This window comes from Erigeron canadensis, chromosome 9, assembly GCF_010389155.1.
Source record: "Erigeron canadensis isolate Cc75 chromosome 9, C_canadensis_v1, whole genome shotgun sequence".
Taxonomy (NCBI): Eukaryota; Viridiplantae; Streptophyta; class Magnoliopsida; order Asterales; family Asteraceae; genus Erigeron; species Erigeron canadensis.
Genome location: NC_057769.1, coordinates 4,002,133 through 4,146,079, shown reverse-complemented (window position 1 = coordinate 4,146,079; position 143,947 = coordinate 4,002,133). Strand labels below are relative to the sequence as shown.

The 143,947-nt window shown below is 32.7% G+C and overlaps 13 protein-coding genes, 1 long non-coding RNA gene, 8 other non-coding genes and 2 pseudogenes across 24 annotated transcripts; 11 read left to right on the top strand and 13 right to left on the bottom strand.

Annotated features, from left to right (window-relative positions):
- Positions 1-1,893: 1,893 nt before the first annotated feature.
- On the top strand, positions 1,894-1,973 carry TRNAL-UAG. Its single transcript has one exon. It is a non-coding gene; the product is annotated as a tRNA-Leu (tRNA).
- A 29-nt stretch (positions 1,974-2,002) lies between these two features.
- LOC122582121 (SAGA-associated factor 11) lies at positions 2,003-5,214 on the top strand. The gene is made up of 5 exons (XM_043754481.1): positions 2,003-2,116; positions 2,257-2,306; positions 3,568-3,876; positions 4,707-4,765; positions 4,856-5,214. Exons 2-5 carry the CDS (start codon positions 2,265-2,267, stop codon positions 4,857-4,859), a joined length of 414 nt encoding a protein of 137 aa, XP_043610416.1. The 5' UTR covers positions 2,003-2,116; positions 2,257-2,264; the 3' UTR covers positions 4,860-5,214.
- Positions 5,215-18,934: 13,720 nt separating this feature from the next.
- LOC122582929 (probable N-acetyltransferase HLS1-like) lies at positions 18,935-20,358 on the top strand. Its single transcript, XM_043755359.1, has 2 exons — positions 18,935-19,138; positions 19,228-20,358. Exons 1-2 carry the CDS (start codon positions 18,965-18,967, stop codon positions 20,206-20,208), a joined length of 1,155 nt encoding a protein of 384 aa, XP_043611294.1. The 5' UTR covers positions 18,935-18,964; the 3' UTR covers positions 20,209-20,358.
- Positions 20,359-27,234: 6,876 nt separating this feature from the next.
- On the top strand, positions 27,235-29,625 carry LOC122581950 (zinc transporter 6, chloroplastic). The gene is made up of 3 exons (XM_043754283.1): positions 27,235-27,916; positions 28,079-28,228; positions 29,013-29,625. Exons 1-3 carry the CDS (start codon positions 27,356-27,358, stop codon positions 29,325-29,327), a joined length of 1,026 nt encoding a protein of 341 aa, XP_043610218.1. The 5' UTR covers positions 27,235-27,355; the 3' UTR covers positions 29,328-29,625.
- Positions 29,626-29,803: 178 nt separating this feature from the next.
- LOC122581949 (6-phosphofructo-2-kinase/fructose-2,6-bisphosphatase-like) lies at positions 29,804-38,542 on the bottom strand. 3 transcript variants are annotated; one of them, XM_043754279.1, is made up of 23 exons: positions 38,220-38,519; positions 38,051-38,114; positions 37,075-37,367; positions 36,732-36,920; positions 35,702-35,917; positions 35,511-35,606; positions 34,647-34,745; positions 34,514-34,543; positions 33,983-34,036; positions 33,567-33,620; positions 33,106-33,183; positions 32,865-32,956; positions 32,723-32,780; positions 32,093-32,167; positions 31,920-31,967; positions 31,679-31,776; positions 31,171-31,246; positions 31,024-31,086; positions 30,830-30,921; positions 30,604-30,672; positions 30,446-30,509; positions 30,242-30,307; positions 29,804-30,082 (listed from the first exon to the last, which is right to left on the bottom strand). In XM_043754279.1, exons 1-23 carry the CDS (start codon positions 38,379-38,381, stop codon positions 30,005-30,007), a joined length of 2,214 nt encoding a protein of 737 aa, XP_043610214.1. In that variant the 5' UTR covers positions 38,382-38,519; the 3' UTR covers positions 29,804-30,004. The 3 variants fall into 3 exon arrangements, with proteins under 3 accessions (XP_043610214.1, XP_043610217.1, XP_043610215.1); XM_043754282.1 differs by lacking the exons at positions 36,732-36,920; positions 37,075-37,367; positions 38,051-38,114; positions 38,220-38,519 and adding exons at positions 36,009-36,041; positions 36,608-36,624; XM_043754280.1 differs by lacking the exons at positions 29,804-30,082; positions 30,242-30,307; positions 30,446-30,509; positions 30,604-30,672 and having other exon boundaries at positions 30,854-30,921; positions 31,171-31,302; positions 38,220-38,542.
- Positions 38,543-40,746: 2,204 nt separating this feature from the next.
- LOC122580845 lies at positions 40,747-42,389 on the bottom strand (annotated as a pseudogene).
- Positions 42,390-43,660: 1,271 nt separating this feature from the next.
- LOC122581706 (ran-binding protein 1 homolog b-like) lies at positions 43,661-47,554 on the bottom strand. The gene is made up of 4 exons (XM_043753963.1): positions 47,222-47,554; positions 46,286-46,437; positions 46,072-46,197; positions 43,661-44,246 (listed from the first exon to the last, which is right to left on the bottom strand). The coding sequence occupies exons 1-4, from the start codon at positions 47,368-47,370 to the stop codon at positions 44,011-44,013; spliced, it is 663 nt and encodes a 220-aa protein (XP_043609898.1). The 5' UTR covers positions 47,371-47,554; the 3' UTR covers positions 43,661-44,010.
- Positions 47,555-50,321: 2,767 nt separating this feature from the next.
- Positions 50,322-50,516, top strand: LOC122584046. Its single transcript, XR_006321402.1, has one exon. It is a non-coding gene; the product is annotated as a U2 spliceosomal RNA (small nuclear RNA).
- Positions 50,517-51,205: 689 nt separating this feature from the next.
- LOC122584047 lies at positions 51,206-51,400 on the top strand. Its single transcript, XR_006321403.1, has one exon. It is a non-coding gene; the product is annotated as a U2 spliceosomal RNA (small nuclear RNA).
- A 995-nt stretch (positions 51,401-52,395) lies between these two features.
- LOC122584048 lies at positions 52,396-52,576 on the top strand (annotated as a pseudogene).
- Positions 52,577-53,551: 975 nt separating this feature from the next.
- Positions 53,552-53,747, top strand: LOC122584045. The gene has a single exon (XR_006321401.1). It is a non-coding gene; the product is annotated as a U2 spliceosomal RNA (small nuclear RNA).
- Positions 53,748-57,582: 3,835 nt separating this feature from the next.
- LOC122581575 (mitogen-activated protein kinase kinase kinase 17) lies at positions 57,583-59,131 on the bottom strand. The gene has a single exon (XM_043753809.1). It carries the CDS (start codon positions 59,053-59,055, stop codon positions 57,583-57,585), a length of 1,473 nt encoding a protein of 490 aa, XP_043609744.1. The 5' UTR covers positions 59,056-59,131.
- An 11,065-nt stretch (positions 59,132-70,196) lies between these two features.
- Positions 70,197-72,503, bottom strand: LOC122582715 (probable protein phosphatase 2C 25). The gene is made up of 3 exons (XM_043755138.1): positions 72,025-72,503; positions 71,285-71,623; positions 70,197-71,195 (listed from the first exon to the last, which is right to left on the bottom strand). Exons 1-3 carry the CDS (start codon positions 72,436-72,438, stop codon positions 70,854-70,856), a joined length of 1,095 nt encoding a protein of 364 aa, XP_043611073.1. The 5' UTR covers positions 72,439-72,503; the 3' UTR covers positions 70,197-70,853.
- An 8,850-nt stretch (positions 72,504-81,353) lies between these two features.
- On the top strand, positions 81,354-83,418 carry LOC122584016. Its single transcript, XR_006321386.1, has 3 exons — positions 81,354-81,485; positions 81,801-81,983; positions 83,057-83,418. It is a non-coding gene; the product is annotated as an uncharacterized LOC122584016 (long non-coding RNA).
- LOC122584015 (probable protein phosphatase 2C 25) lies at positions 83,388-85,341 on the bottom strand. The gene is made up of 3 exons (XM_043756380.1): positions 84,867-85,341; positions 84,011-84,349; positions 83,388-83,919 (listed from the first exon to the last, which is right to left on the bottom strand). Exons 1-3 carry the CDS (start codon positions 85,284-85,286, stop codon positions 83,578-83,580), a joined length of 1,101 nt encoding a protein of 366 aa, XP_043612315.1. The 5' UTR covers positions 85,287-85,341; the 3' UTR covers positions 83,388-83,577.
- A 4,494-nt stretch (positions 85,342-89,835) lies between these two features.
- LOC122584060 lies at positions 89,836-89,921 on the top strand. Its single transcript, XR_006321412.1, has one exon. It is a non-coding gene; the product is annotated as a small nucleolar RNA SNORD25 (small nucleolar RNA).
- A 9,171-nt stretch (positions 89,922-99,092) lies between these two features.
- On the bottom strand, positions 99,093-99,250 carry LOC122584093. The gene has a single exon (XR_006321443.1). It is a non-coding gene; the product is annotated as a small nucleolar RNA snoR136 (small nucleolar RNA).
- Positions 99,251-99,309: 59 nt separating this feature from the next.
- LOC122584059 lies at positions 99,310-99,395 on the bottom strand. The gene has a single exon (XR_006321411.1). It is a non-coding gene; the product is annotated as a small nucleolar RNA SNORD25 (small nucleolar RNA).
- Positions 99,396-101,025: 1,630 nt separating this feature from the next.
- LOC122581883 (protein PMR5-like) lies at positions 101,026-104,520 on the bottom strand. The gene is made up of 5 exons (XM_043754198.1): positions 104,058-104,520; positions 103,676-103,847; positions 103,411-103,589; positions 102,414-102,572; positions 101,026-101,486 (listed from the first exon to the last, which is right to left on the bottom strand). The coding sequence occupies exons 1-5, from the start codon at positions 104,516-104,518 to the stop codon at positions 101,156-101,158; spliced, it is 1,302 nt and encodes a 433-aa protein (XP_043610133.1). The 5' UTR covers positions 104,519-104,520; the 3' UTR covers positions 101,026-101,155.
- An 11,817-nt stretch (positions 104,521-116,337) lies between these two features.
- LOC122582880 (increased DNA methylation 1-like) lies at positions 116,338-120,284 on the bottom strand. The gene is made up of 11 exons (XM_043755312.1): positions 120,239-120,284; positions 119,961-120,138; positions 119,741-119,870; positions 119,574-119,665; positions 118,944-119,188; positions 118,765-118,851; positions 118,091-118,190; positions 117,384-117,594; positions 116,854-116,962; positions 116,713-116,749; positions 116,338-116,629 (listed from the first exon to the last, which is right to left on the bottom strand). Coding segments are annotated over exons 1-11 (1,362 nt in total). The 5' UTR covers positions 120,241-120,284; the 3' UTR covers positions 116,338-116,458.
- Positions 120,250-122,776, bottom strand: LOC122581573. Its single transcript, XM_043753807.1, has 3 exons — positions 122,621-122,776; positions 120,376-121,793; positions 120,250-120,286 (listed from the first exon to the last, which is right to left on the bottom strand). The coding sequence occupies exons 1-3, from the start codon at positions 122,711-122,713 to the stop codon at positions 120,250-120,252; spliced, it is 1,548 nt and encodes a 515-aa protein (XP_043609742.1). The 5' UTR covers positions 122,714-122,776.
- A 6,657-nt stretch (positions 122,777-129,433) lies between these two features.
- Positions 129,434-129,505, bottom strand: TRNAY-GUA. The gene has a single exon. It is a non-coding gene; the product is annotated as a tRNA-Tyr (tRNA).
- Positions 129,506-132,527: 3,022 nt separating this feature from the next.
- LOC122583981 lies at positions 132,528-134,104 on the top strand. The gene is made up of 2 exons (XM_043756349.1): positions 132,528-132,783; positions 133,488-134,104. The coding sequence occupies exons 1-2, from the start codon at positions 132,663-132,665 to the stop codon at positions 133,865-133,867; spliced, it is 501 nt and encodes a 166-aa protein (XP_043612284.1). The 5' UTR covers positions 132,528-132,662; the 3' UTR covers positions 133,868-134,104.
- A 1,639-nt stretch (positions 134,105-135,743) lies between these two features.
- Positions 135,744-137,959, bottom strand: LOC122581796 (40S ribosomal protein S14-3). Its single transcript, XM_043754076.1, has 6 exons — positions 137,833-137,959; positions 137,412-137,531; positions 137,263-137,308; positions 136,699-136,784; positions 136,391-136,520; positions 135,744-136,052 (listed from the first exon to the last, which is right to left on the bottom strand). Exons 1-6 carry the CDS (start codon positions 137,833-137,835, stop codon positions 135,985-135,987), a joined length of 453 nt encoding a protein of 150 aa, XP_043610011.1. The 5' UTR covers positions 137,836-137,959; the 3' UTR covers positions 135,744-135,984.
- Positions 137,960-143,947: the final 5,988 nt, after the last annotated feature.

The window sequence follows — 143,947 nt, the reverse complement described above, 5'->3', positions numbered from 1 at the left end:
GATTCGAGCTTCGGTTGCCAAGTTCAATGGCATTTGGTCCAAGTACGATGATAACCGAACTAGCGGAGAAAACTACACCCAAGTGATGGAAGAGGCGCAAGCCGCCTACAAAACCGAAGTTGGTGTCGCGTTTAACATGTATGAATGTTGGTTACTTTTGAAGCATAAGCCGTTGATTCTCGCGCCTTCCGCTGTGGACGTTATGGGTCGTAATATGCAAAACAGATGACCGAGGGTCGGGTTGAGTGATCCACTTAATGTTGACAGTGATGAGGATGTTCTCGCCTATGAACCCGTTAATCTTGGAACCGACAATGAACTCTTCGGGCCCGACCCGTATGCGCGTCAAGCTAAAGCAAAGACTTCCCGCACTTTCGTGTCTTCCGATGCAGGTTCAGCTCGCTCATCAGCATTAGACATTGCCACTTAACTCGAGAGGCACTGTAAAACCTCACATGAGATTATGGAGTCCCGGAAGGAGTCACTAGCTTTCATCCTCGAAGAAAAAACGAAACGGACGGTGTATTCGGCACTTTCTTTCATGGGGACGAATGAGTTGGACGAGGAGGAAAAGAGGTTCATCAAGGACGCGAAGAAGAAGCTGATGGCAGAGTATACACCCATCATCCAAGGTCCCGACAGTGTTTGGTTGGTTTTTTAATGGGCTTATATGTTGTTTTAATAATTATTCTGTACAGGACTTTATAGTATGTATTGTTTTTCAGTTTTCTAGTTTAATGTGTGTTGTAATTTTTTTTCTAAGTTTTTTTAATATTTTTTTTATATTTTTATTAATGAAGCATGCTTTTTTTTAATTAACTGAATGGTTTTTCTTATTGTTATTGTTAATACAATTACAGTTATATATATGTATATTGTATTTTTAAATGTTTAAAAATAAATAAATGGTGGGTCCTCGACTAGTCCTGACATTGTGGGTGTTTTAGAGAATTAGTCCTTGGTTAGTCTTTGGACTAATGTGGAACTGATATGGTGCTAACAGGGACTAGTATTTGAAAGATGAGTGAAAGGTATTATGAATACTCTAAGCAAGTCACTACTCGGTAGTTATTTATTTAAGCTTTTTTCATAGGAAAGGACAAAAATATGTTTCATATCAACCCAAAATAACCATTTGGGACATGTTACGCAATCTACTCTACCTACCCTTTGGTTTTGTTTTTTACTTTTGGGATTTTGTTTTCACAGCTAGCATCACATTTCTTTGGTAAACTTCTAGACTCTGTCACACATCCAAGCAATAGTGAAGCAAATAGCAAATATGTGGTTGATACTTTTGGTCAAACACATCCTTATGTAGTCGCTGAAGTATTTGATTGCATGAATTGTGGCCTGGCAATTTCTGCTGGAAGATTTGCTCCTCATTTGCCTCATACCTCTATATGTTTTCCCTAAAAGGAAGATTGATCATGTTGTATTTTCAGCATCGTCTAGTCTCTGTTAACTATTGGACCTTCATCATCTCCAAACTTTAATGTCTCTTCAACTTATTTAAGACTAAATTATTAGTAATAAAGACATTATAATTGACTAAATTAATACAATGTAAATTGACTATTATAATTGAAAACTTAAACTTTATATTAGCAAACTTCAATAAATGGTTAACCGAAAATAAAATCGAAATTAACCGACTTTTCTGGGTAACCGAAATTAACGGTTCAAAATTCTAACTAACCAAACCAAACTGAAATTCGAAAAATGGTTTGAAATTTCTAACTAATCGAACTGAACTGAAGCGTTTACAACACTAGTTATTTCACCCTCACATATGCAAGATTGCAAGACACTTATAAATGAATAAAAAAGAAATTATTTAAAAAAAGAAGTTTCGAAATATATACAATAGTTTTTAAAATAACGACAAAATAAGACAGTTTGGCCGAGTGGTCCAAGGCGTCAGATTTAGGATCTGTTCCATAAGGGCGTGGGTTCGAATCCCACAACTGTCATCACCCTTTTTCTTTTTTGCTCTATAAACAATTATCTTTTTGAATCGGATCTTTTTATTGGCCCATTAACCCGCGAATTCATCCCCAGAAATTATTTCATTTTCCGGCCAAATCCCCACACCTACATATAGATATAGATACAGGCATGATAACTGTCAATCAATCAATCTATCTATCTATCTCTATACATATATATGCTTATTATTTTTTTAGTATGAGTTTCTTTTTAAATATAATATTAACAATTAACTTTTTTTTTTTTACATTATTTATGTGAGTGTAGGTACAAGTATGTCTGGACCTGATGAAGATAATAAGTCTAATCATACTCAGGTTTTTTTTTTTTTCTTTCTCTTTTCTAATATTTAGTATGTAATAATTATTTTATTTATATATGTTATTTTTTAATGTTATAGAAATTAAACCTGAATAGAGAAAACCCCATTTGTTTACTGTTTTTTTATTTATGATGTTTTTTTATTAACGGCATTCTAATTTACATCTACTCCTAAATTACACATGACTGAGATGAAACTCGAAAATTCCCTATTAATCCACCAACACAAATGTGCGAAGTGGGACACTGGGATTCGAACCCAGGTGGATCTTCCCAAGTCAAAGACCTTACCAATGAGCCACCGACGCCATTGGCTATTTATGATGTTATATATGGAAATTACGATTTACTAAATTGAACTTTAGCTCATGGAAACATTACCACTATTTATTTATGTTGGTGAGGTTGAATTATGGCTTAGTGGGCTACTGTTTGGTGAGCTTGATTTACATGTCATTTAATGCGCCTGGATGGTTTGGCGTGGGCTGCTTGAGGTTGCTGACTGTGTGTGTGAATCTCATGGATAATGTTGACACAACTAGTTTTGATCGTATTATAAGCTTAGCTTTTTGCCGTTAGAAAGAAAATGATGTAGATAGTAATTTTAGGCCTGGTTATGAGTTACTTGGCTATGAGATGAAATTAATGTTTTTATAAGTGATATGGGATATTAGATATGTTTTTAGTTAGAGGCGACCATTTCAACGCGTTTGCTTATTAATGGACGATTTGGGTTGTGTTTAGTTACAAATGGGTCAAATTAATAAAACTCTTATGAAAGAGGAATGGGTCAAATGGGTTGAACAGTGGTCCATTGAGAGGGGTTGTTATGATTAGAGGTGGCAATTTCAACCCATTTTGCTTATTAATGGACGGATTTGGGTTGTGGATTATGTCAAACAGGGTAAACGGATAGAAACTTTTTGGAAGAAGAATGGGTCGAATAGGTCGAACAGTGGTCCGTTGTAAGCCATACCACCTGCTAAGTTCTTTATTACAATACCTAGATTATTATTGCACTAATTTTGTATTATGTAGCTATAAGTAAGTTATCAATTATTAATTGGAGTTTCTTTCAAAGAAATGGACAAATGTATATTTGTATATCAACCCGACCCAGCCCTTTTGAACCTGTACTAACAATAGCCCTTTGGGACATGTGACCCAAACCACTCTATTCACCCCTTTGCCACCTCTAGAGTCTAGTTTTGTTGTGTCGTAAGTCTGCTTTTTATTTCTGGGATTTTGTTTTTACAGCTTGCATCACATGTCTTTGGTGAACTTCTAGACTCTGTAATGATGGATGTGGCATCTGAGTGTCACCGAATTGCAAGATTGGGACTCGACCGTAATTTAGATGATGAAGAGGAAGAATTGAGGCTGTCGGCACAAGCCCGGGCCAGGGTAGCAGATCCAAGCAATAGTGAAGCAAATAGCAAATACGTGGTTGATATTTTTGGTCAAACACATCCTTCTGTAGCCGCTGAAGTCTTTGATTGCATGAATTGTGGCCGGGCAATTGTTGCTGGAAGATTTGCTCCTCATTTGGAGAAATGCATGGGGAAGGTAATACTTCAGTTTTTCTCATCTATCTTGAATTCTAACTTCGTTCTTTTTATTTGATAATTTGATTATATCTCTTTTTGTGGTTGGATATGAAGTATTATTAATCTGTAAACCGTTGTACTCATTCCAAGTTTGTTAAGATAAAAACTATTCTATTAATTTACAAGATGTGGGCAGGTTGGTTAATGTCTCGATATGGGATATGGTGAATAGGTCCATTTTGGTATAATGGTATTGGTCCAACCGGTTCTGGTTGGACTCCATCAATACATTCCTCATCCACATTTTTTCAATTTCTATAAAGGAAAATGTTTGATGTATTAAATAGCTCAATGTTATGACTTCAACTGGACCAACTCCAAGTTTATTATAATGCAAACATGCTAAGTTACTTTCGCTTCAGTCGACCCATTTTCATGTTTCTATATTAGCCAAGTGTTGAAATATTATCTGTTTAACCGGTTGCGGATAAGTTACAACTCAAATTGTTATTTTCTGTATGCGAGTGTTAATCACAAATTTTTATTTCATTCCTACTTATTGTGCATTGATGCGTTAAGAACTCTGATAATAAACAAGGTGTATGCTTGATATGGGTCTTTCTTTTTGTTCCGCTTTAGTTCTTTGTGTACGATCAAAAGCTTGAAATTCCATTTTCCACCCCACCTTTCCTTTTTTATGTCTTAGGGGATTCTGTATGTGATTTTTTCTCATATCTAGTGTATGGAGTCTCCACAATTCATATGCTTGCTTCTTTTGGCATCATAAAGAGGATCCATAAAATAAGTATGTTATAATCCAAGTTTTGGTATTGTTTTCACTTGTTGCAGGGAAGGAAGGCGCGGGTTAAAGCAACAAGAAGTAGTACTGCTGCTGCAGCTCAGAACCGGTATCATACTCGCAACTTGTCCTATTATATTCTAATACAGTAAGTATAAACAACACAACTCTTAAACAAATGCAACCTCTGGAGTTGCAGGTGATCTTCATTCTCAGTGGCAGCATTAAAGGGTCAGTGAAGGAATACTTGCTGAACTCTTTGAAGTGTTTATGATATCGATCTTTCTCCATATGGAACAAATTATCGTTAGTCATCCAGTGGTTTCCAGTATTTTGGTACTATAGTCAAGCAGAGTATAAAGCAGTTTTACATTCGTACGGCATTGCTTGATATCTTTGGTTTAAATCTTTAGTTCGCTTTAGTACAACTCTGCAAACAAATCAATCTGGAATAACCAGGACTGACGAGAATGCAACGGAATGTGTTTCTATCTATACATATCTATACATGGATGTTTATATCTATCTAGCACGTGAGTATATAGCTTATGTTTGTTATTTGTTCGGTGGAATTTTTAGGTGTTAAAAATGTCTACATAAAATAAATGTAGAAATTAGTTAAAAACCTAGGTAGGAAATAGTGATAATTACAAGCTATCTCTGACAAAATGATAGTTTTATCCTTATTTATTGAGTTTACTTATTTTGAGAATCATGATTGTTCACGTGTTTTTTTTTTCATTCACATGTAAAATGATATTAAAATATATGTTATAGAAGAAACTTTTTCAAAAAACCTTTAATTTAGGCTTTTATGAACTTGTGAATGAATTTGTTCACATGTGACAAACGGCTATTTATAAGGTTTCGAAAAAAAATTTTCTACAGCATATGTTTTTACAACATTTCACATGTGAATGACAAAAAAAAACATGTTTTTCAATACGAAATTTAGGAGTTCTCACGGTTTTTAAAAAAAAATGGGTTCTCAAAATAAGGGTCCTCTATCCTTATTTATCTATATAATAATACTTTTATTTTTGTAATTATAATTCTGTTTGAAGTACTAAGATAAAGTTGAAGGGAAGGCTACTAGATCAAAAAGTAGATCAATCGCATCCAAAGTAGATCAAAAAGTAAATATGATATTCAACCTTAATATCATTTTTTAAAACTAGATATTATATGTGAAACAAACTAAAATAAAAATATATGAAAATTTAAAAATGAAATGACATAATTAGAATCCAATTATTGCTAATAGAAATAATGTTAATAGACTGAAATAGGTCACAGATATTTTTATGTTGTTCAAAAAGAGCAGATTTTGTCAGCATAAATTTGTTATTATACAAATTAAAATGTTATAATACTTTAGTTAATTATATCAATTTTTTTTATAAAAAAAGAATACAAATCCACTCCACCTGTCGTTTATGCAAGTAAAGAATGTAATAATAAAGTGCTAAAATGATACTTGAGAGGAAAGGTGATTTGGACTTCTGGATCATGGAAGCATTAATGATTGGATAGAATGAAGTGGGCTACAAATACATACAATTCCTTTCTAGGAAATCATATCGTTTATAGTTGCCCACTTCAATTCTTAGTTTCTCCACACCATATGATCCAATCATTGGTTTTTATTTTGAACTAGCCCCGCCAAAAAACAAAACCTAACCCGACCTGAATCGGTTTTGATCAACGGTATTAAAAACTTGGTTTGACCAAACGCGGGCCTGTTAAAGGTGGACCAATTTTTTCCCAAGTTTGTTTTCGATATTTTGCCAAAAAAACGAACCTTATCTGATCCTAATAGCCAACACCAAAACCGATTTCAAACCGGTTATTGAGTTTTTGCAACTGTGTTTCAAAAAATGGGTTTTTTTTGGACCCCTCTATTTTGAACAAATACATTTATCTACAAATTTACATGATTCTAAATTTAATATGCCACTTACTACGTAAATTATTTTCAATTTATTCTCAAAACATCATAGGAATGAGACCATAGAAGTTCAAGAAAAAAAAAGGAAAAAAAGAAGTTAAAACTATAAAACCAATTATCATATTCTACTTCCTTGATCTTAAATCTATTGGCGCTTTTCTATTTCTACAACCTATAACAATTCTGCTTTTCAATTTTACATTATTTGTTTTGAAATCAAATATGATTAACTTTACTAGTACTTTTAACACACACCCAAAACAAATTTTGTAAAAAGTGTATAACAAAGACCCCCCAAAAAAACAAAAACATGCTGATTACTTGTCTTAAAGTTTAATTAAAAAACATATTTTTCTAACTTTTTAGCCGATCCAATAGAACTTAATAAGCTATTAAAGAAAAGCTTATTTAAGTTCTTTTAGACAGCTTAATACTATACGATATGATAATGACTATAATTAAGTTAAGGCCCAAAGTAACCGAATCATGAAGTTCACATAATTGCTTTTGCCACCATTCTTGTTGGATTCTACCATCAAAATTACACGTGTCCATTGTTCAACACTCTTATTATTATATTTTTTATTTTTTTATTTTTCTAGAGATTGTTAGACGTACACTTTAATTTGGTTATGTTCAATTGCCCTTTTAAATTAATGCTCTTAGCATCAGCTTCAGATTAAAAATCAATCGATCACCTACCCAAGCATTTGTTCTTCAAAATAATTTCTCAAATTTTTTAAATAGTGGGATAGCGTAATTTATCTGGAATGAACAAGCTAGAGGAGTATAAATGCATAATGTTTTTATTATAATCAAATGCATATCCACGTATGCATGTATTTATTATTAGAAATGTTAGAATGTTAAACCATACCATATTAAAGATATACCTTTTTTTTCCTTCTAAATTACCTTCTGTTTCATTCACTAATTTAATTATTACCATTAAAATACCTAAAATATTCTGTCACCACTACATTACTCCCTTTGCATTGAGCGAACAACATGCTAGTTTATTTATAACGTAACCATATTTGAACATATGCGTCTACGTAAAGACACAAATACATATACAAAAAACATTCATTTGCAAACCAAGATAAAGGCTTCATACAATTTGTTTGGATAATGTTTTAGGAATCAAAGTTTTTTATAATCTAGACATTTATGTGACAAAGTCAGAAAACCAATGTAAAAACATAAAAGTATTTAAGTAATTCTTTTGAGCGTATAAAGAAAATATATGATAAATGAAACTGTAATTGTCTTATATATTGAACATGAATATTATGCAGAAAAATGCTTAGCATAATGAGAGAAAAATTTAAAATTATAAGAAAAGAAAACAAACAAGAAGCTACCAAATGATGAAGGCAGAGAACAAAACATTTACACAAAGATATTGAGGGGTTTCCATTTATTGGAATGATTAAAAGTTGCAAAATCCATGGCCATGGTAATGGTAGTGGTGTAGGTGGGTGGGTGGGTGGGTGGGACGGCAATTTTGACACGGAACATGTTATCACGACACAATACGACATGTTCTTAATAGGTTTCATGTTTGACCTTAACAAGTTTCGTGTCTTAACAGGTCCGACCTGTTAAGACCTGTTAAGGTTCGTATCTTAACAGATCCGGACCTGTTAGAACCTGTTAAGACATGTTAAGATTATACATATATATAAAATACCAAGAATTGATATTATGATTTGATATATGAGTTTTATAAGGTAAGATGTTTATGAACTTTTGTAATGTAAAGATTATTGTCGTTATATAATAGTTGAGATTTGTAAGAGTTTGTGTATCCTTAAGGTTTTTTTTTTCAATATTAGTCAAGACTTCTATAATATACATATTAACAGGTTCCTTAACAGGTGCACCTGTTAATTTTTGTGTCGTGTTCGTGTTTGAAAAAAATGACACGATTAGTTAACAGGTCATGTTCGTGTTTGACCTTAACAGGTTCGTGTCTTAACAAGTTTCGTGTGACCTGTTATGCCAGCCTTAGGTGGGACCTTGAATGGAGTATTGGAGTGTGCATGGTGCTTAGATGGAGCACTTGGTCTACTCTTTTGGCTAAATGGTTTGTTTATGTTATTGTACTTTAGATATGATCATAGTGGTCCATAGTATAATCAGTAGTTAAAACCCAAGGACCATTTAAGAATAGTAGTTTTCTTTTATTGCCAATGAATCAATGATTAGCCGAAGAAATCGTCCACCAAATATCCCTCCAATGAGTTTCATATGTTAGTGTTGTTTACAAAGTGATCAACGATTCGGTTTAGTTTTTTCTTTTTTCTTTTATTTCTTCAATTTGATTTGATGATTCTTAAAACTCAATTTGAAAATCAAATCAGATTAATCTACAACAAAATAAAATCAAATACGATAATTTGATTTCGATTCGCATTTGATTTAACTATACCAAAGTATTTTCAGTTAAACTGTTAAATTTTTATTGGCAATATTCCTTTCGACATTTTAGCAACTAATTAACAGTGTTACTAGTGCACGTAACATAGTCTTAGCGGTTCTAGGACCATCAATGATTAGTGAATCGACAGATCTGTTTGCATCTTTTTTAGAAATATTACTTGAATGGTACTCCTAATAAACTATTGGATGTTCGTGCAATAGTTTATGTGCCGGTGATATTATTAACGATATCTTTTTTAGAGGATGTTAGAAAGATCCAAAATTCGTCACTCCATTATGTATGGATCTTTAATTTTGACAATGCAATGTATCATAAATGTAATCATCTATTTAATATTACAAGCTATTTATACATAAAACTAAATTTTATTTCTCAGTTTTTTGGGTTTAAAGTCTACCATTCATAAATTAAATTATAAACCAAATGAACAAATCAATTTAGTTAAAATCAAACCTGAAAATAAGCTCAAGCTCGACTCGATCGAGTTGAGTTATTATCGAGCTCAAGATCGACACCTATATATTCAAGCTCAAAATAATTAATAAGTCAAGTTCTAGCTTCTATGCCTCCTTTTGAGGACATATAGAGTTTTTTAAACTTAGATATATTATCATGTTTTTTTAGGTTTTGAATCTCATTATGTATAGTAAAAAGTATTTTGATGAAGTTTTTTATATATTTGAATTTTAGTTATTAATGTCTACTACTTTACATCTTATGATTTATGTTAATGTTAGAACTTAGAATTGAGTTTATAAATGTAAATGTTAGAAATTTGAAATGATATTGTTCAGAGTTTATAACATTGGATTTTAACTTTTATTATTGAGCCAAACTTGAGCCCTACATATAAGTACGGGCTCAGTTTGTGTCGACCCAGTTCTATTCAAAACTTTTAAGTAAACATCTCAAATTAAATGGTTGAAAACAATCAATGAAATGCTACGATTAGACTACATATAACTGAGTCATGAAAGATCGCAATCCACAAATAACCAAACCTAAAATTCCTGTAATATAAAAAAAATATATATGAAGCATGTAAAATCTTGGAACGATACATAACTCCAGTCGACAATTATTATATATCATACGACTAGATGGAGTATTTTCAAATCATAACCTAACAAGAGTCGGCAACTTTCGAATTTGGCTTTGGATAGATATTGTCGTAGTTTTGTCTCACTTGTTTGGCTTTCCAATTCTAAATGTCGGGTCTACGTATCCAAAGTACAATCATATCTATCTATCTATCTATATATATATATATATATATATATATATATACTACTTTATAAAGCAAACCACTCTCTTCCCTTTAAGTAATTAAGATTTCGAAATGACCATATTATCCCATTCTTTATTCACTAATTTAAACATCTTTATCTATTTACCTATAATATCTTAATGAAATAAATTACAACATAGATCCTCTAACCCTTAAAGAACTATATTAACTCATCTTACATCAATTAACTTACATTCACCATGCCACCACCACCGTCACCGCCGCACATCACTGCCACCACTGCCGTCGTCGTCACACCTTCGTCGATACTACTATCACCGCTGCATCGCGCAGACATATGTCTAGTAGTGTTTTATCCATTTTATTTGAAGTATCTTAATTTGATTTATTGAGTTTAATTTTTTTAAACTTTGATTGTAAACATTTTTTTTTGAACAGCAAATTTGGATCACTGACGGACTACTAGAGTATCATCGTGTCATCAGGTACCACCCGATCATATCAACACCAGGCAATAATGTCATTACACAAATTCAGAAGGAAACTCATTAAATACGAGAAAACCCTTATGTGAGATTCGAATCCGTGACTTTATAATCTCTAGGCCTTATCCTACCACCAAGATGTTACTAGGCTATTATATGAAATATATGAATTGATTGAGTGTATATATACTTTTGATTAATATAATTTGCATCAAGTAATATATAATACAACAAAAAAAAATTTACGGTCAAAGTCTTAAAAAGAAAACTTTAAAAGTCAAAATGACGTTTAAAATGGGAAAAATTAAGATAGTACAAGATTTTCTATACCACTGTAATGATAGTATATATAATAACATAGAAAGTTAATTCGCGTCTCGTTATGATTTTTTCATGTTTAGCTTTGATTAACAACAACTTATCTATCATTTGTCTAAGATGTATTTTATTCAAATATAAATAATCAACAATCGCTAATCATCTACTTGTTCTTTTTCAGGTAAAGCGCAAATATTTTCTTTGTGGTTTGTAGTTTTCATCTATGTCGTTAACTTTTGGTCAAAAGCATCAATGTAGTTTGCACTTCGTCCATACTTCCGTTAAGTACCCTACGTGCAAGTTACATGAGAGGCATTTTTGTCATTTCATTCTGTTTCTTTACCACTTCGTCAAAATAATCGTTGTGGTTTGTTGTTCTGCAATTTTCATCTCTGGTGCTATTTTTTTTTAATTTAGACATTTAATCAAACACATTGCCTGCGTTATATAACTCTGTTTTATCTATATACATATACAATTGTGAATGTTATGATACGCATAAATAACAAGTACCATTTAAAGAAGCAGAGTCATGACAAGAATAAGTTATTGAACATAAAAAAATATCAAACCATAAGAAGCTTGGTGCTACTTCATCAGTGCATTTGGTTCGATCTCAGGATAAGAAGACTTGTTAACATGAAATTACAAGTTCTCATCGGTTCTAAAAGTACCTAATGCAAAAACACATTGATGTTGTAAGACAAATTAAGTATCAGAAAAATATATTTCATTGTTATCGATTAATGTTTTCAATGTTAAAAAAATCGATTCATGCCATTACTCTGTTTGAGAGAGTATTGTAGTAACTTTATGATTATTATTGATTTTTTAGCTTTAGTTGTAATTAAATTTATGATTTGGAGAAATTTGATATTTTAGTAATTAGATTGGATAAAATTGATATATTTAAAGTGAGATGGGTATATTTGATATTTGTAGAGTTTAATAAGAGGAAATATGAAATTCACACTTAAAATTTTGCCTTTACAATTAATTAAAGACCTGCTAGAAGTCCATGAGCATTCGTGCGTGTAGCAGCAGGAAAGAAAAGAAGGCTTTAAAAGGTATTATTATTATTATTGCATGTCGGGTGATCTAGAAGACAACGAATGAAAAGAGGTTCTCAAATGCAAGGGTAAATATCGAATTTATCATACACGAGATTGGAGCCCTCAGTTTCTTTTGGTATATAAATAGGGTAAAGAATTAATTGTAATATTAAGTGGAATGATTTGTGCAACTTTAAGTAGATGTAAGTTTTGTACTATTGTTTACGATCGTCTATTTGACGAGCTGAGTGTCAATAAAATTTATTTTTCAAAAAAGAAAATTTATATTAGGTTTCATCCATAATGATAAAGAATAACTAATGGAAGATTTCTAACAATTTTACTATGAAAGAGATATAAAATAAATCTGCTTTATAATATAGTATAGATATAGAAATAATATATATAAATATAAATATGAATATTGATATTGGAGAGATATCAAATAAAAATGTTGCTTAAGGAAAGAAAAGAGAGAAAATTGATTTTTAACTATTTTATTTTTAAATTTTTTAAATTTTCTTTTGAAAACCCATTTCAAAAACATTTAAAAAACAAATAAAATAAAAAATAATTTTCTACACATGTATAGATATTTATACCTTACACATGTCTACACATGTATAGATATGTATTTTTTTTCTTTTAACTTTATTTTAGAATGGGTGTTAAAAATAAAAACAAAACTTTTTTTAAAATAAACATTGTCTGTCTTCTCTGCTTAAACCATCTTCTTTCAGGATTTCTTACCTATTGACATATATAGAGCAAATACATATACATAATATATCGGCAACATAAGATTTAAATGATGGACGTGCCGAAGGGGCTGAGGTTTTACCAAGGTTGTGGAAGTCGCTAGACGTTTTCAGATCGGTCGATTAGTGAGTTGAGAGTACTCGGGTCAATGCAGTGAGTACTCGGGAGATCAAAGCAGCCAATTCGGAGAGTACTCGCTCAACTCGACACCTTACCTTGTAGCGAATACTTGGATCGATTCAGTGAGTTTTAGAACAGTGGGTTTTGCTAACATTGGTGGCTAGCTCTACCTTTATTTTTATTTAAATTAGTGTAGAATATCGGCACTAAAGACAAACAAACATGCACCATTATTATTCACCTTTTGTCTACCACCTTTTATCGGTACTAAATTTGTTTAATATTTTAATGATACTAGTTTTGATTCATAGTTTGGCTTATTTTCTAGCCATGTTTGATTTTTAAAAAAATAGTTCTATATAAAATCATGAAAGGAAGAAAATTACTCCATGCACCTCAATTAAGTTAAATTTCTTTAGAAAGTGCGTTTCAAACACATCATATAATGATATTGATGAGTGTTACCTAGGATATATTATATTGTTTTAATTAGGCCTAGCTACGCTATTGCATAGTATTTTCAAAGAGAGAAACCTCACACTCATATCACCCCAAATAATCGAATCCATCCCGTAACAAAGCTCTAAGTATATATATCTATATTTATACTATATATTAAAGCAAACTATCCCCCCCCACATTCAACTATCAACCTTTGAATGACCTAATTTACCCTCAATATTTACACTACTTTCATACAACTTATCCCTAAAAATTCAAAATTACCTTAAAAAAAAGAAAAAACCCACACAGAACACAAAAACATAATACTCCAACAAAAACACACAAATTATAGTTTCTCTCTGTGTCATACCTTGAACCACCGCCGCCCGATTTGTCTTAGACCCCCAACCACCAATGCATTTTACACACGCTCAAAAAACTCCACCGCAGCCACCATACCCTTTCTCTCGCCACTACCGACTGCCATCCTCCTTCTCCGGCACCACGCTCCTTTTTCACTACCACTACAAATCACCATCACCGTCGCATACTTGGCCCACATACGCTTCGACACCACCACCTCTAAAACCACACCACAACCTTGATCGGAAAAGCCACTGCCATCCCCATATGCTTTTCGGAGTTTAGGAAGATTCGATTTATAATAAAGGTTGAAACATTGTTATATGGATGAATCTTTATGTTACTCCCTCCGTCCCATTTTAGTTGTCATGTTGACTAACTTTGACCGTAAATAACTTTGTTTGTGTCATGTAACACTTGATATAAAATATATGAATGGATTGGGTTTTTAATGTACTTTTCGTTCATATAAGTTTCATCAACTACTATATAGTACAAACAAAGTTATTTACAGTCAAACTTAGTCAACATAACAACTAAAATGGAACGGAGAGAGTATGATTTGGTATTATAGATAATTTTAGGGGGTTAATCTTTTTGTTGCAATATACTATATACAACACATGAATTTGTAGATACATTTACTCAACAACACGGTAGCACCAACTTAACCACTGCTTTTTAGAGATACCGCTGCAACGCGCGACCATCTAGTATATATATATATGTGTGTGTCACAACCATGCTGACTTCATTTGCTTAATTATTATGTTAATTGAATGTATATACATATAACAATCCAAGTCTCCTTAGCTACAAGAGACTTGGATTGTTTCACAGTTCTGCCATAATACTTTTAACCTATTTATTTTTTGTCACATAACTTTAACTTCTTTTATTTTTGGCACGAAAGTTTTGTTTTATTTAGTATTTAAACTTTCGTTTTTCTAAAACTTGCGGTGAAAGTTTCATTATTCTTACTTTTTATCACAAAAACCTGTAACCTTTTTACTTTTTGTCACATAACTTTAGTTTATTTTACTTTTGGCACGAAAGTTTTGTTTTATTTAGTTTTTAAACTTTCGTTTTTCTAACTTATGCCGCGAAAGTTTCATTTTCTTTACTTTTTATCACAAAAACTTTTAACATTTTACTTTTTGTCACATAACTTTAATTTCTTTTACTTTTGACACGAAACGTTTGTTTTATTTACTTTTTAAACTTTCGTTTTTCTAACTTTTGCCACGAAACTTTCATTCTCTTTACTTTTTATCACAAAAACTTTTAACATTTTACTTTTTGTTACATAGCTTTCAATTTTGTAACTTTTGTCATGAAAGTTTTATTTTCCTTGCTTTTCACCACATAACTTTTGGATTTTTTTCCTTTTATCAACAGAGTTTAATATTCATAACTTTTTACCACATAAATTTAACTTTTTTAACTACAGCTATCAAAGTTTTATTTTCTTTATTTTTTTACCACAAAATTTTTCAATTTTTAGCTTTTGTCAGTTTCATTTCATTTTATTTAACTTTTGCCACATGTATAGATATTACGTAATGTCTCCCGAGGCAACGCCCAGAAACAAAAACTAGTTTCATATATAAATGGAAATTCATATAACACGGGTTAATTATCATTGTGTATGCATAAGGTGCGATAGTGTTTGTTTTTCCAATTTGAAAATTAAAAAGAACATCGACTAGAGGTTGCGGCACTCCGATGTCGTCAATTGCCATTTGTTGATCGCACATTGTCATTCGTAGTGGTTGATTAGTGATAGAACATAATCAAAGCTATAAAGTTATCAAGATTGTCGATCAATCTAATATAAATTTGATTTGCATTGATATAATCATGAATTTATTTTTAAGTTCATAACTAAACCCAAATGAGTGAATGACTTCTAAGCAGTAGAGATAGATGGAATTGGGTATTGTAAAACAAGTATTAAAGTAAAACAAATAAGACATGATCTTGACCCTTAGATCATGATTAAATTGATACACGAAGATTCTTGAACCAATTGATGCACGATGATTTTCATGATGCACGGTGATTTATAGTGAAGAAAAACCTATTGTTTTACTTAATACTTGTTTTATTTTACATAAAACCAGAGATAATATACATAGAATGTTAATAAACATAGTAGGTATATATAAATCATATCTTTTTTTTAATACAGTAATAATATATAAATACAAAAATTATCATAATCCATGCGGGAAAAGCATAAGTATTGCAACTAGTACGTATGTTGGGTACTGTTATTCTCACATGCTGAGGACTTAATATGTACATTTACTAAATTTCAGGGGAACAATATAATATTTGAGTTAATGACATAAATCGTCCCTGAGGTTTACCTAGATAGTCACCCCTTTCGTCTTTTAAAATCAAAAACTTCAAGGACAGTCCTTTATAGGAGGATAAGATTCACGTTTGGTCTTTTGACTATTTAATCGTCAACTTCTCTCTGTTAAACCCCTCACGTGCCTCCCACGTGAGGGGTATTCTAGTCATTTCCATTCTAAAGGACAATGCATGACTATTTAGGTAAACCACATGGATGATTTATGTCATTAACTCTTTACAAAACCAAAAGGTGTAATTAATCTTTTAATAACAAAAAAAAAATCATTCTCTTCTTTTTCAGAATCCCTTTAAACCTTTATAACATATCTTCTTATACATATACATGAATATATCTATACATCTACATCTATCTCTTTCTAAGTATAAATCTATAGATATATCTCTAAATTTTTCATATATCTCATTCTGTTACCCTGTCTCTATCATTCTCTCTCTCTCTAAGTTAATGTTTGTACCTTCGTCTGAAACTGTTTTTGGAGTTTCCGACTACCTCACCGAAAAACCACACGCCGAACATCAACAATACCTACCCCACACCTCCATCACCCTATTGGAAAACCACCTGCCATATAAGACCAACACTACCGCCACCGTTAATCACCACACCAGCAAAAACCGTCGGTACCTCACATTTCACCGCCGCCTTCAGCCCTTCTCATCACCAACTCTGTCAGACCCATTCATCACCACCACCAACGTCACCCCACCCCTCTCGACCCTCCACACCACATTTGGCAGCCGCAAACGGAGACCCACATGTTGTTGTGCTCGCATATCCGTCGGGCACCACACCGCCGACCTGTATCTAAATCTACGAAACCTGTTGTCACCATTTATATTCGGATCCATTTATATCTAATCCGACCACCGCACCCCACCTCCGATCGATATTTATATCCAGATCTATACCTATATCTATAAATCCGATCTAATGGCTTGAAAGATTCCATAGTCTGATGGCATGAAAAAGCCCAACTGTGGTTGGCATGAAAGTGGTAGTATCCTCATCTTCATTCATTCTTTTTTTTTTTTATGTTCTCTACCTTTGATTAATGGCAACCATTTCATTTGAATGGATGAATGAAATTGGATCGATTGATCTTCAGATAGAGATATATGTATTATTGTGTTTATGTATGTGTTTATATGTATTTAATTTTAGGATATCTAGGCTTTAAGTAAGTGAAACAAAAAGATGAAAAGATATCAGATTTTTGTAAAGAGTTAATGACATAAATCGTCCCTGTTGTTTACCTAAATAGTTACGTATCATCCTTTAGAGAGGAAATGACTAAAATACCCCTCACGTGGGAGGCACGCGAGGGGTTTAAGGGAGAGAAGTTGACGGTCAAATTGTCAAAGGCCCAAACGTGAACCTTATCTTTCTATAAAGGACTGTTCTTGAGGTTTTTGATTTTAAAGGACAATAGGTGACTAATTAAGTAAACCACAGGGACGATTTATATCATTAACTCTAATTATTTTTTTCTTCAAAATTTTGTAGTACTTATCATTTTCACGATTCATATGAAGATAAAAAATATAGGATGATGTGACTTAGACCTTATATATAGTTGATTCAATAATTCTATTGTCACAAGTAAACTACGCACGGTCAACGGTAAATGGTTAAAAATCTGATTAATTAATAATGGAATAAATGGAAAGATTAACTTGTGTAATCAAAAATCTCATAGAAATTGAAATTTGAGAGGTCAAATTGAAAAGATTTCAACCCTTGAGTTAAAATTAAAAATTTAAAAATAATCTTAAAATTTTGTTTGATTTTAATTTAGTGTTGAACATCTATATGTATTAATGTACTAGATGAATACTTGCACGTAGCGGCTGTTAAATGGTGATAGTTTGGGGATTTATGGCTGCGGTGGTAATGGACTATGGTGATTGATGATGGTGAGTGGTTATGGTGAGATATGTGTGTTTGTGTGTGTGTTCAGTGTGGGCAGAGGAGAAGAAAGGAGAAAATGAAGAGTGTGTAGGATTTTGTTTGTGTACAGGAGTATTTTGGATAGAAAAAATTGTTGAATTAAGAACTCATAGTTTGCATTATAAGGGGATATAGATATGTAAACATATCAAACTAAAATAATATCATATATATTTATTTTTTCAAACATTCAGTCAGTACGATATCAGGAAAATGTCACCGTATAACGGTGAAATCCTACACGTACCTAGACATCGACTCATCGAGATATTGACTATCCCGTTACAAGTATACGGAGGGGAAAACACCAAGACTTGTCATCTCTATTGATCAAATTTAAGACCTTGGATAAAACCGAGAGTGACTCAAACCAGCTAGGCTAGACATCATTGGCTATCATAAATACTACTCTATCAACCTATATAAATTTAAAAATGACACCATTATTATTAAACTAGATAAAGTGTTAAATTACAGCCCTTATGTTTGGGTTGGATGGCGATGGTTTAAAGAAAGCATACCCCCAGAACCTTATAAATCAATAACCCCTTTACCCCATTTGATTTCAAGACACTTGAAAATTAAAATGTATATGTGCTAAAATCCCTAAAACCTCCAAAATCTTCTTCTTTTAAACCCTAGTCTACTTATTAGCTGTCCTTATCTAATCTTATAGAAAAATCCTTTTTCATATTTATATATACAATCTATATTTATATATATATATATGTGTATATGTATATGTATATGTACATAATATTTTATTGAGTTTTTTGTTGTTAAAGTGCAAAACTATGGTACTTGAGGAGATTAAAGTTAGAACCTATGATGGAAGTGTTGATAGAGCAAGACTTGAATTACTTGAAAAAAGATGTGAAGTAGGACCATCACAACATCTATTTCTTTTCACTGATACCATGGGTGACCCCATCTCACGAATTCGCAATAGTCCCATGTACATCATGCTGGTAAAACTTGTACATCCAATCTTTTATATCTTAAAATTTTATTTCATTATTATCTCAAAGTTGTATATAAGTGGCATGCTTATTTGTAGGTTGCTGAATTGGACCATGAACTAATTGGTGCCATACAAGGTTCAATAAAAGTTGTTACAATAAAAGACTTGGCTAAAGTTGGCTACATTTTAGGACTAAGGGTCTCACCACTTCACCGTCGTAAAGGCATTGGTTCGCGTCTTGTGCAACATTTAGAAGAATGGTTCGTTAGCAACCAAGTGGACTATGCATACATGGCAACAGAGAAAGATAACGATGCATCCGTTAATCTCTTTACAAATAAGCTCCAATATGTCAAATTTAGGACACCCGCGATCCTCGTTCATCCTGTGAAATCTCGTCCCCTCAAAATGTCATCAAAGATCGATGTTTTTAAGATTAATGAAGAAAATGCAGAGTATTTGTACCGTAGATATATGGGCATGATCGAGTTTTTCCCATGTGACATTGAAAAAGTGCTTAGAAACAAATGGAGTTTAGGCACATGGGTGGCATGTGATCAAGGCGAACGCGATCGATTTGGACTACTAAATGGTGATCTTCCAAAGAATTGGGCTATGTTAAGTGTTTGGAATAGTGGAGGTTTATTCAAATTACGAATAGGAAAAGCTCCAATATCATGTTTGGTGTACTCGGAGGTGTCAAAAGTGATGGATAAAGCCTTTGCATCATGCTTTAACATGCCAATATTATTGTGCAATTTCTTTGAGCCATTCGGGTTTTATTTCATGTATGGAGTGCACCAAGAAGGTCCATTGTCAGGGAAAATGGTGCGAGCCCTTTGCGAGTACGTGCACAACATGGCTCGAGTTGATGCGGATTGCAAGATGGTGGTGACCGAGGTTGGGAGTTATCATGAGAAAGTGAGAACTCATATCCCACATTGGAGGTTGCTTTCATGTCTAGAGGATTTGTGGTGCATAAAGGCTTTAAAAAGTGAAGACAGAGAAAATGTTAATGAATTGAGCACAAGAATCACACAAACAAGACCTCTTTTTGTAGATCCAAGAGAGGTGTGAATGTGACTTACTATACATGCCACCACTTCTTTATTTGTTATTTGTTCTTATCTTAATTTGTTCATATAAATATATTGACGAATTAATTAAACAATTGAATCTTATTTCGAAGATTTGACATGTTCTTATCTTAAATTGTTCATAAATATATCGACGAATTATACAATTCAATCTAATTATAAAGATTTGACATGAGTAATCGTGGGTACCTATAAGCCTCAAAGTTTATATAGCATGACATGAATCATTCGAAAAGGTCCAAGATTTCACTTTCGTTCACAGTGTCTGATTGTTTCGTCAACAATTACTTAAAGATTGAATTAAATGAGGTAAATAAATGAGAAATGGTCCCTTATGGTTTCTATGTATACTTATGTGCTGGTATCTATAGCACTACAAGAAAAATGTAGTCTATTATATATGGTAGGGCCAAGTGAGCAATAACCGAACTGAAAACCGAAAAAACCTTGAAAATCGAAAAAATCACACTGGAAAAACTAAAAACCGAAAAAACCAATAGTTTTTGGTTTTGATTTTCTGAAAATCGAAAGTTATGGTTCAGTTTTAGTTTCATACGAAAAACTGAACTGAACCAAAAAATATATATTTGTTACTTTATTTTATATACATAGATATCATTTTATTACTCATTTTCAGTAAATATGTTAATATATTTGTGTATATACATGTATAAAATAATATCATTTATATGTTTTAGGTGAAAATAAACCACAAAATTGATTTGGTTTATTAATTGCTTATTGAAACTACGTGTTAAAGATATAAATAGATTTATATGAAGTTTGTTTGAAATAAGTATTTAAAGTTTGTATAACATATTTTGATGAATTTGTTTTCATTGTTGTAGTGTTTTTATTACTAATATTGTTTGAAAGATTTGTTGTGTAATCATAGGTATTAACTTATAAATTTTTCTAGCTCAAGTTGACCCAAACCTAAAAGTGGTTAAAAACCTACTAAAACCGAAAAAACGAACCGAAGTAAAATCAAACCGAAAAAACCAAAAACCAATGGTTTTAGTCTTTAAAAACCAAATTATAACGGTTCGGTTTCGGTTTTAATCAAAAACCGACCTAAACCGAGCCGTACTTATCCCTAATATATGGTATATATGGTATCTATATGTATACGTACAATGTCGTCGTCTTCGCCAAAAACTTTATAATGTGAAGATTTGAGGATTACATTAGGATTCATGGACATTTGTGTAATCTATGGATGTTTTGTGGATTTTATTGTTTATGTTTTATCACCTGAGAGGTAAATTAAACTCGGGTGGTGTCTTAACCAATTAATCCACCCCACCAAAGAATTCAGGTTTATTTCTTACTATTGTGGGGATTGAACTTCGAATGATCTCTCTAAAACCAACATGACGGATATACCTTCAATATGCATCGTGGGTGTTTAGCTTTTCACTTTAAAAAAAAAAAAGAAAAAATTGACAAAATCACCTTAATTTTATGTGCATTTGGTACTCATTCCTACCCTGCAAAGATATGATGCATGTAAAATACCTCCACATGATACCCATAAAATAAATAGGAGACCCGTTGAGACTGTTCAAATTACCTTTCAATCTATACCTGTCGGCCCAACTTTTAAGATACTAAGTGGCCGACTGGGTATTGCCCAAATGGTTTTAGCTTTTGATTAAAAAAAAATGGTAAGAAAGCCATGTAATTATGAGTCCATAATATGATGTCATTTATACTTATTGTCTTATAAAAAAATAAAGCACTCATATTAAAAGTTACATAGGGAAAAATGTTTAAAAGAACCTTAATAATTATATTACACTATGAGTCTTTTATCTTATAAAATATTTCCATTAACTTTCTACATCAATTATCCTACACCACTTGATGTCGCCTCTATTACCAACAGTCGTCGTCACGAATACTGTCACATTACACGGGTACCGTGTTAGTAAATTTCAAAAAAAGGATATATAAATTTGGCTATATAAGACTAAGAGGAGTGGAAAGAAGGGGAAGAGGGGGCGACTTGTGCCATGTGGCATGTGGGGTAAAAAGAGTTGCCCCTCAAAAAAGGTGGAAATGAGTGAGTTTTTAAGTAGGGGGCGACTTGTGCCATGTGGCAATGATAATGATTGATTTAATTTTATTTTTGATTTTTTTTTATCTTTGTTATAATTAAAAACTAATATATATATTTTAAACATAACTAATTTTATTAAACATAATTAAAAATACTACTAATTAAACATAAAAATAAAGTTCTTAAAATAACAAAGTTCTTAAAAATACAAACTAATTAAACATAAAATGAAACACTAAAATCAAGCCGAATATTTTTCACGAAGCGCTTGTTTTTTGCGTTCGGCAATGCTTCTCTCGGGCTCTTCAAGGTGGGAATAGTCGGTAGCCAACACTTTTCAATCGTGTTCTTCTTCTATAATTTTAACTTTCTTTTCCTTCAACTCAATTTTCTTCGAACTCATATCAAACAACTTATCCAACTTTTTCGCTATTCCTTCAAACGTCTCCATATACTTACCTTTTCCTTTCCCCTTGCCTCCCGAGCTCGACCCGGCTTCCCCTCTCGACGCTTTTTTTGATGCGTCCCTACCAATCGGCCGTTCTTGAAACACCAGCTCATCATTATCACCCAACTCTTCAAACTCGTTAAGGTCAATTTTGACCCTAGCATCCGACCCTTGACTAGCCACTGGATCGATGGATGATGAAGTCTTCGACCTTTTGGTCGTCGGTTGACCGAGATTGGTCCTCACAGTGCTTTTGTCCACGAGATAAAACTTCGAACTATACCTAATTTTATATATTTTTAACATAATTAAACATAATAAAAAGTAATATATATATATATATATATTTTAAACATAAATAACTTTATTAAACATAATTAAACATAATAAAAAGTAACATACCTAATTTTGCCCCAAATTGAACTATATGGAAATGCCTTGCCATAAGTTCCTTCATACTCAGCGTTGGCCCTACTAACACGGTCCAAATCATTTTCCCCACTTGCATGACCGATTCGAGTATAGATTTGGTTGAAGTTTTGGATAATTGGACGTATCTTCCTCCATTTCGCATTCACAACTTCGGGGTCACGGTAATCTTTCGGCTTTTCTTCTAATGTCGCCAAAGCCTCCGTTATTCGTGACCAATAGACCCCCTTTTTTGATAATGTCCTACAACAAAAAAACATTTTTTTTAAAAATAAAACAGATTTAAAAATAAAAAAAAACAGCGGATTTTAAAAAATAAATAAAACTGTTTTAAAAAAAACAGATTTAAAAAAAAAAAATATATGGACAGCCGATTTTTTTTAAAAAAAAAAAATATACTAGACTGCATGAAAAGAAAAATACCACATTCCAGGTCTTCGGTCACCGATAGCCAAGCCGTAGCTAAATTCATTTCTTCCGCCGGTAACCACGTTTGTTGGACACTTCTTGGTCGTGGTTCGTCGACACCGGTCACTCTTTTCCTATGGCGCCTTGGTTTTGATGGTTGAGGTGGTGGTTGTGTCTCTTGAACAATATCATCATTTTGAGAATCTTGTATCGGTGGTGGAGTACTAGTTTTTGACGATCAAAAAATGAACCAGGAGTGTTTTGTTGGCTAGAGGACCCACCAAAAGTTTCATGTTGGCTCGAACCACCCATACCCATATCCGGACCCATAGCCATACCCGAACCCATACCCATACCCGGACCCATAGCCGTACCCGAACCCATACCCATACCCATTTGTTGATTTGTGGACAAATGTTGAATCAATTGAAAAAGATGATTATTTTTTAGTAAACTTAAGTCGTTCATCATATCGGGTTGTTGATTTGGGTTGTTTGGACGTTGAATACGATTATTCGGGTTAAAAGCATTGTTGTTGAAATTGTTGTTGGGAAACATTTTAGAAAAAAAAAATAATGAAGAAGATGGATGGATGAAGAAATGTTGTATGTGAAATGTAAAAAGGAAAAGGAATAGAAAGAGGTAAAAATAGGAGAAATTTTTTATAGTCAAACTAGCCGGTGGGGGGTATTAAATTCCTCGGTCAATGTGTAAGTCAATGGAGAGGAGGGCGAAAGGAGGGGTCATGCGAGAGGCGAGTCGGGCTCCGGGGGTGGTGTGGGGGGCGACGGTTGGAGATAAGGGGCGAGAGTCAGGGGGAGTTGCACCCACTCCGCTCAGCCTAAGGTTCATGATCGATCTTTTTAGTTACCTTTTTACTGTAGCATTAATAATCACATTATCACAACATCTGAAACCCTAATTCACCAACTTTTCTTTGTCACATCCAATATATATACATGACTCCAAAATTAATCACCTCAGCTCCAACTTTCGTCCGCATAAAATTACAAAACTCGCTACCCAAACGTCGACTTTCCTTATCGGTCCTATAGTTGTTTTATGACAATAACAACTAAGAATAATCAGTTTGGGTGCTTGCTTGGTTCACAAACAATAAAAAATTAACTTAATTACTTTGATATGTCTTTTGACAAGATGTTTGATACCAAATTATCCAAGGTGTTGTCACAAAATGACAAATATTGTTGTAAAACACAATACGTTGCTTATCCATGGTCTGAAAAGATCGACCATTTCATGTGGTCTGATTAGAACTTTGGTGAAGATATGATTCACATTTTTTTTTATAAAAGATTATATGGACAACATTTGTGGAATTATTAGTTTGTCGAGGACTATATATATACCTATCACTTGCAACATACCTAATATTTTTGTCGTAATATATAGTCATTATGAACTATTTGGTTATGAATAATCATTATCTTCATCAAATCTTAACAAATTATTAAGGAGTAGCATACGGATTAAGACAAAATGTGGTTGAACATCACTAGTCTTTATCATTAAATTCACAAATTAACTTGGTGGCCAGTTTTTTTTTTCTTTGTTTGCTTGCTAAGTTTATCTTTTCAAATATATATTTGCTTTATTCATATTGAGGCCCAATGGCCAATGCAAAGTACTGGGCTTTGATAATGAGCTTGTCAAGGTAGACGAGTAACATTATAATTTATACCTTTGTTGGCCTGGTAGTAACTTGTAAGTGTGTAAGGTAGTTAAGCATATCGTTTTCCTCTTGGCCCAAAAATAAATAAAAGTTAAAAAATATAGATGTATTCTCATTTATTGTCTTTTTAATTCTTTATTCTTTTAATACTAAAAAAAAAAAGCCTTTTAGATACATTCAATGATTCAAAGCTATCAATTTTAAGCTTTCAGTAAATTAATTTGTGATATAGTTGCAGATACTTGGCTGGGTATAAAAAGATTTGATTTTTTTTTAATCGAATTATCAACAAAAAATAATCATCTTTGATTAAAAAAAAGCGCACTTAATTCTTGTATATAGCAAAAATAATGTTCTAAACATTTGATCAAACCAAAGTCCAAAGAAAAAAGTGATATCATGTGACATGAATTATTATACTTTAGGATTGGAGAAAGTCATACAGAAATTATAAGTATAATAATATGAAAGGGAAAAGGAAAAATTAATGATATGGACAAATATAACTTGGAAAAAATGTGGATGTCTTTTTATAGCTAGGCTTTTTATTTATCTTATCACACTTTCAATAAACATATTGTAAGTATTTGTATACATCAGCAGAGGTGGCTCAACAGTACTATGGGACTAAGCGATCGCTTTAGACCCCTGTATTTCTAAGGCCTTAGAATCTTGTATATTAGACATAGTGTTTGAATTTTGGATTAAGTATCATTATATAATTTGTATTGCAGTAACGCCTTTTTGATTTTTGCATCAACATCTGCATATTTTTTTATTATTTGTAGTTCAATAACAAAAGACGAGCTATTTTTTTTTTACTTTAGTTTATATGGTAATGAATTAGGCCCCCAAAATTGATCTCGTTTGAGGCCTCCAAAAACCTTAAGCCGCCACTGTACATCAGTTAATGATCAATGTCGTAGTCATAAAAGAACGTTAGCCTATACCTAAGGTTTCGTGCGATATAAGGTTAGCAAGTTTAGTACTCTTGAAGTTCAACCTTTTGTGAATCTCAAACGTATATTTAAGACCTTTTTCAAAAGCGAAGGGCAGTGGATTGTAAATTAGGACGAAGGAATCTATTATGAAGTCTACAAATAACATTGCAAAAGTGGTGGAAGTCATACTAAGATTAACACTAATTGTTGTTATTGTCTCACTAGCTAAAGCTTAGAAATCCAAATAACATATATATAGAAATCTGCAATCTAAGTAAAAGTTTTAATTTAACATGTATGTAACTAAATACCCCAATATCCAATTTTTAATCAATTAGTAGCGGATATTAGTATCATTATCTTTTATGGATATATAATAGGGATAAATATTCTAGAATATAACGAACTTTGGACGAATGTCTATAGTAGGAAATAACTAAAGTTTTGTGTATTGTATGTAAACAACTTTAAAAAATGTTTATTGTATGTAAGAAAACATATGTGGCAACCATATAGAGGTGCCACTTGTCTGATTTTAATTGGTTGACTACATTTTCTTACATACAATAAACATTATTTTCGAGTTGTTTACATACAATATACACAACTTTAGTTATTTCCTATTATAAACATTCGTTCAAAGTTTGTTACATTACAAGATACTTATCCCTATATAATAATATACAACTATTATAATAGATGTAGCATTTATCATCTTCTTTGATCAATTACAGATATAAGAGATAAAATTGATGAATTAGTTAAATAGTAAAAACTCGTTAGTTTCTTTACTTTCTTATTAGTAATGATCGGGCACATGCGTGGTTTGTTTTGATACGAAAACACTAGATCGCAAACATTGTTTCAAGACCCTTTACAAAGCAAATTAAAGGGTAATGGATTGTAATTTACAAAAGTGAAAGGACACATTGTGAAACTACGAAGAATACTTGGTGGAATTCATACTAAGATTCACTATATTGTGTTATTGTCATTCATTCAAAGCATCGTCATTTTCCACACATAATAAAAACCTTTGCCCACATTTTCCACCAAACAAATAAACATCCCTTTATGGAATCCTGACTTACCATCTATACTTACAAATCGAAATTTTTTTATTTTTTTTTCTCTAAAATTATCATCATGACTTTGTGCGGAGTAGATTCCGCTAGAGAACTTGCGTGTCGCGACAGTCATGCTGCCGCGACACTCAAATTCATATCAATGTTGACGATATTCGTGACAAGTATCATTGGAATATCGGGACCAGTTATGTTGGCTCGTTTGTTTCACGGGAAACCATTATACGATAAAGCAATACTAATCATTAAATGTTTTGCGGCGGGTGTTATATTATCAACTTCATTAGTTCACGTGCTTCCTGACGCGTACGAGGCACTCGCGGATTGCCAAGTTTCATCACGTCATCCGTGGAAGGATTTTCCGTTTTCGGGTTTGGTTACTTTGATTGGTGTGTTGATGGCTTTGTTTGTTGATTTAACTGCCACTTCACATGTTGATGGATATAGTCATGGTCATGGTCATGGGGCTAAAGAGGTTGTTTCGGGTTATGAGAGGATTGGTGATGGTGAGGAATTGAAGAAATCCGCGGTGGTGGAGATTGAGCCGGTCGAAGTAGTGGAGGAGCGACAACGATTGAAAGAGGAGGAATTGATTAAGTTGAAACAAAGAATGGTATCACAGGTAATCAACGCAGTTTGTTTTCTGTTTGTCTTTTAATTTTATGTAAACCGGTATATAGTATGTATTTTGTACTAAACTAATATTTTGGTCATGTCTATAGAAGTCTTAAGTGTTTTTTTTTTTTTAATAAAAATGTTCAAGTTTCGGTACTGATGTTTGTAGGTGTTAGAGATTGGAATTATATTTCATTCGGTGATAATTGGGGTGACAATGGGGATGTCGCAAAATAAGTGTACGATTAAACCATTGGTGGCTGCATTGGCCTTTCATCAGATCTTCGAGGGGATGGGCCTTGGCGGTTGTATCGCTCAGGTAGTCTGACATCTATATATAAGTAATAATCTATAATTGGAGTTTGTTAATTGTACCCTTTTTAATAAGTCGCAATAAAATGTCATGTACGACATTTTACCATTGATATTCATACCATTTATGTTTTATTTATTTTTTTTAATAAAACTACCACACTAATGTATCATCTACCCCTGTCCGGGTATGTAAATTGATCAATAATGGTATGAATATCGATGGTAACATCACTGGTATTGTGCTAAAAATATGGACCGTTCATTTTACATTAATTTCTGAGCTCATAACTGTATTTGAGACCCACATGGCCACATCTGTTACTTGCAATTTGTCAAAAAAAATCATGTGATTTGTTTTGATGTTTACCTCTTTAATTCTTAATATATATTGAAAAGAAAAAGAAGTTTACTTTAATTTCATAACATGCTTTCTTTACATAAATGACTTTTGCTTTTTATCATATTATGAATAGTACGTTAGACCTTGTGATGATTTTCTTCAAAAACATGTTTTTCATACTTCTAACTTTTCAAATTGATCGAAAAAAATCATTTTTTCTGTAAAGAAGATGTTCTGAAATTACGTTGATGGTTCTAACTTTTGAATGCTCAATTTAAACAAGCATTGAATAACTGGTTGACACTGTCTTAAAGCTTTTGAAACTTTCATACAACAATTTTCTAAACCTATATACGAATCATTTGACTGTGTTTCTAAAACAAGAAGTCTACAATCTTTACACTTGACCGTGTTTCTAAAACAAGAAGTCTACAATCTTTACACGCAGGCGGGTTTCAAGTTTGGAACAACGGCGTACATGTGCATCATGTTTTCGGTGACAACACCAATGGGAATAGCACTCGGGATGATCTTATTCTCAATGACAGGATACGATGATAGCAACCCAAATGCGTTGATCATGGAAGGACTTTTGGGTTCTTTGTCATCCGGAATCCTCATATACATGGGTCTTGTGGATCTTATTGCTCTTGATTTCTTTCACAATAAGCTGATGAGTTCTGAAACTTGGTTAAAAAAGTCATCTTTTCTGGCCCTTGTTCTTGGCTCTACTTCAATGTCTATACTTGCTCTCTGGGCTTGAAAATGAAATTTCATCCCTTACTCAAATGCTAGTGACGCCTGCTTGTACGTAGCGATTGTATTTTCTTGTTTTTGAGCGGTTTGGTTTTGTGCACCACTCGTATCAATTGATTTTAATGATACGAATATAACAAAAACCATAGAGTGTAGATATCACTTATGCCATAAGTATGTAGGCGAAATTCACCGTCAATTTCAACCCTACGGATCAAATTGGGTTATGTTACGGCTCGAATGGGATGCACTGTAAAGTAATTGATACTGTGTTTGCTAATGATTAGAAACAGACTTGAACTTTATAACCAATGGCATTAGATATACATTATGCTTGTAGAGTAACCATTATCATCAAATCTGCCAAATTGAACAAAAACAGCACTGAAATTGGCGAGCCCAACACAAGACTAAACCAAAACAAAATCTGTTGAACGATAACCCTAATATGGACAGAAACACTGACATCAACTTAACGCCTTATTCATAAAATGTGAACTACGTGTTCATTATATTTTTCATTGGCCAAAATTATTCCATGTTAATTGTTATGTAACCAAAAGTTGTGTGGTTCTTTGCTTTTTGTGGAATATAAACCTGAATGAATCATGTAATCGTCAACAATTTCAAGTGTTAGCATTAGCAAGTTACAAGTAAACAATGTACTGCCTTTGTGGAAACTGATCAATCCATGAGCTTGTATCTTTTCTCTTGGACCCCGGTGACTCCCATTTGTATCTCTATTATTGTATGCAATGGCATCTGAAAAAGAAAACACATCATGAGACTAAGTAGAGGCCGCCATTACGGCCCATTTGCTAACGAAAGCACTGATTTGAGTTGCGTTAAATTCAAACGGGTTAAATGCTGTATCTCAAACTGAAAGTGCGAGTATGGATTGTGCTCATGTAATGTTGTTACCTCTATGTGTGGAATTTCTTTCAACGGTTTATCGGCAAAATATGCATATAACGCTCTCAAAACAGCCTATACAAAAGCAAAGAAAGAAGGTAAATACTGTAAATATATTTTGTGCGTTTTGTAGACTGTTATTAGTTTCAGGTTCTTCGTTTAATTAAAAGAGTAAATTAAAATTTGAGAATCAGGTGAAGTAGGAAGGTTGACCTGGTGAGCTACTACTACAACAGGAGCCCGTTGCCGCTCAAGCTCGATTATCACGGGCTCTAACCTGCCACAGATCAAGTTTTTGAGATTTAATTATATGTACTAAAGCAAAACCTATATGTTAATAAGAGTAGTTAATGGAATAAGAAATGGTGAACCTTTGTATCACATCCAAGTAAGACTCTCCACGAGGATACCGATACCTCAATTTATCCTTCTTCCGTGCCCTTTAATGAAACAAATATAATTAAGAAATCAATATATGGAGAAAACAACACATAATGGATGACTATAACTAAATAAAAAGCCTAATGTACATAATAGAAGATAGAAGAATAGAAACTGGTAAAGCTTATAGTTTGGATATTTTGGGATAAAACATACCCATATTCCTCTGGCATGTTCTTCTTTATTTCTTCATACGTCATTCCATCACATACACCGGCATTTATCTCATCAAGTGCACGCCATTGTATCTATGAGAAAAGATAAAATCGATAAATTCCATAAACAAAGATGCAACCATACAATACTCGATCAAGAATCCCGCAATCTTGAAATTTCATGAATACACTAACCTTTGGGAAGCCAACAATTTGATTTGCCGTCAAAATTGTTCTCTGCAATGTGCTTGTCCATATCTATAGATTCAGAGTGAATAAGATGTGAATAAATCAACAGACCATTCAAATATGAAGGCAAACTGAATCAAAAAGAATTCTTACTGAAGCAGCTCGCTCATTTTGGAGTCGCTTTTCCACAAAGTTAGCAAGTTTCTTCGCATAAAGATCACCTTTCCCGCTGTTGAATAAGTTGAAAATATTACACACACACTAGCACAACACCGCATTGCATACCTAGCTCAGATGCAGAGGACAAGTGACAAACATGTGGGGCAATAATGGGCCAAAATACGGCTGGGTCAGGTTGAGATTCACAACACTTTTTTTGAGTTCTAATAATAATTGATGGGTTAAATGAGTCACTAGTTAACTTTTACAATAATAATCTATTTTATAAATAAAAAAACTTACAATGCATTTGATTATACTTCAGAAGTTAACTGGTGTGACCTATTTCCTTTTTGGTTAAATCTTTTAGCTTGACTTGTCACATTCTCACAGATGTTAAAAAACCAAGTCGGCTCATTAGTAGATAATGGATCGAATTATCCACCTGACCTAAATACAAGTAGATAATATTGTGTTTATCATATAAGTGACAAGAACCAACCTCAAAACAGTGTCACCACCTATTCTTCCTCTGACGTTATCCCGACTCTCTCCATGCCTTGTAAGCAAAATCGGGCGTGGTGTCAGATGTGTATTCACCTGAAAATCATCTTAAACACATTATGGCCAAGTAGGCTTTTTTTACCAAATTTCTATTTTTAATTTAAATACCCAAGCTTGTTCACCACATTATGAAACGAAATGGTAAACTAAGATGGAAATCTACTTTTTCAGTGACATACCAGGAAAAACACAATCCGTCCCGGAAGATATCCACCAATATTGTTAACCTGAAATGATAAATGATATTCGTTAGTTAAAAAGGACTAGATGTGTTTCTCCCCTTCATATTCTACCTAAAAAGGTATGGCACAGTACATCATTAAAAAGAAAAACAAACACGCAGACAGCTTACGTGTATCTTCCCGCCTTGTCCACTGGCCATGTCGATCACTTTAATGTAAGAACCTTCATTCACTGGCTCATACATCTAGCAACAAGAAAGGAAAAGTTCTAGGCTTTATACATTTTAACCAACTATTTTCATTTTGCAAAAAATCTGTGAAATAATATTGAGACTTGCAGTCCCATTTGCTTCAGATATAATGATGGGACCCACAATTCAAAGATGGGAAATAATACGATACTTAGAGTCTCATTTGGACTCTGGTTGGCGTTAAAAGATAGAAAGATGAACTCACAACTAAGAGAAGGAGAAAATGGCATACATTATATGTGATCACACGTTCATTTTACTGGGTCATAACTTAATAGGTAGAAAGTCGCAGTGTTCATCATTACTGCATACAACTTCCTACATGTTTTATTCAAACATTCAGCTCATAATCATTATCAATGCATTACTAGCTGTAAAAACAGAAGATGTGTGTGATGGTCAGCCCCAAACCAACCCGGCCATTCTGACCCATACTAAAAATGACCAGTTTCAATCCAAACCTGTTTAACCCATATCCCAACATGCCATTTTGAAACTTGGTACCCACCAAAAAGAAAATTATAGAGAAAGAGTAGCTCAAGGTGCTACCTTTTCATAATTATCAAGTCTCCTTTTGAAGTCCTGATATCCAGCTTCAAAGTCCGTTCTGTAGATTAATGTTATATACTTTAGTCCTATATGCTTCAGTTTATAACAAAAAAAATGTGATAGTTGTGGGAAGAGATTTTACTCTTCTGCATAATCGGGACTTTGTTGAATCTTGAGACGTATATTTCTTTCAATAATCAGCGGATCAGTACATATTGTTTCCAAAAAGATGATCTGTAATAAGAACAGTAGAAAATCAGAAACCCACGAAGTCCCTTTCAAGACAATGTCATCTTAATCGCTTGACACATGTTATATTATAATGTTCATTGACACTTTGAAAGTTCTAATATATATTATAATAATAAACAACAGCGACAGACCTTGCATTTGCCTTCAGCCATTTTCATTAGCATATTCCTGCGACGGCTAGTGCTGTTTGTGGCATCAAATATTCCTACCTGCATGCAACCGTAGCTTTAGATCCAGAATTTTTAATGAGGCTATGCACTACCATACCATTTATTTACCTTTTTATATTTTTCACGTTATAATATTTTTTCTAAATCCTATCTATATGTACTCAAAACTTAAACTCAGAATTACGATCGGGGTATGCAGTACCATAACTTTTTCTTTTCTTTTCCTCTTCATTATCACACCACAACCTTTTTTTGGTTCCTACATACAGTTGTAATCTTGGATACAGAATTTATGTTAGGGGTATCAGGGGTGCACTAACATTACAAAAAGAGTTTGATGTTTTTACACGATAATCATTTTTCATGTATGATACACCCTTGTTGTGAACCCTTTAAAATATATAAACATAAAAAGGACTTACTTGGCCACCTTCTTGCATCCAAGCTATCATGTCGTCCATTGCCAGAGCGGCTACCTAGTAGCACGTGATGTATTAAAACTATTTGCAAAGAAACATGTCAATAGATTGTACCATATAACGCTACTAGATTAATTATACTTCGTTAAAAAAAATCAACACTTTTTTCTTAAAATGTAAATTAAAGTTGGCTGTCATATTGACTTATTGTTAAAAATTAAATGTAGACCCAGCTTTAAGCAACTCAAAGTGTATAACTAATAAACATTTAATTAAATTACTCACATTACTATTTACTACAGCAGACGTATATTAAAACATATATGGTTTATCATAAATTAGTGTCAGGTAAAGAGCAACAACAAATGGGTTCAAAATCCCCATTAACCTCATAAGAAACAATTTTATTGGCCATTCACCTCATTCCGAGCTTCCATGCCTTCTGGATTGTCACCTCGGAAAAAATCAGCAGTCTACATCAATAATAAACGGGCCTATCAGGCATCAGCATTCATTAGTGACAAAAAGCTGACGGACGGGCAAAAGAGAATCAGTATGGATCAAAATGTGCCTATGACAGACTGACAGGCGAAAGAGGTAACTTTCAAAATGACTCGAATGGTTCAAGCAGGTCAAAAGTCAACCCAAAACATATTCACAATTCATAAAACATCTGAAAACATTTTTATCCCAAATTAGATTACCATTCTAACAAAATAGTTCTCTCTACTCATACTTTATACCACTAAGTATAAAATTCAAGAAATGGCAAAAAAGGAAGTGTTTGTGGGCTGACCAAACCCAATTTGACCAGCAAGCCATCCAACCTGCCTACCTTTCCATCTCTAAGTAAAGTGTATCATCGGAAGATCATGCAAATTTAAGAGTGCAACTACAATCTCGCTTTTCAATGTTTATCAAAAATAAAAAAGGAATTAAAAAGGATATACCAGGCTAGCTCCATGCTTTAAGCGTCTATACTGTTAGGGTAAGAAAAAAGAAATATCAGACTACTAACTTTACTTTCATAAGTCCCAGCAAATGATTAAAGAAGACAATGTAAAAGACTAAATGAGCAATCACCTTTCCAACATTGAAATGTTTAGTGTCATGACCTAACCAACGCATATACCTTGTAATTTTAGCAGCTGTAAAAGTTTTGCCACGAGCCGGCAAACCAACCTACCACAAACATCAAAGTTTTAGAATATTTCTATCAATATTCGCAAAAGCTATTAGACCATAAAAAGTAAGTGTACCAATTTAAACCCAATTATGCAAAATGAAATTGATTTTGGCTTCATTTCAATGATAATAGGTTCAACAGGTAAATTAAGAACTTTAAAAAATGATACGGAACAAAAAGTAGGACATTACCCAATCAATTGTTTATAACTGCTTAAATTTTTTATTGAGAGTTAGTCATTATGGCAATACTAGTTGTGGATATGATATTTAAAACATTAGTTACTTACTAAAAAAAATTAAAAAGAAAATGATAATAGTTTGGAAGGTCAACCCAACCTGATCGTTATCCAATCTGCCTGATTTACCGCCGTTATTAAAATGTAGGGGTGGTAATTTTGACCCATTTATCTCTGAATGTGTCGATTCAGATTATGATTAAATCTAACATGTCAAATGAGTGAAGTATATATACCGTATTAGCTTATAAGAAAACGAGCCAAACATCACCCAAAGTTTTCCGTACCTTTTGCAATCATACTTAACACACTAGTTAGATATAGTTCAACTTAATAAAAAGGAAGGACAAGAGTCTTTGATGTCAATGCAAGTCGACCTATTTGTACAGTAGCCTAGTTTTTTTCATTTTGACCTGTTGACCAACCCGCCTGACCCCCCCCCCCCCCCCTCTTCTCTTTTGTCTCCTCTAATAACATGATTCGAGACAGGTATTGAAACTATATGACATAACGATGCAACTACCAAGACAATTGCGAGATGCATATCTTCTTTGGGTCCAAGCATTTGATCAGCAACAGCCGCGGCTGCAACAGCTCCAGCAGCAGCGGGCATTGAGTTCTAATAGTTTGATATGTTAGAAAGTTCAAAGACAAAAAACAACCTATATGTTAAAGATATATGCACACAGTCAAAAAAGCTAGACTTATACAAACCTTGGCTTCTGAATCTGGTAAATGTGTTGCACTCACAGATTTAACTAACCGAGAAGATCCAACACCTCGATCCACAAAAAGTATTGTCTCACTATTTTGTTTCTGTAGCGGTGAAAATGTACCAACAGACTTCGACTCGACCATGCCCGGAGAGTGGTACACTTTAGTAAGATCTGAGCCAACAGCTTCCCTTTCGAGACCCACAACTTCTGGTTCCTATTCAAATGGCATAATCACTTATAACCAATAAAGGTCAAGGTCACAAAATGGGCAGCTTGGGTAAGCCAAAATAGTAAGGTTCTGTTACCTGTGGATACAGATCATGCTGGCCAAAGTACTCCTTTGTCAAAGAAGATATCCTTTTCGTTAATATAAATAACTAATTTTTAAAGATGACTATATTCTAACTTTCCCGAGTAAAATTATTTAAAGTTTTTATGCATTAGAAATGTACTTAAGGTGACTTTTGACTCATTCAACTGACCTCTTTCAAACCCTTTTTCTTATTTCACACGATGGCGAGAGGTAAAAACATAGCTCGTGTTGGCCTATTCATAGGTTGATGGGTCAAACTTACAACCTCTGCATAAATAGTATAGCATAAAGGGAAAGAGAAATTATAATCAGTTTGTACAGAACTCCCCCACCATATATTTAGGCTCTGCTATTCATCCTATATTTTTAGATGGTCATTTAGGGCTTATTATCAAACATAGCAATTTTACAGGACAAAAGGACTACTATTCAAACAAAAGTGTATTTTTAAATCAATAGAAACTACTATGAAACTTAACTTTAAAAGGTTAGATTATATTGTAATGATACTTATGGTATGATCTATGATGTAATAGAATTGAAGAAAGTTATCTATAAAAACTACTTTAACAAACGATGTTTACACCCAACCTTTTTGCCTCGTATAAAAAGTTATCTCTTTTGACCAGAACCCGTTAGCCAACCTGTGTAGCCCACGTATACAGAATTTCAGGTTTAGAACATCAGAGGCATAATAAATAACCAAAATGGACACCTTTTTAATCGTGGGCAGATCAATGCAAACACTCACACCCTTGGCTGAACCATCAACTTTGGTAGATTCCTCATCATGCTTCGTTGACCTTGGATTCTCAGTCAAATTAGCCGCATATACCACGGGAGTTGCTGGAGTTGGGACCACATATTGTTCAAGATCAAGATCCAAACTTGCTGAAGAGCCATTCTGTGTAAATATTTATGAAAATAAACCTCTAAGTAAATGTCGATCACACACCCAATCTGATAACTGGTAATCTTTTTCAAACTGCATATAGGCATAAATTAAAATGCACATCGAGATGAACACGGTGCATTAAAGAAAGGTGGAATATCCGTACCTCACCACCCTCCGGCAATGCATTTATACTAACATCAGGAATCCCACGAACTGTTGAGGGTTCAAGATTTTCTTGATAAGCTCTCCAACTAGCAGCAAGGTCAAAGGGTGAAACCCTATCGGCCTTGATGCACACCCTATATTCAAGAATCTCCTCATTGCTTAGCCTAAATAGAGCCAACCTTGTGACCCCTTGCAAGGTACCACCCATGAATTGTCTGGTTGGACCTTCCTCCACTATGTATGATTCATTGTTATCCCTGGCCTTCAACAAGAACTTGAAGTCCAAGGTTTCTAACAGCAATACAAAAAATATCATTTATTAGTGGTTATTTCAAACAACCATCCTCCAATATCAGAACCAAATATAAATGTCAATGTGGTTATACTATTTTTTTCTGAAAAACATAACATAAACCATAATGGATTTAAGGATACGCAAGAAGAAGGAAGTATTTTATAATGAATGCAAATTTAGGCAAAACTCGATCATATGTATCTTACTTTTGAAAACTTCTTTTACATATATCAAAGCTTTCAATTCCTTCCCATTCTATGCATCCTATGACTTAATCACGTAACTCGCATTTTTGGTGGTGTGCCACCATTACAAGTTGCCACAACATCAAAACCGTAGCGACTTCTATATCAAGTAACCAATATGTCTGATGACATGACAACCATACAAGTTGCCACATCAGCAAAACCGTATTGGTTTACAATTCACAAGAGGCCAAATACATCAAACCATACAAACAATTTAAGTAAGATACATACTATAGAGTTTCCTGTAACATTCACTTCACACAAGAATTATGGCAAGCCTCTACCTAATTCTTTAACCGCAACAATACTCAATCCCACGTATAAGCGGCGTATAATGGGGCCAGGCCTCTAACTAATTAACTAGTAATAATGCAAACAAGAAAACATATAAATAAAAAAAGATTAATACAAAAAGGCAAAGCAAAGGATACCATGATTAGGAGAGACAACAAAACTTAATTGCCACATTAAAGTTGACTCCCTCTCCATTGGAAGCTAAATTAATACAAAACAGTAAAAATTAACAAAATTAATCACATGGGTATTGAATTATATCAAACAAAAAGGTAAAAAAAAAGTTATGGGAGTTAAAAAGTTTACAGCTTTACAAGGATCCCAACAACCAACAAGAGGAACAGAGCCATAGACATGAGGAACAAGGTCTCCTTTTGGGCTATAATCTTCCATCTTTAATGACACGTATAGTTGACCACCGCCATGATCATCGGTTGTCTGAAGATTTATTGATGACCCACTTCCCATTCAGACACTAAAAACACACTAGTGATTACCAATTTTGAGAAGAACCCCAGATGGGATTTTCTTGAAATTATTAAAGAAAGAATATTAATGATGATGATGAATTGGGTGTTTGGAGAAATTTGTGTTTTGATTGTAAGAATTTTGAAGGGGATATAAAAGTGAGGGTGATATGGTTAAGGGTGTGGGTTAGGGGGGGTGGGGTGGGGTTCCAAATGACATGTAAGTCAAGGGGAAACCATTCGGTATCGAGTGGCCACGAGTTTCTAACTTTCCCCTTTTTGTAATGTGTTAGATGAGGGTTTTTTTCAAGGGTGATGATATTATTAGTACCATAAGTTATCACGAGTATTAATCTAGTACAGGTTGGTAGATTAATTAAAAACTACGATACTAATATCATCTATTTTTTTGTCAAAGTTTTAAATTCGACTGTAATAATAAAGGTATTTTGTTTGGGTATATATGAGGATTTATTCTACAAGGAATTTTATAACAAAGATTTACTAAAATAATATATGTTAGGTATTTCAATATTTGCGAGTAGCTCACATGAATAAAACAAAAATAAAAGTGATTAATCTTCTGAGTTAAATAGCCAAAAATTTTCTTAATCATAAAATGATAATAAGACGTAAAATCAAATGATAAATTTAGAAAGTTTAATAAAATCTACATGTCATCATTTTATGACTTTGGAAAGATTTTTAGTTTAAATTTTAGGTGGATATATCATTAAAAGGGAAGGGAGTGACGGTCCATGAAACATTGAGTTTTTGGTTTGGATATGTCTTATATAACTAGTAATTTCATGGTTGTTTCCTGTATTTTCTTTTTTTCTAATCGTTTTAATTGTTTAGTTAATTTAATAATGTGAACTCGGTCATATTCTAAGGTTATGAAAATGCCTACAAAATTTGATTACTATTTTGGAAAAATGACCAGGCAGGTGTGTTGTTCATTCTAATTCAAAAATACCAATACATCAAAATAGTTTATGGATCCATGGCTTTAAGTTTAACTTGTGACTAGTATCTTTTCATTAATTCATTTATTCGTTTGTTTTCTTGTAATTAATTATATCAAGTTTAAAAGAAAGAGTATATTCTTTTAAAAATAGTATATATGTGATGTGATAAAAGGAGCATAGATAATATCGACATGTTGGAGTATGCTTTTGTGTGGAATTTAATGGTATGCCTACAAAATCTCTGAATATGGATAAGATGTAAAGATGATATATTCGCACAAGCTTGGGTGCCTTTTTCGCCACTTCCAAATGATAGTGATTGAAGCTAACATATCATTGAAGCGCAAAAAAAAAATATTTTTTTGTCTTGTATAAGTTTTGAGGTCTTAATATTATAACGGTATATATAAGAGATTAAAATGTGAATTGTGTTTAAAACTATAAAAAAAAGAAAAAAAACCCTCTAACCATGTAAAACATAAGAATATAACTCTAGACCTATATCTTTAAAATTGACTACAAGTCTAACTAGTAGTGTGTTCAACCCACCACAAGTCGATAGAAAGACATTAGGGATGCGCATAGGTGTCGTCCCGTACCGGTATCAACTACCAACCTCGAACATCGCAAAAATGTGGTATCAATCCTGATCTCATATAAGGCGAGATTTTCTCGGTCGTGACTTGTCCCAATCCCGAAACCATCAAAAACCAATAGCGTTCCCGATCACACTTAAGACTTGGTATCATTTCCAGATACCAATACCAAGATGAGTCTCAGGACTTGAAATTTTCTGCTCATCCCTAAAAAGTATTAGGGCCTTTTTAATAATTCAGCTAATGCAAATTATATATGTCAACATAAAATCAAATACATAATGTATTACATCAATAAGAATTTTATACTCAAAGTTAATTTAAAGCAAAATATAACTTTTTATAATACAATTATAATACTTTCTCCGTCCCATATTAATTATTTAATTTTGACTTGTCAAATCTTCTACTTTCAATTTTAATCGTAAATATTTTTGTATCTATTATATAACACTTTATATAAATTATATAAACGGGTTGAGTTTTAAATATAATCTTCATTGATATAACTTTCAACAATTACTATATATATAACACAAACAAAAATATATATGATAAAAATTCTAAGGAATAAATTTAACAAGTTAGTCAAAATTAGACATTTAATATGAAATAAATTGAGTAATAACCTTAAAACAAGATGGAAAAGTATTTCATTTCTTCGGAGTTGTTTCCGAGTAGTGTTCCCAATGTGCAATGTAAATAGAAATATAAACTTATATTCTAGTAGTACTTAATATTTAGGAAAGGTAAAATAAATGTTTTTCATAGTATATATCCTGAATGTAACATACGACGTTTATCTAGGATCATGAAATTAAAATGCAGATTCTAAAAACGGGGAATCGCTACAACCAACAAAGGGTGCTTCCTACGAACCGCAACACCATTGGACTCATCACTCATATCGAGTTCTTCAACTCTCCCTCCATTTGGTAGTTTGAAGTCAAATTTGTACACCAAATTTGCCAATGCAAGTTTGTTTACAGCCATTCCAAATTGAATACCCGGACATCCTCTCCTTCCACCTCCAAATGGAAATAACTCGAAGTGAAGACCCTTGTAGTCGATATTTTTGTTTAAGAACCTCTCTGGCTTAAACTCATCGGGTTCTTCCCATGTCATAGGATCTCTAGCTATCATCCAAGCATTGATAATCATTTGTGTGCCTTTTGCAATGTCATACCTCACTAGTTTGACATCTTGCGTTGATTCTCGAGGAAGAAGTAATGGAACGGGAGGATGTAATTAAGCGCATGGTCTCTTTAATTTAGTACAGCTTCTAAATACGGGTGTTGCGTTTTATCAAAATCTTACTCTGAAATTATGGGTCTTCCGGCCTTGTGCTATCTCGGTTACCCTTTCTTGTAGTTTTTGCACTATTCTTGGATGGCTTATAAGTTCCGAGATTCCCCACTCTAAACTTGTGGGTGTCTAGTATCCGTCCCAGCAACAAACATTTCCTAATTCATGAAATATATAAATTTCAAATTTTAATTTGATCAATTGGATTTGCAAGCAAAAAAATAATAGTATAAAAACTTTAATAGCGTCTTTATAATTAACAACCATGTTCGTCTTAATTTGCTTGTTCCTTTTGAATTTCTATTAGTATATCGACTACATCATGGCCGACGACAACACTTTCTTCACTTCTTCTAGCACCTTGCAAATGGTCTTCAACCATGCTATCAAGAAACTCATCAACCTCTGTAGCAATTTTTCTTGCTCTTGCTTCCAAACCACTTAATTGATCCACCCAAGAAAGTGAGGGGATATAAGTTCCTACACTAATTAAAGACGCCTAATAATTCCATTGCGTTGCCATCCTGATCTATAAACGGTCCTGCATCATACTTTCTTCCCATTGTGACCCGACAAATAATGCTATTTGTGAGTGACACAATAATATTGGTCAAGTCAATTGCATGATTATTAGATGTATGATCATCAATCATATCAATCATAAATTTGGTCTTATCTTCTCTTACTTTTCGAAACATATGAACCCTTTTTGCACTTAAGAGATTGAGCACATATATGCTCTTTGTTTGCCTCCAATATTCTCCATAATGGGCAAACGCTACATTTTTAGCACCATAAGTTAGTATGCTTTGAACCTTTGTTTTTTACCGACCTGTCTGGATAATATTGCATCATGAGTTTTCAAGATCTCACGGGCTGCTTCAGCAGAGGATGCTATAACCACGGGTACACTTCCGAAATGATGAGCGAACTATATTTGTGGGCCAAAGTTTTGAGAGAGCGATGAGGGGCTAAGCCTAGTTGATGGAGGTTTCCTATTATTATTCGAAGCCTTGGTGGAGATGGTGGTAAAAAAAATTCAGATTTTGAATTTGATGAATTCCATTTGAAATATATATAAATTGTCAACACAAATAGTGGTAAAAGCAAGAGCATCAAGGTATTTGATGAGGGAAACATGACTCTAACTTTATATATAATCCACAATACACTTTTTAGTTATGTAATATTCTGTCACCTACATATATGCCCCAATATAATCTGTTTTGACAAGCTAAAACGCATAATTCATAGATCAACTTGATATCTAAAAGCGTAATTTAATTTATATAAGAAAATGAAAAATAATCAGACGTGTGTGACAAATGTGGGCTTCAATGATATAACTTGGCAAATTGCAACCGAAGTTTTTTAATATATGGTCCAACCAATCCTAACCACAACAAAGACTCCCTTAGCCACAAAGTCAATGCGATTTGCAAAACTATAATTATTGTAATTTGATATTACGATTATATATATTTTATGGTTACATTATATTTTTTATTCTTTTGATGCGAATTTGTAGTTATACCGTAAGTTTATGACTCAAAATTCTCAATTATGTAATACTTTGATATATGTATAAAGACATCATATATATATATTATACTCCGTACTCTATAATGTGTTGACTTAATTGATGGGGTATATGAATCATGAATGGAAAGTAATCGACTTAGTCATGGACAACCATCAATTAGTTATGACTATTTAGGCACCAGGTTACATCAACCGTGATGATAATTAAGTTCAACCGTGACTCAACTTGACTTTCTGAGATTGAAAGATCTAGTTTGGGATCTATTGGGCATAATCACAAGGGGTAGTAATACTTTCGGGTGCAACAAGTGTCATTTATTTGCTATCACTAGTTTTCAAAGCTCCAATCTTGTCATGGCAAGAACCAACTACTCTGATTCTACATCTATCAGAGTATCAGACTATCACTCTGTGCTGGCTGATTTTTACTGCAATAAAACATGTTTCTGGAATTCTGGCTAGACCTTCGCCAAAAGCTCATAGTATAACTAAGTAGGCTCCAACTAACGAAACTTCTTCAGTTAAAAAAATCCGACAAAACAGCCGAAATGGCAAATGAAAACAGCCACACTTCACCTGCTCAAAAATACAAAAAATAGAAACAGCCACAATTCACAAAGAAAGTGGCCAGATCAAAAACGGCCAGGCATTTAAGAAGTACATTCGGTCCCATTAGAAAACCGAACAGTTTCTTAGTATCAGAAACGGCTTGGTTCGTTTTAGTCTGAATGCAACATTGAAAATGGTTTTCTATTAACTCTAACAAAAAACAGCAGCATGAGCAATACGACCTCATCCAATCACGGTTTAGTATTTAATCCCTGGCATCATTCAAGTACTTTCAAATCCTTCATCGCACAAACAAGAGGTAGAACGCAATATAATAAACTAAATTAAATCCAATATTTCAAAATGACTCCAATCATAATTGCAAAAGCGAATAACAGACGTATGCTGATATGCATCAACTGAAAACCAATTTCCCAACAGATGTACAAATAGCATCTGTAAAACTCCATATATCTATACCCGACAATACTAATGACGCCCCAAAAAAGAACTAGACCGACCGACCGACCAACTCATAACCTTCACACAAATCCAAGACCCAGACCCGACAGACCGACTTCACTCCTGCAACTTGGGACACATTGCATTTCACCTCTCGGAAACTTAAACCTACCAAGAGATGATAATGTTACAACACCTGCAACCACCATCACTCGTCTTTCTTTGCTGAATCAGCTGCTGCTTTTTCAGGTTCCTCCTCCTTGACCTTTTCAGGTGTTGCCTCCTTCACTTTTTCAGGTACCTCCTCCTTCACCACCTCTTCCTTTTTATCTTCAACACTAAGCTTCTCTAGAAGTCCAGCAGCAGCTGAAGCATCTTTGTTCTCTTCCTTGCTTTGTTGTGACTCGGCCACCTCTTGAAAAGTTTCCATGAACTTTTTGCAATCTATACGTCAACAAAGTATAAAACAAATTACACCAAATTTTTAGCAAAAGCTATTTAAGCTTATTACAAGAGCATGTTAGATACAAAGGCAAACCATAGAAACAAATTTCAAGCAAAACTATAATTTAGCAAATACTCAAAAATTACCGATAACACACAAGGTGAGATAATGCATATTTTTACATAGGGATGATCAGCATAAAAACTGTGATCATATGCAGGAAGTGAGGTGGAAGGATTAGATGTTGCAGCAACTACGGACCAAAATGTCGGGAGAAGTCTAAGTTGGCAGTCAATACTAGAATGCAACCCACGCCTTTTGTTACAACCCTTCACCAAGCATACACTAAAGAATATGCAACTGGTGGTATATGATATAGAAGAGGTTGCGAATGTCACAATGCCATAACTTTAACAAGGACAGGGGCCCTCTTCAGTATTTCAACATCTTCCTTCTACCACCCACATCCTGCTCAGACCTTTTACTTTTGACATCATATCAATCCCAAACATTAAAGATTGTACACTTATACACAAATTCCAAAAGAAAAATATAAGAAAAAACAGTGAAACCATAATGTATGAGTGGAAACACACAGATTAACGGAATGTGTACAAGACTACAAGTGTGGGAAAAAAACTGAGCAGAAAAACCAAAACTTTGTGTCATGACCATTGACATCCATAGATGTTTCGCCAGAACCAGTTGAAATTCTACCATGATATGTGCATAAACAATAGACCTTTAAAAACAGAATATTTCTTTTAACATTTGCAACAAACAAACATTTATGTCTAGCTTATAACTCAACTGCTAAAAAATGTACTCCATAGTTAAAAACAATAAACTGATAATGCATAGGCTACCATAAAAAGAGCATTACTGAATAGCCCTATGACTAAATCCCGGCTAACAGATACATAACTAAAACCAAAAGAAACTAGATGACTCATATGATATTTGACTCATCATGGTTTATAAAATATAGGGAAAAGAATCTGTGTGTATGTAACTTGTCTTCAACTACTATTGTATGAAAGAAACTTTGTTTTGGTTCATTGTATGTAAATAACCCGCTAAACTGAATGAATCATGTAAATAATCTGTTAAATGCTGATGTGGTGGTCTCTCATTGGCCACGTATGAGATGTTTGATGGTGCCACGTTAGTAACCGGTCGATTTCTTACACAATTCGTTCAGTTTTGAGACAAACTTACATGCAATGAACCAAAACAAAGTTTCTTTCCTTAAATAGTAGTTGAAGACAAAGTTACATACGCACACAGATTCTTTTCCCTAAAATATATGTTGCAAACTTCCACACAAACTTTACAGCTCGTACCAGCTTCACAGCTTGTAAAGTATGCATAATATTTGTCAAGTCTTGTCTACTTTATAGTGCATATGCCAGATTACACACTTTATAAGCCAAAACCACAAGCATTCAGATACAAAAATCAACTTGAGCTTTAAAGCTTAATTTAGGAGAAAATGTCTATTTTTAAAGCACTTAAGTGCATTTGAATACAGAAATCAACATGTACTTCAAAGCTTATTTTAGTGGAAAAAGTTTAACTTGAAGCACTTAACAAAACACTGATTTCAAATGCAGCAAGCCGTTAAAATATGCAAACCCCAAACCACCATTTAGCATGACACAATGTTAGATAAACTCAATTAGTCTGTCAAACTAGTAATCAAACACTTTTATTATATACATTATAAAAGAAAAGGTCCAATATGAACTACAAATCCATCTAACATAAGCAAAACAATACACAATGCATTCACCGAAAGCCAAAAGTACGAAAAAGAAAACTTACTCTCAACTGATCCAAATCTGATGCAAAAGAGCTCATCCTTAAGTTCACCATCAGAGAAATCAGAAGCATGCCACACGCATGACTTATCGTTACCAGCATGTTCTTGGACAGTCATGGTAGGAATAACTACAACATACAATCAATCAATTTAATCAAAACACTTTTCACAAACTCAAGAAAGCAATATATAATTCGATTGTGTGTGTGTATACACCTAAATGATTGGCACAGATCTTTAGGGTTTTGGATTGACGCATAACAAGACGAACTTTGCCAGTTTTCTTATGCTTCAAAAACTTAACTGAACCTGCACCTCTTTCCTTCCACTGGTTTCCTTCCTTATCGAATCGATACAACTTCGATTTCCTGAAATTCCATAACCATAATCAAAACCGATACATATTAAGCACAATAAATACACACACAATTATAACAAAAACATATATATATATAGGGTGACAATCAAATAAGAACAAAATTAAAATGAGAACACTTAAAAAAAACATTTTGATGCATTAAAAATGCATAAAACTGACATAGCGCATAACTAATTATCATTATTTAAGTTTTTAACAACACCGTCAAAATCGAAAAAATCTCGTTTTTTGTTGGATGCATTATATTGATGAATATGCATCCAAGATGGATGCACACAAAAAAACGTGATTTTTTCGATTTTGACGGATCTTGTTAAAGACTTAAATATGATAATTAGTTAAGCACCATGTTAGTTTTATGGACTTTTAATGCATCAAAATGATGTTTTTAAGTGTTCTCACATTTCTTATTTTATAAGTGTTGTCACAGGAGTGTAACCCTATATATATATATATATATACACTTGGATACACAATCACACATTGATATACACACACAAACATATATACAGACACATATCCATAAATATATAGCGATATACAAAGATATATAAACATATTGATGATATAAATAGCTACACACATATTCATATGCATAAAATAGATACATATATACACAAGCATCTACTGATATATATATACACACACATACATAAATACACACTTATTTTAATATATATACATATATACAGACAATTATTATAATAAGTATATATAATGAAAATAATGAAAAAAGTAAGTGAGATCTATAGATCAAGGGGAAAAAAACATACAGATCGAGAATAGCATCTTCATCTTCTTCACCAGTAGTAACGGCAACTTCTTCAAGCTTAACGATCGGAGCGATTTGAGCTCCGGTATCTTCGTCTTCTGCTGGTGCGGTTTCCTCTTCCTCTCTGTGCTCTGGATCGTTGCTCGCCATTTGATTTCAATCTGAACTTTTGTGTGTTTGAGAGTGTGTAAATTGATTGAGATAAAAAAATATAAATAAGATCGGAGGTTATGGAGGAAGCAAGGGCGGCCGGATGTAAAGGGTTATATATGTATATTGGTGTATATAGAGGAGGCGTACAAGGGTTTTTGTGTTTGGGTGCTAGGATAGTTGTGGCCTGTTTGTGTTTTGGGCTTTACACGTGTTCTAATTAATGAACCAAACATGGTTTCATCAAGGTTAGAGCCTTTTTATCGTATATTTCTTTTACTTAATGTCTCGAGTGTTCACGGTTATAAATATTTAAAGGAAAAAATAACAAGACTTTAATTAAAATCAGGAGTGCCTCCGAACAGCCCATTGACTTTTTATCATATTTTTTAGTAATTGTGAAAAACATCATTTGTATTTTGTTTGTAGTTTATGTAGAGGTAAAATGATATTAAGACTTGTAAGCCATAAAAATACAACATTGAATAATGTTACATACATAATTTTTACGTGTTCAATCTTAGTTAGATTATAATTTGAAAGAACTTATATCATCTTATGATGTGTTTATTTCATCTTCCCAAACATAAATATGTTGACTTGTTAGGTTGACCACGACACCACATATAAGTAGGGGTGTTCATCAAACCGTCAAACCATAAAAACAGGACCAATCCGGGATGTATGGATTGATTTGGTCGGATTGAGTTACTAAAGTCTGGTCTGACAATTCAAGTTTTGAAAAACCGGGTTCATTGGTTTGGTTAAAGTTTCAACAAAGAAAAAACCGCCATAAACCGGACCGGACCAAAGGTATATATGTATATGACTTTTGATGGTATCTAGCCATTAATAAAAGGAATCATATACATATACATGTATTTTTACGATAATGTGTTGGTACTACAATGGATATAATATACATTATGTAAATATTTTATTTCGACCATGTATGTTTTTAAAGAAATTAAACTTTCTCATGTATATTAAATGATGTGGAATCTATATGAATATATTATATGATCGAATGTCTTTTAATTGTTGACTCAAACATATATTATGTTTTAATAGTTTCATAAATGTTCTAATTTTAAGTGTTTGTTATGACTCTTTGTCACAAATATACACAAAGATTATATGGAAATAGAAGAAAGGGAAATAAGAAATTAAAACCGTCAAACCGACCAAACCGGACCGACTCACATGGTCTGGTCTGGCTTGGTTTGACAACATAGTTGGTCTAACTTGGTTTAATGTATATTAAAACCGAGAATATCGGTTTGGTTTGAGATTTAGTCAAAACCGGTCCGTGAACACCCCTACATATAAGTTGATAGCAAAGTCAAGCAGTATAAAGGGAAGCAACCCTTATAACAATAACAAACAACCTACTTATATCAATTCTTAACTTTCGGTAATGAACTCTCCAAGTTCATGTTAACCCCTTCCTTATTATTTTCTTCCAATCTATTATTGAGTTTTCTTATATTCAAAATAAATGAAAAAAAAAAAGCAAGAAAAAATCAATAGAGTTATGTAATTTACATTATTAATTTATAGATGAAAAGTAGAAGAAATAAAAAGCTTACCATATATTATATTTTACCTCATTTTGTATTGAAAAATATGAGAAAAACTACTCATAATTTTCCCATCTTTATCAATTGTTTGATTTGTTTAAAAATCATAAAATGCATTTTATATTTTTATCCCCTCCAATTAATTTTTTCCTTTTTTTTTTTTCCTTTTTTGAAGAAAAACTTAGGAATACAGCTCGTGTACGTGGAAAGGAAAAAGATGATCTCAATATATAACATTGAGGTCGCAGAGAAATGATAATAAACGGTCACACAAGATGTCTCGGATGAGCCGCATACATGGGAAAGCAAAAGACCATTAATTTCATACAAGGCATACAAAAACAATTCATTTATTTTTTTGAATGATGGGATCAATAGTTTATAATTTCATGAATAGATAAAATACTGTAATTACTCGTATATGTTAAGATCCACGAGTAATATTCGATGTTTTCTTATTTTATCACAAAAATAAGCACTTTTTCACGATTGTAACGTCCTTGAATCTAAGACCGCATTTGAGTCTAAAATGTCATGAAAACTAGTCTACCTAAAAAATGAGGATGCAACACATGAAATAAGTATTCGTTGCATCATGCCTCGTATATGTTAGAAGATATGAACGGGATGAGTTTGTCATCATTTCCCAAGTTATCAAGATTGCAAACATCAATTCTGATTTATCAAGAACAACACAGCCAAGATCGACAGCCCATTACCAGTTCGGAATGAGTCACCATTCCAAAATTAGATTTCGATTTTCTTGTATAAATAGGGCTGCTTTTCTCATTGTAATTCATAACAAACATTTTCAATACAATTCATATTCTCAATTTACTTGTTTATCAGTATAGTATCGGTTGTAATTTTCTATAAGCATAATATACAAATGGTACAGAGAGATATGAGAAATACACACAGATACAATATATATCAGTTACTTGGCATAAAAAAACATATGGAACAACATTCAATCGACAATGAGCTAAAAACTATATGTTGATTGATTGAATAAATAACAAGTTAACAGAGATATAGATAGTATTAAGATTGAGATATATCACGAGCGAGTTGCAGTGGATTTTAGCCTCGCTAGTTGAGACAGCAACTGATGTTAGACATGAGAGAGTGGCAAATGGATTCAATGATGGAGGTGGAGGTATTATTTAGAATCAAAGGGAGTTCATTTTATCCCAACATCCAAATATAGTTTTTGGTGTAAGAGATACTTCGAGTTTGTGCTCAGAAATAAAATAAAAGGTGAGAATTAGATAGGTAACACATTGAAGGAATCATCCCACATTGGCTGAGTGAAGGATAAAAAGAGAAGGTAACTGCATATAAAAGCTCAAGCCTAATCAGATATCAAGCATACCTTTCTCGGCCTTTTGGCTAAGATCAAGTGTAGTATCTGTTCTTATCAGTTTAATATCTGATATGTGAGCCATCAGCTCACTCGATATTAATCTTATTTTTTATGGGGGAAGACCCATCAGGCTAGCTTGCTAGTCGGGCTTCATGTGTCGCCTTGGTCTTACACCCTCACCTTGGCCTAGCACGCCCCTCCAATCCCTAGTTTAAAAAATATTACACAAAACAGAACATTCAATTTTTGGATATTGGACTGATCAGAAATATGATTAATAGCTCCTGATATGCTTGTATTTTTTTAGCTTCATATATGGTTTTACATTTTGTTTGATGAAACAACAAACTTGAAGAAACTTTCTATTGTTTATTTTGAGTTGTAGTCTTGTAGAAGGGTTCCATTTCTAGTAAAATATTTCAAAGTTGATTGAAGGTCGGTCCTCTTCTGCCGTTTGATTGTGAGCCTGCACAAAGAATGCTCAGAACTCTTAAATTATTTCTCTAAATATTCTGCAAGAAAATTTCATCGTAATAATGGCTTAACATGTCATGGACAATCACATTGATGTAAAGATATTTAAATAGAATAGCCGGTAGTGACAAATCTTTGTAGAGACATGAAAAGTTATGATTTTTTTGTTTTTAAAAAAATAGAAATATAATACATGGAATGTCTCCAGAATTTCTGAAATCCATACAAAATGATTTAACGAGTCAATAACATCATTGGTAACTTAGAAAAAAAATATGAAACCAGAGAGGTAATGTGGGATTTATGCTCTTTTAACATAGATAGTTCAATCAGTTGGCATCCCACATTGCGTATGAGAAGGTTAGAAACTAGGTATCAGTGACTACATAAACCAAGGCCCATGGATGTCAAAAGCATACCTTTCTCGGTCTTTTGGCTAAGATCAAGTACTGTATCTACTCTTATCAGTTTAATATCTGATATGTGAGCCATCGGCTCACTCGAAATTAACCTTTTTTTTATGGGGTAAAACCCGTTTCAATAGCTTGCTATTGGGGTCTTTCAGAGTCACCTTGGTGTTGTACTACAACCTTGGCTTGGCTCACCCCTCCAATCATAGTCTTAATTTGACATTTACAGGATTTCTATTAGCACTTGTAACTCTTAACAACATTAACTTTTGATAACAAATATGGAAATTGTAACAAGAGTAGGAATTGACTTGCTTACTCGATGTTTATCTTGTTTATTTACTAGTTTTTGTTTTTCAAAATATATGAAATAGTTTTTTCTGCAAAATTAAAGTACTGTCCCCGAATAAAGCAAGGGAACGCCTCTAATTCTTAACCATTTCATTAGATATCATGTCGATCTTTGATATGTGCTAACGGGCTACTGCTTCTGAAGAAGGCAGTCAAAGGCCTCAGGTTAAAGCATAAGCATTTTTAGCCTGATGTTTTTTGCCAATAAAAATCCAAGAAGAACCAGAAAACTTTCTTTGTAATGGTTATAGAATTACATGTATAATGTTCAGTAACCAATGGCTAATAAGCCGAAACAGAAAATAGTATATTCCAGCTAGGCCAGAGAAACAGTCAAAAATGGTCAAGGGGGTATCCTGGTTGGGACACATACATCTAAGTGAACAACGATTCGCATATGTGGATAACCCAAACAGGGTTGGTGCTAAACTGAGTTCATTTGACACACACCAACATTTTCTCTTATGGACATGCTAAACATACCTCTATTGACACTCAATGAAATATCGATCTTTTTAGCTGTTCTATGGAGTAAAGAGAACGAATACAGTAAGCAAATCAGAAATGCCTTGCCAGATTTGTAATCCAAGATTTGGTTTTAGGGGTAAACTGAACACCGAATTAATATATCCATGTGGCAATTCATGTACAACGGATGTAAGGCTCAAACTGAAAGTTAAGTAAATGGTTCAAGACTTAAAAAAAACTTGTTTGTGGTTCCTTTTACATTAGCATAGAGATATTTTCTAAAAACAATCAAAGCAACAATCCCACATTGGCTGAGTGAAGGATACAAATAGAAGGGAACTACATAAAAAAGCTCAAGCCGAATCAGATATCAAGCATACCTTTCTCGGCCTTTTGGCTAAGATCAAGTGTAGTTTAATATCTGATGTGTGAGCCATCGGCTCACTCGATATTAACCCTTTTTTTTTCATGGAGAGAGACACGTTTCAATAGCTTGCTGTTGGGTCTTTGTGAGTCGCCTTGGTGATGCACTATAGCCTTGGCCTGGCTCACCCCTCCAATTCTCATTTTAATGTTTATATTTTGGCTGTGATAACTATTGTGCAGCTCAACAGGTAATGATAAACTATATAAGTATCATTGTAAAGTTTTTCCTTTTAGATCATCAGTTAGCAGTTGTCTTTCTCATTCAGTATCAACAACTAATTAATAAACAGCTAAGAAATCAGACAAATTTTCAAAATCTGTTCAGTTACTTAACAATTTCTGGACACCGAGATGTATTTTGTAAATTGTTTTATTTGCGATAGTAGCAATGCCCTTGGAACCTTGATTGACAGCAAATGAAAAGTATCAAAGGATACAAGTTGCTACCAAAATCCTGAGTTTGCTTCATATGTGAGTGTCCATTGGACACCCATGTAAGCAGCGTCAAAGTGACTCATCCGGTTTACCACAAAGTATACAAAGTATCGACGCTATTGCAACTCTATATAAGACCAGATTTAAGCGGCTAGGGAGACAATGAAGCGATGCTCTTGGAAAGCCATAAATTCCACCTATGATGCATCCACAAAGAAGAATCAGCAAGGATCTTAGCTTGCACTAAGCTCGATAATTTTAACTGTCAACCATCTAATTCCATGAATCCTTAAAAGTTAAAACCTACAGTAAGAGTAAATCTCCAATCCAAAGGCCCACCCGATTTGTACATCTCCATCTCCCACAAAGCATCCAATCTTTGTTGTACTTGAGAGGATATAACCATCATTGACACAAAACCTTTATGGAAAGAAAAAAAAGATTTCAAAATTTCAGTTAGTAGCTTTAAAGTGTTCTGTTCTGTCTTGGAAATTTAAATTTGGCATTAGTTGGTGACATAATCTTTCTTATTAGGAAAAATGGATTGGATATGGATATCTGGATTTATGACAGAAAAATAAAGTCCATGGAACAATCCCACATTGGCCAAGTGAAGGATGCAAAGAGAAGAAACTTGCCTATAAAAAATCCAATCAAATGACTTATTAAGCATACCTTTCTCGGCCTTTTGGCTAAGATCAAGTGTAGTATCTGTTCTTATCAGTTTAATATCTGATATGTGAGCCATTGGTTCACTTGATATTAATCTTATTTTTTATGGGGGAAGGCCCGTTTCAATAGCTTGCTCTTAGGGTCTTTGAGAGTCGCCTTGGTGTTGCACTACAACCTTGGCTTGGCTCACCTCTGCATTCCCTAGTTTAAAAGCATTCCTATTTTCCCTTCGATGGTATTTACATATGTTTAAGTTATTAGATATGTTTTTTAGAGAGTGACAATATTTACATGTGCTGATGGTGAATCATTGTAAAAACTTAAAATGAGAAGAAAGAAAAATAATAAACTTAGTTTATTAACATATGTTTCTTAGAGAATTACAATATTTACATTTGCTGATATTGAATCATTTTCACATACTTGTATCAAGTCTTTAACTTCAGACTCACAAGTTACAACCCATATGAGTGTCATTCTAGTAACAAAGTACTACTCTCTGTCCCATTTTTATTATCTAGTGAATCCTTTCCCCCCAAAATAATTATCCACTTTCTACCTAAGTACCTTGTAATTACTGGCTCATTTACCATAATACCCCTAATCAATTGCCATTCTTGTAATTTATCAAGTTAATTGTGTATCAAGTTCAAGGTTAAAACTGACATTTTATCATCTAAAATTTTAATCAATTAGACCTGCCATAGTACAAAACTACAAACTCTTTTTTTTTTGGACGACCAAACTGGGACGGAGAGGTATGGAGCGATAAGTATCATACTTGTCTTAGTGACTCGGTGTTTAGCCTATTTGATTTCTGTAGAACCTCATGTATCGGTATTGATCCTCATGGAAGTTAAAAAACTAAAGAAGAACTGATTTACCAGTAATAAGTCTCATCTCATTATCTCGCATAGGCCATCAATTAAGGTTTCAAGAACTTCAACTTACTTGTAGTCAATACACCTGATTTGTCCAAAGAATGTAACTTATAATGTACATATATATAGGCTGAGATTTTATATTTTTTATTCTGTATATCTTGAAGAGCAAATATCCAAATGCTAAAATGCCCCCATTAATATGACATATTAGATTGTTCAATTAGATACCATACCTTCAACAAAATACTAAAACACTGCCGTATTTCTTATTTGGCATATTTAACATTTGTTGAGATATTTCCAACAAGAAATGATCATAATTCCATAGGACAAAATAATGGAATAAATAGATAGGTACATTACTCTTTTTTAATGTTTAATCTTACATTTTATTATCACTAATTTGAACCCAAAAAAAAAAAAACATATTAAGTTTTATATTTCACTTGTGTTATATATTTTGCATAATCGGCAATAAAATGGATAACCGACCATATTATCATTTCTCCATTGATTAGACACATAACGAATTAATTTACATGAGGAGAAAAGAGATACGGGACCACACAATAATTATGATAACAAACATATTTCTTCATTAAACTTTGACAGTTCATGTCATTATAGTAAGATAACTGGGTTAAAGTTTAACATACTGATAATGCCGCCATTTATACTTTCTTAGTATTTTTGATAGTATAATATTAATATTTTGAAGGTACAAAAAAGACAAGACATTAAGAGGTGTTGTGTTTTTGGACCAACAAGGTAGCCAGATAATGAAATGCATATCCATATTTTGCCCCACATGCTACAACCAACGAAATAACTGGAATGCAGGGCTCATACTACATATGGATTGAATTGGATGTATTCATATAATGCTTTTATCTAAATTTACTACTTTGCTTAGCTATATTAGCCTTTGGTAAATAAGTTAAAAATGTTACCAATCAAATATTTCTGATGTGAATACATCTATGAAATAAACCAAATGCAGTTAATATGTTGTAGTTGCTACTAAAGGCAAAAAGATATGCATTGTTGGTATCAAAATGAAACAAATATTAATGTTCCATTTAATATCGAATAACTTTTTATGAAAGTTGGTGTATTCATTTCATCATTGTGGATCAATATTTATTCTTCAAATAGTTTTGTAGTTGAATGTTAACTTATAATATTGTTGTAACATTATTTCGTGGATTCCGTTAGACAACCATATGATACGATGATCATTATTTTAGTACAAGATTCACCAAAGAGAGTTATGACCACCTTAATTCGATCAAATATTCTTGGTTCCACAATGTAAATGGTGTGAGCAAATTCTTGACTCGAAATCAAGGTGTAATATATAAGTCCTTACAATGCAAAGCCTCCCACTTTCTATTTGGACCCTTAAATCAAAAGCTCATTGTAATTAAACACCAAATCATTTACATATGTGACAATATGTTTGGAGATGAATATAACAGCCTTGTGATATACATACAAAAGAAAGTGGCTTGCACACGAAGTTAAATTTGTTCACCTAGAAAATACATATGCATTAATGAGTTGTATCAAACTTATAAAGGTGTTATACCTTATGTGTATTAAGTTTTGCAGTATATTTAATTGGAAACAGGAAAAAGAAAATGTAGGAAACATTGGAAGTTAAAAACGGATGGAAATGAAGGAAGGAACCAAGCAATTTATTTACTTGAAATAGAGTAAACAGGTTTTATGGATATGGAATTGGGATGTCTCGGGTGCAACTCCAATCTCTTACGTGCCGGCAACCACTTCCTCCTTCATATATACCTAGTACACATGTTCTAACCATCCCCATCCCCATATCCATACTCATCTTAACTTACAAGAAATAAACATGCATATCACACAATTTTGCTTTTATATTTTATTTAATTTCTAATTATTACATCATTTGAAATTTTACTTTTAAAATTATAACATCCTATATATGTTAAATAAAAAGAAAAGAGGTGATGAGATAAATGATTATCACCTTCTCTGTATATAACAACAATGATATTCAATCTCGTCGATACGAGATATTAGGATCATCTCCATATATAGGAGAATAATGACATACATATAAAATATATGTGGACATTGAAATACTTACCCATGTGGTAAAACTCGACCAACGGAGTAAAAAATTCGGGTTCAGAATGGGTTTCTTCACGAGTTGGATTCGGCTGAATTGGATTAAAGTTCGATCAACATTTTAGACTCGGGTCAACTATGGTCAAACTCGGGCGACTCGGTCAAAACTCGGCTCACTCGGGTCAACTTTATTTTTCTCTTTACAAAAAGCGTTTAGTAAAATCCTAAATCTTTATACGTTTTTGTTTTTGAACATTAAGTTTGAACTTTAAAATATTATAATAATGTTTCTATACAATTATATTTAATTTTGAAGTTTTTTACATATAGTTTAAAATTTTCTAATTTTCTATATAAAAACAAATTTCTGATTTGAGTTTTCAAAAACTCCTGACTTTTCCCTTCACTGATCTCGATCCTAAGTCACGAGTTCTCCATCCTTATATATAACACAATGTATATATATCACTATGTGACAATCCGCCAATTATACGTATCAGCTTTTAAACAGTGTTCTTTTTAGCTAGTCTTCGTCGTAACTAGCTAGTAGAAATTTTCTGCTCCTAAACCTTGTGTATTAAGACTTTATTTGTAATAGTTAAGCTGTCAAAAAGTAATAAAAAAAAAGATTTTTTATTATCTAAATTTATTTTTGAGTAGTATAAAAGAAGAGTTTCTATTAGCTATATCTTTTATACGGAAATATGGCAATTAGACGATAAGCTAAGTTGTTAATTTTTTTATAAGCAAACATAAGATGTTGAAAAACTACATTTATAGATTTTGCCATCATACCATTACCATACATGACATGTTAGAGTATTAGACTTTGTCAAGTAGTTCAACGGCCTCGGATTCAAAAATCCGATAATATTAGATAGAAATTGTATAAACACGTGTTAATTGTCAGATACGTATTTTTTGTGAATGATTAACTTTGCATGAATCAGTAGTTGAAATGTAGAATGTTGAAGTAAATATCATTTTTTCATTGTAATCTACTTAGTGTATTGAGTATGTAAATCAACTAGTTTTTAATTCTCAAGTCTTGATAGCAAAATAAAATGTTGGTGGGAGATTAATATGAAAATAATGTACTCATATTGCACTACTGGAACAAGATCAGCAATTGGCTTGCAACTAAACAAGAACAGAATTTTATAATAAATATGTCGGATGCCAATCGAATTAAACAATAACAACTTAATATTCAATGAAACATACACACAACTATAATTATTATCTGTGTCTCTACTGTGCCACCCACTACTTGTACTCTGCGCATGGTGGTTGGTAAATTTATCATCATTATGTAAATTCTCATTAGAATCTCCATATTCCTGATTTGTCCTTTCATTGCCGCTAAATGTAGCATCCTCATCATTATTCTCGACTGAATCCGGATATTCCGGCCACGTCTCTACCATTTCCGACTCGGTAACGATCGAGTCATATTCTAACGGCTCAGAGTTGGTGACTGTTACATCCCTCACCAACTCCCAGCCGTCGGATTCCCAATTGGGAGATGAGTTGGAACATAACGTTCCAATCCTCTGTCTTGTATTTGAGGAATTCGAATTGACATTCGAATTCTCTACTTCTGACGCTTCTCCTTCTTCGTCAGAAGAAGCGTCAGACAAATTAATGCTTGACCAATCGAACACACATCTTGGTGACCAATTTGATTCAAATGATAAAGAAGAAGAAGAGCATGTTAACAAAAACGGATGCTGAAGTAGCTGATCACAACTCCATCTTTCAAAACGGTTTCTTCTTAAGCATTTAGATACAAAATCTTTCAACTCATGTGACATTTGAGTTGGCAAATTGGGTAACTCTTCAGAGTACCCAATTTGACACAGGGTGTCAACTCCCCTGTCTTGCCACGCTGGTTTGCCGGTGATCATTTCAATCACCGTGCAACCCAAGGACCAAACGTCAGATTCTGGTCCTTGATACTCCCCACGCACCACCTCTGGTGCCATCCACAAGGGACTCCCACGAGTCCCTGAAACTAAATTACCACCCATTTCCACCGCAGACCCAAAATCCGCCAGCTTGGCGGATCCGGGTACTGACCCGACCAACACATTCTTCCCTTTAACATCACAATGTACAATATTTCTTGAATGAATGTAGCTCAAAGCCGAAACTATACACCGTGTGTACCCTCGAACCATAACATCATTCAATTGGTGTCTATCCAAGTCAGCAACGGTGCCACCTGGCATATACTCCATATGTAAATTCCGGTAGACCATCTTGGAATTCTCTAAACTCGTGTCGTCGCCATGATATTTAACAACGAATGGCGACGACAACGATTTAAGAATACGAATTTCGTTCTCTAAAGCTTGACAGAACCGGTCGTCATAGGTTGTTGTTTGGTAATTCACTGACTTGACAGCAAAGATTTCATTGTTTGTTTTATCAACCGCTAGATTTACGGACCCAAATGAGCCTTTGCCAATGCAAATACCTCGAGCCCAATTCGGTTTGTTGGTCATTTTTTTTTTTTAGTGAAGATATGAATAAATATTGGAGATAGAAGTTTTGGTGGAAAAATGAAGGTGGATATGAGGTATTTATAGAAGAAACAAAAAAGTTGGCGTGAGATGTAGGGAGAATGATAGTAATAGTAGTAGTATGTATGTATGCATATATATATATATATATATATATATAATTAATGTTTTTGATACGCTGTTTTATCCTTATCTCCATGGTTGATAGTTAGAGGTAATAAATAAGTGTTTCGAATTTGGACTCTGTATTGTAATTGAAAAATTGGAATAGAATGGTTATCATATCATGTTTGGATCATGTTCAACTAATTAGTGTGTGTCATGGCAGACTGTAAATGATGATTTTTGTGTCATTTAAAATGACAATTAACAAGATATCAAATGTAATAATAAGATAATCAATACATTAAATTGTGGATCGTCATAGTTTACGGTTTAAAGACTAATTATGCACCAATAATCTAATGTCATATGAATTGGTGATTGAAGGAATTTGCAACTTTAAGGTCTTCAAGCTAGATAATCAATACATTAAAAAAACGTAAATATATATTGTGACGATTTTGTGCAGTGATGTATTAGAATTTTATATCAAAAGTCAATAACATTCTATTTTAATTCGTTTTATTTCTTAGAATGATGTATTTACCGAGTGTCAATATGTCATAGATTTGACTATAGTAATCAATATTAGCACGTGTTATTATCATCAAAATTGATGATATATATTCACCTCCATTGACTATTAACTAAAATGTTATTCTAAGTTGACAAAAAAGAATATTAAGTTACTTCAAAGTTCTTCAACTTTGAGATAAGTAGATATTTATTCACTTAGAGACACGTTAGAAGGTATTTGATAGAGTGAGAGTTTGTATGATGGACAGTCCCTTAAATACAAACTTTTGGATATATTATGGATATATATAAGTGGATAAGACCCAAACACCTCCACTCTTTTTTACTACCAAAAAGAACACAAATCTCTTACATATCCTTTAGGACAAAAGAAATTATTTCTTTAGTATGGAATATCTGCCAGAGTATTTAACATTTTGGATAGTCATTTTGAGATAATATATATCAAATACGAGTAATACATTAACGATAAGAAAAAACTTTGCACATTTAGAAATAGATTATTTTGAGCGCAATCCCCATAATAAGTTACTCCCCTATGAAACAAAGTTGTGAACTTAATTTGAAGGGTTTTTTTTAAGACGAAAAATAATTAATGATTTTATGAAAGAGATAAATGTATAAAATAACAATGAATTTTGGTCACATACTCACATTATCGAAACTAGAAAACATCTACCAAACTTATTAATTAAAAGACCAACGTCAAAACTAGAGAGTTATTTAGCCGGTTAGTTTTGGTAATGTGGCCAACCATCTTTCAATTTGCTATTTTATGCATTTTAAGAGAATAGTTGACCAACTATTGTTATACTTTTAGTATATATATACTGAAAAATTTTAATAGTCTATTTTATGTGGCCAAATAAAAACATGAAAATAAAATTAAAAGGAAAAACAATCGAAATGTAGGCAACAGAACACATGGAGAAGGCGACAGCGAATAGCGATAAAGTAAACTTGTATGTGGTCCCACCTTGTTGACATGGCAATCAAATATAACTCCACGTCAGTACGACAGAAGGATCAAAAATCGAAATTTAGGAACAAACATGTACCAATGGGCATCACTACATTGAATCATGTAGACGTGTACAATTGGCCTCCATAAATTAAGTGGTTATTTTGTAAGTTTTTAGCCTTTAATGTTTTCACTTTTTGGTTTGTATATAATAAAGGTAAAAAAAATTTTCTAATCACAAGTATTTTACATCATTAAAAGCTATCATAAGCTAGAAAAATGTTATTATTTTTATGTATTCTAGTAAACAAATAAGAGTACAATAAAATTAAAACGGATAAACAATCATGAAGTGAGTTTTGTTTGTCCACACGAAAATGTCTGGCTAAGGATGATTTGAGGTAGGTTAAAGACCAAAATTTGGTACGGTATCATAAAAAGCGAAACGAGCTTTTAGTTTATGCAAATGCTAGAATCGCATATAACTTTATTTACAAATATCCGAATAGTATTCTTAAGTATCGTAATCATTTAACCAACTCTAACCACACATTTATGTATACATATATTGTGTATATATTAATATAAAAAATTTGATTTTGGGCCTTTGGGGTGTTGAGGTGAAATTTAATGTGGTAACCGAAAGTGAAGTTGTCATAAGGGAATTAATAGAGGAATGGCTCATTCTCAAGTCCACATCAACTGCTAATTGAAGGTATCCAATTCAGGATCTTGCTACATAACTTGTTTGTTTGTTAGCACAATCCCATCAGAAGATCACTTGATAAGGGCAATCTTGTCTTTTTCCGCTTTAAATTCAACTAATTTTATAAGGTTTGAGAAAATAAATTGCAAACTGAATGTTAAATTTTTTTTTGGCAAATTGCAAGAAGCTAGAATACAAATTTTCATGGATCACAAGTGTGGTGGCCAATTACAAAGGGTACAATTACAAAAGTGTCAATCACGTACAAGTCATATGAGTACTTAACAGTTAACACACTAACATTAGCAACCATCCCGTTTTGAATCTCCCAGAAAGCCTAGTGGAAACCACAAAAATTACTAGTGTAGGTATCTTAAAAGAAAAATGATTAATGAAATTCATGCAAGTCACATGGACCATATACGTAATTTTCTTTGATCATATGAAGTCACTTGAATTAGTGTATCACTATATTACTAAACTCTCATTGTTATAGATACATCATGAAAATAGTCGTCATTAATTACTCCAATCTTTTAACCGTGTTTTTGATAAACAACTTTTTATTTTAAAGGCACCAGCGGATTAAAGTCTAACACCTCCCATACAGGTGTGTCCAAGGCAGTTCGACTTCTGATAACACCTTAAAGGGTTCGCTTTCGATATGTTAGATGGATATAGTGTTGATAAGGCTCCCTCATCACATTTGCATGTGCAAAATTCAAACATGAGACCATAGGAAAAAACCACAGTGTAGAAAACCCCTGACTACTAGCAGTGGTGGATTTAGGATGAAAATCACGTGTGTCCAAATTTAGTTAATTTAGGTAAAGAAAAAAAAATATTCCTGCATTCTATAACGGACCGGGTCTTCACAAAACATCATATATATATATATATATCCAAATGAAATTCTTTCGGAAATAAAGTTCTTTCACAAAATACCTATTAACATTTAAGCGAATTTCTTATAAGATTTCATAGTTCTACCTTGTCATATCGTTAACTCAACTTCTATTCTGACCACTATCATAAATACAAAGAGATAGCTTTTATTATTGTACAATTTTTACTATATATAAGAATTGATTCTTGGTAAATCTTGTTTAGTTGCTCATTCCTTTCACGACCACTCTTAAATCTTGCAAAATTAGTTGTTGGGTTATTATTATTAGACAATAGGACTATTAGAAAAAAACTTTTGATAATTTTGGTGTTTTAATTTTAAGAGATTTTAAATTAGAATTGAAAAAAGAGTGACTAAAACTCTTAAAGTTTAGAGGTATGCTACTAATGAACCATTAAGATTAGAAGAAAAGCCTATGTGTTTTTGAAATTACTTTATTTTATAACTAACTGATATAGGTTTAGATAAATATGTATATCTAATTATATTTTATTTACTTCAAATGATTCAAAAACTTACTTAATTTACCTAGGTTTGTTTCCTTAAATAACATGTGTCCAATTATAATTTTCTATATATATGTTTGCTATAACAATTTCCGATCTAACGTTGATCCGTAGAACTAGTTTAATGCCACATGAAACTGTACTTGACTACTTGACTACAAGACTAACAACCCCAATGGCTTTTCATAAACAACTTAAAACATGTAACTATGTGAGGTCATTGCGCGTCTCGTAGGCACAATTCTAGACTTCTAGTTAATGAAATAACCATGGTCTCAAACTTCTAGACTTCTAGTAGTAGTTATAAATGCATAAAATATTATTCACCAGGCTTAAAATATGTGAGCGAGAAAAAAAACCCAATTAGACATGGATTGTAACAGAAAACGGTTTATTTATTTTGTCGTATATATGTGAATATAGCAAGTAAACTTTTTAGGATATATTTTGGAAAAAAATTGGAGCTTTTCTATGTATGGGGAAAATGGTGCTAAAGAGACCATACATAACTGATCTCATCGGACGTTAGACAATTCAACGTGCATAACTAACTCCAAAATATACCTAACACACATGTTATACCATAGCTTCCACTTGTTACAGTGTGGCTCCAATTTTTTGTAGTAGTTTTATATTAAAATCATATTAAAAAAAAAAATTAATAAAAGTTATTCTTATATTTTGTAAAGAGGATTAATAGTAGTGTTCAAACCTAACAAGTTTAAACATATACTTATTTTAATCACATAGCATTGACGAGCTAATTAAAGGGCTTAAAATACCAAAATTAATAACTGCTTAGGGGAAACATTGTTAAGAAAGTTAGGGGAATACCTTTCAAAAAAAAAGAAAGTTATGGGAATAAAATGATACATGATAAATTGATATTTTAAAAGTTATAGTAAAAAGTAAAAACACAAAGTAAAAACTTTTGATGAGAAAGTTAAAATAACATTTTTTTCATAATTAAAATTACTACAGAATAGTAGTTATAAAATTAAAAAGCCATAAAATAATAATAGTAATAAAAAAGTTAGTACATTTTAGTAATGGGGTGACTCTACTATATAAAAGTTTTAGCTTATATGTTCAAAGTTAAAAAAATAAGAGAGAGAAACGATCGAATTATATCTTTAATGAAATTTATCACTACGCCAATCATTATTATTTTATTACACAATCATACTATAAAATATTTCGACCCCTTCATATATAAAACATATTTATATCAACTACCTACATCATTTTTACGCTACGTACCATGCACCATCACCATCCGTCACCTCATCACAACACCGCCATTACCGTCACATTGCGTGAGTACCATTTTATTAATGATAAATATATCGTTGGACATGGAAAATGATCAAAAAATGGTTACGGAATACTTCAGTTGGATTATGCATATCTCAGCCAAAAAACTTGTTTTCGGTTAACCCAACCACTCAATCAAGGAAAAACTCATCCGTTAATTACCTATTTATATCATTGGATTTAGTAAAATGAGTGATAACTCGATCATTTGTTTATATGTTATGAGTTATATAGTCTATGATCTGACATTGTAAATACGTGTAAATTTTGTATATGTGTTTATATAATTAATAATCTACCTAATTAAGTACTCCGTATAATAATGTTATAATGAATATAATGATAAAGTTATTATGTTTACAAGTTGTCTTAGTTATGAACTTATGTTCAAGCATATCAAGATTTTTAGCGGGCATGTAGTGTTTAATATAGATCCCAAGTTGTTCCTTAATTTGGCCTTTAATTGGCCACCACACAACTTGGACAACAAATTCACATGCAATCTTTATCTGTGAATCTTGCTTAGTTTTTTAATAGGCTTGGAAAGTTACATGTGAACATGTTTCCACTCTCAGTATTTGTTACATGAAAGCTGGATTCTGATGTTGGATGTAAGCCTACTTCATGTGGATTTCAAAATTCATTAGAAGGAAACAAATTTTTAGTGTCATATGTCAAGATTATATGTAAGATAGTTGTATGCATGATGAAAACATAATTAGATTCAGATATTCTTATATCGGTTTGAACATGCTACCTAGGTTAAATTGAATTTCTGATTTTTTATATATACCCTATTATAAAACAAACTACCATTTATTCTTTTCAACTTTCTACCTTTAAAATTTTTAAAATACTCTTAATTTTCCACATAATATCTCTATAATACTCTTAATAAAATTATTTACAAAAGATATATTTCTTAACCATAAAATAACTACATTACCATTTACATCAACTATTTTTAGATTAATAACCACATCGTTACCACCACCGCCACCATCACCACTCACTGTCGTCACCGCCGCCGCATTACGCGGGTACCCATCTCGTATAAGAATAAATAAATAAAACTACAGTAAAATCTCTATAAATTAATAATGTCGGGACCGAGGTTTTTTATAAATTTATCGAGATATTATTATATCGATAAATTAATAAATTATTAATTTAAGGATGTCCGTGTATGACCTTCAAAATTTCCCTTTTTAATTTTCATTTTCAATTTATGTTCACACATTAAATTAAATGAACTTGTCAAGTGCATTGTTTTAAGTTATAAAATAGATATTTTAATATACATGATTCTAGATATTTCATTATAATATGCCCAATGGGAAATATTAAAATCACATAAACTATGGTTTCTAAACTAAAAGGTGTAAAGAAATCAACCATGACCAAACAACAAAGAAAATTGTTATGCAAATATAAGAGAGATCATCAAAGGTGTACTCAATAAGATTTGGTGTAGTGGGTTGACAAAACTTTCGATCAGAAAGTTACTCAAACTACAATATCAAAAACTCTCAAGAGATCATCGGCTACAACACTTCACAACTTTTTGTTACAATACGAGAAGACAATGCCTCAACTATTAAATGCAATGAGAAAATTTAAACATGAACTCAATATAGATTCCAACTTTTAAATAAAACAACTGACTATAGATTCTTTTTTGCTAGACAATGTTAGAATTTTGAAATATTTAAGAAATTATTAATTTATAGTTTTATTGGGACTAATATATTTACATTGGGTTTTCAAAAAAATTATTATCTTATTATTTTATTGATTGGGGTTCAATTTTTTGGGACCGGACAAATTATTAGTTTTATCGAGGTTATTATTTTATCGAGTATTAAATTATAGAGGTTCTACTGTAGTGTTCTATTTTTCGAAATGACATATTTCTCCAAAAATTTATCAAATATGACCCATCAAGACTTCGAGTTATACTTTCTCAATAGTCGATATATATGTTTAGACTTAAATAAAATGTTTCTTAACTATTAGTTTATTTGGGTATGTACGTGAGCTATCAATTTCGATAACATTCGTCCCGTGATCATTGCCTTGGCTATTTAGAAATAAAGAAGTATAGTACTGCACGGTAGACGTGATACAACAGCTATGGTGAGAGTGGTATACGGTGATGGTGGTGGCAACTGGTGGTGATAGCGGCGTCAGTAAATAGTGTAAGTTATTAATATGAAATAGGGTAATGTAATTATATTTTAGGTGTAAAGGGGTAAATTCATTTCATTAAAAGTAATATAAATATATTAAGTTGAGATATTTAAAGTAATGAATAAATATAAAGGATATCTTATATATATCAAATCACCCAAATGCTTTATATAAGTATAGATAAATATAGATATTGAAGAAAATAAACAAGCAAGAAACTAAAAAAATAGCAGTAATAGACTAATAGTTGTCTAAGTAAATAAAATTAGATGGGTGTCAGCACGTTGTAGCGGCAAAAAAAAGATAATGTTTAAGGTGTTGTGACAATGATATATTTTCAAATTAAATACTTAATGAGAACTTTTATTTGTATGATAGTTTTTGATAATAACAAACAAACAAAAAAAGATTTGATGAACAAAAAGAATTTTAATAAAGTCTTAAACTTTTGTATTAAGATAGAGGATAAATTAGACATATCAGATTGTTAAAAGTTTAAGGACTGAGATCAGTTTTTTTTATAAGGGGTATGGATAGTTGTATTTTTATCATAAAAGTTCATGAGGGAACTTTTGATTAGAAACCTACAAATTTTGATATATGCTGTCGAAACATATATATATAGGCGTTTAACATTTTCCTAAATAATAAAGTAAAATTTTATTTCAAATCGGTAAACGTAAATACCAGAAAAATATGCTTGAACAATTTTGAGTGTGAATTTTGTGATTTACCTAATAAACAATACTGATGTTTTATTAAAGACCAAAACTTTAATGCGATGGCTCATATGTATATTTGTTTGAATGAATGTTTAGAAGAAGACATGGGAAAGTGAAGTTGTCTTGAAAATATTTGGAACGAAAGAGAAGGAAAAAGGAAACATAAAACATAAGACGTGGGATGTCTGCTGGTTTGTCGATTTTGGAGGATTTCATGTTCTCCGTCACTATTTGTCCTGCTTTTCTAAGCCTAATCCACATTACACAAACCACCCTTTGAGTCTCAACATTTGATGCTGACATCCATCGCAACTTTTGACTTAAATTTGAGGTTAGCTATAAGGTGGTGATGCTCTCACACCGAAAAGATTCTTATTGAGTGAAAACGATCCATCAAGCAGCACCGGATTTTAAATGGTAAACGAGATTTTCTTAAATGATACGAGTATTTTAAATGGTAAACGAAATTTTCTTTTTTTAAAAACTTGTTGCACGAATCAATTGTCCTACACCTACAAAAGGATAATGTCAACTAATTTTTCTAGAGTATACAATCAATCGGTAATTCGACAATTCGGGGGACACTTCACCCTACAATGATAAAGTTATACACGTACACTAGATTACGAGATCTATACGTATACTAGATTACGAGATATATACCATGAACCGTTACAGATTATTCTAGGAAAAAACACACAAACTCGACACTCCAAATAGTTGAACTCAAGACCTGTGATAAAAACCAATGATGTGTCTAATAGGCTTCATTTGCTAAGTAACAATAAATAAATAAATAAATACATGGAGTGTATACTCTTATACCCTGTTTTATGGGTTTGCATTATGTTTTTTAATTGTTATGCATGGTTAAAAGTTCTTCATTGAGGTTGCATACGGGTGGAACAAGTATAATGATGAAAAAAATTGGTGACTGCTAGAAAATAGATTGACATATGCTTCCATAATCAAGATGTACCAATAAAAAGAAACTTTGACATGTAACACAACTATTATTTATCAGTTGTAATTTGGAATGGAATGGATTAGTTTGTTGTATACAACATCGAACACACGAGATAGTACATCAACGGTTAATTGTTCAAAACTTACAAGGTGAGGAAAACTACATATGATTCATGAACCAGTCATGTCACATTGTCACATGACATATGTGGACATATTATTTCTATGCTTTGAGCCTTTGACCCATTTGGGCCCAATTTCCATTATTTGAAGACCCCAATCTTACATTGGTCAAGCTTTCTAACATGGAACATGTTTATTATTTAATCCTTTCTTCTTTTAAGATTTCAGCATAAAAAAAAAGGAATGTATTTTGTTACGGGTGTTAAGTTCTATCCCACACCATTTGTCCACTTATGAAAAGGAAAAGTGAAAGTTGAATTTCTAACAGATTACGATTCAAGCAGTTCTTGTTAACGTATATCGTTTATTTGCCCATGACTTTTTTGTGTGATCTGCGCATATAAAAACCAGACTATTATATTCTATGAACGTTGTAGCAAATAATTGCCAGCTCGCTGGCTTGATGCACCCAAATTTCCCTTAAGTCGGGGTTCGAGACTTGCTAAATGTATTTCTTGGCCCCCTGTTAATATCCCTTCCAGTTTGCTGGATGATAAGGGCTGTTTAGGTACGCCAGTACGTTTCGGGTTTTTTTTTGGGCAGCCGCCTCAGTTTGGATGTAGCGGGATCCGGTTGAGAAAACCGACTACCCACATTGAGTAGTTCCATACCATGTTAGGTGGGGAGTATATCAGCATTTGAATAATATGCACCTGTCTAAGAAAAAAATTCTATCAACCTTGTATTCAACGGATAGTCGGATACAAATTAAAAGTAAAAAAAAAATTCACATAAGCAAATAAACCAAAAAAAAAAAAAAAATGCCCCTTAAACTAAAGGATAGACCATGACTCAGAACTTTTTCGGTCAACTTTCACATGTCTAGTAGACTCGGATTGAACGAGATCCACCTTTACCAAGATAAAATAAAGTTGATGCAAAATGATAAATATTATTATATACTTTTTATAGTATAAGATATGATATGTATATAAGTAGTGGAGATCGAGTTGAGATTGAAAGATTGAGTGGCAAGATTTTATACAACATCACAACTTTCATGTGATTGTACTTCTTACTTTCAACACAAGGTCTCACATCCTTTGGATTTTTTGGTCTCCTAACTCCAAGTCTCATGTATCTTCTTCTTTATATTTTAAAATCAGTATATATATATATATATATATATATTTAAGGAAAACATGTTCCAAGGTTATTATGCATTTATGCCCACTCGGCCAACCAACATGGGCCAAAATATTAAGGTCCAAACGTTTCTTTATTATTTTAAAGATTTTATTCTAACAAACATTATAAAGAAGTCAAAGAAGGTCTAAGCCCATCATCATTAGAATACTATAGTGATCACTAGTTAATTAACAAAGAAATTCTCCATGCAATTGAAGTAGTTCACTATATATAATATATAGCCTAAAATTGTTTCAACTTATATTTCTTTTGTACAATAATGTTACTACTATTTCAAAAGCGAAGAGCGTAAGCCCACCAGGTTAAAAAAGCCAAACCCCGACCAGGAAGTATTAGCGGCGACGTCGCCGCTAATACTGCGGGCCCCCATGTCCGTAATGGTAAATCTGACAGAGAAAATAGCGGGCCCCCTGCCAGTGTCAGAGTATTAGCAGCGACGTCGCCGCAAATGCCTTGGTCGAGTTAACTTTTGTCTGATAGTGTTACCCTTCTAAAGACCCATCCTAGTATCATTGGAATAATATTGCATACTGTCTTGCAATAAGTTCAATATGGGCCATTTTAAGAATCAAAGTCAACTACTTGTTCTATCTACCTCCTAAATATCTCCATAACGTAGGTAATCTTGACTAATCCATCAATGGCTGCAACGGTTCATTTGAATCATTTTTTAGCTTCTATTATATACCACATGTTTACTTGTTATTAATTGTAGTCTTTGATTTGGTCAAATATGGTTGTGTTAGGATTTTGGATCCCTTTCAGATACCATTATTATTGTTTGTCGAAATGTGAGTTTTTAGGAAGAGTTTATATTTCTTGACGCGATGTATTTCTTAGTTTCTTACTAGCCATTTTATTTTAAATAAATATATTATAATTACTAAAACATTTTTACTGGGTTGACTTAAGTATTTAACCCGAAGAAAATAAAAACTTCAACGTGTTACATAGAGAGTAGTGGATTTTTAAACCATTCGGCCTCTGATAAGCGGTTTTTTCTATAACTACTTGAATCCCAAAAATAAGACTGAGAATTACAATGAAATCAAACAGAGAGTCATTGCCATTAGATGAAAAAACCTTCTCGTTCCGATTCTTCCATAGTGTCCATTAAGAGCAAAGGATATCTCCCTCAATACACTTCTTAGCCAAAGTAATCCACTAATCAGCGTTCCATCAATTACTTGCAGTACATCTCTTGGATCAGTTCTCGCAAATATACGTTTTCCTTGGCCGTGCTTGTAGAGGTAGATTTTGAGGACGTTAGCTGCTAATGATGGCGTAAGCATGTATTCGTTATAATTTGGCGAAGTAAATCAAAAGTGAATGCTTTTAACACAAGTTCAACTCGTAGAAAGAATGAATGAATAAATTTTAAAGTATGCCCGTTAACGTTAATAGAAAGAATAAATGAATGAATGTAGTAAGTTAATCTTTGTTAAAACTATAGTCCTAGATATCACAAGAAACAATAAGATCATCAAAAATCCGATAAAATTGTTTTCTTGATGATCTTTCTAAAATTTCCATCCCATCAACAGAAACGACCAAGCTGAACGATCATCACACTCGTATCATCCACGGATCCTCGAGAAGCTGAGAGCTCAACGAGCTTCTTGCAAGCTGAACTTGCTTGTAAACTATCTATAGATGAGCAAAAAGGTCGAGCTAGGTCAACCGCTTCTTGGTTACTTACTTTATCCCATAAACCATCAGAAGCCATGATCAAGAATTCGAATTCAGGACTGAGTTTGAAGATTTTGGTTTCGGGTTCAGCTGTAATCCATTGTTTTAGGCTACGGTCACCAATTCCTCTTGAAACCGCTAGTGATCCAAGAACTCGAGAAACACCTCTACTGGAATCAACATAACCACCCTGCAAATTATCACATAAATATTCAGTGATCTAATTTTTTAAAATGCACTCTAAATTGTGTCTAAATAGTATGATTTGATCATTCTTACCAAGGATTCAATTCTTTGCTTTTCGTCTAGTCTTGAAGGGCGATGATCAGAAGTAAGGGCTTCAGCCGTTCCACCTCTGCTGACAACCGCACGACAATCACCAGCGTTTGATACAACAAGGTTGCCCGAGTTAATGATAGCCGTCACACAACAAGCCCCGCCGCGTTGTTCTTGCTTTAAAAATGATGAATCCGTGTTTAAGTAACCTTGTTTGATTGCTTCAACTATTTCGACTTCTCCCCTCTTTTCTACTTCATCTCGGATCTTGCTTTCTAGATTTTCGACTGCAAATTCAGCCGCTTTTGATCCACCATGACCATCAAAAACACCAAAGAACCCCTATATAAAATGAAACAGATAACAAGATTAACACCAAATCTCTTCAGAACTCCGCATTTAAGTGTACTTAAAACACTACAAATAGTTAAATAGACTAAAACTACTAATCCCATCAGAACTCGACAGTTAAATTAAAGTCAACACTACTTATAAAGGCCTAAAATTAAGGGCCATATATCATATCAAAAGTCAAGAACTAAGTTTACTTTTATCACTCAGAACTCCACAATTAAGCGTTTTAAACAAAAACACAACAGTTCCCAAACTTTGCCAAAACGGGTACGGGGAGATAAGCTATAGACAGTCTTTCCGGTAAACAAAAATAATACGAGTACTACAGAAACTACAAAAATAAATAAATAACTCAAAAAGAACAATTTATAAGAAGATTAGTAAAATACCTTTTTATTATCTCCATTAATTTCAACGTTAGCAACAAACCGATCTTCCATGGCATCTCTTTTCCCTCTCTTACAATAAACCGAATACCCATCACCATCAACCACCACCTCCTTCCACCGATCTTCCATCGCCGGCGCCGGAGTTGACCGGTCAACACAAAAAGACCCGACAGGAATATCTAATCTAGTGGGTCTTTTTCTCTTCAACAAAGTTGGAGAACAAGTGGGTCCATCTTCATTTGACGCTCTAATAAGCCCACTCACCGGAGTTAGTGGCTTTTGTAGCCGGAACTTGAAAGATGACGACGGCGATGATGGAGAGCGGGTCAAAGTCAAAGGCTCTGGCGATGATTTGTGAAAGATCGATTGTGACGGTGAGAACACCGGTGAGTTTGAGATCGCAACGGTACACATGTTTTTGTTTTTTTGTGTTTAAGAATAATTGTTTTTGTAACGGCTTGAAAATTTTTGTTTGATTGAATGGTGAGTTTTTGGGTTGAATTTATATGGAGAAATTTAAGGAGTGGTCAAAGTGGGACCTTCTTTAGTCTTCTCCGTGTTAATTTTGTGTTTCCTTTGTTTTGCCACCTCCGATTATATCTAGGCGTTATATTATACTCGTATGTATATGTTTGTTTGACTAAATTACCCCTTGTGGATGTTTTTGCTTATAAATTTGTAACAAGTATATAGAAACATGTATTTATCATTATAAATTTTTTCATTCATTATTTCTATATTCAATCTTGTCGTGTATGTTAGACTTATAAATTTTACTGTAGTAAATTTAGTCAATTGTATATTGTATCGAGCATTCGATCGACTTATTACAAGACTTCTAGAAATATTTACAACTTACTACTAAACCTATTTGGCATTTTGGCTACTTGGTGTATGCATAAAACTATAAAAGGGCATAAATGTCAAAATGGAAAAATAATCCTAAAGATCGGCTGAACAGAATTTAGGCAACATGGCCTTTGTGATATAAAAAGGTCAAACACGTTAATTGTATTAGCTATAGACGAATAATAATACTGTAATATCTATTGCTGCGTATGACTCGTTTCACTTCTCCTGTTGCTTTCTCAACTCGCCAAATTTTCGATTTATGATATACAAATATCTCGGACTACTTATACATTGTGCATCATGCCATCATGGGTGTACACTTTCTACATCTAATAAGTTTTAATTCAAGAAGAAATACGATGATTATTATTACTATTTATCTATTTATATTATAAAAACAACACATTTATTATTATTATTATTATTATTATTATTATTATTATCATCTTAATCTTAATCTTAATCTTAATATATACTATAAGACAGTTGAACTAATGACTTATTAACCAATCAAATTGCTTAATTTCATCAAATTGATTTTCGCTTATGTCATCATTTAGATTAGCTATAAATTAAAAACTCTAATAATCATTATCCAAATATATCATTATATTATTATTTATATTAATTTGTAGAAAAAATCTTACTAATTTATATTTTTTTTGTTTTCCATCAATAATTTACTCTTTTTAGCCCTCAAAACTTAATTTATATTTACTTTTAACATCAACTTGAGGAGATTTTTTAAAAAAGTTACAAAAGCTATCTATATATAATTTTTTAAAGTTTCAATTGTCACTTAAAGAATCCTAATTGTTATCAAAGAGTATGAGAACAATCCTAATTGTTATCTAATTATCATAGGACATGTGATTGAAAGTAAACCTATTCGTGTTATGAGTCCGCATCATGATAAAATACATATACTTGAATGTCAAGTATAGGATCACAAGTATGTTTATATTTTAATTCCTAATTATCTTTAATAATAATATCAAATTATGAGTACAACTGGTTTCAAAAATTCTATAATAGAGAAATTATTGTAGCATGTGCCTTGTGAAATGACTACGACAAACAATTCCATCAATATGTCTCAGCTAATTAATAATGACAGTGACGAACATGTGATTATTGTACTACAACTTGCAAAGTACTCCGTATAAAACTTAGAATTGTATACGTTCAAAATTATAAGCTTTTATGAATTAAATGTATGAACATCTAATATTGATAATATCGTAAACCCCGTGTCCAGTGTTAGACACGGGTCTAAAATCTAGTTATTATTATTATTATTATTATTATTATTATTATTATTATTATTATTATTATTATGTTTTTATATTATATATTATTTTTTCTAATTGGCAAAAGGTTGAGACAGATGGCAGGTTTTTAAGGTAGATGAATAATGGAGGAAACACAAAGGAAGTTTGGTCATATAATAAAAAAATCATTATTGGTATTTATAGGTTTTATATTATTAATTAAGCACACAACTTAATTAGAAAAATGACCTTCAAATATATACGTGTTTTATGGGTTAGGACTTAGGAGTCAAGGTTGTTTCAAATATTAATTGAATGAACTTTGTTTTTCGAAGCCACAAAGTTTTCAATTGGGTGATTAAATTTGAGGAAAAGGCCTGTGATTTTGTGAAAAATATATATATTGACCAAGCCAATCAAAGATAATCTCATAAAATGACAAAATAAGAAATGTAACAAGAGACGAAGTCCAGTTGATTAGTAAAGACTAGTCATGTATTAAAGAACAAGCCCGTCGTTATGTCACGTTGAAACAATGATTTGCCTAGATAGAAATTAAAATAATAGAAAAATATGTAACTTGTATTTAGACCAATGTGACATGTGTAATGTAAGATAACATTTTTATATAAGTTTTTTACTATATATAATAACCAAAACTCCTCTTCAAATTACATTAATGATTCTTATATAAAGAATGACACTCAAAACAAAGATAAGTTTTATCTAATGTCCAGAATTTTGTTTTTGTTTTTTTCAAACGTCAAGATGCTATTGGTTAATAAGTTTTCGATTGAATCATAAATACAAAATTTTATTTGTTTACTTATAATAATCCGTACTACTTTTTTTAGTCTTTCAAAGTATCTTAGAAAATGCGGACTAGCTAGTTTGATTAAGGACTTCAAAATTATAAATGGTTCTATTGTAATGTTAAATACATTGTCGTCTTCTTCTTTAAACACTTCAAAACTCAACTTAAATATTGAATTTGTGTAGCTATGAATATATTCGATCTCTACACAATGGATATTTGAACATGCATTATATCCTATTGTTATGATTATCTTCTATCTTTTTCATTATAACATTTTTCCAAACAAATTTGATGTCTTTGATTGGATGGAAAACAGATATAAAATGTAAAGCACTTGTCTTTCATCAAAGGCGTCGTACCATCAATACATAAAATGCGGGGTCTTTTCGTTTCTAAAGGTACTGAAGTTGTTCTTTTTTACTTTAGGAGGTACCAATCTTTAATTTCGTATATTGTGGGTTATGTTTTATAAAACACCGTCTATGTTAACATATCCTAAAACCGGGGAGTGGTATTTGTTATTATAGTGGTTTTTAATTAATTTATGTTTAAAAAATTTATGTTTATAAATTCCACCGTGGCTTTTTATCCCCTTTTTATACAACCTTAATTCTCAAAACCCTAATTCCTAAATTACCATCACAATTCTAAAAAGGGAACCCGAAATCCCAATTCGTCAATTACAATCCACCCAAAAATTCATGTCGGCCATGTCTTTCTCTTCTTCAATCAGAACAAAAGATCATTCTTGCTATGGCTATTGCAAACATCAACCTCAAACATATCCACATTCATCTGTAGCAACAAATTCTAGATAAAAATCTTGTGTATATACAAGCTTTTTTTTCCACTATCTACAGTGGATGACGGCTAAAAAAATCTCGCTCATTTACGAGTCAACGTGTACAGTGTTAGTCAAACACACACAAAACTGGACACGTCATTTTACATATACCAGATGGTGGTTTTTGCCCCCCACAATATGTGATGTTTTACAAAACATAACCCATAATATACGAAAATAAAGATTGGTTCCTCCTAAAGTAAAAAAATACAACTTCAGTACCTTTAGAACCGAAAAGCCCTAAAATGCGGATATGAGTTTTGATTGGTTTCGATTATGCATGTGTTTACTTCTTACTCTCAAAACCCTCCACAGTTGAACGTGCTCTTAATGGGTTCATCATTTTCATTTTTTCTTCTAATATAAAAAGAAATGGAAAATGATTATTCAACCTAACTCATATGCCTAAAAATCAATCTAAAACCTTAAGAATTTGACATGTAGATTCTACTAATTCTCTTTCCTAATCTTACCCCCTGATTTTTCTACATGTCATCATCTTACAATTAGAAATATCTTTAGGCATACCAATTATGTTGATTTAATTATCATTATCCTTGATGATAGTTTTGATAACAAGGGTATAATTAATCTTACCTTTTCAATAATGAGAGAAGGCCGTGGATCCCAATTTTGCAAAACATTTTCCAATAATTTTGTTTAGGTTCAAATTCATACTTTTGATTCATTTATTTTAATATTTACTTTGTGATTCAAAAAGGTGAGGAGGAGTTATTTGAGAACTTCTAAAAAAAAAGAATCCAAGAACTCCTCTACACCCTTGGATAAAAAAAAAATGGATGGACAAGATTAAAAATAAAAAACTCCTCTCAACACTAGAGGGGTATTTTCATCAGCTCCTTTTTTTTTCTCTCTTTTACTTTAATAGAATTCTATCTAATTCACTAAAAAACTTTTATCTCACAAACCGTAAATCGTTAGAGGAAAAGAAAAGCGTGGGTAGTCTTAGAATTTCGTCCTCTTTCATTAGAAATGCGATTCGATATACTCTTGACGACTTTTTAAATTTCATTTTTTTATCACGTTCATCTTACACATGTGTAAGTTGTACTTACCCATGGGCAAATTGTACTTACCCCTAATACATCCCGCTCTAGGGCCTATGAGTCGTCGGCTCATTCTTCAACAGGCACGCGGTCAGAGCCCTGGGCTCCTCCCATTGCGGCTAAACCTTGACCTTCAAACCATAAACCCTGGAGTTGGAACCCTTATCCTTTTTAGGTTTTTATGGTTTAGCATTTACGGTTTAGATTTTCCAGGGTTTTTAGAATGTATCTCCCCCATCGGATTAGCAATTAAGCTTTAGCTTTTAGGGTTTGATGTTGTAGGGTTAGGCTAACCCTACAACTTCAAACCCTAAACCCTAAAGCGTACCGTGTACCCGCTCTAGGGTTTAGGGTTTGAAGGTCGAGGGTTAACAGAACCCTTGGGCTTCAAACCCTAAACCCTAGAGTGGGAACCTCATCCGTTTTAGGTTTTTAGGGTTTAGATTTTCCTGGGTTTTTAGAAAGTAGCCTCCCCCTCGGATTAGAAATTAAGCTTTAGGGTTAGTATTTAGGGTTTTACAATGCGTCCACATCATTTTTTAACTTTATAAGTAACTTCCCCATGTGTAACCCATGGGCAGGTTATACAACTCACCAGTTCCAGGTCTTTCCTACCCATGTGTATGTTGTACTTACACATGTGTAGGATGAACGTGTTTTTTTTTCGTCCAACGATGTACGGTTTGTGAGATAAAAGTTTTTTAATGATTTAGATATTTTTTGATTTAATAAGAAGAGAGTGAAAGAGAGTGTTGGACAACTTTTATAATAATGACAAACATGCCCTTCTTGATCTTGATGAATGGAGGGCTGAGATTGGTTCTCGCGTTCTTTTTTTTAGTGGTTCTCAAAATAACTCACCCCTCATAAAGGTAAAACAAGGATGTACAAAGCATGATAATAAACAATCGATTTTCAAAGTCAGATGGTCTATTCATTCAAAGTATATGAAAATCGACATTTAACAGCGATCATAGTAATCAAACGTAATTGCAAAAACTTAAAATGAACGACGTAAGTTACTAAGCTTAACTACTTAATACAATCAAGGGCAAACATATAATCCCCACTTCTTATCTCTACAACCTACTAACTTGACTTAACTAAAATACGTTAATAAATAACCAAGTTTTTATAAATTATGATATTTCAACTATAACACTAGTGGAATCACAAGTTAAAGCAGCATCAAGTTACACATAACACATACTCACATGAGATTACGTTACTATACCCAAATAAAACACAAACCTACCAAATTGAAGTTAGTTCTTTTCTTTTTTTTTTACAGTAACAAAACATAATTATGATATTCTAACAAGAGAATGGTCAAAAAATTAAAAACATTATACACTTTCAGTCTTTCACAATGATCCATTATTTCATTAACGGATATCCTTGACGAATATTGAAGCTATTTATTAACATTAGAAAACCAAAACCAAACAAATAGGTTTTGTTTGGTTTTCGGTTTTCTAGTTTGATTATGCTCGCCCCAACGACAAACCACTATAAAATTCAATGAATTAACGTCCAAAAATATTCAATTCACTACTCTTAGACACCCTATGCTTTAGGTTATTATTTATTTGTCTTCTATAAAAAAAATCTTAATTTGATTTGGTTTATGTTTATAAAAAATCGGATATAAAATCCAACCACATACATATAGATAAAAGAATTGTAAAGTCACGAGAGCTCAAATTAAGTAGAAAACTAGATAGTAAACTGGAGCCAATCATAGTGATTTCTATTTTAGGGGGGTGATGTAAATTGATTTCAGATATTAATCATAGTGAGAACCAAGTTTGAACAGTCTCCCGTCAAATTTGCATTACCTTTAGGTATGTTAATAATTCAAGCCATCCCGATACTTAGACCCGAACCCATAGAAAAACAAATCATTTACTTGTTTTTGAACAAAGGCGTCAGACTGGTCCCGTTACTACCATAATAAAGTTATGTTGAAAAAACAGATATAAATTTCTTTTGAAAAGTAAATATATCATCAATTCATAATTATAACTATAAATTCAAAAAATTACATACACTCACCTCTAAAAAAGTACCCCAAAGGAACGAATTTTACAATTACAAAATTTTTAATCCTTATACAACACTGTTAAGTGTACATGTTAGAAATATATTTCACCAAAAAGTCAATATAAATATATCAATAAGGGGGTAACACACACCACGTCACAAACAGTCTTAATCACAAAACCGTCTCCCTACTGTCCTAGTCTGGACATTAGGCTGACGTAAACATCAAAAAGCTCATTCCATATTGGAAAAGATTATATCGGGCATGATTTGACTTGATCGGAAAAATTAAATAAAAAACTATTATTATGGGAATGTTTAACAAGTAAGCATATTTGAATTTAGAATTGTGAAAAAATATAATATTTAGGTGAAAAATAATAACATTTCTAAATATAACAGTATAACATTTTTATAATAAACAACTTATATTAAAAATAATAACAATAATAAAAATTTAAATGAGTGTTGGTAAACATACCAAGAACACGTCGGAAAAGTAGTTCGCCGGAAAAGATCGCCGAAATCTGGAACCGGGTCGTCGGGAAAGGAGTCGCCGCTAATAACTCGTCTGAAAAGTAAGGTGTGTGGTGGCCGGAATTTTCGCGGGAAAAAACCCGGTAACAACAAAAAGGACCGGATATACGTCAAAATAAAGGGTGGGGTGGCTAGATTTTTTATAGGAAGACTGATATGATTGATGGCCGGAATATAGATACAAAATGGATCGCTGCAACTGAGTTTTTTTTTTTGGCGGGGGATGGCCGGAATGCTTTTTGGAAGAATTTTCCATTTGGAGGGGATAGTGTGTGAGGGAAGATAGTGGAGCGGCTGCCTTTTAAAATTTTAGGGTTTAGTATTAGCGGCGACGTCGCCGCTAATAGTGGGTCCCCCCAGGCGTGTCTTTCGGTCAACCATCACTACAGTCTGTCAAACGGGTCCCGCAGTATTAGCGGCGACGTCACCGCTAATACCCATGGTGGTGTTACCCCTTTTTGCCTGGTGGTGTTACGCGCTTCGAAAAAAAACCACCACCTACCAAAATTGATTTTTGGCCACCAGATAATATTTACGGCCATCATACACAACATACACGCATATATACATACATGACACACACACACATACACACACACACACACACACACATATATATATATTTCCAGCCACAATTGGTAACATGGTGGTTGAGTGTCGATGGTGGGGTGTTAAGGAGGATGAGTGGTGGCGGGTGTTGGAGGTGATGGAGGCTGTCGGAGGTGATGTTGGTATGGAGACTGTCGGAGGTGATGTTGGTATGGAGACTGTCGGAGGTGATGTTGGTATGGAGACTGTCGGAGGTGATGTCGGATGGGTGGCTGCCGGAGTGATGCCGGCTGGCGGTTGCTGTTGTCAGAGTTGTTGTCTGGTGACTGTTGGAGATGTTGGGCTGGACACGAAAAGGAAAAAAAGGAAGGGAGAATAGGCGTTGGGGAGGAATGATTACCTTACCCCTCAATTTATTGGGTAATGTTCCATTACGCATTTCTATGTATTGAATACATTTGATTTGTATAACCAAGCATGTTTAATCATTGCCTTTTCCATTCCCTACCCTCAAAACCCCCCAACCAGGCACCCCTAGAGTTGTTACTATATTTACTTTGTGTTGTACTCTCTAGTTTCTTACTATCTATTTTATTTTTAATTATTTACTTATATACAATATTTATTTTAAACGGCAGTCTATCAAATTTATTTATAATCTATAACCCCTTATAAAAACATATTGAATTCTTCTATTTTAGGAAATTCATCACTTTTTTATACCCAAAATATCCCTATTTCTTAATCCTAATTCCCCTATACATCTAATCTATACTTTTATATTATCTAATAAAAAATCAACTCGCTTTTTAAATGTTACATGGGAAAATAATCTAAAATAACATTAATGATTAAATTACAATATCAGTCATTTAATTTTTTTTAAATATCTTCATTAACCTTTTAAATCAATTACTTCTACATTAATTATCTACACCACTTGACGCCGCCTCCACCACCAAGAGTCGCTTCCGTCACCACACCGTCGCCGCCACGACCTCCGCTGCATTGCGCGGGTACCGTGTTAGTCAAATTGAAAATACTTTAAAATACTTCTATCGGTTGACTAAGTATTCAACCCAAAACCAACTCTACTTAGGTGGGTTGGACCCATTATGTGGGCCCCGAAGGTGAGTTTTTTCTAAGGTCTCCGGTTCGAGTTTTGGGTTTTTCATTTCAAGGTATTTTCAGCAAATCGCTGGTTAAAATTGTCTTCAGCACGCCTGAATGAAAACTAACTTAAAAAATAATAAAAATATTCAACCCGTAGAAAATAAAACCACTAGTCCCATGATAAGTGATCTTTTCTACAACTAATCGAATAGACATGAGGAAAAAACCGGAAAACCCAAGACCGACCTGAACCGACGCCCTAACGGGCTGGGTCACTAGGGTCATGTTTTTAGTGCATTCCTGGGTCACGGGTTGGATGGGTCGGCACGGGATGTGTGAGGTGAAGCCAAAAACTGAAAAATTGTTAGGTTGTTAACTCTTAAAAATTACTGGTAGTTCATTCAAATTTACGAAGAAAGTGTGTTATTAGTAAAATTAGTTTATGTACTTATAGTGTTTGATAAAATGCCTAAGTGAAAAAGATTTATGTTAATACTTATCATGTATTCTGATAAAGTTAGTTTCTTTCAAGTATATTTATTCCACAGTCAGACAACATTTAGTCAGCTTTAGTTGTAGGTTAACGTGGTTTGTACTTTCAAACTGATTTGATATCATAAAAGGTTTTAAGAAACTAGAAATTTGAATACCTTAGGATTGAAATTATTGCTTGGATTATACAGGTGAGGCATCCGTATAGGCAGACACCAATTTTATATTCTGATTTGGATTTAAAACCATCTCCGTCGCTTCTGGAGGTGACGCAGAGTTGGAGAAGATAAGGACCATGAACCCAGGTTAGCTGTGAGAGCGGTTACAGAAACGGAGTCTATTTAGAAGATAAGGACCATCATATTTTGAATGAGGTTTCATCGCTTGGTTATATTTTTCTTTCCCAATTCGCTTATTTTGTTATTAAACCCTACATAATTTCATATGTCTCTGTAGGGTTTAATCACAATACCTCAAATTTTTCCTTCTTTGTGTTTTTCGTTCACTGATAATCTAATTACATAAGCTGTAATATTGTGTTTTGATTCTTAATAATAAAAGATAATTTGTCTAAAGGAAATTGATCACACTACTTTGAATGGAATTACTAATGATGAGTACCATTTGTTTGACCCAAAAGAGGGGCAACTGTAAAAAGTTATTTGTTTGTTATTATAGGTAGTGATTTAGTTTTGGTAGATACATGCTGAATTTTGATGTTTATAGATGGTATGAGTGTCAATGCTTCATTGATAGTATTGTATATTGTTATGCTTATTGTTGTGAGTTTACCAAGTTGTAACACCATCCTGATAAATTTTGTTTGAAGTTTCACATTCGAGCGGCATGCTTTGAGTGATATATGGATAACTTTTAGCCGGTATGCTCTTAGCTCTGTGGGGAGCCGTGGTTTCTTCAGATTTTGCCATTCAAGTTTCACCATTAGCTGTAGATAAATTTAATTTTTGAAGATAATGATTCTATACCTGAGCTTGGTGTTTTTTATTTATTTATTTATTTTTTTAAATTTGGCTATGTAAAGTATAAATCATCCGAAAGAATTGATCATTTGCGAGCAAGTTGCATTAGGCCGAAACTGTTTCTAATTCTTACACACTTTTTTCATTTGTGCAAAGTGTTAATTCTTGGGAAAGTTATGCTATTAGTTAATTGGACTTGGACTGCACATTCGGAAAATTTTGCTTTTATATATATATTATATTATGGTGGTGAAAAGGAAGTGTTGAGTATGATATAAATAGTAAGATATATGATTATTCGAATGTGCCTGAAAATGAATATATACCTGTGCTTATTTTTGTGACTTGTGAATGTGTGTTTACCCAGAACAGAATTCAGACGAAGTGCATTACCTTATGTAAAATTTTCCTTTTCAAAAATTAAATATTATTTGACTTCATACCTTTTCTTATTTTATTTTTTGCAGTTTATAAGAAGGGTAACATCGAAGAGATTGAGTCGCTGCCTCATATGGCAGAGACGTTATCATTTGATGTGGGGGGTTCACAACGTAAAGAGAACAGACAACCTTGAGGGAAAGCCTCAAGAAAATGAAAGAAAGTAAGAGATACCGCCTAGGCGCCTATATAGCATTCTATGAAGGCTATGGTAGTTTCAACGTCTACCCGGTTGTTCTTAGTTTAGGTGAAGCGCGGGATATTATACTAGTTACAATGAAATCAAAAAGAGAGTCATTACGGTGGTAAAGGAAGATTGTTCGTGCCTGCACAATAACATCAACTCGTAGAAAGAATGAATGAATTAAATATTGAAGTATGATCACCTCAAATGGAATAAATGAATGAATGTTGTAAGTTGTTGTATTGTTACAATAAATTATCTTTGTCAAAACTATGAATCCTAAATATGAACCAGAAACATTAGATCATCAACAAATCCGATAAAAAATGTTTTCTTGATGATCTTTTTCTGAAAAATTCCATTCCATCAACAGAAACGACCCAGCTGAATGATCATCACACTCGTATCATCCACGGATCCTCGAGAAGCTGAGAGCTCAACGAGCTTCTTGCAAGCTGAACTTGCTTGTAAACTATCTATAGATGAGCAAAAAGGTCGAGCTAGGTCAACCGCTTCTTGGTTACTTACTTTATCCCATAAACCATCAGAAGCCATGATCAAGAATTCGAATTCAGGACTGAGTTTGAAGATTTTGGTTTCGGGTTCAGCTGTAATCCATTGTTTTAGGCTACGGTCACCAATTCCTCTTGAAACTGCTAGTGATCCAAGAACTCGAGAAACACCTCTACTGGAATCAACATAACCACCCTGCAAATTATCACATAACTATTCAGTGATCTAATTTTTTAAAATGCACTCTAAATTGTGTCTAAATAGTATGATTTGATCAAATTCTTACCAAGGATTCAATTCTATATTTTTCGTCTAGTCTTGAAGGGCGATGATCAGAAGTAAGGGCTTCAGCCGTTCCACCTCTGCTGACAACCGCACGACAATCACCAGCATTTGATACAACAAGGTTGCCCGAGTTAATGATAGCCGTCACACAACAAGCTCCGCCACGTTGTTCTTGCTTTAAAAACAATGAATCTGTGTTTAAGTAACCTTGTTTGATTGCTTCAACTATTTCGACTTCACCCCTCTTTAGTACTTCTTCTTGGATCTTGCTTTCTAGATTTTCGACTGCAAATTCAGCCGCTTTTGATCCACCATGACCATCAAAAACACCAAAGAAGCCCTATACAAAATGACACATATAACAAGATTAAAACCAAATCCCTTTAAGCGTACTTAAAAATACATGTCATCAAAACTCTACAGATAGTTAAGTGGACTTAAACATATCCCATCAGAACTCAGCAGATAAATTAAAGCCAACACTACTTATGAAGGGGCCATATATCATATCAGAACTCCGCAACTAAGTGTACTTTTTACCACGCCTATCAGACTCCGCAGTTAAGTGTTTTAAACAAAAATAAAACGAGTGTTACAAAAAATATCAGAACTACATATCCCATTAGAACTCAGACAATTAAATTAAAGTATGAGAACTCCGCAGTTAAGCGTTTTAAACAAAAATACAACTACAACAACAATACTCAATCCTTGCCAAAACAGGATATGGGATGTAAGATGTAGGCATTCTTTCCTTTAGCAAAGATAAACAAAAATAATACTTAAAAAACTATAATAATAAAATATATAAGTAAATAACTCAAAAAGAACAATTTATAAGAAGATTAGTAAAATACCTTTTTAGTATCTAGTCCATTAAATTCAACATTAGCAACAAACCGATCTTCCATAGCCTCTCTTTTCCCTCTCTTACAATAAACCGAATACCCATCACCATCAACCACCACCTCCTTCCACCGATCTTCCATCGCCGGCGCCGGAGTTGACCGGTCAACACAAAAAGACCCGACAGGAATATCTAATCTAGTGGGTCTTTTTCTCTTCAACAAAGTTGGAGAACAAGTGGGTCCATCATCAATTGATGCTCTAATAAGCCCACTCACCGGAGTTAGTGGTTTTTGTAGGCGGAACTTAAAAGATGACGACGGCGATGATGATGGAGAGCTAGTCAAAGTCAAAGTCTCCGGCGATGATTTGTAAAAAAATGATGATGACGGTGAGAACACCGGTGAATTTGAGATTGCAACGGTACACATGTTTTGTTTTTTGGTTTTTTTCTTTTATGTTTAAGAAAATTGTTTTTGTAACGGCTTGAATTTTTTGTTTGATTGAATGTGTTCTTTTGGGTTGAATATATACGGGGAAATTTTAGGAGTGGTCAAAGTGGGACCTTCTTTATTCTTCTCCGTGTTAATTTTGTGTTCAATTGTTATTGCCACCTCAATCCAAGCTATATTTTTGTTTGACCAAATTGCCCTTCATATCTATGACATCCTAAGATTCGAATTTGGGGCCCTCTAGAGTCATGTACCTATTGGTATCCAACGCGTTTACCGCATATACGTATGTCCCGGTGAAAACCCTTGAAAACTTGATTTGGGAAGAGATTCGAACCCAGGCCGCATAGCCCCCATTTTTAGGGGTACGGTACCACGGGTTTTATCTAGCCTTCATAGTTAATTTAGTTAATCTATATGAAGTTTATTCACCAAGTTACTACACCTTTTAGAGTAAGTAAGTAAACACCTAATGTCGTCTTTTACGTGTTTTTGGTTCAAGTATTTCGACGGTGTATGAGGTAAGTTGAGATGTAAACAAATATACCTCTACCAAAATAGATACGTTCTAGGTTCTATCTAAATGATAGAAAAAGATAATCAGCCTTTGTAAAATAGGGTTGAACTATTGACCTCTGTTTTTAAAGGTAAAAAAGTTAACCACTTAATCCAACTATATATACTGTTAAATTACTACACTTTTTGTTAGTTGAAAAGTTTTTACATATAACTTATGATAATGCAGACCATAATTTTCTTTTTTAACAACTAATTATTATATTTCTATTTTTAAAACTATTTGAAAAATCCATAGACAAAGTTTGGATCTTGGTCATCTCCCCAGTCTAATCTGATCTAAAGTTTCAAGATTAATAAACAAAATAGTAACTCAACACCTCATTATCGAACTGGTATCTAAATGTCATCTCCATTTCCATCTTCACACGTTGTTATGGAATTTTCATTTATCATCTACATTACATCTCTTATGAGTTACAAAACCAAATTAAAGAGGAATATTTTCGTCTAAAATAGATCTTGAGTCATGCAAATGGTTTCTATTCACCGTCGTTCTAAAAAAGGTGTTTGTGTGGTAGTGTAGTGAATGTCCAATTGAGCCATTTTCATTTTGTACCACAACTGAACATAAACAGGACTGTAAATATAAATTCACATATAGTTGTTATACATGGATAATCATGCATATTAAAACTTATAAGCTATGATCAAACTTAGCCACTTAGACTATTTTACTTAGATAAATTAGGATCATTATATTATTGTTACAATAACAACAGTCATACGACCATTAACAATATTGACCACTAAGCTATTTGATTCTTTTTGCTTTAGTCAATTGTAACATTTTCCGACTATTTAAAACGTATCAAGCGTTTGACTTATTGAAAGACTTCTAGAAATACGATACCAACTAACTAGCCTATTTGGCTACTTGGTGTTTGTTATAAAAGGGCAGAAGTGTCAATAAGAAAAATAATCCCAAGGAAAGCGGCTGAACAGAATTTAGGCAACATGGCCTTTGTAATATCAAAGGTCAAACACGTTATTTGTATTAGCTAGAACCTAAATTTGATGATGTGTTTGACTCGTTTCACTTTTTCTGTTACTTTCTCAACTCACCAATCATATTTCAGTCAATAATAATTTACAAATATCTCAGACTACTTGTACACCGTGCCTCATGGCATGTACACTTTGTAGATTAAAAAACTTTTATTATAAGAAAAAAGAAACAAATATTATCATAATTTTATGTCTTGTTTTCCCTTTCCATATTGTGTAGTTACTTTTCTTAGCTGGGAAAGGGATTAGGACAGATGGCTGGTTTTGAAGCGGTGTGAATCTTGTAGTAGGGGGAAACTTCAAAGAAAGGTTCGTCATACGATAACAAAATCATTAGTTGTTACTTAGAAAATGACCTTACTTATATATGAACATACGTGTTTTTTGGGTTAGGAATTAATAAGGTTGTTTCAAATATATTTATGGAATGACTTTGTTTTTTGAAGAATTGGCGCCACAACACTGTTTTTTATTTGGTGATTAAACTTGAGGAAAAGACTTGTGAAAATCATGTTGAACAAGACAAACTAGATCTATATCCGGTCGTTGACCAGGTTAGAAACAATATATATATATATATATATATTGAAAAGTTATTTTGAGAACTTTTTTTTTGCGAGAATTTTTGAAAACTTTTGAAATCAAGCCCAACCGATTATTATTCTTTACATGAAAATTGTTTTTTGATTATTTTCTGAATAACTTATATGTAATTTTGAAGTTTATAATTGTGTGGAGACATGGATTATCATCCGTTATACAATTATGTGGAGATTTGGATTATTGATCACATGTGTACAAATATTGCTATGATTACATGTGATTGACTTGCATACATGTGATCATAGTAATATTCGTACACATGTGATCAAGAATCCAAATCTCCACATAATTGTATAACGGATGATAATCCATGCTCCACACAATTATAAACTTCAAAATTACACATAAATTATTCAGAATACAACAAAAAAACAATTTTCATGTAAAGAACAATCATCGGTTGGGCTTGATTTAAAAAGTTCTCAAAGGTTCTCGCAAAAAAAGGGTTATCAAAATAACGTTACCCTATATATATATGCATATATATATAACTTTCCTTATTCTGGAAACCATTTTTTTGTATTGGATTATATGTTTTTTTTGTCCATTCACATGTGAAATGATATAAAAAAGTATGTTGTATAAGAAACTTTTTTAAATATTAAAAATCATGGTGGGCCAAACATTTATTCAAAATAATAAAATATTGGTATGTGAGGGGTTTTTCACCCAAGTTGGGTGCATAACAGCCCATATTCCTTCCCCCATATATATATATGAAAGTTATTTGTGGTACATGTACTTTTTATAGTATATGTGTAAGTTAACTTACACACTTCTTCTTCCTTCTTCCTTCCATTTGTAGTATATGTACTTTTTATAGTACATGTGTAAGTTAACTTACAAACTTCTTCTTCTTTCTTCCTTCCGTCTCCGACCACCACCACCATGATCATCTCCGACCACCACCATGATCCTCCGGCGACGGCGACCATCTCTGGCGAGACTTACACATGTGTAAGTACAACTTTTTTAGAATTTTAGGGTTTAAAATTTCTAGGTTTTTTCCTTCGCGAGACAACCACCACCAGACACCATCATCTCCGACCACCCCAACCATGGCGCCGACGCCGGACAGCAAGGGCTTCGCCCGTACCGTAGCAAACTGCCCTCCTCCTTTTTGAAATATGGACAATCTGTATTATATAATTAGTTTTTTTTCCTTTATTTCCTTTATAAAACAAACTGTCCCCCTCCTTTTTCTTTTCTTTTTTTTTTTTTTTAACTTTCAATCTTCAAAATATTTAAACTACCCTTAATTTTCAACACATTTTTAACTCACACACTACATCTAACCCAAAAAATCTCTAAAATATTTTTCAACCCTAACGATCTAAACTATCTTTTTTTCCCCACTAATTTAAATATATTTTCAGTTAATATACCTATAGTATTCTTAATGAAATTTATTTACAATATACCTTCTTTTACTTTAATCCTTAAAATAAATACACTACCTCCTTTTACATCACTTACTTTTACATTAATAACCACTCGTTACCGTCACCACCACCCATTGCTACCACCACCGCTGCATTTTAAGGGTACACCACTCGTATAATACATATAATCTCTTGGTTAGCATGAAACTCAAATGTTCACCATACATATCACACATTAAGGTTGTTTGCAATATTTTAAAGTGCTCGACTCAGTCTAAACTGTTGAACTTCAAAATATTTTCAATCCATTGATAATTTGTACGTGTCGTTCTATATAAAAATATAAAACATAAAAATTTGCTAATTGTACGTAGGTAGGTAACTTATTTGTATATAGTATCCATGATTCAAAAAGTGGTAGTTTAAATAGTATTTAAATGGTTACCATATATAAAATAACTAAGTTGACTTTTAATTTTAAAGGTTAAGATTGTTTTGATTATGAATTTCAATGGTTTAGATCAATAGTTGAAATTATTTTTTTCTCTTAGTTGTGGTGGCCATTAATATATATAATATAATCAATCATAAATGCAACATAAGAATATTGTGTCAAGAGACGAAGAAGTCCATTTGATTAGTAAGACCTATTAGTTATGGAGGGTGTTTAGGATTGAGTTATAAAATGATTATCTGATTATTGCGTTTGTAAAACGCAAGTAATCTAGAAAAGTGTTTGTATAAAAAAGTGATTATCGGCTATGAAAACGCAGTTTTGGAGAAGCATGTATCTACATGCTTTTTCAAAACGCAGTATTGAAAACGCATAATCTATTTTGAAAACGCAAATTTTGTTTTGTAATCGTAATACCAAACAACCTTTTAAGTGTGCTATATTCATACATTATATTCATTTTTCTTATATATTTATGAAAAAATAATATAATTTTTTAATGGAATTTGACAGTGATGAATCAATGCAGACCTGTAATGATTTGTCAACTTGATCGCAACTTATTATGAACATCTAAGGGACTGAGTCAAATAAATTAATTACGTGTGCTTATGTTTATTAATATTAATGTTATTTTGAAATACTCCGTAGTACTATGTTTTGTTTGTGGCTTCATTGAGATTTTAATGAAGATTTGCCAATGCTAATTAATATATTAGTTAGCTTCTTTTTTTTTAACAGCTCAGATATATATATTATAACCAACTTTCGGTAAGACACCGAAAGCAACATATAAAAGTTACATAAATAAATAGGACTAATGTGCAAAAGAGGCCAAATTAAGCTATCCTTCCTAAAACCATAGTTGTCGACTCGTAACTTTTGACTCGACTCGAAAACCTGATTTTTTTACTCGTGAATCGAAACGTGACTCGACTCGTAAGAGTCATGACATTTTTATATACGATATAATATTGTATAATTAAATATATGTGACGTATTTATAAATAAAACATAAGTTGAGTATCTTGATACATCATCAAAATATTACATATTCGATACTTTTGAATCACAATCTTATGGTTTATCTCCAAAATCGTACGAAGATGATCAAAAATACGTATACAACATACAAAATAATGTAAGCATAAATGTGATATCTGATATATAATCATATTATCAAATCACAACAAGTATAAGTTTGCGACTCATATTGACTCGTTCCCAATTCACATCACGACTCGTAAGAGTCAGGAGAAAAAAAAGTCACCCAACGAGTCACCTCGATTATGGTATAAACTGACTCAACTCGTAAGAGTCGACTTGTGACCCGTAAGAGTTTAACAACTATGCCTTAACGATGATTAATCCAAAAAAAAGAAGTAGATACAATCAAATGAAAGACATCCGAACTAGAGACACGACATCCTTTGAAGATGACTTCGTTACGGTGTTTCCAAAGAGCCCATCACCAAATTAAACATATTGCTTCCAAAATGGTCTTGTATTTCTTTGTTGTCGTCGTTTCTTTAATCCATTGCAATACGTGCAACGGGTTCACAGGTGGGATGGTGGTTTGAAGCCAGGATGAGAGTAAACCTCTAATATCACGCATGAAACTACAATCACCAAAGAGATGACTCATTTTCTCCTGACCATGGTCACATAGAGGCAAGTGATAGCTTGGATTTCTATGCCTTTTAAGCTTAAATTTAACCGTGTAGGGATACGATCACGCAACATTCTCCATATGAATATATTTATTTTCTTCGGCACCAGATTGCTCCAAGTAGTAGTGAAGTTCTCGCATGGAAGTAGCGATAAGTCCAAAGATTGTCTAATGATAACGTATACCTACGGCTACGTTTAAAGCAAAGATCTAGTTAACGTAATCCTTAGGCTACCGTCTACTTAGGCTATCACCCACTAGGCTATGGAGTCACATCAATAGACTACGACAATATCATGACGTCTATACACATCCATAGACTACGACAATATCGTGACGTCTATACACATCCATAGACTACGACAATATTATGACATCTATACATCTGACACCCTCCGTACTGCATGAAGACAAGAGTTTGTTACACTAGACGACGCACCGCTCAACGGCTTCCTGCATCCATGGCGTCATGGATTTGGGACCAAGTCTAGATCCATCCTTAGGCCCTATAAATACCTTGCCATGAATCTCGTTCAAGGTAGAATGAAACACACACAAACACTCTCGTATAAGCTTGGTGGAGTGCGATTATCACACTAATCTCACACCAGTTGGGAATCGCCAACAAGCCTTATTCAACCTTTCAACCCTTCCTAAGCTAGATTAACCCCCTTTGAACTTAAGTCTATATACTTGCTTAAACATCTAATGTCTTTAACCAGGAAGTTTCGTTGGTCATTGAAACACCAATGCCACTGGTCCGTGGCTTCGGATAGGCTGGTGGAATCTAGTAATGCTATATATAAGGCTATCAAAATGGTTAGTTTCACAACCTCCACGTATCGGACGCCTCCATTCCCATGACCACTTACCATCGACATGTCTATCTGAGATAGAGCATTCTGGGTGTTTTTCTAGTGCGAATAAATGTGGGAATGTAACTTCTAGGGGTAAATTGCCAACCCAGACATCCTTCCAGAAACTTGTATCTTTACCATTACCAATGAATTGAAACGAGATATCACTGTATGAGGCAGCATCTAATCAGAGTGAACCATAGCAAAGCTGGAACAAACGCGTGACCAAGTGCCTGGTCTTGTAGCTTTGAAAGAAAATAAGCTATCCTTTCCATGAACCAAAACAATTACTTTGGCCCATATAGAGGTAGGATTAGATAGGACACGCCAACGCCACTTATATAACAATGCAAGGTTCAATGCTCTAAGGCTACCAATACCCAATTCACCAACACTTTTGGGCGGTAGCACTGATTGCCATTTAACCCATACCATTTTCTTTTTCTCCTCGGCACCTCCCCAAAAAATTTAGATCTCATGGATTCAAGCTTGTTCAAAACAGAATTAGGCACACGAAATAGTGAAAAGTAATAAGTTCCCAAAGTTCCAAGGACTGTGGGTAGTAGTGAGGGTCATTCGTCCCCCGATTGACAATAGATTTAGCTTTCCATCTCGACATTCTTTTAGTGAACTTATCTATTAACGGCTGCCAATTCTTAACTCGAGACATATTCACACCAATAGGAATGCCTAAATATTTAAACGGAAAGAATTCGGGTTTACAACCCGATATGGAGGCTAACCTGGTCACTTCTTCACGGTTAACTCCAACCCCAAGCATTGAAGATTTCTGAATGTTGATCTTAAGACCAGAAGCGAGGAAAAAGAACTTTAGAGCAATCCGAATGACTTCCATATTTGACTCCACCCAATCGCCAATAACTATAACGTCGTCTGTAAAGAATAAATGGAATACACAAATATTATTAATTTGAGCACATTTAAATCGGTTTAACCGCACTAGGTTATCAAGGATCACGTGGAGCCCTTCCATAGCAATTATGAACAAGAATGGAGCCATAGCAAATATAAATGCGGTTTTCTTCTGAGCGGAGAAACGAAAGTGTTTTTATTACCCGATAAAAAGTACCCGACGAATAGTTGTATACGTACGTGTGGTTTTATGTCTGCCTTTGTTCATGATAACTTGATATACTTTAAACTTCTAAAAAATTAATTGTATATGAACTGAAAACAAAAATGAATCAATTATGTATGTGAAAAGCATGAGATTCTTTACACTGAAAAGGGTAATTAAGTTTGACAGTAAAAGGTTAACATTAAACATTATCGAAGCGAGTCAAAACTCATATCCGCATTTTATGTATTGATGGTTTCAAACTTGTTTGAAAAATGTTGAATGCAATTTAAATTTCCATTCTGCAAAAGAGATATTCATAGCAAAAAAAATACAAAATTTAGATCGACTTTTCAAATATGAAAGGAAGAAAAAATGTTTTTCGATGAATAATTTCAAGTTCTTAGGAGTAGAGATGTAAAACTCGGCCGACTCGGAATCAGAATTGGGGTTGAACAGGGCGAGTTGGCCAAAATCAGGTGAAAACTCGGTTAAAGACTTGGTCGCGTGTATTAATATGGTTTGGTATGAGATTATTATTTGGGAAAATTACGGAGATAGACAAAATAAAGAGGTATTTCTTGAAATAGACATGTTTTTAATAAATCAATATTAACGTGAGGAATAGTATTAAATCTCATGGATTGAAGTTAAACCACTCACAACATGAGATACGACATTTTCTTTCTCTTTCTTGTTTTTCATCTTCAACAAAATGCATGGTTTTTAGAATTACTTATAGTTTAAGTTTTTGAACGTAGAAAAAAGGCAACAATTTAATGAAATGGTATGCGATAATTAGAAAAGAAGGAGAAAGGGTCTTGGCGGGCAGAACAAGCGGAATGAAGGATGGTGGGTTTTGGCAGGCTAATCCACAAGAATCATTATTAATTAACATTACTATAATTATTGTTGTATTAGTATTATTAGTGAATAGTGATGATTAAGTTGTTGCCATTTAATTGATTGAACTCGGCACCACAATGTGAGGTAATTTTCCACGGTATCTTTGATCCGTGAGGTATGATCTATTGCTTCAAGGGAACGAGTCAGGCAGAAACTGATAAACAATCAAATTTCAAGATCAGATGGTTTATTCGTTCAAAGTATATGAAAATCGACATTTAACAACGATCACAACTAGCCAACATAATTGCAATAACTTAAAATGAACGACATAAGTTATTACGGTTAACAACTTAACCAAGGGCAAACATATAATCCCCACTCATTCTCACAAGTTAAAGCAGTATCACGTTACACATAACACATACTCATTACATTTAGCTACTATACCAAGATAACACAAACCTGTCAATCTGAAGTTAGTTCTTTTGTGTTTACAGTAATGATGATATTCTAACAAGAGAATGCTCAACAAATTAAACACATTATGCACTTTCAGTCTTTATCAATATCCGTTATTCCATCAACGAATATCCTCGACGAATATTGAAGCAAGTTATGTTACCACAAGACTCCATTTCCCATTTTCGTGTGTTTAGTCACCACATATTTGGTACACAAAATGGTCATGAGGCCGTGAACACAGATGTGTGCTATTCAAACTAGGCCAAATATCTAAACGGTAACCTGAAGTCAATCATAGTGATTTTTATTGTAGAAGTGATGTAAAGTGATTTCAAAACTCAATCATAATAAGAGCTAATTTGAACATTATCCCTTTCAAATATGCTAACAAATTTAGGTATGTTAATAATCCAAGCAATTGAATACTAACATACCTAAATTTATTGCGGATTTAAAAGGAAGACTGTTCAACCCAAGCTCTCATTATGATTTTGAAATCATTTTACATTGCCCCCTACAATTAAAATAGTATGTGACTTTAGATGTTTTGCCTATTTTGAAATAACACACACTTATCCTCACAACCCCATAACCATTTTGTGTACCAATATATGGTGCCTAAAACACAAAAATGGGAAGTCAATTCTTATGGTAACATAACGGCCACTCGGAAGGTCATAACGAAGTCAAGTCATTTGAAGAATAATATATAATAAGTGAAAACATACAAATTTGTTTAAAAAATCTCATCACTAAGTAACAACAGATCATGCAAAAAATTTTATGTAGATGATGGCAACTTGCACCACAGGTTTAACTTGTGTCATACATGTTAGAATATGAGCACATAAACATATAACAATTCACGAGTACGCAGCGGAAAGAAACGTATATGTAATCAAATTAATTAACAAAGAGAGAATCGAAACGTGTACCTTTGCGCAAAACTTTCAATAATATTAATAATAAGATTATTATTATTATTAGTTAGGGTTTAAAGGAAAACCCCTCTACGATCGCACACTAAACACCCCTTATACCGTATGCTAGTACCCCGATCACGAATCTCACAACCCTTTGTAATAAAATTACTTTACATCTGTCAAACCATATGGAAGACAACAAATTCCGTTGTTGTCATAGAACCAAAACTAGACCACAATTAATGCAAAGCTTATGTTCATCACTATAATAATATATGTATATTACAGATGGAACACAAGTTGTAATTTGGTGTTTTGTTCGACGGATAGAAAAGAAAAAAGAGGTTTTTTTCTTGTGTGAATGAATGCTTAAACCCTTGAATTAAGCCCTCTATATATAGAGGATAATTAGGTTAAAACAATCTTGGAAAACAAGTTAGAATTAAGGCTTTCAAGCCTTAATCCAACCGGCCCCCCATATGGATTTAAAACCAACTCTAATTTCCATATTTCACATTTTAATCCCCCATTTAATTAATTAAATATAATTAACCCCTTAATATATTTAAATTAATCATTTCGTGATCTAATTAATATATTACTTTAATATACTAATTAATAATATAATGTTACCGTATCATTTCGTGTGACCCCGTAGGCTTAAATTATTTCTGGACATCCGTTTATTATTTAACATGATCACACTCCAACAGCTCCCACTTGAGCATGTTATTTATAAAAGCAATAACATTGGTTAGCATCTAGCAACACGCCAATGATCCTGGAAATATTTAAATTGCCAAGTTGAAATGATTTAGTCTTTAATATCCCTTTGTTCAGATACCCTTGTTAATTATAAATATGGATCAATGTCATTTCATAATTTAACGATTATGTTTCTCATTTTTACAATTAATCAAGATTACCAAATTAGTCAAGACCACCTCTTGAGTTCATTTGGGTATGGCCATACAAACATCTTAATTAATTAATGAGGACGCCAAATTGTATTATACTTCAATTGCAAATTGAAAGAACAAATCCTGTATTGACTACAAGTGTATGGCCATGTCGTTTCTTAACATTTCTGAAAATAGCCTTTTATTACTACCTTGTTCAGGACAGTTAGGAACTATATCAAGAAATGCAATCCACACATGCATAACTCACTTGTATCTCAAGTCAAAGGATAAATAAAGTAACCATTTCACGAATTTTATTTAATTACGCCGATCCATAAAATGATAATTCGTTATGTGGGGTAAGTCCAATATTCACCTTTTGAATATCATGTGAGTTTGGTACGATCCACTATCTTCAAAATATTCTCTTAAATATTTTCACCAATCTCTCACAATTGTCTTACTTTAATTATATTCCCATATAAATAATCGACAATAGACGTTTAGAATATTCAACTAATATTTATGGATTTAAACATGCAAATATATGACACAATTATTATAAAAATGAAACCACTTATACCGCGTATAAAAATCCATTTATTGAAAATAATAATTGTTTAGCATCCCATTATCCAAATACCAATCACAGATTTACATGATATAACTTAGCAATATCTAAGACCCATTCCCCCAACATGCTTATTGATCTTTCCTTTTGACAATGTCTTTGTAAAAGGATCCGCTAAGTTATAATCTGTGTGAACTTTGAGTAATTTCACGCAATTTGTTTTGCTTACGAACGTAGTGATATATTCTTAGGTAATGTCTGACACCTTTTTGAACCCCAAGTTCATTGGCAATGATAATTGCTCCCGAATTATCACAACACAAATTCATAGGTGTGTTATTTGAGGATTATCATGTTAAGATCCAAAAATAAACTTTTTAATCTAGACAACCTTCATATCGTCTTCTCTGAGACGACAATATACTCGACTCAAGTTTTAGAAAAAAACATTGCCAACGTCTTTCTAGGAAAACCAACTGGGAAAATGAGTGAGAAAACGGGCAACAGTAAAGGCCTGACTACTGTGCTTTTTAGTTGTCTTTTCAAAATCTTATGTACTCATAAGCAAGGTTGTAAATAACGGTCGTCGGTTCCTATGCTGCGGACGATCTTTTAGGTTAAATTACATTTCGCGGCGTTATAACGGAGACTATAAAATATAAAGGAATTTATATACAAAATATATAGCAATATCCTAACAAAATTAGTCAAAAAGGACCATTAAATCCGTTATTTGACCGTTAAATCCCGTTACAACAACCGTTAAATCCTGTTATAACGGCCGTTTAAGGCCGTTAAATCCGTTAATTGACCTTTATTGACTTAGACCATAAAATTTACCATCCAACCCCTTTAACGTAACAATAGACCTCTGTTACCATTATAACGACTGTTAAGGCCTTCATTTACCACACTAGTCATAAGTTTATGATACATTACAAACTTAGAAAGGCCATAATATACACTTGCATCTATTTTTAAAAAATCACAAGAAAAGAGATAATGCTAAAAAATGAATATTTATAATTTGATTTCTTAAAAGAAAACAAAAAACAACTTAGTAACTATTCATGTAGTTGTTTATGATCATAATTGTAAAACTCGTACAAATAACGAGTTGACTCAAAATCAAGTAAAAACGAAGGAATTTAGTGGATGACTCAGTTTTGCTCTAAACTAGTAGCATGACTCGTGTTTTGCTGTGCCAGGAGTCAAATTCCGAGTCACCAGTCATAATAAATTTTTTATTTTCTATTTTTTTAAACGTAAGTCTTTTATATGCTTTAAAATTTGATTTTACTTTATTAATGTTTACAATTTTTAGCTTAATATATCAAATACAATATTATTTTTTATAATAAAAACTTATATATAGTTATAAATTTATAAATTATAAAATGATTCGTGACTCTTACGATTCAAATTACGATTTGATATACGAGTCAAAAAATCAGATAACGAGTCGAGTCAAAAATACCAACTCAATAAATATGCTCATGATAAGCAACGTACAATGTGCAAAAATAGTTGTTCACTCGTAATTTTTAAGTTGACTCGAAAACATGATTTTTTTACTCGTAACTCAAAACGTGACTTGACATGACATTTCTAAATACTACATAAATAGTATAATTATATATATGTGTGACATCTTTAAAAGCAAAATATAAATTCACTATCTTAAAAAAAGTACCAAAATATTACATATTGAATAATTTTGAGACACAAACTAATAATTTATATCCAAATTCACAATAAAATAATCAAAACTAAATAGATAACACACAAATAAATATAACAATTAAATATAATATAATATAAGATATATAATCATAGTATCAAATTATAATAATTATAAGTTTGTGACTCGTGACTCGGTCCAAGTTCACACATTGACTTGCAAGGGTCTGAACTAAAAGAGTCACCTAACGAGTCGCCTCATTTTTGGTGTAAATTGACTTGACTCCAAGTGTCGACTCGTGACTCGTAAGAGTTTAACAACTATGCATGCAAGTTACGAAGATTTTAACATGTGTCGAAGCACTTATAGTCTTTTACCTATCGTAAACAAGGCAAAACATATGAATTAGGACAACTAAAATTGAGATATGTTGAAAGATTAGTGTCATTGAATCTTGATTTCAACTTCAACTTAAGGGTTGAGATTCCTAAATACAAACATTCCTAAAATCCATCAAGAAAACACCTTAATGCACCACTTAAAAGAAAACCTATATGATTTTTTACAAATTCCTCAGAAAATGCACATAGACATTTGCAACAAAATTTTAATAACTAACAAGAAAACATAAAACGGAAAAGGAAAATGTTAAATCCTCCTTAACACATGAAATCCACTAATTCTTTTTTTCAATCTCATTATTAATTAGGAGAATTTTTAAACTAATAATTGAGGAGGATTGATCATTAAAAAAAAAAAACTTAGTATCAAAATGTAGTTTCCCAACGTCCAAATGTAAACATTGAAAGTAACACTGGATAGCGAGGGGAACATTTTTTCTAGGCTCCATTCCATCAAAACATACCAATTACTAACTAATTTATTAATTAGCATTAGCAAATCTTCATTAAAATCTCAATAAAGCCACAACACTCATAAACTATTATTTCAAAATAACATCTATATTATATAAACAGAACTAATTAATTTGACTCAGTCCCTTAGATGTTCATAATAAGTTGCGATCATGTTCGCAAATCATTACAGGTCTGTATTGGCTCATCACTGTCAAATTCCATATATTATTTTATTTTTTCATAAATATATATAAAAAAAAATGAATATAATGTATAAATATAGCTGCCCAAGTGTCCTCCAATGAAAAAGAAATTAATCGAAAGAAGGGTATTATGTAACAGCACGCTTGATATCGCTTCAAGGGAACGAGTCAGACAGAAACGGATTTACATATATATACATACATGTATGTATATATAAGTATTTATTCTTGCTGACCAGATTAGCGAAGCCCAGTTTATATTATTTTGATATAGCAAAAAAAAAAAAAAACAATATGAAGAAAGAACACCGATGTTGCGAATTGAATAACTATGATGGATGTCGGCTGGTGGGAATTTGAAAACCCTACTTGTGGATAATCAGGATATATGGAAGAGGGATAATTTATAGACAAAGTGGATGTGTATTTTAGGGCTTGGATTTGTGTTGGGCTTAAGGCCCATATCTTGTCTCAAAAGTAAAGATGATCCTGTGTGTATGGTCCATTTTTAGAACTTGGTTTAATCAAACAATTTACAATTGTAACAAGTTAGTAAAAATATTTATTTTTAAGAATATACAAAGAAAAGTGATGGGCATTTTATATAAAAAAGTATCTATATGCAAAAACTCAATAACATCTAAATATATATGTAAAATCTATATATTTTAAATCTCCAGAGATAATTTATCTATAATCATAGATATAGCTTTATGATTTTTTGTTTTATATTCAATTTAGACTGACATATAAAAAAAAATTAAAACCAATATTTTACACTATACATGTACAGTTTTAGTAATGTAGTATAGATGAAATGAAGGAATTAAAATGTAATCTATCTTCAATATGACCATGGGCTTGTGTCCCACGTATGAATTTCTTAGTCCATTTCACAGATCCATAAGCAGATGCAAATATTTGCATGTTAATCGATCACTTAAGAGTTAAGATTAAGATGTCAATAACTTTTATATGTAAGTTTCATACAAGTAACTAGTAGTAGTACGGATGCAAAAAAAACGGGGATCAGTGAGGATATGTTTTCGGAACTGATCAGTTCGCTACTTATAATACCGAACTCTTATTTGATTTAAACTTGGTATAGAATAATATGTTGTAGGTTCATCTCTATAACAACCACCGTATTACCAAATGGAAAAGATGTTGTACTAGCCTAAGAAAGAATTTTATGTAATTAGTACTATTATGTGGGTTAGTGAGTTGATTTCAAGTCAAATGGGTCGTGAGTTGTTAGGGTTGGCATGACAAATGGGTTAGTAGGTCCACCTATTGAAACAGTTATATAAAGTTAAAAGTATTTTTGGGTCGTTAAATCAAATGGTGACACAAAAAGTATCAAGTTAGTGTGTTGAAGGGTTAAACTTTTCACATCAATTTCCAAGATACATCGACTAGTCGAGTAATAACAACCTTAATGCGGATATCTCTCACCCATACCAACATGTTTTTATCGTTCGCGTTCTAACATTTTACACAAATACCCAGTTATTAAATGTTTATCCATCACGAAACTAAAAATTTGAACTTTTTCTTTAACAAATCACTTTGGATACCTATCATCAAACTTATGTTTATATAACTACACATTTTTTTTTGGAACAGTTGCACACAAATTACAGTTGATTGAAAGTGCATACTAACTTTTTATATCCTAACAACAATAACCATAATGATTTTAAAAGTAGTTCCAAAAACTATAATACAATTGGTTAAATTACCTATACATACACACATCAAATCTACATAACTCTAAAACAACAATGCAGTATAAAATAACTGGTTCCATGTATCAGGCAAGCCAGGAAGGCACCAATGACTACAATCAGCCGAATGGTCTGGATTAGCCCGTTGACCCGGGCTCAAGTCACCCGTGTAAATAGACGGATGTGCATCTTTTCTCATTGCGGATAGAGTGGTAATATCCAAAATGTATACCGGATTTTGCATTTCCCTGATCACTGAGTCAATGACCTTCATTTGGTCCGGGTAGATACCAGGGTAGGATGACCCGCTCATCGGGCTAGTCTCGCCATAGCAACTCTTGCCAATGCTGGTAGCTCCGGCACTCCACTCCGAAGGGCTATAAATGTTGCCACCGACAGTTGATGTTAGTTTGGGAAAAAAGTTGGTTAAAACTGTTGAGTGATTTAATACAAGAGACAACAAACAAAGTCATATCAACCACTAAATCTGAATGTGACGTATCTACAGTACACTTTACCTCCTATAACATTCGGGTGTTTAATTATGTAATGTTTTTTATGAAAAAAATTCAATAACTTTTTTTTTTCTTTCAAAAGTAGCATTTGTCTAACACATATAATACTATGTTAATGATTACTAATTAAGTACAATTAGTAATTGCTAGTTGTACGAAAAGATAATTGATGTTTTTCAAAGGTTAAATACTTAAATACAACCCGTATTAACACACCACTTCAGAATGATCAAACTTTAACCCCTTTTCTTTAAAGGCAAAGTTAAACTTGTTAGCATTGCACATTTGACCACTTTATAAGAAGTTAAGTTAGTTTTTTTTATAAAACAGACAATGTTATGGTTCATAACTTCATATACAAAGTAAGATATGTAATAAACACTATAAAATATTATTGCATTAAAATATATTTATTTTGAACCCCATAGAGAGTAGCTCAAAGAGTTGTGGCTAGAAATTGAGGTCAATAATAATGGGTCCATTTAGACAGCTACTTATTGGCTAAACCATTATGCTATATGGACCATCCTATGGATTCACCAACTGACCATAGCCTTTAACGCTTTTAATTTCATTTACTTTCCACTATTTTGTGTGTTTCTACCAGACCAAAATTTTTGTCTAATTCAATACTAGTATGACTTCAAACATATTTCAAAACCATTTTCTTCTACACTAAATATAGTACATATCTTTTAAAAACAAAACATCTCATACATTCATATAATAACTTGATATACTAATAGATCAAAGTCTTTTCATAAATCTGTTATGAAGTTAAAGACTTACTTGTAGTGAGTAGGGGAAATGGATTGAAAGAAGATTCTTGTGGTAGTGGAACCAACATGAGAATCAACCCATTGGGCCCATGTTTTGAGGCCCGTGTCCAGTGCAACCAACCGATCCATGTCCTCATGTAATGATCCACCTGACTCAATCAAGTCCCACCTGCACCACCATCAAGTTAATACACACAAGCCTCTTGCTTCCTACTTGTCTTATCCACATTTATATTTATTTTTGGATTCATTATTAGTTATATTGATCATAGGAAAAAAAGAGTATATGAAATCCAGTTTTAAAGTTTTTACTTTAAACTTTTAGCATAAACACATAAACCTTTTATATTACTTCCAATTAAAATAAAATCATAGTAACAAAACTATATAAAAGAAAATAATAACTAGAGTAAAGTTGTTTATTTAAAAATAAAATGAAGTTATAGTGACACTTTTTACATTGTGTTTTTTAGTTTGAGGAAGTACATTATAATTTGTTACCGACAAAACAAACTTTTCATATAACTTATAATAACACATATTTATGAAGAAAATTATATTTATATGTATATTATTATCCTTAAAAAAATTGATTGTTAAATTTCATCTACACATCCCAACTACTATCTTCTAAAACATGCATTATTAGAGGTGATTATTAGTCAATATCAACAATACAACAACTTAGTATAGTCAAAGTGATCTTCATTACTCCTTAACTAACCGTTTACTTACCCTCTTACCAAATTCAACACAATTATCTCATGCACTTTTTTGTTTGTTTAGCTATAATTTTCTTACTTACCAATGTACCATCTTACTTTAGTGTTACCTAAGTAACAATCTTCCTTCAGTAAAAACACAAAAAAGATCAACATTGTGACATATATAGAGCAATTTATCATAATTAATCTCTATAAAGCATTACCTAATTTCATATACCAACATTTTCATAACTCGTGACAAATTAAAATTTAAAATTAAGTATATTAAACAAGTTTACTAACCCTTGGAGTGGGCCTTTATGAGTCCACCAGTGACCGGTGTTAAACAACAACACATCGGCGGTCATCCACATCCTTGAGTTCTTAGATATATCTTCTAACTTAAGCACTCTCCGGCCACCAACAGCGTCGATATCAACCAAATATGGTGCTCGGTAAAATGACACGTCTACACCATAATCCTAATTATAGTAAAGAGTACTCTTAAAACTAGTACTTACAAAGTATTAAGTTAATAAAGCTAGATGCATATATATAAAAATTTTACCAAGAATTTAAATGTGGAGAGAGGGTCGCCTCTAATAAACTTGGTTGCACCCTGTTGAACTGCTGACCATGTCATACAAATCAATGACTCCCATTGGTTTCGTCCTAGTGAGTCTCCAACAAACATCACTTTCTTCCCTCTCATCTTTGTTAGAAACTCGAGCCCGTTGAACCTGTTCAACGTGGCCACAAATTAAATATTAATATTATAACCTTATTAATAATATATACTAATATATATATTAGCTCAATGAACTAATATATTATAATAAGTATGTTAGCTGACAATTTTGACAGCTGATATGACATTATTGTAAAGTTTCTTTTGAAATTAGCGGGCTAATTAATATGTCACTCTAGAAAGAAAAGTATTTGATACTAACCTAGGTAGTTCACAATTGGCGGGTTTCCATCGATATCTAAGGTAATCAGAGTCGGGTCGGCCATACATTTGGCAATTGAACTCAGGGTCAATAACCGGGCAAGAAGAAGCTTTATAGATTGGGTAGGTTTCATCATGGACCCATGAACCCATGAACAAGGCACATTCGGACACATTAGATTGCCGAATTGGTAGCTTGTGGCGTGGATAACCGGCTTTCGTGTTGATAGGATGAGCTAATCTAGCTGATGAAGCTAACAATATAACATTATTGAAATATATAGCTAGTACAAAAATGCATACAAAGGAGTTAAAGATAGAGGAAAAAGCCATTGGAGAACAAGATGGGTGTGGTTTTGGATTTGCTTTTTGGTGGGAAGAATGAGGGGGGAACAAGTTATTATAAAAGGGGAATGAATATTGGTGTATGGCTACTTTTTGTTGTATCGTATATATGTGCATGTGAAGTTTAGGATAATTTTGTGTTCACGTTTCTCATGTCAATATATAGTGGTTGTATCAACGTTTGAAGTTCAATAGTCACAACTAATTAACATAAGGTTAGTTGGATATAACATATGACTAAAGTCAAACATGAAGTGGGTAGTTTCATTTATCTAAAAAAGGTAAGTTTCTTACTATGATTTTTCATGTGTGCCATGTCGATTGCTTACTTGCTTAGATTTCCAGTTTATCGTATAGTTCTAAATAAAAATATTATAAATTTGAAGTTTTAACTTAAAAAAGTTTTACTTTCAAAGCAAGATGTGGTATAGGTTTAAGTTTAACGTCTATGTTATAGTATCCTAATAGTAACGAGAGTTGGAGCTCGCGCGTTGCGGCGGTTAAACGGTGATGATAATAAAAAACAAGGAGAAATTGATATGTGTGTGTGTAAATAGGAAGGAAAGAAAGAAACGATTGTGTGTTAGATCTTGGTAGAATGTTTGTCTGATTGTGTTTAGAGATATAGAATTAGAGGTAATGTGTGAATTAGAGGCAATATAAGGATATTAAAAAAATTGCTTAAATTTTTTAAAATAGATTTCTAGTTTGTATTATAAGAGGGTATAGATAAAAAAATTTCTCAACGTTTATTTTCATTTATTAAAAGTTATTATATCTACTTATGCCTCATTTTTAGAGTATTTTTGGTAAAACTAGTTAATCTATACTCTTTATTAAATATTATATGGGGTGTTGAAAATTTTACATCTTTGGGACATGCAATTTTACCCTTTTTCCATTTTCCTTAATGACAACACTAAATATCCTCATTCTCTTTTTCTCTCTCCAAAACAACACATAAAATATTCAAATATCCTCATTCTCTTTTTCTCTCTCCAAAACAACACATAAAATATTCTTTCTTTTTATATACCAAAACAATGCACAACTCCTTTAGTTTCGTGAATAACCACCGCCGTCGTCCATCATCAGCCACCGTCGTCCATAATATCCGTCGCAACGTGCGGGTACCATGCTCGTTAGTAGTAGGAGGTTGTAACTTGATAGTTGAAGTTTTTGTTAGCATTAATACAAAAACATTCTGGGAACCAAACGTAAGTGACGGTGGAATAAATCGTTATAGTGATTATACTCGTAGTTGAGAGTGGTGGTGTAATAAATCGTTATAGTGATTATTATAACCAATTAATATATAGTATGAATTGCGTTATTGACCTCTGTCAGCATCAAAGTTATTGGCTTTCTCGAATTGGAGGTTGTTTTCTTAGAAATGCAAGTGCGTATGGTAGTTTATATTTGGCTACCCAAAAGTCATATGGAGGCACCTACTTCCTCATTTTGACAGAAATTCTTTAATGTGAGGTAATGAAAAGCAAATGCTGAGATTTTAGACACTAAGAGCGCGTTTGTTTCACAGAATTTGATGAAATTGGAATTAAATTCCATTCCTTAGTGTGTTTGGTTGTTCAAAGAAGGAGAAATCTCATTCCGTAGGAATGTAAACATTCCATCATTTGATGGAATCTCCATTACTTGGGGATGAGGGAAAGAATTTCCTTCCTTCCGTCACTTTAATTCTCAAAAAATCAAAAACATTCCGTCAAATTCCATTCCTTCAGATTCCAATTCCTTTGAAAGATTCCATTCCTTCCAAAAACATTCTGTGAACCAAACGCGCCCTAAGACATGTTAGATTAGTATTGAAACACTATATAATAACACAGATGAAAGTATGAAACAGATTAAATTAAATAAGAAGGTAAAAATATTGTTCTCAGTAATTGAAAAAGGTAACAAGATTCTTTTCGTCATTTGAGAGACGCATTTTTCAAAAAGAATCTTATTAACTTTTTCAATTTACAAGGTGCAATAAATGAACTTTATGTGTGTCCTTAAGACACATATTAGAAAAACCCTATCTTTTTACATTTATCATTGCTTTGGAGTTAGACTATGAGAAGTGAAAGATGGGGGAATAATGCCCCTCCTCTACTCAAAACATGTCATGTGGCATTTACTAATCATGAGGGACATTTCCCCCGTTCCCTTGGAGTGGAACGTTCAAATGGAGATGCAAACAAAAGGACTTGAATGTTAGAATTCGAACAAGACATGCTTTTTAATGGAGCAGAATGCCCCTCGGAGCCGATGGAGGGGCGTTTCAGGGGCATGATTGGAACTGGCTATTCTATGTGGTCTTAGGTGCTACCTTTAAACTCCAAAAGGTGATGCTCACTCCATTTGGGGAATTCTTTTGTAAGATTGATGTGGTTATATTAAATGAATGTGGTAATGTTGTATCAATTGTTTTACATGGAACCTCACTAATTAACTTGATGTGCTCATCATGCACAAATTAAAACAACTTAGTGTATATGAAATGTGTATTCGATATCCAATTAACTAACTTGTAGTGAGCTTAATCTGAAATTCGTTAGTTCATGCATAGATCCTAATTACATATAACAATTGAGGGCATTAAGGCTCGTCAATAAGTTAAGGTCATTTTCTTTTAACGCAAAAGTTAGTAGTTAATGTCCCCATGTTACGATTAGATGTCAATGTCTGGATTTGAACCCGGGACCTCAAGAGAGGCTAAGTCTCCCCACACCACCTTTAGACCACTAGACCAAGAACTCATTGACAATGTCGTTTTTTTACTTTGCACCAAAGTTCATGTGGGGTGGTTTTCGACCTTCTTTTTGTTAGGAACCATACTTAGTAAATACCGAGTAATTGACAATATCTTAACATAGCTTATCTCTAAACTCATTCATACTTGATTAGGATATCATAATTTTTTTAAATATATATAAGAGTATAGATACAAATATAAGATGATAGATTATCAAAGTTTTTAATCTACAATTAAGCCATATTGCACCTACAATAAGATGTTAACCACCAAGCTATTGTAGGATGCGATGATTGTAAAGGAGAACCAATGAACCATCAATAAAAAGGAAGTATATAGTAAGAGTTAGCCGGACAAGGAGAAACAATTGAGAAAGATAGATAGGTCCCAATAATTTTTTTGAAGCGAAGACAACATGGTTAAGGCCGGGGCATATGACCCTACTACAACACAAGTTGCTTTAGGTTAGGACATAAGTCGTCCCTACCACATTCTTCAATTTTGTTAGGCTGGCGCCTCCAAGTTTGAGAATTCCAAGTTCAATCTTTTATCTATTTCACAGTAACTTAGTGGGTTAAAATATCTATATAAATACAATTTATCATATTTTCGCCTCATTATACTACTACTAATAAATAATAATAATATTTTTTGACCAACTATATAATTTAAATCTTAAATATATATGGTACAATAACAACCAGTAATTCATGACAAACAAAGACTTACTTGATAACCAACTTTAATGGTCCTGAATAATAAGTGAATATGATAATGGCGTAAAACTATTGATTTATTGATCACTGTATCAATTTCTCAAACAAATACGTATGTTGGCCGTCAGACTTTACAGGTCTTAATATTAAATTTTAATGACATCAATAACCATGATGATATTGTTTCCTGAAATATCACTATAATTTTCTATAAACATCTCCAACAAACACATTACAAATATGTAAGCTTATGTATATACAGATATAAAACACTAGTTTAGTAACTATACAAAAAAAAAAAAGGCAGGATAACTTTACTAGTTTTTAGATCGTGGGAGCAACTAGTTCACTACTACTGTCTAGTGTCTACTATACCAATGATGTTAACAACAAAATAGTAATGTACAATGGATGCCTTGATCTTTAACAGCGTACAAAGGATGTTTTAAACACGCTAAAGATTATTTTCCTTGTGGACGAAAGGTACCATACTTTTTACTTTCTTCCAAAAAGAACAATATATATAGATACTGTTAAAATTATATATTCTTAACCTGTTTTATAAGTTTAGGGACTAAACTTGTATGTTTAGTAGTTTGTTGTGCAGGAAACTACTTTGGATCTAAAATGTAAAGATGATAAAGAAGAAGGTGCAGATGGCAATTAAGGAAAAGATGCTCGAGTATATAGACGATTGGATCTTCTGTTTAGGGTTATCATCGATTATACACACACATACAAAATATCCATCATTTTTATCTCAAAATCTGTATTTTTATTCTTTGATTCTTGTAAGACTATTATCATCTAGATAATAGACCCACGACAGATTTAACTAAAGTGGTTTTTGTTTTTGCTTCTTCTCCTGATTAAGATCAGGTTTGTAGAATTAATGAATTGAGATTCATTAATCTGTAAGTATCAATTTGGTGTTGAATTTTATCATGGTATCAGAGCCAGGTTCTGGAAATCGTTATTTAGTTAAATCGAATTAAAATTCGCTAATAATAAATTTAGGGTTTGTTCGATCGAATTTGGGGGTTTTTGATTTTGATCTGGATCTTCAAACGGCGTATGATTATTAAGATCACCGATTGATTATCTAGGTTTTTTGAGTGTTTGATTAACCTAATTTTTTTGAGAAAAAATTAGGGTTACGGTTCATGTGTTGTTCATTGAAGACTTCTTAGGTTTATTTTGTTGACTAAGAGAATCAATAAATAAACCTAATCTCCTGGTTATTCTCCGCGGCAGATTTCTTTCTGATCTTACTACGATTATTGACTAAGTGAATCAATAACTAGTAGGGTTCCATCTTCTGTTTCATCCTATAAAGCACTGTTTGCATCCTCTCTCTTTATCTCTCTTTAATTTCTGTAGTTTTTTTAAAAAAAAAATAATATAATAATTACTGTTTTTCATCTTATTCTCATTCAAAACAATTGTGTTAAACTTGACCTACCTCTGTGAGAGGCAAGGAATCCTGTCCCTGGCACTTTTGGGAGATAAGATTTATTTTCAAAATAATTTTTCAAGACTATATATATATATATTTGATCTGTTTTTAAATTTGTGATTAATTGAGGATAATTTGTTTTTTAATTGCTGTTAATTGAGATTAACTGTTTTCTTATTGATTGGTGTGGTTATTAATTGAGATTAAAACTGCTATTTGTGTTCTTGGTTAAATTGATTACTCTGTTAAGATGGATGATGATAATATTAGAGGTTATGGTTCTGGTTATGATTCTGATGATACTTCTCTAAATGACAATGTGACTAGGATTAGTAAACTTGATGTGAGTCATCCTTTGCATTTGCATCCTAATGACTCTGCTTCTTTGACTGTTGTCTCTATCAAACTAAAAGGTACTGAGAATTATTCTGTGTGGTCTTGTGCTATGTTACTTGCTCTAGAAGGAAAAAATAAAACTGGATTTATTGATGGTACATGTAGAAGGTCAAATACTGATGAAGTCTTAGGCAGACAATGGGATAGGGTAAATGCTGTTGTGTTAGGATGGATTCTCAATTCTATATCTGAAGAATTGTTTCTTGGTCAAATTTTCTCTAAAAGAGCTTCACATGTTTGGAAAGAATTACAAGAAACTTATGATAAAGTTGATGGTTCTGTTACTTTTAATCTGCATCGTAGGATTAATTCTTTGTCTCAAAATGGTGCTACTCTAGCAGAATACTATCATAAATTGAATGCTCTGTGGAAACAATTTGATGCTCTTATAAAACTGCCAAGATGTACTTGTCATGCTGCAGAAGATTTTAAGAAACATAATCAATTAATTAAGTTAATGCAGTTTTTAATGGGACTTGATGAATCTTATATGCAAACTAGAAGTAATATTTTAACTAAAGAACCTTTACCTGATGTAAGAAGTGCATATGTTATTATTTCTAGTGAAGAATCACATAGATTAATTGCTTCTGGTAATAACTCTGGTGTGTTTCATAAGTCTACAACTTCTGCATTTGCTTCTAATGTGCCTGCTAAGTCTAATTTTCAAAGGTTTCAATCTCAAACTTCAAAGTCTACTACTAATTATAATCAGTATGATAAAAAAAAGTGCTAATACTGGCAGTTTTGTTACTTGTGATCACTGTGGTTTTAATGGACACACTATTGATAAGTGTTTTAAAATAATTGGATATCCTGCTAATTTTGGAAAAAAGAAGTTTGGTCAAAATTTTAAAGGAAAAAATGTTTCTAGTAATATTTCTGTTGAGAAACATGCTTCTGGTCTATCTTCTTCTTCTTCTGGTACTGGTTTTAGAGATGAACAGTTTGCCACTGTAGTGTCTTTGATCAAAGGAAATTCAGATAACAACAAAAGTGTGCAAGCCAATATGGCAGGTACTATTATGAATAGAAGTAAAATTTTTAATTCTAACTTTAAAAGGTTTTTCTGTTCTAATAGTAAAATACATGCTAAATTAATTATAAAAAGGCTTATTTGTGATTCAGGAGCTAACCAACATATGACACATTCTGAAAAGTTTCTAATTAATGTTGTAGATATCTCACACTTAAAAATAAAAGTGGCTCATCCAAATGGAACTGAAACCTATATTACTAAAATAGGAGATATGGTTTTAACTGATAACTTGACTTTATTTGATGTCTTGGTTGTACCTGAATATTGTGTAAGTCTTATGTCTATACACAAAGTGACTAGGGATAGTAAATTGATTGTTGCTTTTGATGAAATAAATTGTTATTTTTTGTCCCAGGATTTGAGGGCAGGGAAGGTCTTGGGGACTGGTAGACAATATGATGGACTTTATTATTTTAATGATAATAAAGGTAATGTGTTTAAAACTTGTTTGTCTGAAACAAAATGTTGTGTATCCAAATATATTTGGCATTGTAGACTTGGTCATCCTGCTGATCAAGCTTTGGATGTTCTGAAACAAAAATTGCCTTTAGATACTTCTAAAAATTTTTCAGTTTGTGAAATTTGTCAAAAGGCTAAACAAGTTAGAAAACCTTTTTCATTGAGTGAACATAAATCTACTAGTATAGGTGATTTAATTCATTTGGATGTATGGGGTCCTTATAAAGTTACTAGTAGAGATGGTTTTAGGTATTTTCTCACTATTGTGGATGATTACTCAAGAGCTGTTTGGGTATATTTGTTAAAAAATAAAACTGAAGTATTTGATTCTATAGTTAATTTTTATAATCTGGTTGAAACCCAGTTTCATATAAGAATAAAGATGTTCAGAAGTGACAATGGTGGAGAATTTGTTAATAATCAGTTTAAATCTTTTTGTGAAAAAAAAGGTATCTTGCATCAAACAACCTTAAGTTATACTCCACAACAAAATGGGGTTGCTGAAAGAAAGCATAGACATCTTCTTAATGTTGCTAGATCCCTTCTTTTTCAAGGGGGGATTCCTTTGAATATGTGGACTGAATGTGTTCTGACTGCTGTTTATTTGATTAACAGATTGCCTTCTTCTGTGCTAAGTGGAAAATCTCCTTTTGAACTTGTGTTTAAACAGTCTCCTTCTTTAATGCATTTAAGGGTTTTTGGTTGTCTTGCTTATGCTAAAATTTTGAATGTAAATGATAAATTTGCTAGTAAATCTGAAAAATGTGTTTTACTTGGTTATGATAACTTTAAAAAAGGATACAAGTTGTTCAGTCTTGATAATAAACAAATTGTTTATTCTAGGGATGTTAAGTTTTTTGAGGATATTTTTCCTTTCAAACAAAAGATTTGTGAAAATAATGAACACTTTTTAAAAGAAAACTTAAATCATGGGAATTTTTTTAATAAATCTAATTCTGACAACTACCCTGATGATCCCTATGATGATGAAGGAGATAAAGGAAGTCTAAGAAAGGATGGCATATCTTCCTCTCATTCTGGAAGTACTTCTGGCTCATCTAGTAATGGTGAGGATTCTTCCTCAAACCATAATGATGATCCGGTTGTTTCTAACAACGAGATTGGAAGTAATGCAACCTATGAGGATAATAATAATTCTGAGGGTGAAGATATGCCTCAAGATAATGAAGATATAAATAATTTAGACAAATTTAATGTTTTTAACCCTAGAAGATCATAAAGAACTTCAACTCTTCCAAAAAAGTATCATGATTATATAGTAGTCAATTCTGTTTCAAATAAAGATGTGAAATATGGTATAGAAAACTATGTAAGTTATTCTAGTTTATCTTCTGATTATAAATGTTTTGCTACTTTATTAAGTAAGAGTGTTGAACCTAAATCCTTTTATGAAGCATCTAAACAACAATGTTGGAATGAAGCTATGAATTCTGAAATGGAAGCTCTATATAGAAATAACACTTGGACTTTAGTTGATTTACCTTTAAACAGAAATCCTATAAGCTGTAAATGGGTATATAAAATTAAGTATAATTCTAGTGGTGAAATAGAAAGATATAAAGCTAGATTAGTAGCTAAAGGATATAACCAAAAGGCTGGTGTTGATTATGAGGAGACTTTTTCTCCAGTAGTTAAGATTGTAACTATTAGATGTTTAATTACTCTTGCTGTTCAAAATAATTGGTCTCTTTTTCAATTAGATATAAATAATGCTTTTTTATATGGAGATCTTGTTGAGGATGTTTATATGTCTCTCCCTCCTGGCTATTTTTCTCCTTCTGACAAAAGAGTTTGTAAGCTTAACAAATCTCTGTATGGATTGAAACAAGCTCCTAGACAGTGGAATGCAAAATTAACAAGTGCATTGCTAGAAAATAATTTTGTTCAAAGTATTAGTGATTATTCTCTTTATACTAAATCTGTTGGTGGTGTTTTTATTGCTATTTTAGTTTATGTGGATGATATTATCATTACAGGAAATAACTTAGAAGAAATAGAGAAATTCAAAGTTTTTTTGAAAACCAAGTTTTTAATTAAAGATTTAGGAAAATTGAGGTATTTTTTAGGAATTGAGATTCTTGATACTTCAAATGGGGTTGTTCTTACTCAAAGAAAATATTGTATGGATCTTGTTTCTGACTATGGTCTTCTGGCTAGTAAGCCAGTTAGTACTCCAATGCAACCAAATGTTGCATTAACTGATTCACCTTCTGAAAAGGATCCTTTACTTACTAATATAACTGAATACCAGAAACTAATTGGAAAATTGATTTATTTGACTACTACTAGACCTGATATCTCATATACTGTGCATTGTTTGAGTCAATTTATGCATTCTCCTCTTAGGTCACATTTGCAGACTGCTTTAAAACTTTTAAGATATCTTAAAAGTACACCAGGAAAAGGTATATTGATTTCTAAATCTCCTTCTCTTACACTTGAAGCATATTGTGATGCAGACTGGACAAGATGTGTTGTAAGTAGAAAGTGTGTATCAGGTTATTGTGTTTTCCTTTGTGGTTCCTTAGTCTCCTGGAAAAGTAAGAAACAAAACACCATTTCTAAATCATCTGCAGAAGCTGAGTATAGATCCTTAGCTTCTGTTACTTCTGAGGTTATTTGGATTCAAAAGATTTTGAAAGATCTAGGTTGTAGTATTCCTAGTCCTGTAAATGTGTTTTGTGACAGTGATGCTGCAATTAAGATTGCAGCCAATCCAGTGTTTCATGAGAGAACCAAACACTTGGAAATAGACTTGCATTTTGTAAGAGAAAAAATTTTGAAAGGTGTTATTTGTACTCAAAAGATAGGTTCTGCAAATCAAATTGCAGATATCCTAACAAAGGCACTGGATACAAAACAACATAGTTTTTTATGTTCAAAATTAAAACTTATAAATCTCTTTCAGGTTAAGACTAAAGGGGGGTGTTAAAATTATATATTCTTAACCTGTTTTATAAGTTTAGGGACTAAACTTGTATGTTTAGTAGTTTGTTGTGCAGGAAACTACTTTGGATCTAAAATGTAAAGATGATAAAGAAGAAGGTGCAGATGGCAATTAAGGAAAAGATGCTCGAGTATATAGACGATTGGATCTTCTGTTTAGGGTTATCATCGATTATACACACACATACAAAATATCCATCATTTTTATCTCAAAATCTGTATTTTTATTCTTTGATTCTTGTAAGACTATTATCATCTAGATAATAGACCCACGACAGATTTAACTGAAGTTGTTTTTGTTTTTGCTTCTTCTCCTGATTAAGATCAGGTTTGTAGAATTAATGAATTGAGATTCATTAATCTGTAAGTATCAATTTGGTGTTGAATTTTATCAGATACTAAAGAGTGAAAAAATAATACAATATTTACCAATAAACTAAAACAAGATTGACATGTTCTTGAAATGACATGTGTCGTGATCCTTGATCGACACGTGTCTTTTGAATTTATTTATATTGTTAAATTAGTTTTTTTTAATTGTATATAGATTCAATTTTTTTATTAGACTGAGAATTCAACTATAACTCTTGGATTAAAGATACAAAAGACAATATAACCGTATTTGATTGAACGTTTCTCATTATTAAAATTGTTTTTTTTCCCTCAATTCTTAGACTCATATTACTTATATTACTTATAATAATAAGTTATTAACATGAATACTTCAAAAAAATGAGTTTAAGATTCGAATTTACAAGGTTATTTGTCGTCATCCACTATGCTTATAAGTTCCGATTGATTGTAAAATTTAAGGTAATCCAAAACTCTAACTAAACATATATTATATTTATCATTACTATTTATTATAATTTAGATTCGATCATCAGTTTACTTTAACCACAATTTATTTCATACTCATGAGTCATGTATTGACATATTCAAATTTCCTTATCATACAATCTATATAGTTACCATAAACCGTACGGGTATTAGGACTAGTAATATCCCTCCGTCCCATTTTAGTTGTCCACTGTTGACTTTCAAAATCATTTTGCTTCAACTTTAACCGTAAATATTTTTGTTTGTGTTATATAATACTTGATGAAAGTTGTATCATTGAAAAGTTCGTTTAAAATCAAATTTCTTTATATATTTTATATTAAGTGTTATTGAATATAAACAAAAGTATTTGCGGTCAAAGTTGATACAAAAAGACTTTAAAAATCAACAGTGTACAACTAAAATGGGACGGAGAAAGTATAATATAATATAATATAATAATAAAAGAGATCCTCAGTTATACTTCTTACTTTTACCAAAGGGGGAAACTTGAAATAAAAAAAATGTTATGTTCTTTACTTGTTTCATAAACATCTTTTTCATCTACTATCTCATGGTCCCATCTTGTTTTTGGTGTGACTAAATCATTTTCATTTACATTTTCTGAAAATGATTAAATCATGCCAACTACATTACAATGGCCCCTCATCTTGAGCCACCATTTACAATAAATGGAGAATTATACACCATGAAATGATAAAAAGCTAATTAGTGGGACATTATTTAACATGAGGGATTGTGAGTATTAAAGGTGTGCCAGTTTGTTGTGAGTTAAGATGTTTTTTCTTGTAATATGTCACCAAACTAAGATTTCTCATGTTTGCCTCCACCCTAATCACCTCATATATCCCCTACCGGAGGCGTAAACAATATTTCACACGACAAATATTCATCACGAAACTGCAACATAGGTGAACTGGAAGAAAGAAAACGGAAGACTAAACGGCTTGATGTCTAACTCGTTCTAGAACTCGGGTTTTCACTGATGCAACTAAGCATCCGTAACCATAAATGCATTTAGTTTGAATGTTGCTAACTTGCTATTCATAGTTGACTGTCATGACAATTGACTAGTATAAGTAATTATGAACTATGCAAGTGTCTTTTAGGTAAGATATAAACTGTTCTCTATATTTATTAAGTTCTAATCACAAGGCTTCAAATAGTTCAAATATTTAATAAAACCGAAAGCAGCCCATACCAATTGCTTGCCAGCAGCCGCCAACAAATACGACTTAGACCAAGAACCGTTTGTTATTAATGCTTGCCCCATGAACAAAAATTTACTTATGATGAACATAGAAGTTGATTCATGCTTTGCTTTTCATTGATCAACAATTGTAAACAAAAATACAACAAAGGATAACAAGTCAAATGATGAGCTTTTTACGTGCATTTTGATAACTATCTGTATATGTTAATACAATTACTTTTGGAAAGATACCTCGACTCTCACAGGCTTGAATCTTCTCCGTTGGTAGCATTTGAAAAAGCCAGCGTCAACGTTGTCTTTGGTTTCTCTGGGGTTAGATGTTTGTGTAGAGCACTGTAAGAGGTTTGTTTCACTTTCACGTTCTATGCGAGTCAGCTGATTCATCTAAACAAAGAATAAGAATGCTATGTAGATTAGAAGTTCAAATGGTAGCCAAATCTAGATGAGAATATATAGATGCAAGTTACCAAGATTTCATGAGGTAAAATGCTGCTCTTTTTGTGCCTGAAAACAATGAGAACAGTTGGTAAAATAAATGTTTGCATGAACTAAATATGTTCCATTTAAGGCGTCTAACAGACAAAAATGAAACAAATTAGGATGCATACTCTGAGGGAGTTTGTTCAACCATCCTACTCTCATTGATTTTTTCTGCTAGTGATTCTTCCAAAACATCACTAGTACTACCTAAATTTATGATGCTGCTGCGGCTATTTCCTGTATATATATATATATAAAACAGTAAAAGGGCTTATTCTCGATTCTCAAAGAGCGAAGAGAGGAGGTATCTAGTGTTTACAACATATATTAGGGGTGGGAATTCTACTCATTTACTTATGAATGAGTCGATTTGGAATGTATTAGTATAATGAGTATAAAAAGTTTACCTACAAGAACAGGTCAAATGAATCGGATCTCTCCCGAACTCTATGTTAAATGCATAAAATCTCCCAAATTGTTTAATTTAACGGGTTAATTATTATAGTAGTATTTTTCTTCTATTTATGACTAGCACATTGATTTAAAATAACAAAAAACAGACAAAAATGATAACTAATAATGACATGTTTCAACACAAATCTGAGTGACCTGTTACCCGCCCAACCCACCAATCTTGCCGCCTCTACAAAACGAGTACCTGTGGATATGCTCGGTACTGAGAAAGGAAGCCCTGTTACCAAGAATTTGTGGCACATTGTAGTGCCTTGGAAATCAAGAAAAGTGTAGCCTAAAAAATTTAATTTCTCTGATTCGCTCATCACAGAGAAACCAAACGATCTAATCCAAGCGTGCAACACACTCGACACGGCCGGCAAAACTAGTCTTCTCACTCCTAGTTCCGTAAGTTGCTGAAATTAAAGTAAAACATTTGATTTTATACTTAATACATTCATCAGTAAAGAGAAATAAACTAAACCTGTAGACAAATAAGAGTGTGTTGCATAATCCTAATATAACTCTAACTGAGGAATGTAGAGAGACAAACTACAAAGATTGTATTTATTTAGCTAAGATAAATGAACTCATTAAACTATATAAAATCTGAACTAAAGATAGGGAAGAGTCGACAAGTTTTTAACTGTCCCTAACAGATATAACTTGCTTGACTGGCCTACTTGGTTATATATATATTTTTTTGAACACCAGACGATAGATCACCGCCATGTTTCAAATCCAGGGGCAGCACCCTTACCAACTGACCAGGCCAATTTTGGTACACCATTTATTATTGGCGTTCTGCAGCTTTTGTCGTTAATAGCATTATCATGAAAGAGCTCCCATAAATACATACATAAATATAAATATAAATATGCATACATACGTTATAGCAGTAACAGCTGATACCTTTTCAAGCTGGTGCATGAGCATACGACACATTCCACGTCTGCGATACTGAACTCTTGTTCCAACAAGTGGAACTTCTGCTACTTTATCTCCATAAATCCTTGTAGCAGAAAATGAATAAATTATAAGAGAACAAAGTGTGTCTAGATTCGAGCAATTAATAAGTCACAAAAATCAGTTTTTGATGTGAGGATAAACAAATTCTGCTATTGGTCATCTTATCAGCTGAGATCAAATAATCAGTTTTTGATAATCATTTTATACTGTCTGTAACAGAATTGAAAAGTTAAGAGTAAAATAAAAATTCTTATTTACAGAATTTACCCAATCTTATAACTTACTTTGAGAGACTTGATATTCAATCCATGAACAATCTCTATCCGTTTTAGAAAACTGTCCTTTCTGGTCATTTACTAATTTCTTAACAAATCAGAGCATCTTAAGCAGTCAAACATCCAATTATCTGATTATTTTTTTTATTTTATTTTATTTTTTTTTGAACAGCTTTTTATTAATAAAATATGCAACGGTTGAAATGATATCAACCTGTAGGTACAAAAGAGGCGATTTTTAAGCCAATCGATCCAAACACTATGTTCCACAAACCGTCCATCCCCATACGATCTTTCAAACGCACAACCATACCCCCTAATAACCTTAGAAATTAAACACACCTCACCACAGCTGTTGAGATTAGCTCATCATCTTTCTCCAAAAGAACTGTATAAACCCCATTAAAATTCAAGCGAGGTAGCTCAGACCTGCAATAGATACTAATAATTAATTTGTTACCACAAGGTGATGACGCGATCCATGCAAAAAAGATTTTGAAGTTAAAAATAATGTATCTCACCTCCTACAAAGAACTACATCTTCAACTATATCTCTCCCAGTTCGAGCTTCTTTAACCGGCTCAAAGCACTCATGCATCACACTTATAGCAACGTTCAGTTTACTATAGTTCTCTATCAATTCTTCCATATCCGAAGCATCGTTATCAGAAAATTCAAATGCCTTATATTTCCTTAGGGTCCATGTTAAGTTACCCCTCCCAACAGGAATTGACTTTCCCAAAAGCCTCTCCAGACCCATTAGTATCTGCAAATCCACAAGAACTTATCTTTAAGATTCAGATTTCCTATAATGTAATTCAGTTCGATCATCAAAAAGACATCCAACTGGTTTCGTATGATGAACTTTTGATGCTAAAACTCCTTTTGATAGTGGCAACCAGTCACAATTGTATTTATTTATTTAACTGGGTAGAGGTACTCGTTTGTCTTTTGAACATTACAACATTGATCAGCCCATAGTTCTAATTTCTAAAAAGAGATGTTTTCGGCATGGTAAAAAAATGGTCAATAGCCTCGATGTCATTAAAGTGTGGAATCTTGTTGACACAAATCAGCATCAATAGTTCTGGTAATGGTAGCAAAGGTACCTTAACAACAAAGGAGAACGAAATCAGAAGTCAAGTGCATACCTCTTCACATTTCAAACAACAAAACCAAGTTGTTTCATGATAACTCCCCACCAATGAAAGATCTTCTCTTCTTTTTAAGCACCCAAGATGGTCTACATCAAGTTTAATGATTAATTAGAAGCCATGTAACAATTAAGTTAACAAAGTCATAACTAGATTAAACCTACATCTTTTTTCACACTGTTTACAGCTTAAAATATTACTGTCACTATTTTGCTCATAACACCCACTGAATCTGTTTTCATTACAAATTCTGCAGCAGCATGAAGGGCAGAACCATTCACCATCAGGGACCTCCTAATCAAGCAAAATCAAAAGCCTGCATTAGTGCAACACAATAAAGTTAACGAAACAAGAAACAATTTAAAAATTTACCAAAAATATTACCTGTAATCCTATGCAAGATGTATGAAATGAAGATGGACAATTGTCACATAACACTAATTCCCCACCGTATTGACAAACAGAACATATATAATCATTCTCGTTTTCTATTTCATTTCGGTTTCCCTTTAATCTTGCTTCTTGATCAAGTTTTAGTTGCAATTGACAATCTAATAAAGACCTACCATCATCAAGATATATGTTAGCGGAGGGTCTCCCATTAGTGCGTCCAGCATGCTTTTGAAACTTTAAGAAAGTAAATATACAATTACAACAATTACATTTTATTCCATTACGTGTTACCCGACCTGCCTTCATTATCCTTCCATCTGCATTACAATAAAGTCGTACTTTCGCTCTAGGTAAAACAATATCATTATCAATTAACCAAGATAATACAGTTCTTGGGGTTCGATACATTGGTGGAAATCCTATACGAGCCCTTTTACTTGACCCTTTTACATGATTAGTCTTCAAAGATATATCTTTCTTTACGACTTCCTTTTCACTATGCAAAACACTAATGTTTTTCTTGATCAAGTCTTCTACATTACCAACATTTGTTCCGGAAGCATTATCGATCTCAAAACACGAGGGTTCACTGAAATAATAAATGCAGGCTTCATGAAGATTATAGAACTTTCTTCCATTTGGGGAACTATACACAAGTTCTTTCCTACCTGAAGTATCCTCAAGATAGAAATTTGACCAACCAACAGCAAAAAGATGCTTTCTAGCACTAAGTTGTAGGTTTTTAAACCTGGAATCTTCTGTCTTTCGTAAGTTAAAGTTTGAATCCATTATCAGGGAATGATAGTCAACCACTGCTTGTGGGCAGTATTCAGATTCGATCACATGAAGATCCTGTGTTTGTGGTTCTTCTGTCATATGTGGCGATGATATTGCTGATTCAAGATTTCTTGAAATATCAGAAAAATCAGGTTTTATAACTTCAGATGAACGCGTGACAGCACAATGGTCAATGGTTTTAGTCAACTTAGAAACAGAAACTTCGGTAGGAAAACTAAGATTCTCGTATAGAGACTTGATAGCCAAAACCATGTCAAGTTTTGAATGTAGGTCACCATCAACAAGAGATTCAGAAAATGATGGTTCAAGATTTATCATGGAATCGACAAAGCATTTCTTTATATCCAAATCCTCTGAAAGCTTATATCTGTGACAAAACCCGAGCATTGTCAACTTAAAGTTATTTACCATAACCTCTTTTACAATTTCTTTCCATCTTTCTTTTATGGGGCACGTCCATTCTTTCATTTCTCTAACAAAACAATTTGTCTTCCTCACTTCATACCAAATTTGTTTCATGGAAACAGAAAGTGGCCATTCTACTTTAAATTCCTCAACCACTTCAAAAAGAATCCAATCATCTCGAAGCTTCCATTCATCGCTAGCTGCATCCCAGTCCTGAGTAACCCTTATATTCTTAACCGGAATCCTCAAGTCATCACCCATATCAGGAAAGAAAACTAATCGTTCACTTGAACCATCATCATGGTCAAAAACAACACCTTCCCACCATGCATATCCATAATATACATCCACACATTGTCCATAACGAAGACAAAAATTATCATGGAAAACCCGAGGGGGCATCGGTCTTATCTTGCCCCGATAATTTGGGTAGTCAGATGGTTGCCAGTTAACCGGAATTTTGCCATCAACTGCAAATGAAACTGGAATGAACTCGATATGCTCCTCTGAATGATTATCACATAAGGAATGATAATATTTCACCACACGAAGTTGAGTTCTACATTCGAGTACTGTTGCTTGATGCCACGAACCACGGAACCCTTCTTCAACACTCCTTACCTAGAATACATATCCGTTACTCAATGTAAACTGGTCTTTTTGTTCCAAAACAAGAAAAATAATAAAGAGCTAAAGGTAGAGTATTATGATACACAATAGTATTATTTTACCCTAATGCATTGCATAAAGCCACAAAAGAATACAATAAATCAAGAACCCCGGTATTATTAAGCCAACGCTTATAAATGAATCAAACAAATTCAAAATAATTATTAAACCAGTAAAACGATACTCTATATAACGGAAACTAAACCAATTCAGTTTTACTCCCCCCTGAGAAACCCAAAAACAAAAAAATGAAAGAATATATGCAATACTTATCCCCACGACGTTAGCCTAGTGGTGGGGGACATGCAACATACAAGTTGAGGTCATGGTTTAAATCCCGGCGACATGTCCTTTTAACCATAGTGTTACGAAATTTACCTACCTCGTGTTAGACGTAGGACCAGTTATTGGGGCTGGCAGTAGGTCAGTTAAAAGAAGCAAATAAAAATAAGCAATTCATTTATGCCTTGAAACAAACAAGTTGAAATATAATAAAGTCAAGAACTCCAATAAATTAAACTGGCATATCATATATGCATTATATATACATCAAACAGAGAACCGACATATGACCAACATTTCACTAGCAAAATCTTAATAAAAATAATAATCTAAACCCTAAGTACAATTCCAGATTAAAATCCAAAAAAACAAAAACAACCCAACAAAAAGGACAAAAAATGAAAGCAACCCATTAAAGAAAAACAAAAACCCACATTAAAAAATGCAAACTTTTTGAAAAAAGAAAAAAAGTTGAAAATAAGTGAAATAATGCTTACTTCAACTTGTTGGTTAGGAAGGAGCTTTTGTGCATGACTGAATCTCTGACGTTTTCTTGATTGTTGTTGTTTTGTTGTAATGTTGGTTGCCATTGATATTAATAATGGAGTGAAATAAACTTCAAATGGGAATCGACGTTCTTTCTGTAAGCAACATTTGAGGTGTTTTCTTCACAAGATGAATTTTGGGGCAATGTTTTGGAAAGGGTTTAAGTACATACTCCGTATATTTTTTTGTTGTAGAAAATACAGTATATTTTTAGGATGGTATGGAAAATCTTTATCTTATATAAAGCAGAAGTCCTTCCTAAAATTTCTCTGAAATTAATCTATGTGGCACAGTTAAAACTTTTCCATTCACTTATTTCCATTAAAAATAATAGATACATGACGTCATGCAATTATTAGTATATTTTCCCAAATATTTCTCTTCCACTTGATCCGCTTGTCTCCTAAAAATAAGTTTCTCCAAATTTTTAAACAATCAATTTACGAATATGATCTTTTGTAATCAAAGGACGAGCAAGTATTGTTGTTAATCTTTTTCATATTCGTTGCTACCCTTTTCAGTTTTGGAAATCATATTTGTATTTCTGTTAACATTTATCATAGTATAATATCTATTTTTTTATTAAATTCATTTTGGTATTTTCTTTGAACATTTAATTTTGTAGTTCTCTTTATTATGATTATTATTTGGATTGAAAGAACATGTAATATGACTCGGGTTTTTTTATTCATATTTTATGATATATATACACGTTTCCTTTAAGAAGCTTTCTTTAGTGTAACTTTGATTGTATCTTAAAGTTTTATTATGCTTTGGGTGTTTAAGATTGCACTTCTTTTTGTGATGGTTTTGTTATATGTGATATACACATCGACTCGACTCATTCCGTATGCGTTATATGATGTCGGGTTAATATTCATGCTTCTTTTAATCTCTATATGACACGGGTAACCTGAAGGATATGCGAACTCGTGTCATTAGAAGTTCACGTGTGGGTCAAACGGGAATCAAACTTAGAACCTTAAGGGGGTGTTTGGTACAATGGAATGAAAATTGTGAAAATGGAATGAGAAAGACTTCTCATGTTTGGTGACAATAGAGAATGAGAAAGAGAATCGAGAAGTGGGAATCGATTCCATTCCCTCAATTCTCTATAAAATGTAGAGAATGGATGGGAATGGAAAATTTTTTTTTGTTGTTGGTTTTAGTGATGTTATAAGTATTAAATTTAATTATTATTTAAATTTTTTTATTTTTTATATATTCATTCTCTGCTTGTACCAAACGACAGAATTTATTCCCTTTTCAAATACTCATTCTCTTTCTCACTATATTCATTCTCTATTACATTTTCATTCCCTTTAATTAACTTCTACCAAACACCCCCTTAAGGTATTCTTTACCATTAAACTCATGCTTATCATGAATAAGTTGTAAACCAAAAATAATTGCACTAGCTATCGGAGCTGGGTAAGAATCCATCGTTAGATCATTTACATCACTATGGCAACAATATCTCAATTACAATATCCTTGCGACCATGCATATTATTTCCGGGTGAACAAAGAGTAATATTTTGTATGCATTATGGACTTCTTCATCGGTTCCAAAACTATTACCAACTTGATAATTATACACGACTTTTGCTTTTATTGGTTCCAAATTTTATCTTTATTGCCAAACTTAATGAAAATACTTGCCTTTCACTATTCATAATTACAAACACGGAATTATTACAGTTTTCTTTCTTTTGAAACGCGAGGGTATGTACCAACGCAATGCGGTGACGATGGGTGGTGTTAGTGTCAGTGGTGTAGTTATTAATGTAAAAGTAATTAATGTAAAAGAGGTGGTGTGGTTATTTTAAAGGTTAAAAAAATAGATTTCATTAAGAATAATATGGTATATTAAGTGAAAATATTTAAATTAGTGAATAAATGAGAGTGATTGTTTGAATAATAGAGTTGGAAGATAAGGACATTTTGTGTATATGTAGTGTGTGAGTTGAGAATGTTTTGAAAGTTAAAAGAACTTTTTTGTTTTTTAAAGATAGAAAATTAAAAAGGGATGGAAGGATACTTTGTTTAATAAAAAAGTAATGATAATAGTTTTTTATCAACTCTTTGTATCCATACCCTCGAATATATTATCATAAGTATATTTCTACATTTTTATCTCGAGTCTTTTTTTGGCGGTGACATTGTAACCGGAATAATCAACAAGACTTTACGTCCGCTTCGATTCGTTAGAATAGAAACCCACATCTCTTAGATTTTCTAGTGCGTCAAACTAGCTCTTAGTATCACTTGGTAAGCTTTTATGGTGTGCTATCATAATGATCGCTTATTAGGCAATCAACTATATTGTCTATATTGTCGTGTTTTCACATGTAACAGTTATATCACAATTCATATAACTATAAATGAATTATCATAACACTACCCGGGTGATACCCGGGTGCTTAAGCTAGTACTGTACATAAATAGGGAGTGAGAAAAATTAAAAGGGGTATTTAGTCCAAAAAGTTTTTTCATTTTTATTTATTTAAAGAAAACATGAGAAATAAAAACACTACTAAATTATTATGATTTATTAAAAAACTAGTTTATCATCCCGGGTAATACCCGGACATTCGTATTTAGGTAATGAGTATACAAAAATACAACACTATTTACATCTTTATAAAAGTTGACGATAAAAATAAAGAACAATAAAGCCGTTATTATGCTACAACTGAAAATTCTAAAATAAGTGACTGATACTCAGGCTACGATGTTTTTACATAGGACAAAAACGTAAAAATGTTAATCAAATGGATCGTAATTATACATCTTACTCGAACTCCTTTTATTATACGATAATATAAATGTCTAACTATCATTATTGAATTCATACTAATAATAACAAAACATAATTAAGAAAAGAAAACTAAATTAAGCAATGTAACACGTGTTTTTCGAAATCAAATTTAAATTGCAAAAAATGATAATGATCAAGTTAAAAAAAGAATGAAAATTAAAATAATGATATGTTATTTTTAAAAACTGATATATGATTAGATCTTCAAAAATATGTTATTTTACATTAAGTTTGATAATTTTGAAGAAACTTGTTAATGATAGATTGAAAATCAAAATTTATTATGATGCCATAAATACATTTATATAAAAAAGTTAATCGATAAGAAAAAACCTAGATATGCCAAGTAAGGTTTTTTTTTTTTTAAATAATGATGTAATTAAAATCTTGTGTTATTTATATAATAGATTATATTAGAAATGTTTTTTATATTTTAATGTAAAATTAAAAGATATATTTTGTTGTTTTTTATTTTTCATTTTATATTTTCAAATTTCAAGAATCCCAAATTTTAAAGTTCAAATACTCCTATAAACATGATATGAAACAGGATAAAACATAGTGGCTCGTAGATCACTTTATGGGTGTAAATGAGTCGAACTTATCATGAGCTATCATAGTATTGGATCATTTAAGTTGAGTTCAAACATACTAGTTTTAGAACTCGAACACAAACTTACCATTTGAGCTTAGCTTAATCTAGTGAGTTTTATGAGTATTTTAACTGAAGATTAGTTTATTCATCTATATTTCTATATTTTTATATTATTATATAAAAATTATAAACCCATGTTGAAAGTTTACAAAAATGGGACATGCGAATTGACCAAAATACCCTTAATGAATTAAATCAACATCAACTCTTAATATTAAATTACACCATCTTTTATTATACTAAAGCACGGTTGCTCTAATAACTTATCGACCAATCAGAGCTCTCGATTTCTTAATGTTGACTTTTGTTTTCAATTTTGACTTTAATTTACACTTTTTTGTTTTACATCACAAATTTACATTTTTTACCCGATAATTTGAATATAATAAACAAATATAATAATAGCACAGTTGCTCTAATAACTTATCGACCAATCACAGCTCTTGATTTCTTAATGTTGACTTTTGTTTTCAATTTTGACTTTAATTTACACTTTTTTTGTTTTCCATCACAAATTTATACTTTTTACCCAATAATTTGAATATAATAAACAAAAATAATAATAACTAATGTATATCCGATAAAATAATAGCTAATAATACGTTCTATCATATATATATAATTAATTAATTAAAAATAAATTAAATTTGATATAAATATATTAAGATTTTAATAGTAATTGTACTATTTTAATTTTAATATATATACTAAAAAACAATTGAACTAATGACTTGTTAACCAATCATATCGATCGCTCGATTTCATCAAATTGACTCTCGCTGATGTCATAATTTAGTTTTTACATAATTTTATTTAATTAATAAAAAACAAATAACTAAAATAATTTAATTTTACAATGTTATTAAAATTGGTTTCCATCTACAAAGTCCGGTTTTCACACACGAACAATTGTATATTGCAGTATCTCGGGTTAAGTCGAGAAGGGATTTAAGGTGTTAATATATGACAAAGATCAAAAGACAAAAAACACTACAACAAATTCCGTCCATAAAGAAGTCTTTCAAATGATGAAGGAGAGTATATCCTTCCAATATTCTTTTATTACATTAGTTTTCTTTCTATTAGTTTAACATTCTTGACATTTGAATTGAACACTAAGTATCTACTTATATCTTCAACTTTGAACTTATAAGCTTTTATGAGTTACATGTATTAATATCTAATATTAATAATGTCGTAAGTCTCGTGTCCTGTGTTGGACACGGGTCTAAAATCTAGTTAGTACATTATATTATAACATATCTTTACTAACTCCCTTTAAATAAAATACATTTATCTACACCAATTAATGTCGTCACCATCATCACCATCCGTCGCCGCCATCACACAGCGTCATTGCCGGCTCGCCGCCGCATTGCGCGGGTACCATGCTCGTTCATTATCATACATGAGATTAATCAAGTCCAAGTTCACTAATTAGACGAGGTTCGAGTTTGAGGCTTTAAATATAATTAAATAAAACTAATACATATCCTAACAGAATGAACGATAACCAAATACTCAAACTTCAACCGAGTAATTTATTAAACAAGTTAGGTCTACGTTTTTTATACTTAAATCGGCTAGCTCTACTCCTATAACCAAATGTCGCACGAAATAGAGTCCATGTGTATGTGACACCCGAGAAATTCGGGGTCCGGTTAACTTGTAATAAAAAAAAAAAACTCTTTATTTGACCCTGTATATTGGTTGTTTACTTTATGCTTATGATTCTCTGATAAAAATGTGTTATTTGGTTGTTTTTTTTAGAATGGATATGATGTTACCTAAAAACATGTTGAGATTTTCATCTTTATCGTGTATAATATTTGGTAGCAAGTCCCTTTAACCATAGTGTTACGTCATATTGTCCAGTCGGCAGGAGACTAATAATCGTCAATTATTCATGTTTTTAATTAGTAGTGAGATTTGCTCTGAAGTCCGTTGCGTAATGGATCACCCCTTATCAGGGATTTGCTACTGAGTGTCTAAGATCAAGTTAAGTTTCTGTGTTTGGCTTTATTTTCGGTTATATAAATGAATTGTTAATATAAAGTTAGACAAGCTAAATGTCATGTGTATAAGGATATGCTGGAAAAGGAAAACCATAACCTATCTTTATTACTTCCTTTTTTAGTGTTCAGACAATCAAAGATTGACCTTTGGAAGTCAAAGAAGCTTCTTTAGTTCCAACTTTAGTGTCATGTGTAGTCAAAGAAGTGTATATTTAATTTTTATAGAAAGCTTCAAGAAATACACATTAGGACATACCAACTTCTTTTTTCCAAAACTAGCAGGATATCCAATTATTTTAAAGCACTTATCAATAGTGTGTCCATTAGCATTTTAAAGCACTTATCAATAGTGTGTCCATTAAAACCATAATGATCACAAATAATAGAACTATCAGTATTAGCATTTTTTTTATCATACTAATTATAATTAGAAGCAAACTTTGAAGTTTGAGATTAAAATCTTTAAAAATTAGACTTAGCAGGCACATTAGAAGCAAATGCAGAAGTTGCATACTTTTGAGACACACCAGAGTTATTGCCAGAAGCAATTAATCTATATGATTCTTCACTAGAAATAATAGCATAAACACTTCTTACATCAGATAAGGTTCCTTAGTTAAAATGTTACTTCTAGTTTGCATATAAGAATCATCAAGCCCCATTAAAAACTGCATTAACTTGATTAATTGATTATGTTTTTTAAAAATCTTCAGCAGCATGACAAGTATATGTATGGATATTTAGCATGACAAGTTACTCCAACTTTATAATGTTTATTATAATATTAAATATATTAAGTTAGATATCTATATTTATAATATATAATTATTGGAATAGTTATCTTCAATTGAATAGATGGTTGACATTTATAGCTTTTTTATATAATTAAAAGTCAAGAAAAGTCAAAATTGAACATTGCAAAAAATCGAGAGATGTGATTGGTTAATAAGTTATTAGAGCAACTGTGTTTTAGTATAATAAAAGATGTCTCTTATTAATTTGTTTATTCTAAATCCACGGTAAAATAGATACTGTGATATTTTAAAATCTTTTAGGAAAAATATATCGTGACATGTAGATGATAATGTAATATCCTAGTTTTTATGAATTGGTTTTGTTGGTATTAAAAGATTATGAAAAATTTATGATATAAAGTTTTTTACGTAACAATTCTATGATACTTTTAAAAATTTCACTATTATAGATATTTTTAAATCTGAAAAACCGAAAATTGTTTATTTGGTAATATTGGTATAGAGAAATAAAAAAATATGTCCTGCCTGCCGGGTTCGAACCGGCGACCAATAGATATACAGTCTAGCGCTCTACCACTGAGCTAAGGCAGGTTTTTGTCTTTTTGCGAAAAACAATTAATTATATTTGTTATATTACTTATCTCTCTACCCTGCTCCGCCATCGCGTATCTCCAATCCAACCCAACTCCACTCTTGCCATCTCCGACCCTATTACCACCATCACCCCATCCACAACCACCGCCATCCACGCCACCACCATATGCGCCTTCGTCTGTCATTGCCGGGTGTGATTCTCTTCCGATTGTCGTGCGTGGTTCCGATGAAGTTAGTTCAATTCTTATTTATTTTTCATAAAATATTTTTTTAAAAACTTATTTTTGGGAAAACATATAATCTGAATTTATTTGAAATTTATTTTTGGGAAAACATATAATCTGAATTTATTTGAAATTTATTAAGAAAAAGATGGATTGGTAAGTTACGTGTGCATGTGTATATATATATATATAATTACATATCAATATGTTACTTTTTCTTATTATACTTTTTTGCTTAAATCTCAGTTATGTATATTAGACGTATATTATATCAAATGGGTTGTAAGCAAAGAGTTTATTTTTATTTTTATTTGATGCATAAGAATTAGATTTTTAGTGATAAAATAAGTTTTAATTAACTGACTTAAGAACTGGGTATGTGATCTTTTTTTACATTTAAGCAATATAGTGTTTGCCTTTTTCTACGGAATGTAGGTTCATTAGTATTTGTTATCTAATGAAGCCATGGACTATAAGTTAATGTGACAACTTTTCAATATTCGGCATATCAGGTGGTTGAATTGAAAAGTGGCCTTGAGCCGATATGAGTACTGCGGAATGCTCACCTTAGGGTTGTTCAATATTCGGCATATCAGGTGGAAATGATAAGTTTGTTCAATATTCGGCATATCAGGTGGTTGAAATTTTAACAGTATCATTTTTTTATTTATTTTTGTTTCACAAACACCATTTACGAACCATCAATGTTCTCTCCTTTTACTTTTTGTTGGTGGTTCCTCTTGAACCATTGGAATCCTTTGATGTCACTCATGTGGAATCCTTTGTCAATGAGTTTTGGTCGTTCTCGAATAAGCTCGAGAATTCTGACATTACCCTTAAGAATATCGTTGAGCAGGTTGGTGGCTGTTTATATTGTATTTTGGACCTCTTTGCTGTAATAATTTTTTTTTTCCTGAAGGAATGGTTTGAAATGTATAGGATGTCAAGGACAACCGTGTGATGATTTACATGAAAGGAGATCCAGAACAACCGCGATGTGGATTCAGCTCATTAGCTGTCAGAGTGTTGAGTGAACATCGTAAGTGCTCGAATGATCAAAATCTTTCCTTGATTGAGTTAGATGCTTTTTGTGGTTCTAGAGTCGTAAGAAGCTGAGTAGCTCACATGTAGTTTAAAGATTCATACTACGATAATTTGACTCCAGTTAGAGTGATTATCATAGGCACATAGGTCTCTAGGTAGTCTGAGTTATCATGCTCAGATTAGATTCTCATTCCTAAATGAGTAGATGAAGAGCAAATATAGCTTCATTTGTATGCATAAATGGTAGTGGCAACTGCTAACCACGGTTCGGTCTATGTGCGGTCCCGTGGGGCCAAACTCTGAGTTTCTGGTCTTGCAAAGTTAGGAACTGCTGCCATTTAAAGAAAACATTTTGTTTTGGTGATCAAATCATCTCGGTTACATTCGAGTCGTTAGGCTACATTTTGGATCCAACCTTATGTGTAGAGATCAAAACTTTCATAAATAGATTATTTAAGTGTAGGGTAAAAGATGTTTCATTTTGATACATTCCGTTTCTGGTTCCAGTGAAAATAAATTTAACTAACGTGTTGAAGATTTTAAATTTGCTATTTTTCTTCTTAATTGGAATTTGTTTTTAAGACGTTGGTTTTCTGCATCCTGTTTTCTGGTTACTTCTATTAGTGTTAGTACTGATTTTTAAAACAATTATGAACTAATACGTTGATAAATTAATTTGTCTATTGGTGTTGGTGACAATTGGGATCTGAAAAAGCAATACCAAACCACCATTTTTGAAGAGACAGATTTGAATAAATTTTCTTTATTTTGGCTCACTTCTATTAGTGTTAGTACTGATTTGTAAACCAATTATGATATAATACGTTGATAAATTAATTTGTCTATCGGTCTTTGTGACAATTGGGATGTGAGAAAGCAAAACCAAGCTACCATTTTTGAAGAGGCAGATTTGAATAAATATAAATATATTATTAGATAATAATGAGAAAGTGAACCTCACTTAAAAATCCTTGTTACTCGTATATAACAAGTTTGACGACTAAAGTCAAAGGATGACAACAGATACGAGAATATAATTACTAATTAGATATCTGTTTTCATACAACTTGTGTAATGTATATCAAAAAGGCTTTTTGGATCAAGTTGCTACATTTGGACTTTAAGTAGAGGTAATAATGAAGGAACTGTGTTTTTCCCCCTTTTGGTGTGACTGAAGGAATATGGAAATGTCGAATCTGCTCATGGGATAATGAGGGTAGAACTTCTCTGACTCGTCATAATCCTTACCGGCACTTGCATTTTCCTGTGAATGTGAAAACCATACTTGAAACCAAAGTTATATTCCCCTTGATTTACAATGAATGTGTGAATTTTGCCTTCATATATTGGGAAAATATCAAAGCGTAACAAGCCCGAAGTGAATGTTGCTTTAAGTGATTTAAGTGATAATCGAGCTCAAAATGGAGTTGATATTACTCATATTAGTTTAATTGATGTTCCATCAACGTAACGAATATGATCAACAGACAGAGCCAGATGTATTCAGATGTTTGTCATGCTTCATCATTTTCATACCCACAGTTACAAATCCCGTCTAACTTTTGTTTTCAAGTTTCCAAGTTTTATGCTTCTACAAACATTTTTTTGATGTTGCAGGAAATGGATTTAAGTTGTTCTGAATGTTTGGAAATAAAACCAATGAAGAAAACAATGACGTTTCTCAGAAGGAAGGGCCTGTGAAAAAAAAATGATTTCTAACATTTTTGCATCAGATAAGGTGAAAAACTAATGTTGCTAATCTGAATGAATCAGGAGCTGACCAGAGTTTAGATGCAGAAAGTAATGCGGTATCTTCTAACCTTCTTGAGCCAAACGTTTTAGCTTCACTGAGTCAAGAAGCTAATTCACAAACCACCAACGGTACAATGAATTCGGAAAATAATCAAGTTAACTTAGATGCTGCTAGTGTTGGTAAAGATTTGGATGCACTTCTTCAAGACAAGGATATGATACAACTGAACAACAATAGCCCTATGGAGACTGATGGTATGAAATTTGTTCAGATTTGCTTTAAAGGATCATTCCAGAGTTAGGAAAACTGGTGGGTTGAACAACAATGTCTTGTTGTTATGAATCTGATGATAATCTATTTTCGATAATCAAACGATTTAGAAGGCGTTAAATAGTTGAAAGCCGTGACTTTCATTCCAGTTGACCTTGAACCATTTCCTTCAATTTTACTTTTTTGACCCACTGAAGATATGGTACACTACCAACCTAAATCAACCCATTTTCAGGTGGATTGGTGAAAAAAGTTTCTAGTTTTCCACCTCTAGATAGATAAAGACTCACGGGCTTTACAAGGAAAACATATAGAGGTTGAGCAGAATCTGCAACTTGGTTATACTCATCACATCCCAAAATTTGTCTGCCTTGCTATTTAACTCGTCTCAAAATATTTTTCCAATTCTTTTATTTTTATTTTTATAAACAAAGAAAGATTTAAGTTTCCGATACAACCCCTGACATTGTTGTCATAAAAGTCAAATGAACTGTTTTATGGCCGCGCGAAAAAAAGACTCACAGGTAAAACTGCCATTCTATCACATAAAATCTACATTTATTTTAGTTCTCTTAGGATGTGTAGTCTAATGGACAATAAATTTGGGACGGAGGAAACATATATATGAACCTAGTATATACACATTATTCTGTTTTAGTCTAGTCACCCAGTTTCCCTTTGATTTTAGCAGGAACAATTACCATGGACAAGCAGTTTACCTCTTACCAAACAGACTCCAACGGCAAAAGTGGAACTTTTGTAGTCAAGCCTCCGTTTGGTAATGTGGAGTCTGCAGAAAATTCTGTTTCTCCAATGCAAAATGGAGTAAAGCTTGTTGTTCCTACCACTTTTTCCGTCGTCATTATCAGTTGTACTCCTCTTCATCACTTGTATTCTTTGACCTGCCCCTTTTTCTCTTGTCATAATCCGACTCATCTTCATCAGAATCGTCATCTTTTTTCTTTCTCAACAACTATAATTTACTACTCAACCTCTTGCCGTATTTCTTCTGAGCAATGGCCTCTGAATCTTAATCAGAGTCTGAACTCTCGCTCTCACTCTCATTAATATGAGCAAGTGCAAGGAACCCCTGAAAACTAACATAAGCGTGTTTTCTCCCTCAGGTTCTGCATTGGAGAACAAAGACATCACATAAAGCTGTACTTGGCGTATGAAGAGCAACGGAGAGATGAATAATAAAATATCGTGTATATATACTATAGATCAAAGGAAAACTCAGTCACCATTTGTTAAACCATAGATTCATCACAAAACTTGGATAAAAATAATAAATACTTTTCATCATGAAATTCTGCTATTCACTTATTTGAACGAATGACTAATAACGACATGATAATATGTAAGAGGATGTGTACGTGCCTAAACAAAGGCTTGACTATCCAGTCAGTCAATGATAAGCTCGAGTGTGATTCTTCGTCTTAATTTGTTGCAAACGGGTTATAGAAGCACATATGGGGCTGTTACTTAATATTTAGAAGGAAAAAAAGAAACAACTCGGATTACTAACTTATGACAATGTATAGTTTAGCACTATGTAATGAGAGATTTGGTATTTATTATTATAATGAAATAAACAGCAATGGTGCCAGATATTGAAAAACCTAAAGAAACAATCAACCAAAAGCGAAGATATACGTAACCCAACAATAACCGTATTCCAGAAAATATCGGTTACTTGTATGAACTTAAACACCACTCAAGAAAAACAAAAGAAGCAGATAGATAGATGTACAACAAACAACAAAAGAAGCTTTAGCAAAATACATACGTACATAAACATAATAATCCCATATATTAATAACTAAAGTAGGTATAAAAAAACCAATAACATCAAAGTTGTAAGTTGAGAGAACATTAGTAATTAATCAAACACACATACTAATAAAAACTAACAACTAATAACAGAGTTACGTTCTTATTTATTAATAATAATGATATCTAATGCAGGAGGCTGCTGCTTCTTTTCTTCGATCATCAGTGACATGTCGTATCTGTCATCTCGAGCATTTGGGTTACGGCATCAAAGTCAGCACGGCCGTACCTGTTATAATGCTCCTCGGCCTCTTTCTCCAACATCTTCTTGTCAGGCCTCGCCCGGCTCCTTGGCATCTTCTCGTAAGGCACAAAAGGGAGTCCAAGAAGAAGCCAGCACGTTACTTAGATTAATTTAGTTTATTTGCATTATTTTATTTTACTGCACGTCTCATGTAGTGGATAAAGTAGTTGATAGAGTCAAAGAGTCATGCATGGAAGTTTCCTAAGAAAATGGCATGTCGCCATAGTGGTAGGTTGAGTCGGTTACATTGCACGTTTATATATTCTTGTACTTGCATTTGGAGTAACACATAGAAAATTGTCCCAAGCTTTTTGCTTTATATCTTGGAGCCTGATCCCCTGATCCCCCATCATATATCGTATATTTATTTATGGTTTTTGTGGGGAGACCTTGCTTGTTTATTGGTTCGAAACATCTCCGTTTAGTATACATCTGTAGAGGTTTAGTATTTGCATCCAAACTGTTTTCTTTCTACTTGGTGATTGGGTATATGGGTGGTTTTGATCTCGTGGATTTGTAGGATATAAATAGCGTGTTTGATCTCATTCAAATAATACTAGTATATTGGTTATATAGAATTACCGGAAAATACGTATGTCAAGGGATGGTAGTCAGGTACACAGATTATAAAGAACCAACATCACAAGGTGGAATAGAAATATACAATTACTGAATTAGATAACTTGATCCGAAACATAACCAAACATGTATAGTACCTAGCTCATAAGTGAACCACACAATGTAAAGATTACTGCAAAACTTCATTAAGTTGAAGTGACGACTGAAATTATTAAATAAAGATTTCAACCTGGAAAAGCAAAAGTCAAACAACTTTGAAACTTTTTAAGCACCTGTGACAGATCATTATGAACTTCAACTGAATTTTTTGCAAGTTTAGCAATGCATAACTCACCTTGTCTCTTGTTCAAAATTACATAACAAGAAAGTGTAGTTTTGACTGGATATGAAAAGCACATGCACTACCATAAAATGTAGAATGTCTTAACACAATGCCATAAATTTATCAAACTTAAACTGCAGAACAAAACTTGATCCAGCATTAATCCACACAAATTCCCACTTGAAAATGCAGCACCATTGACTCAGATCACAACCTTCTTCCTCTTCTACCACCCTTTCTACGGGTGCTGTCAGTTGGAATCGGAGTGACATCCTCTGCAATAAGAAAAACAAACAAAGCCATTAACCATAATATTATCGCCTTATAGTAAAACCAGAGAATGCTCTTTGCCTCTTAGCAAAGAGGGACATTTTGACAGATCACACATAGTTTTCATTGTTAATATGAAATCTTTATGTAAGTTTGGATACTTTGTAGTGTTATTCTTCGAAACTTCAATCCTTCTATTGCACACCCACAATGCCCCGTTTAAAAATAAAAGCACAATGGTAAAAATAATAGTAACTTGTTACTGTAAACATTAACAAAAAAAAAAGAAACAGTTTCCCTTGCTATTAAGGGAATGTAAATTGAAAAGGCAATAGGTTTTTACCTATGCGCCCAATTTTCATGCCAGAACGAGCAAGAGCTCTGAGAGCAGACTGAGCGCCGGGACCAGGGGACTTGGTCTTGTTACCACCAGTAGCCCGCAACTTAATGTGAAGAGAATTAATGCCCAACTCCTGTAACCAAAACCAATAAGATTAAACCATGATGTATAGAAAACAAAGAGCTCAAGGATTTCATTAATAATTCATTGTCAGGAGTATACATGATACAATATATGAAGCAACAGAAAAACGTGACATTGTTACTGTGATTATCTTTGATAAAGGGTAGACGACTGAAAAAAGTACAAACCTTGCATCGATTGGAAACATCTTGAGCAGCAAGCATGGCAGCATAAGGAGAAGACTCATCCCTGTCAGCCTTCACCTTCATCCCACCTAAATTAGACAAATTAAAAGTAGATAAAGAAAAATATAAAAAGAAACTTCCATTACAGATAAATATTAGTAGAGACATTCAGCTATTAAAAGATTGAGTTAGAGTATATAATCTATTCGTCTAGTTTCAATTGTCTGTCAATATAAAAGAAAACTAAATTTTTCATACACAATGCAAGCATATATTCGGTTTTCCAATCCTCTATAAGTATCTAAGCGATAAATACTGGAAGTAAATATGCAGCTGACAAGAAGTTTAACTAATCAAATGTCAATTTTATCTTTAATATACAAGATGTGTTTGGCTTGAAATGTTGTAAAAATGATTAATAACCGAGATTATATTACCTACACGGAGATTTCAGGACAAAAATATGAAATTGAGAGTAGTCATACAATGCAAGCGTATATTCAGATTTCCAATCCTCTATAAGTATACTAAACGATAAATACTGAAAGTTAAAGTAACGGATAATACCTGTGATACGAACCAAGGTTTCACGACCAGAGATATCAGTTACATGCTGCAAAATAAACGCGATAAAAATACACTCATAAATACAATCATTAGAGATCCTACATTTCTTCAATGACCACAACAAAACAATTATAAAAAAAAAAACTTACGATGAAAGTGTCGTTGAAGGAAGCAAAAATGTGAGCAACACCAAACACAAGCTCTCCCTCACGGGTAGCAGGTCCAAGGGTCACATTTTCTTCCTTTGGCTCCCTAACCTTTCGCTTCGACTATCCAAAACAATAATAAAAAAAAAAAACTCATTTATCATTTTTAAAACTAAAAATATTAATCCACAACCCATACATATAGAATCTATATATATATATAATAATTGACATATCCTAACATCCATTATACCAGTTATTATAATTCAAATTCGAAATCTACGGCATATAAGTAAAAGGGGCGCTAACCATTTACGTGATTACTCCAAATAATTATATAATAATAATGACAATTCATGGCAAGCTTCATCCGATAAACATTAGGAGATATATAGTTATACAGAAAGAGATAGAGATAATTTACCATTTTGGGTGATGATTTTCTTCTTGTTCTTTCTTTCTCTCTCAAAGTAGATTTTGTGTTTTTTGTGTTTGAAGGAATGTATGTGAGCTGCTGCTTGCTTCTTTAGACAGAGGGAGGGAGGGAGTGTGATTTAGGGTTAGGGTTTATTAAATATCATTTTGGGCTTGTATCTTTTTTGGGCCTCGTTTTTTATTTCGTAGCCCAACCCAAACTTATTATTAATCTCTAAATATAGACATCGCTAGAGGTGCACAAAAAAACCGGTTAAACGAACCGATTCGAAAGTTAACCTATAATTGTAACCAGTTAGTAATCGATACAGTACAAACCGATTATAGGTTAGGAAAAACCGCCGGTTAGTAATCGATTTGCACTTTCAAAACCAAAAACCGATTCCTAATCGGTTAACCGATAATCGGTTTTTATTTTTAGTTTTAACCGGTTAATCGATTAATTATATATAATTGGGATTGTTTTCTATTTTATACTTACCACTCACCACTTACTAGGTGATATATATATATATACATCGAGATATAAAAAGAAAAATGAAGTCACATGCATCTGGAAAGAAAGAAAAAAGCATCGGAGACCGGAGAAAGAACCAACTGATCACCTCTTCAAGATCCTCCACTGAATCACCTCTTCAAGATCATCAAAAATATTACGTACTGTGTGGTTGTGCGCCTGTGTGTGTGTGTGTTCCACTAACCGCCCAATCATATATATATATATATATATACATCGATATATGTGGCGGCTATGAGGGGTAGATGATGAAGAGAAGTGGTGTTATCAGTGGTGTTTGTGGGTAGATCCGAACGGAACAACTTGTTTTATGTTGAAAAAGAAAACCCCTTTTGGCTTATATATTATTGATAGTGGGCGGTTAAAAAAATAACCTATTAGGTTAACCGGTTATTATTAACCGAAACCGATTACACCAGTTATAGTTTTTTAAAACCCAAACCAGTTATTAACCGGTACCGGTTAACCGTAATTGTTTTTTTTTTAAAAAAAATAACCGGAATCATTTACTAAAAAAAATAACCGGAACCGGTTAACTGGTATTTGCACCTCTAGACATCGCCCATATGTATCATATGGATAATTATATGGATAATTTATTTTGAGAAATATGTGAATGTGTTTATTTTGCCAAATAAACACTTATGTGTGTTATGTATAATACATAATATGTTACATAAGGTATATAACATGTTATAATACATTTATATATATTGTATAAAAGGAAAATGCAAGTGGATTTTGAGTTGGTGAGACCCATGTGGTCTCACCTTGTGGCCAGCCAACCCCACCCAAAAATGCACATGCATTTGCTTGTTTTACATAACCCACTAGCTACATTGGAAACACACAATTGTTACATGCATTTGCTATAGTGTTCTCTCAACTCTCAAGTGCAAAAACTCTCTCTTTTTCTTCTCTTGATTTTGGCACAAACAAGGCAAAAGGAGAAAGTTTTTTTAAGTCTAAATCCTAGCATATTTGGGTGTTTGTTGGAGACTTGGGGTATGCAAGCTTGAGGTACTTCTATCTTGAAGACTTGGCCTTTCTAGGAACATCATCTTCTTCATATCAACCTTCTCATAAGCTTGGAAGAAGGTAGTCTTCTAAACACCCTATGGTTGTTATTTTGATTGTATGACATTCATATACATGGATCCTTATTGTTTGGGGTTTTCTTTTATATGTTAAAATTTGATTTTAACTACATATAACATAATGAAAGGTTCATTTCTTCCGTTGCGTTTTTCATGTTTATAAGGAAAATATGACTTTGATAAAACCCAAAAGACCCAACAATGGCATCTAGAGCTGGTTATATGGATGTATGCATCAAAAGTTGATTTTTGTTTGTGTATTATAGTGTCACAACTTAGCCAAAAGACCTTGTGATTGTTTGTGATATGTGGATGTGTTTGTATTTTATTTAATTATTCAATGGTTGTAATAGTTAAATAGGATTTTCTTCATTCATTTGGTTATGTAATTTTATTTATTTCATTTGGAATGTAATAAGTAGACTAGTTGCATTTTTTCTTGTAAATGTAATCTCCAAGAAGGCTTTAAAGAGTTTAGGGGCTGTTTTGGAGGCCAAAAGGAAGAGTGAAGAAAGACATTCAAATCACATCACAAAAGATTACTTGAAGCATTTGGATGCAAGATCAAGTGGGAGTTCATTGACATAAATTTTGTGTCACTTTGTCCCTTAGGTTGGGACCTTTTGACACACTTGTTTCGGCTAACAAGTGTGGTCAAATTAGTTGGCTAATGTTGTGCACTTATTATTATGTTTGTCATGTTTGTGTGGTTGTTTGATAATATTGTCATGTGGATGTTCAAAACTACAAACTAAATGACATACATAAAAGTTTAAAAATTGGTTTTAAAATTGACATTAACTTGGTAAAATAAAATGGTTTTTATTAAAAGTTAATGGCTACAATTATAAAAATGGATTTTATAAAAGAACTTTGAAATATGGATTTCAAAATTATCATCATGATACAAAGTTTTAACTAGAATATAAAAACTCAAACGACCCTTTAAAAACAAGTTAAAACGCCATCTTTTATACAACACTTAATTATTTGGGAACTCTTTGTAGGATAAAGGTCACCTAACTACCTTGAGGGAACTTATAAGTTAAGGTAAATTCATTATACTTGTGGGATAAAGGTCACCTAACCATTTGTATAGATAAATTTACATGTGTGTATAAGTGAGACAACTTGACTTGGAAGCCATGTGATTAGGGTCACCGAAGCATGGTAACCAAAGGCGTTGATGGGATTAAACATGCCGACTTAACATAAGATGTTAAAACCGATCCCATACCACTAGAAATTGTAAAATGTTACAATTGTCAAACGTTGACTACCTTGTTAATTTAAATAATGGGATAAAGGTCACCTAACCATCATTTAAATATAACATTGGATTCTAGATTTTAATTATTAATTGTCCATGAGACATAAAAGGGTATTAACAATTAAAATTTATATTTGATATCGAAAATACTAATAAAGACTTTGTTAATCTTGTAGATGGCCGCTAACAATCCAATCAACCCCAACCCAAACGTCCATAATTTTTCACTAAGATCCATCCTTGAAAAGGAGCGTCTTAACCAAAACAACTTTGTGGATTGGTTTCGTAACTTGAGAATTGTTCTCAAGCATGAAAAGAAATCCTATATACTAGACGATCCTATTCCCGATGAGCCCGAAGAAACAAATGTTGATGCCTACAATGATTGGGTTAAATATGTCGATGACTCCGTGCAAGTTAGTTGCATAATGTTGGCGAGTATGACTCCCGAACTCCAAAAGGAGTTCGAGCACCATGGGGCATACGACATGATTACCCAACTCAAGGAAATGTTCCAACAAAAGGCAAGGGTTGAACGCTTCGAAACGGTTCGAGCGCTTCATGCATGTCATATGGATGATTCTCAACCCGTCTCAACTTATGTTCTTAAAATGAAAAGCTACATTGATCGCCTCGAAAGGCTAAATTGTCCCGTTTCAACCGAGTTGGCTACGGATTTGATCCTCAACTCCTTATCTAAGAGATTTGAGACCTTCGTGTTAAATTATAACATGAACGGATGGGACAAAACCGTTTCCGAGCTCCATGGGATGCTCAAAACGGCCGAGGCTAGCATGGGAGGAAAGGTTCAACCCGTTTACATGATCAATGAAGGCGGAAAGAAAAGGGCCAACCCCAGACCAAAGGCAAATGTTGCTAAAGGAAAGGGAAACAACAAAAGGAACAACAGAGGAACAGGAAAGGCAAAAATGGATACTCCAAAAACGAAGAAGCAAAAGGTTGCTGTCAATGACCCATGCTTTGAGTGTGGGGAGGTAGGACATTGGAAGCGTAATTGTCCAACCTATCTCAAAGAGTTGAAAGCTAAGAGGGATGCAGGGCAAACCTCAGGTACAATATTTATGATATATATTGAGCTTAATACTGTTTTTTCTTACATATGGGTATTGGATACCGGATGTGGAACTCATATTTGTAATATGTTACAGGGGTTCATAAGAAAAAGGAACATCAAGAAGGGGGACATTAGTCTCTTTATGGGCAATGGTGCGAAAGTACAAGTTGAAGCCCAAGGAGACTATCTTTTGAAACTACCAAATGGTTTGGAAATTGTATTGAACAATGTTTTGTATGCACCTAGTTTAACTAGGAACATTATTTCAGTTTCCCGTTTAAGATATATTGGATATGATTTTAAATTTGTTAACAATGATATCCATATTTCTATGAATGATGTATTTTATTTTAAAGCCATGCCTAGAAATGGTATTTATGAATTGGTTCATGAAAGCACAACATATGACAACTCAATGTACCAAGCTACCACCAAGAAACTTAAATTAGATTTAAGTGAAACCTATATTTGGCATTGTCGTCTTGGCCATATAAATAAGAATCGCGTACTAACACTTCAAAAGAATGGTCTTTTGAAAACAAAATCAAATGATTCATTTGATGTATGTGAATCTTGTTTACAAGGCAAGATGACTAAGGCACCTTTCAATGGCACTAATGAAAGGGCAAAAGATTTATTAGGTATCATACATTCGGATGTATGTGGTCCTTTTAAGCCAATGACTAGGAATGGTGAAAGATACTTCATTACATTCACCGATGACTATAGTCGTTACGGTTATGTGTACTTATTAAAACACAAGAGTGAAGCTTTTGAAGTGTTCAAAATTTTCAAGAATGAAGTAGAAAACCAACTCAGCAAGACAATAAAAATTCTTCGTTCTGATAGAGGAGGTGAATACCTAAGTGATGCTTTTCAATATCATCTTAGAAGTTGTGGGATAATCTCACAACTAACTCCCCCTGGAACACCACAACATAATGGTGTGTCTGAAAGGAGGAATCGAACCCTATTAGATATGGTTCGTTCTATGATGAGCAAAAGCTCACTACCTCTGTCATTTTGGGGTTATGCCATAATCTCTGCTGCCCGAATTTTAAATATGGCTCCAACCAAGAAAGTGGAGAGAACACCTTTTGAAATATGGCATGGAAGAGTTCCATCTTTGTCATATTTAAAAGTATGGGGTTGTGAGGCTTATGTAAGACATGATACCTCAAGCAAATTAGAGCCCCGATCCACTAAATGTATCTTTGTAGGATATCCTAAAGATGATTTGGGATATTATTTCTACGATCCTAATGAGCAAAATGTATTTGTTGCTCGAAAGGCTGAGTTCTTGGAGACTAAATTCCTTATGGAAGGAACTAGTTCTAGAACAGTGGAACTTGAAGAAGATCAAGAACCACTGACAGATACACACTTGGGTGACACTAGCTTTCAACAAAAATATGTTGAAGATGATCAAGGAGTTGATCAAGGCACACAAAACGTTCGCAGATCTGGTAGAGCTTCTTATCCACCTGAAAGATATGGATTTCTTATGGATGAATGCTATATGATGGTTTCTGATGAACCTACCACCTACCATGATGCAATGTCCAAATCGGATTCGGACAAATGGTTAGAAGCCATGAACGCTGAGATGCAATCCATGTATGATAACCAAGTTTGGGAATTAGTTAATGAACCACCAAATTCCAAAGTAGTTGGAAGTAAATGGGTGTTCAAATTGAAACACGATATGCATGGAAACTTGCTTACTTATAAAGCTAGACTTGTAGCAAAAGGTTTCACTCAAACTCGAGGGGTCGACTATGATGAAACTTTTTCGCCCGTGGCAATGCTAAAGTCTATTAGGATATTATTTGCCATAGCCGCTCATTATGACTATGAGATATGGCAAATGGATGTCAAAACCGCTTTTCTAAATGGATATCTTGAGGAAGATGTCTATATGGATCAGCCTGAAGGTTTTGTCGATCCTAAACATCCTAATAAAGTATGCAAGTTAAAGAAATCAATCTATGGATTGAAACAAGCATCAAGAAGCTGGAATCGTCGTTTTGATGAAGAAGTCAAGAAATTTGGCTTCATCAAAAACGCTGATGAAGCTTGTGTGTATAAGAAGGCCAGTGGGAGCATCATTACCTTTCTAGTATTATATGTCGATGACATTCTTCT

Bases quoted from the DNA above. Each gene is read 5' to 3' on its own strand.
- LOC122582121 (XM_043754481.1), top strand. From the start codon at position 2,265: ATGTCTGGACCTGATGAAGATAATAAGTCTAATCATACTCAG. The intron at 2,307-3,567 runs GTTTTTTTTTTT...TTGTTTTTACAG, and splicing joins ATAAGTCTAATCATACTCAG to CTTGCATCACATGTCTTTGG. The intron at 3,877-4,706 runs GTAATACTTCAG...CACTTGTTGCAG, and splicing joins TGGAGAAATGCATGGGGAAG to GGAAGGAAGGCGCGGGTTAA.
- LOC122582929 (XM_043755359.1), top strand. From the start codon at position 18,965: ATGGTACTTGAGGAGATTAAAGTTAGAACCTATGATGGAAGTGTTGAT. The intron at 19,139-19,227 runs GTAAAACTTGTA...GCTTATTTGTAG, and splicing joins GTCCCATGTACATCATGCTG to GTTGCTGAATTGGACCATGA.
- LOC122581950 (XM_043754283.1), top strand. From the start codon at position 27,356: ATGACTTTGTGCGGAGTAGATTCCGCTAGAGAACTTGCGTGTCGCGAC. The intron at 27,917-28,078 runs GTAATCAACGCA...TGATGTTTGTAG, and splicing joins AACAAAGAATGGTATCACAG to GTGTTAGAGATTGGAATTAT. The intron at 28,229-29,012 runs GTAGTCTGACAT...CTTTACACGCAG, and splicing joins TTGGCGGTTGTATCGCTCAG to GCGGGTTTCAAGTTTGGAAC.
- LOC122581949 (XM_043754279.1), bottom strand. From the start codon at position 38,381: ATGGGAAGTGGGTCATCAATAAATCTTCAGACAACCGATGATCATGGC. The intron at 33,184-33,566 runs GTAAGTCCTTTT...GGTTGCATGCAG, and splicing joins GGATGCAAGAAGGTGGCCAA to GTAGGAATATTTGATGCCAC. The intron at 31,087-31,170 runs GTAAGAATTCTT...CTGAATCTATAG, and splicing joins AAAATGAGCGAGCTGCTTCA to ATATGGACAAGCACATTGCA.
- LOC122581706 (XM_043753963.1), bottom strand. From the start codon at position 47,370: ATGGCGAGCAACGATCCAGAGCACAGAGAGGAAGAGGAAACCGCACCA. The intron at 46,198-46,285 runs GTGTATACACAC...TGTATGTTGTAG, and splicing joins GATCTGTGCCAATCATTTAG to TTATTCCTACCATGACTGTC. The intron at 44,247-46,071 runs GTAAGTTTTCTT...GTTGACGTATAG, and splicing joins CAGATTTGGATCAGTTGAGA to ATTGCAAAAAGTTCATGGAA.
- LOC122581575 (XM_043753809.1), bottom strand. From the start codon at position 59,055: ATGACCAACAAACCGAATTGGGCTCGAGGTATTTGCATTGGCAAAGGC.
- LOC122582715 (XM_043755138.1), bottom strand. From the start codon at position 72,438: ATGTGTACCGTTGCGATCTCAAACTCACCGGTGTTCTCACCGTCACAA. The intron at 71,624-72,024 runs GTATTTTACTAA...CATTTTATATAG, and splicing joins TTAATGGAGATAATAAAAAG to GGGTTCTTTGGTGTTTTTGA. The intron at 71,196-71,284 runs GTAAGAATGATC...GATAATTTGCAG, and splicing joins AGCAAAGAATTGAATCCTTG to GGTGGTTATGTTGATTCCAG.
- LOC122584015 (XM_043756380.1), bottom strand. From the start codon at position 85,286: ATGTGTACCGTTGCAATCTCAAATTCACCGGTGTTCTCACCGTCATCA. The intron at 84,350-84,866 runs GTATTTTACTAA...CATTTTGTATAG, and splicing joins ATGGACTAGATACTAAAAAG to GGCTTCTTTGGTGTTTTTGA. The intron at 83,920-84,010 runs GTAAGAATTTGA...GATAATTTGCAG, and splicing joins AATATAGAATTGAATCCTTG to GGTGGTTATGTTGATTCCAG.
- LOC122581883 (XM_043754198.1), bottom strand. From the start codon at position 104,518: ATGCACATATATACGATACAACAAAAAGTAGCCATACACCAATATTCA. The intron at 103,590-103,675 runs GTAAAATTTTTA...TACTATAATTAG, and splicing joins TCTCCACATTTAAATTCTTG to GATTATGGTGTAGACGTGTC. The intron at 101,487-102,413 runs GTAAGTCTTTAA...CAACATTTATAG, and splicing joins ATTTCCCCTACTCACTACAA to CCCTTCGGAGTGGAGTGCCG.
- LOC122582880 (XM_043755312.1), bottom strand. The intron at 119,871-119,960 runs GTAATATTTTTG...TTGCTTGATTAG, and splicing joins CATCTTGCATAGGATTACAG to GAGGTCCCTGATGGTGAATG. The intron at 118,191-118,764 runs GTGTGTTTAATT...TTCTGCTACAAG, and splicing joins ATCTCAACAGCTGTGGTGAG to GATTTATGGAGATAAAGTAG.
- LOC122581573 (XM_043753807.1), bottom strand. From the start codon at position 122,713: ATGGCAACCAACATTACAACAAAACAACAACAATCAAGAAAACGTCAG. The intron at 121,794-122,620 runs GTAAGCATTATT...TATGTATTCTAG, and splicing joins TTCCTAACCAACAAGTTGAA to GTAAGGAGTGTTGAAGAAGG. The intron at 120,287-120,375 runs GTATCGAACCCC...ATTGTAATGCAG, and splicing joins CGTATAGGATTTCCACCAAT to ATGGAAGGATAATGAAGGCA.
- LOC122583981 (XM_043756349.1), top strand. From the start codon at position 132,663: ATGAATTCGGAAAATAATCAAGTTAACTTAGATGCTGCTAGTGTTGGT. The intron at 132,784-133,487 runs GTATGAAATTTG...CTTTGATTTTAG, and splicing joins TAGCCCTATGGAGACTGATG to CAGGAACAATTACCATGGAC.
- LOC122581796 (XM_043754076.1), bottom strand. The intron at 136,785-137,262 runs GTATTATCCGTT...TGTCTAATTTAG, and splicing joins AACCTTGGTTCGTATCACAG to GTGGGATGAAGGTGAAGGCT. The intron at 136,053-136,390 runs GTAAAAACCTAT...TTCTTATTGCAG, and splicing joins CATGAAAATTGGGCGCATAG to AGGATGTCACTCCGATTCCA.